Source organism: Alosa sapidissima, chromosome 10, assembly GCF_018492685.1.
Source record: "Alosa sapidissima isolate fAloSap1 chromosome 10, fAloSap1.pri, whole genome shotgun sequence".
Lineage (NCBI taxonomy): Eukaryota > Metazoa > Chordata > Actinopteri > Clupeiformes > Clupeidae > Alosa > Alosa sapidissima.
In genome coordinates, this window is record NC_055966.1 from 35,307,656 (window position 1) to 35,435,609 (window position 127,954).

The 127,954-nt window shown below is 41.5% G+C and overlaps 2 protein-coding genes and 2 long non-coding RNA genes across 10 annotated transcripts; 2 read left to right on the top strand and 2 right to left on the bottom strand.

Annotated features, from left to right (window-relative positions):
• Positions 1 to 7,844: 7,844 nt before the first annotated feature.
• flad1 (flavin adenine dinucleotide synthetase 1) lies at positions 7,845 to 16,478 on the top strand. Of its 3 annotated transcripts, none has more exons than XM_042107865.1 (9): positions 7,845 to 7,948; positions 8,060 to 8,296; positions 8,750 to 8,969; positions 10,203 to 10,962; positions 13,642 to 13,789; positions 14,529 to 14,627; positions 15,216 to 15,405; positions 15,693 to 15,766; positions 15,897 to 16,478. In XM_042107865.1, exons 3-9 carry the CDS (start codon positions 8,802 to 8,804, stop codon positions 16,030 to 16,032), a joined length of 1,575 nt encoding a protein of 524 aa, XP_041963799.1. In that variant the 5' UTR covers positions 7,845 to 7,948; positions 8,060 to 8,296; positions 8,750 to 8,801; the 3' UTR covers positions 16,033 to 16,478. The 3 variants fall into 3 exon arrangements, with proteins under 3 accessions (XP_041963799.1, XP_041963801.1, XP_041963800.1); XM_042107867.1 differs by having other exon boundaries at positions 8,811 to 8,969; XM_042107866.1 differs by lacking the exon at positions 7,845 to 7,948 and having other exon boundaries at positions 7,960 to 8,296.
• A 20,985-nt stretch (positions 16,479 to 37,463) lies between these two features.
• LOC121721166 lies at positions 37,464 to 104,475 on the top strand. Of its 5 annotated transcripts, none has more exons than XM_042107868.1 (6): positions 37,464 to 37,880; positions 37,980 to 38,116; positions 49,774 to 49,882; positions 69,814 to 69,910; positions 97,183 to 97,292; positions 102,410 to 104,475. In XM_042107868.1, the coding sequence occupies exon 6, from the start codon at positions 102,441 to 102,443 to the stop codon at positions 103,980 to 103,982; it is 1,542 nt and encodes a 513-aa protein (XP_041963802.1). In that variant the 5' UTR covers positions 37,464 to 37,880; positions 37,980 to 38,116; positions 49,774 to 49,882; positions 69,814 to 69,910; positions 97,183 to 97,292; positions 102,410 to 102,440; the 3' UTR covers positions 103,983 to 104,475. The 5 variants fall into 5 exon arrangements, 4 of the variants coding, with proteins under 4 accessions (XP_041963802.1, XP_041963803.1, XP_041963804.1 ...); XM_042107869.1 differs by having other exon boundaries at positions 38,008 to 38,116; XR_006034758.1 differs by lacking the exons at positions 97,183 to 97,292; positions 102,410 to 104,475 and adding an exon at positions 71,989 to 72,142 and having other exon boundaries at positions 37,464 to 38,116.
• LOC121721169 lies at positions 67,794 to 88,029 on the bottom strand. Its single transcript, XR_006034759.1, has 4 exons — positions 87,952 to 88,029; positions 80,181 to 80,184; positions 72,774 to 72,781; positions 67,794 to 67,805 (listed from the first exon to the last, which is right to left on the bottom strand). It is a non-coding gene; the product is annotated as an uncharacterized LOC121721169 (long non-coding RNA).
• Positions 104,476 to 118,013: 13,538 nt separating the features above from the next.
• On the bottom strand, positions 118,014 to 121,133 carry LOC121721170. The gene is made up of 2 exons (XR_006034760.1): positions 120,352 to 121,133; positions 118,014 to 120,131 (listed from the first exon to the last, which is right to left on the bottom strand). It is a non-coding gene; the product is annotated as an uncharacterized LOC121721170 (long non-coding RNA).
• Between the last annotated feature and the right edge of the window lie 6,821 nt (positions 121,134 to 127,954).

Genomic DNA, 127,954 nt, shown 5'->3' on the forward strand with positions numbered 1-127,954 from the left:
TGCACATTTGGTAGGCTGTTCATTGACAGTAATATGCTTTGCAGTGGGCTATATTATATCTGATGCAAGCCAAAGGATAATTCTGTAGCCTGTAGGCCTATAGGCAGCTAATAATTAAAACTGCTTCATGTGTCGACGATTGTTCATGAATGTCAAATCAACTGTGTGCTACACAGATTAAATACTAGGCATAAATGACAAATTGAAAGCCATATTGCATTTCAGATCATTATATTTCAAACACTTTGGGACTTATGGGAGACAATACTATTATGTTGATACTAATTTATTTTATGACCACCTACACCTAGATAATAATTTGGAGTAAACTCTTTTACAGTAATCTAAGAACGTAGGCTATAGTATAGATAGTTTCGAATATCCATATGCCAAAATTGTTTTTAGTTTATACTATTTATTCATTCACTCGTTTTGTTCAAGCATAGACTGTATGACTATCAGTGAAGCTAATCAAACTCGCAATTTATTTCAAACCATTAGCATTGTTGTTTTAAATGTAGGCCTATGCTTTCATTATTATCCAATTTCTGTAGGCAACTATCTTTTTTTTTTCTCTCGATGTTAAATTTGACGACTTTCGATGAAAATCCTGTAGATGGCGCTTGCCAAATCGAACAGAAATCGTCTAGTATTGTCTTAATTTTACGACATATATCCTCTTTTCGTCAATCTACTGTTTTGGTCTACTGTTCTACCTTGTGCACGAGCAAAGATTAAGCTGAACTACACCTCGCTTGAATAAACGAGGCCAAGATGCTGCTAACTTGAGTTAATGGAACGGCTTCAGCCCCAAGTGAAAGTCTACGCTAGTTCAAGCCAGGCTATTTCTGTTAAGCGCTGCCTTCATTAGCGAGGTTGATGGAATACCCCCCTGCTATGGAGTTGTAGGAAATCCTCTATCTACTCTCTCTCAAACTGCCCATTAGATTAACATTAATTTAGACTGAGAGGCAGCTGACATGCGAGTTTTCTATTTTAAGTCTCACTCACTTCCCTCCCTCTCTCACTCACACAGTCCCTCGAAAATATGCCGTCGCTTTCATTCCATCTGACCAAGGCCAGCGCTCTCAGCTCAGTGTAGCCTCTCTTCATTCGCCTCCCCACACACACACACACAGTTGTTTTAGGAAGCCAACTGAGAAGTATGTGAGCGGAGAACTTGTCTCTTTTGTCATCATGTGTGTAAAACTTTTTTTGTTAATATTGGTAATGTACTGTAACCGTAGCTATTCAATTATCAGGACAAAAGTCCACATATTTCTGGGCACATTTCAAACAAATGAAGACAAACCTCACTTACGGACTGTAGCTTTAAGGAAGCAAGCCAAAGAGGTCCATGCTAGACATTCATTCTCTCACTGTGGCATGTGAAAGTAACACCCGACTCAGGCTCCTGTCATCTCAGCAGTGTTGCTGCAGTGTTGCTGCAGTGTTGCTGCAGCTTAGCACACCCCCCCCCCCCCCCTGCCCCCGATGCCAATTATTGACTTATGTCAGGGGTCGTGCCACTCTATAGTTCCTCCACACCTCCTAACATCTCTCTCCCCATCTCCACTTTTCTCCCAGAGGCCTACTGTAGACTCTCAAAGGTAAATATTAACAACATATGCTGTTTGTCCTTTGCCAAAGCCCTAGGTGAGAAGTGCCTCACCCACAGTTTCAAGATAGGGCATAGAGTTTCAAGATAAGTTGTTTTTTGTAAGTATATCATTCAAAGAAAGTCGAACTGAGATGATTAGGTCATTGATTAATTCTTATACACTACTTTAAGATATTTAAAGGAGAAACGGGCTGGGACAAGGTCAGATCTATATGAGGCTTCATAATGGAACACTTCACTGTGAGGCCTTGAGAGTCAAGTAAACTACCATCATTCAAAAATATACCAGTATATTTAAATGCGACATTCTAAAACTTGACTCTCTGCTTTGTGGTCTGTTCCTGAAAGCCTGTGATGACCAAGTGGTATATTGCGCCACTCTTTAGTTCCCGTGCTCAGCTCTGTGGCTGCACCACAGCCAGAAGTGATGCACTTTAAATGTTTAGAGAGAACATCTGATGAAAAAAGCTCCTATAAGAAGCTGGTTATCAACAAGTCCTTGTATGACAAAACCTTAATGTAATACCTGTGAATGTGTGTGTGTGTGTGTGCGCATGTGTGTGTGCGCATGTGTGACTACATGATGGATTGCAAGACAAGTGTGTGTGCATGTGTATGCGAGCCTGGCTTGATTCTACAGTACGTATGGCTGAAGCTGCGTGTGGTTGCTTGTGGTGTATGCATCTGGAGCTGCTGAGCACGTATGTGATTTCGAGTCATGTTTCCCACAACAAATGAAGAGCCAGTTAAGCATTTCAGAGAAGCAATGTCGCTTTGCTGTTTAACCAAAAACCTGTCACCAATAACTATGTGTATTCGTGTGTGAGTGAAAGAAAGAAAGAAAGACAAAGAGCATGTGAGAAAGGCAGAGAGAGAGAGAGAGAGAGAGAGAGAGAGAGAGAGAGAGAGAGAGAGAGAGAGAGAGAGAGAGAACTGACTGTGTAGGTATAGGGTTTGTGTGCTTGTTAGTTGAGCAAGCCATTGTATCGCCTCCCTTGACAATCCAATTGTGTGAGCGTTTATATGCATGTGGAGAATGACGTGGGAAGTAGTGCCCAGGCAGGAAGTCAACTGACCAGACCCTGACCCCCACCCCCAGACCCTGACCCCCCCCCCCCCCCCCCCCGTCCCCTTGTGCACCCATACCTATACTGAGACACACAAAAGGGCAAAGGAAGGAACATGAGGAAAAGGGAGACAGATACAGCAGGCCACGGCTGCGCTGAACTCAACTATATGAAGGTGACGAAGAATCTCATTGCCATGCACAACGCATCGCTTGACAGAGACTGGCAGACCACATAGAAGTCTTGACAGTCTATACACACACACACACACACACACACACACACACACACACACACACACACCACAAGGTGTTCCATTGTGATAGCAAAGCTATAGTTGTGTGTGTTTGTAAGTGTGCATGTCAGAATTCGATATGAGTGGGGTGTCCATTAACTGGAGAAAATAAATCTCTGGCGCCTTGTGCTTGTTATCAGTGGTGATCAGGTGCATATATGGTGTAGCTCCACAACTGCAGCACAGAGGCCTGCAGGGTGCCTGATAATGCTGAGAAACAGAGTGAGTGACTGAGGGACAGAGAACTAGAGTGAGAAAAACAGCCCTGCCAACTTTCATACCGGTCATCTCACTGGATGCTCAATGTAGTTTTTGTCACTCACTTGCTGGATAGCTTGGGGAAGCTATCCAGCATAGATAGGGGGGAAAAGCACTGCAGGCCAGGTCAGACTGCAAACAGGGCCCTGTAAAGTACAAAGTAAAATCCCTCACTTTGTATTTATCTGACTAGAGATGGGATGACTGAAGACACAAAAAGTATACTGCCACATCATGCTTGACTTCAGAATAAGAGTCCACTGTTAGTGAGCAGTAGCCTACGTCTCGTCTACCGACACTTCAGTTGTGAACTAAACAGCAGCTGTAGTGCGGACAGCTGAAAAAGAGACGCTACCCTACCAACAATAGGTTCTGGTGGTGTCATCCACGGACCTCTGAACCATCATCGACGACTTAATCTTTCTGGCACGTAGGCAGGAGACGATTTTATTTTAGTAGGCCTAATTTAACTTTTCCTATAAGGTGTAGGCCTCGGACTTTTGTAGGCTACTTTTACCACGAGTTAGCCTGAGAGGGCTATGTCAGTAAGTCACAGATTTTGTAGAATGTCGAAAGGATTCATCTGGGTCACTTAACTTCAACGCCTTTACAGCCGTTTGATGTCAACAGGGCGAATCATTTAATTGTGAAGGTTGAGTTGCGCAAGGTCTTAAAATAATCTAATTACCACAACACATTTAAGAGTTAAGGCCAAAGAAAGACGTTGTGTTGAGAGAGGCCATAGTGATCCGGTTGGGATTGGGTTAGTTGGCCCAGACTGTCTTTCCTATGAATTCCATTAAGAAACCTAGCCTACATGGATATGCGAGTAAACATATCTGCTATGTAGCCTACATTATCAACAAAGACCCTTAGCGAAAGATTGGTTCAATGCCTGTCAATCATAATCCATCTTGACTGACTTTTAAAATGCTCAAAGCAACTCTGCTAAATTCAGGCGATAATGTCGTAGCCTACTGTAGGCTTCTCCTGAGAGAAAAAAACATCCGATTCATTCAGCGACAACACTGTAACAACTTTGGTACAATGAAGCAGAGTTCAATGTAGCCTAACACATCGACCACGTTCCAACACGCCGCCTTTAAAATTCCTACTTGAATTGTGCTGACCAAAATTGTGGTCAACTTCTGCTGAAACTTACCCCAGTCTTTTCCTTGCGTCTTTCGTGCCTTTCTTCTCGTCACGTCGCACTCCTCTGAATTCTACATAAAATTACATCTAAAACCCCGGATTATTGAGATAATAGAATCTAGATGTCGTCTCCAATTAATTTGCAGTTCTTAAAAGAAATAGTTTGAAACTTTTCTTCGCTTCTCTCCCTTCCGTTTCTCCTTCTAGTCGTCCCCTTCTTTCTACGGTCTAAAAAAGCCACTTCCGCGATCAACTGGCTGCGTCATGTGGTTTGGCGTTCGAACAGGCGCCCGCACCTGGCTCCTAGCGCGGCCTTGACTTGTTTTTCGCTGGAGGGAATTTTCTTCCGAAACGGACACATGTTGAGTCCCGACTTCAGTGCGAACTCAGTTTTGGCTTCGGCTATAGTTAAGCGAGGGCTCCACATTGGAGGCTGCTCAGAGGATAGAGAAACACTACAGATATGGACATTTTGACTAGGCCACGGAAATGATTCAATCACACAAAACATCTTTAAGTAGGCCTAGCCTGTCCATTTGTGATGGTTTGAATTGAATTCTATGAAGTTAGGCCTATATAGGCTGCACTGGGTCTCTCCTGATGTATTAGGAGATTTGTCAGAATTGACATAATTTAACACTGTTTGTCTCTAGTCATATAGGCTATGTCAATGTCAGGTAGAAATTAAGTGATGGAGGTGATAGAACTGATACTACATGTCTGTGAAATAGTAATTGCTATAGAAACTCCATCAGACACCAGGATAGGGAAGTGAGAGTGAGACAGCCAGGGGTGTATTGCAGAATAAATGTATTGTATTTAGATGTAAACATTGATCAGCAGTGTTTCCCATACATTGACTTATTTGTGGCGGCCCACCACAATATCAACATTGACCACCACACAATGATTTTCCAGGTTGTACTAAATTGTGCTTAAATCTGGTTAGCATCATAACCACACTGTGCTAATTTGTTAAAAAAAACTGTTGCATTCAAGTTAATTCTGCAAACCAACCACCACAAATGGAATTCAATGGGAAACACTGATCAGTCTTAGATCAGTCTAGGTTGCAGGTCATGTGCAAGGTAAGGATCTTCATGAACCCTGGAAATAATAGATATGGGAAGGACATAGATAAATCATTACTCGCAGAGCTTTTTTTTAGCTATGCAAGGCCATCACTACAGGCCATCACGTTAAGTACCACGCTGAATCACATGCTGATTGATTGATACATGACACCACCTGAATCTAGGCTATGGATTGATACCTCACACCAACTTAACAAAATCCAGCATGGACAACTCTAAAAAACAAACAAGCAAACAATAAACTAAACATAATATGCTGATCGATGGTATAGGCAATCATATCTAGAATATCAGTATTGGTAAAAATAAAAGTACAGCCGGTTGAAAAAAGTGTAAGACAATACCATCCAGTAGCCTTACAATGATCTGTGCAGGTTTCATACAGTATAAGTCATTTCCATGGCAGAGACACATCTTGTACCTTCAGTAGATTGATGGACTTTTAAGTTAAAACATTTAAGTTTAAACCAAGTACCATGAAGTGATGTATGGCAAAGTTGTCTGTCTCGTCCCACCAAAGAAATGCATTTATATTGTATGATGAGTATGATGCAGCACAATGATATTAGTTTGCCCTCGAATCTCCCTTCCTCTCTTTGAAACTTGACTTCTCCAAATCATGTAGGCCGAATATTTGAAATAAGAACTTAGCCTATACATCCTGTCAAAGTTTTCAGAGATGATAGCAAACAATGCAAATGATTTAAAATTATTAAAAATAATTAATGTATTCTTGGTAATCTTATTCTGTATTTGACAAGGAAAGAAAAAGCAAACTTCTGTTATTTTAATTTATCAATAGATATGCGATGTATTTCGCCAAAAGTCTGTGTAGGATGCAGGTACAGTGCATACGGAAAGTTTTCAGACCCTTTCAAGTTTTCCACATTTTGTATGTTTCAGACTCATCTTAAAATGGATTCAATTCATTTTTTTTATCTACACACAATACTCCAACACTCCAAAAAAAAACAATACTCCAACACTCCACAAAAAACAATACTCCAACACTCCACAAAAAACAATACTCCAACACTCCAAAAAAAAGCGAGACAGGGTTGTGTGAAGAAGACACAGATCAGAGGAAGGATACAAGAACATTTCTGCAGCATTGCACAGAAGTTCCTTTGAGAAGATGAGAGAAGCATAAAGAAGGACAATCATCAGTGCAGCTCAGTGCCTGGTTTCTTCCACACCCACACACACACACACACACACATCAGTGCAGCTCAGTGCCTGGTTTCTTCCACACACACTGTTGGGAATTGAGGCTAAATAGTTCAGTCTTCGTTTCATCAGACCAGATGATTTTACTTCTCATGGTCTGAGAGTCGTTCAGGTGCTTTTTGGCAAACTCCTTGCAAAAATGGCTTCCATCTGGCCACTCTACCATAAAGGCCTGATTGGTGGTGAGCTGCACTGATGATGGTCCTTCTTTACGCTTCTCTCATCCTCTCAAAGGAACTCTGGATCCCATTTATAGAGACCATTGGGTCCTTGGTTACCTGTCTGACCAAGGCCCTTGGTCCAGGATTTCTCAGTTTGACTGAGTGGCCAGATCTAGGAAGACTGTTGGTTGTTCCAAACTTTTCCATTTGAGAATGATGGAGGTTACCGTGCTCTTGAGAAGAAATGTTCTTGTATCCTTTCCCATATCTGTGTTTTACACTATCCTGTCTCGCTGTGAGACCAATATAAAGAGATGTGTGCCTCTAACAACGTCCAGTTAATTAATTTAGGCACAGGTGAAAATCAAGTTGTAGAAAGATCTCAAGGACCAAGGAGTTCAAGTAGAGTTCAATTGCAAGTGTCATAACAAGAATACTTATGTAAATGGAATATTTCAGTCTTTTATTTATTTTTTTATACATTTACAAAACACTCCAAACACCTGTTTTTTTTGCAGTGTTGAAGAATTGTGTAGATTGATGAGAAAAAAAGAATTTAATCCATTTTAAGATGTGTCTGAACAAAACAAAATGTGGAAACCTGAAAGGGTCTGAAAACTTTCTGTAGGCCTATGCACTGTAGGATGACATTGGCAACATTGTAAAAACGCATGCATGCAACATGATGACGACCCCTGCTGTCTTAAAGATGAGTGAAGCTGCTTATTAGACATGTTCTGGTGAAGCAGTTTCGAAGTAAATAATCCTCCGCAAAAATAGGTAATTATTATGCTAACTTCTGAGTTTGGAATTATGCATTTATGTGAACGGGTTAATATTGCCTGTGAACGTTCCCTTTCTTTCCTTGATATAGCGAGAACATGAGAACATGCCGCATTTGTCGCTTCCGTCTTACGAAACGGCATGAGGTACTTTGTGTCTCCTTACAGCCCATTGGCTAACCAGTGACCGACTCTGGATTCTCCCTCATCCTGATTGGTGTGCTGCAATCACGTGATTAGTGAATGGCGACTGACGCTGCAAATACATAATTGGGACACAACACTGTCATGGTAAGTGTAGTCCAGCTCGTAGTCACACATAAAACAGTATTACAAATTACACACAATGTAACTGTTTTTATTAATTAATGTCATGGCGTTTCTTATGTATGTATACTGCAGATTCTTCGTGGACTTTAAGTGTGACTTACAAGGCAGGACCAGCCTGCTCTGACCACTTTCTTACCAAATGACCGTGGTTGTGTAGCTCACCCTTGCCAAGGTCCACTGTAATTTGGCTCACCGAAGATCCACTGCAGTTAACGTTACTAATTGATTGTACTGTCCCTATACAGTCCCTTTCACCCTGACAGCGGCTTTAGTTAAGGACCGGCTTAATAATTGCTACCAGTTTTGAAGGTAGGAAGATTACTTGTTAGCCTATATTGTTGTTAGCCTGCTGTTTCTGAAGGCTATGCTTCTTCCCCAAAAACAAGTTAGGTAACATTAGTTAGCAATGCCTCAAGTTGGTATCAAGTTGTGTGAAGTGTCCTTATCCGAATTAAATGTTCGCCTAATGCAGTATGTAGCCTAAATGCAACTTGCTGCTCTTTGGAAGTATCTCTTTCCCTGCTACATAGATGCTTAGATCTTTTTTTTTTCATTCACATGAACTATTATACAATCTGTAGTCTCATATCGTTATACTATAATATTTTATACTGATTGACAGCATTTGTAATTCCACTAACAATCTACCGTGTCAAGTACAGAGTAATTCCTTGTCATTACTTTATGGAAGATACTGTAGTATTTCATGCCCTATTTAGCTAAGGCGCCATTGAGACCTTGTTGTCACTCTGTCTCTACCAGAGGTTCTCTTCCCTTTCTCTCTCTCTCTCTCTGTCCCGCACCCGGGGCCTGGATGCTGCAGGCACTGCCCAGGTTCAGTAGTGCAGTGGTGAGAGTGAGGAGGATCGGGGCTCAAATCACTGCCATGGCTCTCAACCACCAGAGCAGCAGTGCCTCCTCCCAAGACCAGGGTGGTGTCGTCACAGCAGCCATCCTCATCATTGGTGATGAGATCCTGAAGGTAATAACTGCTGTTCTATTGATCACCTATCTTGTGCAGTTTATTAATAGGCACTCTTTTACTGACATCAGTAAGTATACATAATTGAGTTGAGTTTATTCACAATACCTCTTCAAACATTACAATAATACAGTTGGGGTACAATTCAGAATCTAGAAAGGTCCATGAGAGGTGAAAAATGTTTCTGAAATACCTCGTATGTACTTATGTATGGAGTGGAAATTGCTTCTGTACTCTTTGACCTGTTTGATTGAGGTTTAGCAGCAGGCTTAAAGTAGAACTCCGGCAATTTTTTCCACCTAGATCTCCATTTCGGTCACCAAGTGCTGTCAGTATGGAACAAAAACGAAAACAATCAGTTTTACCTGGCTCGAGTTGCTACTGCCAACAGCTAAAGCAGCCAGGCATCTACAGTGCTACACTCTGGGGGCATGAACATGGAAGCTCATGAACATGCCCCCTGAGTGCGCTATTAGGTCTTAAGTTGAGTTAAGTTACTTCACTTGTCCTGAATGAACATTTTCCTGTGCCTTCAAGCCATCTTGTAGAGTACACACACACACACACACACACACACAAGGAGCACACATACACACCCAGAGCAGTGGGCAGCACTTGATGCGGCACCCAGGGAGCAGTTGGCACCTCATCTGTGGATGTGGATGTTGGAGAGTGCTGATCTATCAGTCCCTCCACCCACATTTTTTAGAACCGGCCACCCCTTGTTCAAAAGTCCGATTCCCTTACCAGAGAGGTCGTGCCATTCTAAAGTTCAATTATGCATGCAACACCCTCAATTATGCATGCAACACCCTGTTGACGACGCATCGTTGGTTCTGTACAAAACTGGTTGAAATGCAGGCAGGTTCGCTAGATAGCACTATGGTTCAAAGAACTCTGAATGTAACTGGTTCAGGAACCAGTCCTCTGTTGGTTGAAACAATCCCAATGTGTATAGGTATTGTCAAGTTTACAGTGTCTCTAATACACAGACAGTGCTTAATTAGCAATATCACATAATAAATAATATTTGATCAACAAAGAAATGGTATGCACTATATATTGTTGTAATATGTTCTTCGTGCCTTATCATTTAATCATATACTGCATGATGCATATGCATACGATGTGAATATGATGCGATATCCTCTGGGCACGCTGCCTGATAACCTGTTTAAATCAGAAGTGGTGATTGGTCAATCTCCAGGTCCGTGCTTTGTATCCCTGTCGCAGGGTCACACAGTGGACACCAATAGTGCCTTCCTGTGCCGCAGCCTGCGCCAACTTGGTGTGAGCGTGCAGCGAATCACCACGGTGCCCGACGTGCAGGAAGTCATCGCCAAGGAGGTAGCCACCCTGGCGCCAACGGTCACACACCTCATCACGTCTGGTGGTATCGGCCCTACTCACGACGACGTGACCTTCGAGAGCGTGGCCCTGGCATTCGGCGAGCGCCTGGCGACGCATCCGGAGCTGGCGCGGCTGGTGGAGGAGTTCTTCGGCGCGTCCGATCCCAGCTCGCCCTCCATGAAACTGGCTGCGGTGCCCGAGTCGGCGCAGCTCAACTACGGCACCGACCCGCAGACGGGCCAGCGCATGCGCTACCCGCTGGTGAGCGTGCGCAACGTCTACATCTTCCCCGGCATCCCCTCGCTGCTCGAGCGCGCCTTCCACGGCCTCTCGCACCTTTTCGCCGGCTCGGGCACCACCTTCCACACGCGGGAGGTGTTTGTGGACGCCGACGAGACGGAGATCGCGCCTGTGCTCACCAAGCTCCAGAAGGGCTGGGGCAAGCGTGTGGCACTAGGCTCCTACCCGGACTGGCTCAGCAACTACCACCGCGTGCGGCTGGTGCTGGACTCGGACAGCCTGGAGGAAGTCGAGAAGGCCAGGGGGCAGCTCGTGGAGGACCTGCCCCCTGGAAGCGTAGTTCCGCTGGTCAAGGACCCGGTCTCCATCGCCCCAATGGAGGTGTACATGCTGGCCAACAGTGGTGAGGAAAAGAAGGGTGGAATGCAGGGCTTAAACCTCTCAGCCACTGGGGTGAAATTCTGGTGTGGGTTGGACCATTTAAGATTTGAAAAAAGATAATTATACATAAAAGCTTTTAGAATTTCTGATAACGTCTGGCACATACATTTTCTTTACTTTACGCCCTGGTAATAGCAAAGAGAGAAGAGTATTGTCTAGGCCAGAAATTATTAGAAGAGGACAGAGAAGAGTGGACAACACTTCAGGGAAGAGTTCAAGTGAAAGGAAAATCAGCTCTTAGTCAGTCATAGCTAGACCATGTAGACACATAACTAAGGGTTAGACTCTCTCCTGTTCAACATCATGTGAAGCTGAGTGAGCAGAGAAGAGACTACATTGAAGAGTCTAAAATACTGGAGCCCAAGTCACTCAGTCAACAAAGACACCTATGGTGGTCAGGAGAAAGCTAGAATGAGAGATGAGTCCAGTTGGGTCCGGACATGTTTGGGGAAGAGGAGGAAAGAAAGGCCATGAGAGAGTGAAAAGGGACGGAAGGAAAAGGAGCCTACAGCAGCATATAGTGTTGAGAAGACGATTATTTTCATACTCAATTCATCTCTATTTTTATCCATTTAATTGAGTAGTTGTTTAACCGATAAAATGTCAGAAAATGGTGAAAATAATGCCAATGTGGGCACCCGTGGCCTACTGGTTAGCGCTTCGGACTTGTAACCAGAGGGTTGCCGGTTCGAACCCTGACCAGTAGGAACGGCTGAAGTGCCCTTGAGCAAAGTACCTAACCCCTCACTGCTCCCCAAGCGCTGCTGTAGCAGGCAGCTCTCTGCGTCGGGATTAGTGTGTGCTTCACCTCACTGTGTGCACACTGTGCAGTGTTTCCCAGAGAATTGAATTCCATTTGTGGTGGTTGGTTTGCAGAATTAACTTGAATACAATCATTGTGTGGTGGTCAATGTTGATATTGTGGTGAGCCGCCACAAATAAGTCAATGTATGGGAAACACTGCTGTGTGCTGAGTGTGTTTCACTAATTCACGGATTGGGATAAATGCAGAGACCAAATTTCCCTCACAGGATCAAAAGAGTATATATACTTATACTTATATAATGAGTGTTTCCAAGATACGCCATACGCCAACATATATTTATTTAGTGTCATAGAGGAGTAAGTAAAGCAGAAATATTTAAGGTTAAGGAGATCTGAGAATATTGAGCTAGTTTCCTGAGAAAAAATTACACAAATTGATTAACAAATTGATGACAAAAACGATTACTTGAATTGTTGACAACCAATCGATTAATGGATTAATTGTTGCAGCCCTTAACCACACAACTCTGCTCCTCTGTCTACCAGAGAGGGTGCAAATCATTCTGGTGAGGAAGCTTATGTAGAGGCTTGACGTGGACTTGTTCTCTACAGAATCAGTGGTATTCACTTTGTGCTCCTTACTCCTCACGCCGATAGATATATTTTGCTCTCAGAGTACCAGACATCTCCTTTACTGTTCCAGGGATGTATTTCAGTGCTTGAGTACCAGACATCTCCTTTACTGTTCCAGGGATGTATTTCAGTGCTTGAGGTTAGTTCATTTTGGAAGAGGTGGCTGATGGGTGGTAAATGTCATCTCCAGCCGCAGTCAAGAAGAGTTGGATTAGTGTGCAAAGTTGTGCAAGCCAAGCTCCAGACTGTCCAACCCACCTTCAATTTTCGGGCCAGATTTAGAGTTGAAGTGGGCGAAATTATGGTATAGGTTGTGCCTTTACTCTCAAGGGAGTGATATTGTGGCTATTTCTGATTTCTCGTAGCCGTTTATGTCAAAAGTGTGTGTGCGTGTGCGCGCACATGCAAATGCGGGTTAATGAAAATGGCTCCAGGTAGCACTACCAATCGTGATGTAGGCTTGGTAAATCAGGTTGTGTGCATGCGTCATACTCGTGATGTAGGCTTGGTAAATCAGGTTGTGTGCATGCGTCATACTCGTGATGTAGGCTTGGTAAATCAGGTTGTGTGCATGCGTCATACTCGTGATGTAGGCTTGGTAAATCAGGTCATGTGCATGCGTCATACTCGTGATGTAGGCTTGGTAAATCAGGTTGTGTGCATGCGTCATACTCGTGTTGTAGTAAATCAGGTTGTGTGCATGCGTCATACTCGTGATGTAGGCTTGGTAAATCAGGTCATGTGCATGCGTCATACTTGTGATGTAGGCTTGGTAAATCAGGTCGTGTGCATGCGTCATACTCGTGATGTAGGCTTGGTAAATCAGGTCGTGTGCATGCGTCATACTCGTGATGTAGGCTTGGTAAATCAGGTCGTGTGCATGCGTCATACTCGTGATGTAGGCTTGGTAAATCAGGTTGTGTGCATGCGTCATACTCGTGTTGTAGTAAATCAGGTTGTGTGCATGCGTCATACTCGTGATGTAGGCTTGGTAAATCAGGTTGTGTGCATGCGTCATACTCGTGATGTAGGCTTGGTAAATCAGGTCGTGTGCATGCGTCATACTCGTGATGTAGGCTTGGTAAATCAGGTCGTGTGCATGCGTCATACTCGTGATGTAGGCTTGGTAAATCAGGTCGTGTGCATGCGTCATACTCGTGATGTAGGCTTGGTAAATCAGGTCGTGTGCATGCGTCATACTCGTGATGTAGGCTGACTACATGTCTGACTACATTTCCCACAGGCTCCGCTCTGGGCGATAAAGTGGCGTCGGCTTTGAAGACCATCGAGACGGCGCTGGACCAGTATGCGGTCAGTGAGACCTGTGTGGGCTTCAACGGAGGCAAAGACTGCACCGTCCTTCTGCACCTCTTTTACGCTGCTGTCCTACGGTGAGCAGAAACACATAAAAAAAAAAAAACAGTTGTTGTTGAAAATAATTAAGAAGATAATTCGATGTGACAACCAAACAGAACGTATTGCTCATCTAAACATGCATGCTCTCAGGATGCGCCCGCTCTAAAAACCAGAGAGATGAGTTGAGTGTGACTTGTACAAAGAGATTTCTTCTTCATATTTATTTTACCTTTATTTAACCAGGGAATAAAACACAATGAGATTGCTCCCTCTTTTACAAGTGAGCCCTGGCTAAGAAGGCAGCACACAAAAAGACAATAGAGAACATTGACCAAAGGCAATAGACAGCAGTGACGACACTGACGTCCAGGGACAGATATGAGGATGAGGAGAGAGTGCACTGACGTCTAGGGACAGATATGAGGAGAGAGTGCACTGATGTCCAGGGACAGATATGAGGATGAGGAGAGAGTGCACTGATGTCCAGGGACAGATATGAGGAGAGAGTGCACTGATGTCCAGGGACAGATATGAGGAGAGAGTGCACTGATGTCCAGGGACAGATGAGGATGAGGATGAGTGCAGGTGTGGTGGTAGAGGAGGTGCTGAAGGGAGTACAAACCAGTGACAGAAAGGAGAGATCTTTTGCTGTGTCTGTGGACCGAGAGTAAAAGATGATGCAAGACAACTGTAATCTATTTATTCTAGCCTCCATCTACTGTCTCTCTAAACTTCAACTGAACCCCTCCCCCCCTCTCTCCCTCGCAATCCTAGACGTTGTCCTGAGGGTAAGGAAAAAGTGAAGTCTCTGTACATCCGGATCGTTTCTCCGTTCCCTGAGATGGAAAGATTTCTTCAAGATACGATAAAGAGGTACAAAAAAAACACCCACAAATGATAGCATTTGTGTTCAGCTGAAAATGTAATCCTCCGGTGTGAAGTCATAAATATGTGCTTTGGACCTAAGGCCACACAGAAAGTCGCACAGCTTTATGTGGGTCTAGACTCTCGTGAATAAAGGTTTGAGTGAAAGTGACCTAACTCTGTAGACTCAGACTGCTGCATCCGCTGGGTAAGAGGAGCTCTTTGACATGGTGTCTGGAGCTGTGAGTTCCTATTCACAAAGCCAAGAATAGACTGATGGATCTGAGCTTGAATCTTGCCCTTGTTTCTGTTTTACGTGACGCAGCATTACCAGCTGTTGATCATTATAGCTACTTTTGAGACTTTTTAAAGATAACACTGAGCAAAAATGTAAAGTAATGTCAGTTAATGCTAACAGAGGGTAGTTATATTAAAGCACAATGTGGCTTCTTGTTCTTGACAGACAGACAGACAGACAGACACACACAGAATTTATTGTAAAAGTTTATCTCCTCCTGCGCTGTTGTGGTGTCCACTGTGTGCACATATTTCTCTGTGGCTCAGTATTTGGCACCGCACCCCTGTGCTGTGCTGCAGGTATGACCTGGACCTGATCTCGGTGGAGGGCAGTATTCGGCAGGCCCTGAGCGAGGTGCAGCAGAGACGGCCGGAGCTGAGGGCCGTGCTGATGGGCACACGCCGCAGTGACCCCTACTCACACACACTCACGCCCCTGTGCCCCACCGACCCCGGATGGCCAGACTACATGAGGGTCAACCCGCTGCTGGTGAGAGGGTGCACACACACACACACACACACACACGTATGTGAGCATGAAAGCACACACATGTGGTTATGTTTTTTTGTTGCTTAGCAGATCGTTTTGTCCAAGGCGATCATGACCTCAGACTTTAATCAAAATAAATAATCATCTTATGTTTTCACTAATTCATTCTGAATGTGTTGTTTGTTCTGTTAAGTGATGGTTACTTCAATTAGGGGCCAGATTATCACATTTCTTTTCTCAGCAAATCTCCCTCTTTTGCTCCCTTCTCTTACCTATTTTTTTTTTAGGACTGGACATATCATGATATCTGGTCATTCTTAAGGACACTCTATGTGCCGTACTGTATTCTTTATGATAAAGGGTAAGTTTTTAGCTCTTATTATACCTCACAATTGAATGCATAAAGAACAAATCCTCCATCTTTGTTCTCCAGGTGTCTGTGTAGTGATCTGGTCAGGGATTGGCTCAACCAGTTGTCTATTTTCTTGTAGGTACACCTCATTGGGTAGCATGGACAACACCTGCAGGAATGATTCGCTGAAGACGGTGGACGACCGGGGCATCACCCGCTATAAGCCCGCCTATCACCTGGAAAACGAGGAAGAGGAACGTAACTCCAGAGCCTGAGGTCATCTCTCTCTAGATCTCACACACACAGGACTTCTCAGCTCCAGAGCCTGAGGTCATCCCTCTCTAGATCTCACACACAGGACTCCTCAACTGTAGCCTCCTTACATCCATTCACCCATTCACCTGCTCATCCAATCATCCAATCAACCAGCAAAGGTCAACTGAATGTGATGGACAGAGCAAAGAAGCAAAGTTGAAAGAAGAGTGGAAAATGTACAACCAGGGCATTGTAGATGCAAATTTGGTGTGTGTGTGTGTGTGTGTGTGTGTGTGTGTGTGTGTGTGTGTGTGTGTGTGTGTGTGTGTGTGAGAGTGAGAATTGTTACCATGTTTGTGTGCATCTGTGTGTTTCTGTGTCTGTATGTGTGTGGCTCAGTGAAGGGTTGTTGCTATGATTTCCATGAATATCATGGTTTATAATAAAAGACTTGAATTTGCTCTAAGTCGAGTCATTCATTTACTGAAAGCGCATGAAGATTCAGATGATTCAGACGATGATAAAAGAAACCCAGTGTGTCCATGTGTATCGGGCTCTGGCCTGCAAATGATTAAACGATTGGGTACGTGAACGCAGAGCACTTTACTTCATCGCGTGAAAAGCCAAGTGTGACGGATGGACACTCATGCCTGTGTGTGATTGCTTTTAATGTGCGGAGGATACGATGTGCATCACATTCAGGCTCACTTGCAGAGAGGAGAGGAGGAAGCCTAGGGAGATATATAGGCTACACACAGCACGAGACATGCGAAGTCTGCTCTCTGACAAAAACTTTTTTTTTGATTTTATGATTTATGTTTTTCTTGCCCTGGAATTCCATTCATTCATTCATTCATAATGTTGGAACAGAGCAGGCTTCATATAACTTGTCCAATAACTTGCCCACTATGTTATGTATTCATGAGGTAAAACTCTAGGCAAGTAAGAACTGTACTGTGTCTACTATACTATAATATAATCACTTGTTACAAACTGTAAAATGATATGCTAAATGGATAATTGACCAACAGAGAAATAGAGAGCAGAGGTGATATGATCTCAGTTAAGAAGAAGAAAACTGATTACAGAGAATTGCAAAACACAGATTTGCCTTGCACAATAATCCTCTCTCGAGCCATCGCTTACTGTATGTGAAAGTTGTAGAATACCATGGAATTATGAAATACCAATTGATAAAAAGCAGATGTACAGATTGGTCATTATTTCTGAGAAATTATGCACTGCTTTCTTGTCTTCACCGTGGGATAGTGAGAAACGTAATTTCGATCTCTTTGTATGTCTGGAACATGTGAAGAAATTGACAATAAAGCGGACTTTGACTTTGACTCTGCTCCTCGTCTCCTGCATTTGATCAGTGCTCTCTTCAGGCTGAATTAGTGCTTAACTAGCTTGTTCAGTATATTATCATTATATTTGAATACCAATGCACAGATTTATATTTATATGGTTATAGTTATAGTATAGTCTCGTAGGCTTGACTGCCAGATCAGCTTCCAAAATGCGTTTCAGTGAAGTTATTGAAAATAATATGATATGATAACAAATATTTAAATTAATATCGAAATCGAATGCATTGCAATTAGATTAAGATTAGCCTACAATTTTGAGCCAGAGATCTGACCAATCTATAGCCTAGGTCTATTTTGAAAATGGTTTCATTTGGCATCAACGAAGTGTCTTTAAAAGGAATTGTAGTTTTAGCGAGTCACCTCTAGGTAGCGGTGTAATCACATTTTACATTTCGCGTCCCACGATTACAATAAATTACCTTTTTCAAGCAAGATTGAATCCAGGCATATCGATCTCTCCTCCCCGCCTGGAAATTAGTCAACGGTCTGGAAACAAGGATCGATACGGTGCAATCTAATAAAGCGAGTCGCTTACGGAGGCGCAGCCCTGGGACGCCCAGGTTGTAACACCTCCAATTACAGGCACGCAGCCTCCACAGTTCACACTCTCCTCGTTCTAGATTGCCACGTTTCTGTTTAATTCTGAAATAAAACAGCAACAAGGCCATTATGGCAAAATGAAACGTGCCAGACATAAAACACCATCAACATCAACTACATTTTACAACTTTACAAGTAAATAGTAAATGCATAAATGTGTTCAGGTGAAATAGCCTGGCAGCATAAGCTATTAAGGCACACAGCAAAATTCCAATTGGCATAATGTCTCTCTAAATTACTATGGATTACAGAGAACAATTAATTACATCCCCATTAAGAAACGTCTTCATGCATGGCCACTAGGAGGCCTTATCCAACCAACCCTAAGCCAAAGATCAACATAGGCAAGGGCGCGGGAAGGTGGGTGCTGAGGGCGCTGCAGCACCCCTTGCTTTTTATCAATATATAGGCCTAGGCCTACAAATTCAGTTTGTCATTATATTTGTTGTATATCAAATAGGCAAATAGCAAAAAAGGTTATGGATAGCTTTGTATATAGCTATCCATAGATTGAATGTTATAGAAGTGAAAGTGACGTGACTCGCTGAGGAGAGACGTTGCAAGCAGGCTAGTTGACTTCGAGAAAAGAATATTAGGCTACATACAGGATTTTTTCCTCTCCCGGCAGAAAATACAGTAGATTCGTGTTTAAAATGTAAATGCAAACTAAAGGTATAGGCTAACTATGCATATGACCATCCAGAGGAGGCTGGTGATCTGTCAAGAATGATGAAGATAGTAGATACAGATGGTTTTATTGTTGCTGTCATTATTACCACAAACACGACAACGAAATCATGGCGATCGTGGGTTATATCTTGCCTGCTTATTAGGCCATGCACAGCCCTGTCAGAACTCCGTGTAGCATGCATAGGCTACTGGCAGTTTTCATAGACCATCACCAACTAGTTCGCACTTTGGATATATCGTTGGATTGTGAAAAGCCCAATTTCGAATAGCCTACTTAACTACAACAGATAAGGTAGGATGCATCTTTTGCAATTAGAATTTCGTGTTGGTGAGACCTGTTGCCTATCAGTAGACATGTCATCTCGAGTTCCACGACATCTTATAGGCTAGTGACAAATGGTCAGAAAGGGCTTTAGTTTTTGACATACCCCTACCGGAGGTAGAACTAAACCCAACAATGTTTTTCCTCATCTCTAAGGTCTCCCATATATGAAATGGATTCTTAGCTAAAAATATTTTACTGCTAAGATTGTTAAATTAACAGATATTGTTATACACCCCAAAACCAAAAAAGAACTAAAATATAGCCTGTCCGTATTGGAGTTAAGGCATATAAATTAGTGCAGATAAATCACACAAGCTCTGCTCCCCGAGCGCCACTGTAATAAGGCAGCTCACTGCTCCGGGTTAGTGTGTGCTTCACCTAATTGTGTTCACTGTGTGCTCTGTGTGTTCACTAATTCACGGATGGGATAAATGCAGAGACCAAATTCCTTGTATACGCAAGTATACTTGGCCTATAATTTACATTGCCCCTGTACCAGTCGAAATGGCTGTCAGAGGTTCTGATCTAGAGCTGGCCTTCCCACAAATGAAACAATCTCTCAGTATTTGAAACTCTCAGTATTTGATACTCAGCCTTCTTGGTGCAGATGTGCTCTCACTCTCAACATTTGCAACTTGCTGCTGCTCACTGATTTTTGTCTTACTGCAGTAGTTCGCTATACATGATACATGATATGAAACTTTGATTTTGGAGAAAATATCATCTGTATATGGAGCCAGAGTTTTATGGACATCACCATCTCTCTCTCTGCTGAGCAAGGGTAAGTATGCGTTGGAGGCCTTCTACTGTGGGGTTTAGGGATCTTTTTTCTTGCCCTTTTCAAAATGTTTCCCACAAGCTTTGAATCCAATGTCTGTAAGTAAGACATTCTCAGTAGGCCTTTTCACACTGCCAAAATCGCCGCGATTTTATGTACCAGAATCGCGGAACGACTGTCCCTTTCACATAGACCGAGGCGGAACGGCGGGACAAAGTGTCTCGCCAAATTTACTACCAAGCCCCCTAGACATTTTGCCGAGTTTTTTTGTTCCGGCATCAGTGTGAATGGGTCATAAGCAACAACAAAGCAACAGGGTACTACAAATGCAAGCTAACCAAAGTGCAGTCGGTTCTCCCACCATGGTTTTGGAAATCACACACCTGCTGCATCTGAAGGCCCACGCATAATAAGGCCTACGACTATCACTCTACACGCCCCCTATTGCACGTCACATTTTAATTTGCTAGCTGATCCTGCCTCCCCAAAATGCCTCATCATGTGAACAGATCAGCAGGCCGGCAAATTTTCACCTCATTTTCAGACACACGTTGCGGCAAAAAGACGTCTCCTCTTCCTCTTCTTTAAATGTAAATATAGATCAGCACTTGCCTTGCAGTAACAATGAATTTATCAACATTCTTCTCACCACTGATAATGTGATTTGGACTGTAGAGACTTAGAGATAAGGAAAAACATTGTTGCGTTTAGTTCTACCTCCGGTAGGGGTATCTCAAAAATGTGGGGCCATTGTCACTAGCCTATTAGCTAGTGCCACCAAAATATGACACTAAAATCCTTTCACTATTGGAGTCGCTCAGATAGAAACCGCTGTAACGTGGTTAGGACACTTTTGCTGTGGAGTGGAGACGCCATAAGTTAGGCTATTCAGAAATTGTTTGCCATTGTAGGTCATTGCAGCCTAATTAGCATATATTTTCAAGCCAAACATCTCTGGTGTGGTTTTGACAATCATAAAAGCAATATACTGAAATAGTTTAATGATGTAAAGTCAAGTGCGCTTCTATGGGTCTGGTGTGTGTGCGCGCAGTTTTTATTGATGAGTCGGAGTGGCAAGTGCTGCGCATAGTTGCAGTGGAATGTGCTGCCCAGGGCATTATAAAACTTCTCGCTCTTAGGCCTACTCATACACCGCGCTGAAATGCCGTATTTAGCTGTCTAAATTCGAATCATATCATGCTAGGGGAGAAATCGTCGGACATCCATTATTTTGTTATTCAGCACCCCTGGTCAAAAATATGTTCCCTAGATTACTAGGCAAATTTTTGGCCATTACACATTATTACAATAACACTTAATCAGGAATACAGCAACATTATTAATGGTGTAAATGACTATCGTATAAGTGTAGGTCTACAGATGCCCATTGCAGGCAAATATCAATCCTATGTTCCGATGGCATATTCTGTTTCCTAATTCAAGTTTATAATTTTTAAAAGGCAAAGTGATCATGTGTGTGTGTGTGTAGGGGGGGGGGCGGGGGGGCGACGCAGTTCCGCCACCTCAGATAAATTAATAATAAATATATTCTTTCATACCAACGATATAGCGTGATGATATTGTTAAAACTAGATGTACCGCAGAGCGGTACAAAATATGACCGCCGCCCAGTCCAGCACATTTTTTCCACAAAAATAAATCACGCTGAAAAGCATATATGATTTTGTCTCACTAAATTGTATTATGCACACTCAATTCTCACTGGTATCTGCTAGACAACAAGTACCAAAACATGATTAGTTCATAGATTTCACATGTAAAATTAATTTTATACAACCTCACCCCCATCTTGCCTGTTCATAATTCTGAGAAATGATTGTGAGAAATTCTTGTGAGAAATTGTGTGCATGTCTGCGTGTACATGTTTATGTTTATGTGTGTGTGTGTGTGTGTGTGTGTGTGTGTTGTGTGCCTGTGTATGTGCCTGTGTGTGTGCATGCGTACATATGTCTACTGTGTGAGTTTGTGTCATACATATGATTACTGTGAATGTATGTGTGTGCATGTGTATCTGTTTATGCACATGTGTGCATATGGAATGGGTTAACATGACCCCTGGAGGCAAACATACGAAAAAATGGGTCATCCTAGGCCCTACGGTTCTCAAGATATTCACAGAAAACTCTGTTGGTGTACGGTCACTAAATGTACACATAAATTATTTTATTGTAAGGCCCCCCATGAACAAAAGTTCACGAAACTTGGCATGCATTCAGAGGGTTTCATACTGATCCTACACTTTCAATTTCGTGCAGTTTTGACCGTCAGCCAGAGATATTGTGATGAAAACACATCATTTTTTGCTTTTTAATTTTTAACTAGGTGGCGCTATACATGAAAAAAGTAATAATGGGATGGGTTGACATGGCCCCTTAAGACCAACATACAAAAAAAAGGTGTCCTCCTAGGCCCTACGGTTCTCGAGATATTCACAGAAAACTGTCTCCGGCCACCTACAGGCCAGTTGGTGTATAGTAACATTAATTTATTGTGTGGCCCCCCATGAACGGAATTCCATGAAACTTGGCGTGCATTCAGAGGGTGTCATAATGATCCTACACTTCCAATTTCGTGCAGTTTTGACTTTGTTAGGTCACAGATACCTGCGATTACAACACCTAATTTTTATTTTTTTATGTTTAACTAGGTGGCGCTATACATGAAATGAGTGGTTATGGAATGGGTTGACATGGCCCCTTGAGATCAACATACAAAAAAAAGGTGGTCCTCCTAAACCCTACACGGCTATTTAGACTTATGTTACATTCTAACATTGTGCAGCAATGATTCTCCTGAAATGCAGCATGTTTATTCCCCATTAATATAAGATGAGATCAAAACAATGGCAAATTTAGCAGGCCCCTTCAGCTATAACCTACCTATGCCCCATTGTTGATGGCTAAAAAGTATCCCTGGACGCCTTGCATTGGACAGACACTCAAGATGGAATAATACGGAGAAACAAGGTCTCAGTGAAGAGCAGGTGCATCCCACTGGTGAATAATAACATGCACATCACAGTTATCACGCCCAGAGCTGTGACAAACAGCCCATCAGAGAGCCGCAAAACACGCAGCAGACACTCTTTAGCACACCTGTGGTGAGACGGTTCAGATGTTGACATCACAAGCCAAGCAAAGCATAATGCGTATGTTTAGAACAGTAAGGATACAATGACATCAGGGTCAAGTAATACAGTTCAACGTCAGCGAAGAATTGGAATATCAGTCGAAGTGTGGCAAAGAATGCAAAAATGTCACTTCATCAAAGCAAGTGTTTATCAACAAAAGATGTCTCAATCTCTGTTTCTCCATGAATAACTCATGCTCTCTCTCTCAGACACACACACACTCTCTCTCTCGCACACACACACACACACTCTCTCTCACACACACACACACACATTCTCTCTTTCTCTCTGACTCTGTCCACATGTCCGTATTACTTTTTCTCCATCTGCATATTTATGACCTGTTCACAGTGAAGCGTTCCACGTTAGAGAATCAGAAGCAAATCCAAAGCGATGAGGGTGTGTGATCTCTGACAGAACGCGATGCATTTGAGAAGACAGGGAGGCGTTGGCGGTGGAACATTAGCCTTCAAACCACTAATTTCCTGGTGTCTACTGCAGTCTATGCTCTTAAAGCAGAGAGAGAGAGAGGGGTTTCTGTCCAACAGGTCGGCCCTATGTGTCATTGACACATTTGCATATAGCCGCTCCCATGCAAAACACAGAATAAGGAATATGGAGCATGCTGTGGTCAAAGAGCAGGAAAGGAGTTGATTTGAGTTTTTCCATTTCTTGTGTATTTTTGTCCATCTTGTCTCACTACAAGTGTGGTGAGAACCCTGTGTTGCATAGTTGTGTACGTGTGTCTGTGTGTGTGTGTGTGTGTGTGTGTGTGTGTCTGTCTGTCTGTCTGTGTGTGTGTGTGTGAAGAGTGAGATTATTACACTCCAACATTTTTTCTTTTTTACAATTCATTTATTACAATGAATCTCACTTTTCACACACACAATTTGTGCGTGTACACTGTGGGCCAGATGTACGTACATTTGCGAACGTAGCGTTATCAGCGCCATGGACACACCGCAGATTGCGAACGCTGTCAGACCCAAGTTTCCGTCGTATTTATCAATTGTTCAATCCTTAGTGTAAACTGCGCCTTTCTCTGCTCTTCTCCGCCCATAAACGCAATTTACGAACGTCCACAACTGAATGGCAGCGCCTACAAGCGCAGTTGAATGAAGTTAACTGATGACAACATTAAAAAGAATCAAACGTTTAGCGATCATGAAATAATACCATACATGATAAGATGTCAACAAGCAGGGAGATAATGAAGATCAGTAGTTCTACTCAAACTACTTGTGCACGTAGGCTATGGAAGATTGGTCAAATCTAGCAAGTAGGAAAGTTTAAGTGAATGACGTGAAAGTGCGAAAGGCCAACGAAAGTTAAGGTTGCTTTTGGTAGTACAAATACTTTCACCACAAAAACTGGTGTTCTAAATAGCGATTCTGTTGTCTTTGAAAGGTTATCTTATTGACGCATTGAACTGCAATGTGGATTAACACCTGCTTTTACAAGGCGGAAGTATTTAGGCGCAGAATAGACGTGCGCTGTCAGGAGCAGTCTTTGTACATACCGCGGAATACATAACTAGGCGCTCTTTACTCTTCCCCTCCCATCTTTTTACGCTAAACTCCCACTTTCCCCTGGATCCTCCCATGAATGCATATGCATGACATGACAATCGCAATCTGCCACTTTCAGCTCCCGCGACAGGCAGTTTGCGCTTTTACATCATTTCGGCCTGTTTGTACATACCTTGCAATGATTTTACACGCACATTGCGAAACAAATACGCCTGAAATGGGCGCAAAAGCGTTAGTACATCTGGCCCTGTGTGTATAATGTGTGGCCACCCTGATTACGATTACAGTGATATTCTGTGTGCTGCGCAGCCCGCCTGAAGTCTTTGTGCAAGAGGCTGTGAAGTTCTTGGGCATAAAGGCCGTATTAGGGTGTAACACAGCCTTACCCACACTCAGCACAAGGCATTGGGGGTTCACTGACAAGGCACATATATCAGTCACTCTTTTTGCAGTAGACAAGGCCAATAAAAGGGCTGTCTTCAAGGACAAAAAGCGCATAGAGACACTCTCCAGTGGCTCAAACGGTGCCCGTTGGAGACCACTCAGGACTACTTGTAGGTCCCATTGCGGCACAGCTACTCGCCGTGGCAGTCCCTGGCGTAAGGCGCCCTTCAGAAAGCGCCGTAAAAGGGGGTGAAAGCACACTGGAGCCCCCTGTAGCCCCTCATGACATGCCGAAATGGCGGCTGCATATACCCTGATAGTAGATGCGGCTCTGCCCGAATCTGCCCGATAGTAGATGCGGCTCTGCCCGAATCTGCCTGATGGTAGATGCGGCTCTGCCCGAATCTAGCGTGATCCCCAGCGGGCGCTCAAGCTGCCCGAATCTAAGCGTGACTGTAAAAAGTTCCAGATGATTACGATGGAAGCCGTCATGGGGTCCCGTTCCGAAAACAGCTGCCAACGTGACGTATAAGCCGACACTGTGGAAGACGCTCTTGCGCCCTGGATTGCTGGGTATGGAGCTGTCGAAGGCGGCTTGCCTCTCGTGAGGGAGGGATGCATTTTCCCGCTAGCTGCGGTCGTCATAGAGAATGGTGTCCGGGGCTGGCTCCTTGACTTTTCCACATGCCCCTGAATGGCTATTACAAAGCAGAAGAACTTGATCAGCTGGAGACTTCGCTCAATGTCATGCACAACAGACAGACTGAGGAAGTCATTTGTTCCCAGGGCCATTGAACTGTTCAATGCTTCACTAAAGGGAAGAGGAGAGATAGACTTCTCTGCCTATCCACCTTTTACCATGTTTGTGTCCTGACTGTCCACTGGCTTACCAGGGTTCTCAAGTTTTGAGCTCAGCTTGGAGTGAGATTTTTTTTTGGGGGGGGGGGGCACTCACTCACTAAAATGTTAAATTGTGTGCTCATTCAATGAGTGTAGAATTAAATAAAGTAAGTGCACTATTCACTAAAATGAGTGCACCATTTACTAAAATAAGTGCGTAAAACTTGCACATATAGCAAAAGGTGTGCACACATGTACAGATTATCAGCCAGTGGGCCCCTAGGATGTAAAGGTTGGTAACTCACCTCAGTTGCTCCCACCCTAAACTGAGTTACCAGCTCCCCCAGAAGACATTTTTTAAAAATAATCCCTTAAATATAGACTTCTGGTGAGTTTTTTTGGAAAGAAGCATTAGCCCTTTGAGACCTTGAATTTGTCATTGTATCTACAGTATACATCCATATACATTTTTGTTTATTTTTCAGGAGAGTCTGGGATTTGTACCCATCTTGCATAGCTATGTCTCTTATGTCAGCCTTTATATCAAAGGGGAACCATTTGTTTTTTATGTCACCAGGAAGCATGTCAGTAGAATTAACTTTTTATATTCAGGTGGGATAGATTGGAATCTTGAAATATAATAATCTTGACAGTGGGATATTCTATGGCTCACCAATTTACGAGTTATATGTACTGAGTGAGACAAATATTTTATTTATTAGGCTAATTGCTTTATTCACTTATATTGTCACTGAACCATTGGACCAAGAATGTGCATGCCAATACCAACTTTTTATTTTCTTTTTTTATAAGGACAGCAAGTTCATTATTTTGGGTTGCTATTACATTATGACGGTTGGCAGCTCATTGTCTGCAGCAGTCTTTTAAATCTTTTAAAAAAATGTATGTGTAGCATACTCGCTCAAATTGATAACACTCATTGATAATTGTTGACATGGCCCATGGAGGCTCAGGTAAACACGGCGCTAAAAAGCACAAACGAGTGTGAAAGTTGCAGCCGTGACGACAGGGAAAGTGTAGGCAGCCACGAGAGTGATTGGTCGTATAAAATGAACGTTTCTGATGTCTGGGTTACACAAAGCTACAACGACACAATCATTATGTTTTCGTACTGACCGACAGTTTAGTTTAGTTTATAAATAAAACACACTGTTAAAGTGCCATAAGTAGGCTGGTTTACTAAATGACAGACAGTTGAATTTCTGAATAAAAAGAATAAGAGCGTGTAACCCCACATAAGCGCACAAGCATAACGTGGTTGCAGGGAGGGGATGTCCTATTTTGAAATTTTACCCCGATACAACGAACACTATTTTTTGATTGGATGTCGGTGGCTATTTATTTTTTTTGATTTGGCTGGTGAGTGGTGCGCTGTTCTGAACCCTGCGAGAAACCGTAACGGCTTGCGCAGCGCACAGCAACACACCCGCAAGCCTGTGGGTGTCCTGCCAAGCACCGCCATGGCACCTCCGCCATGGTGTTCCCAGTCAACCCGACAATGGTCATGGCCGACGCCGCTTGGGCGCAGCCTGTGAGGAGTTTGTCCACTAACTTCGCCTCTGGCTCCCGCCTGGGAGGGAGGGGTCGCTGCTGAGATCGGGCAGTGGGTTCCAGCTTCATCCGCTCCAGTAGCGCTGCTGAGATCGGGCAGTGAGTTCCAGCTTCATTCGCCGCCCATGAAATCAGTTAACCAACCTGCCACAGCAGTGCACGGGAAGAACCTAGCGGCTGGGAGAGACGTCTTCGCCAGAGACGCCCATGAGCTCTCGACGAGGAAGACCGGGAAACACGGCGCCACAACGCTGGGTGCCGCCGGGCCGGATTTTCTGTAAGCGCCAAACTCCAGAGGCGCGTTGGGATCAGCAGTCAGCAGTGTGGAGGCCGCTGAGGGCATGGCCAAGTCGGCCATCGCGGCGGCCAACTAGTCATCCCGTAGGTCGGGTGGAGCCCCGCTCGCCTGTCCAGGCTGAGGACATCATCCTCGGAGTCGTCGTCATCGCCGAGGGACTCACCGAGAGCTCTCTGCGGCGAAGAAGTGGACTCGTTGCTGTCGCACCGACATGGGCAGGCTTGCACACGAAGGACAGACAGGGTCGTCAGTCATGGCGGAGCGTGCATGCTCAGCGCCAAGACACTTCAGACAGACACTTCAGACAGTGTGTGTGTGTGTGTCCGACAAAGCCAACACAAGACTCCCACAGAGTCAGCGGGACTGCCAGGGAGGCGGACAGGTCTCCCGCCATCTTCGAGTAAATAGAACGTTCAGTAGCTTGCATGATGCATTGACTTCTGAGGGCTGAAGTTTTGAGGGAGACGAATGCTTGGGGACATTGCCATATAAGGGAGGCCCCGCCCCTAGAGGGGGGGTGGATGTGCAAAGCGATCGATAGATAGATAGCTAGATAGATAGCTAGATAGATAAGATAGATAGATAGATAGATAGATAGCTAGCGGAGCCGCTAGAGGGCGGAGCTCATACGAAGTATAACTATTACTTCCCCGAGATCAGCATACGTTGCGCGTCAAGTCATGCATTTTTAGCAGCCGCATTAGGTGTCTCTTGCTAATTATGACTCCATGCCTAACCGCGAGTGACCTTAGTATTTAATTATAATCCATCCCTAAATGAAAATAAAGTGAAATTCATTCAAAGTTTTCCATGTTCTTCAAGTTCTCCAAGTTCCAATGTATAGAACAGCTGACAAGCTCCTAGTTTGATCGTGGCCACAAATCCATTCATGGTCACAAATTATTATTATGTGGCCACGAATTATTATTTTGTGGGCAGGAATTATTAATGTGTGGCCACAAATTATTATTTTCACTCATGTCACCAGAGGGGCACCGTAGTTTTGTTTGGTTTATTTTCACCGTAGTTTTGTTTGGTATTGATTGCCACAATCTTTCCTGTTTGGGTCGGAGGAGTTTCGCTGCCGGTGAAGACGTCACTTCCGGGATCCTCCAGCTCTGACACTTCTGCACTTGGCCACGCCCCCTGAGCCCAAGGGAACCCCCTGCGCCTCGCGATCACCACGCCCCCCGGCCAGCTTAAAGAGCCAGCTATTGTTTGTTTAGGAACTGATTTTATTCTATTGTGACAATTGTGTATTAATTCATTGTGTGGGAATTCTGCCCTATAGTTTTACCAGAGACTTTCTAATGAGGAGACACAGCACTCAAAAAATCCTCCATAGAAATGCATGGGGTTAGTATGTAACGCCAGTTGTCCACACATATCACACCCCTTCCGTGGCAACATGTGAATACATTGAGCCAATCATGTGCTGTGTTGTGAATATATTGAGCCAATCATGTGGTGTGTTGTGAAGACATTGTGCCAATCATGTGTTGTGATCTCGCCGCTGGAGCAAGATTGGTGTCGTGAAGCCTTGCGCACGCGCATTTCTGCTGAAATAGATGCCCGATAAGTGCCCAAAAAGCGTTGCAATATGGCCGCCGAGTGGAGGGACTTGCCTAAAAGGACTTTGGTTTTACTGAGTGAATTATAAATAAACTAGATGTACCGCAGAGTGGTACAAAATATGACTGCCGCCCAGTCCAGCACATTTTTTCCACAAAAAGAAATCACACTGAAAGGCCTATGATTCTAACTGTCTCACTAAATGTGTGTGTGTGTGTGTGTGAGTGTGTGTGTGTGTGTGTGTGTGTGTGTGCGTGCGTGCGTGCTTGTGTTTGTGCCTGCGTATGTGCCTGTGCATGCAAGCGTACATATGTCTACTGTGTGAGTATGTGTCATACGTATGATTACTGTAAATGTATGTGTGTGTGTATCTGTTTGTGCACGTGTGCACATGAAATGGGTTAACATGACCCCTGGAGGCAAACATACGGAAAAAAATGGTCATCCTAGGCCCTACAGTTCTCAAGATATTCACAGAGAACTGTGTCTGCCCTACCCTCCTTTCGGGGGGTCCAGTCCAGCGGGGGGGGCTACAGATCAAAACGAAAAATGACGGTTCCATGCTATCCATGTGGGGGTACATGCCCACCAAGTTTCGTGTACCCCGGTCTTTCAGTGTCCCGGGAATCCTTGTTGGTGTACGTCACTAAATGTACACATAAATTATTTTATTGTAAGGCCCCCCATGAACGAAAGTACACAAAACTTGGCATGCATTCGGAGGGTGTCATAATGATCCTACACTTTTAATTTTGTGCAGTTTTGACCTTGTCAGCCAGAGATATTGTGATGAAAACACCAATTTTTTTGCTTTTTAATTTTTAACTAGGTGGCGCTATACATGAAATAAGTGGTAATGGGATGGGTTGACATGCCCCCTTAAGACCAACATACATAAAAAAGATGGACCTCCTAGGCCCTACGGTTCTCGAGATATTCACAGAAAACTGTCTCCGGCCACCTACAGGCCAGTTGGTGTATAGTAACATAAATTAATTTATTGTGTGGCCCCCCATGAACGGAATTCCACAAAACTTGGCGTGCATACAGAGGGTGTCATAATGATCATACACTTCCAATTTCGTGCAGTTTTGACTATGTTAGGTCACAGATACCTTCAATTACAACACCTCATTTTTACTTTTTTGTGTTTAACTAGGTGGTGCTATACATGAAATGAGTGGTTATGGAATGGGTTGACATGGCCCCTTGAGATCAACATACAAAAAAAAAATGGTCCTCCTAAACCCCACAGTTTTCGAGATATTCACAGAAAACTGTGTCTGCCCTACCCTCCTTTCGGGGGGTCCAGTCAAGCGGGGGGGTTACAGATCAAAACGAAAAACGATGGTTCCATGCTATCCATGTGGGGTTACATGCCCACCAAGTTTCGTGTACCCCGGTCTTTCAGTGTCCCGGGACTCATTGACGGAAATGTGGCCATGCGAAAAAGGAAAAAAAAAAAAAATCTGACTAAACCTATATGACCGCCGCTTCGCTGCGCGGCGGTCATAATAAATTGTTTTTAAGTTTTCCAAAATATCTGCTTGGCTCTAGTTCCTGGGATTCCTGTGTGTAAATAGGTACTTCTGATATATGTGTCGTGTGTGTGTGCGTGTGTATGTGTACTGTAAAGTTAACCTGTCAAAATGTGTGTGTGTGTGTGCGTGTGTGTGTGTTAGTAAAGTTACTAAGACTTGTAGAGGACTTGTAATAAAATGTAGAGGATAAAATGTAGAAGTCTAATAATCTGTCTTATTATAATACTTTAATGTTCATACTTTTATTTGCAGACCTTGTACACAATATTACTTCAACTGTAATGAAAATATAAAAAACAAACTGTTTGCTTGGTATACAGATTTGATTAAGGTTTCCTTTGTTCTGAAGTGGCAACTAGACATGTTTGTCATAAAAGACTTGTTTTCCTGGCATGTCAGACAACCATCTAAGAACTCTAAACATCTCATCGGAATGATGATTTGGCCCTCATGATTTTTGAATTCCTGTAGGCTACTTCAGTTAAATGCTTAATTTTAAATTCAAATTATGCAATCCATAGACATTAGAATGGTTGTTTCTCGATTATTATTATTTTTGTTATTTTAACAAATTAGTAATAAATAATTTAACTGGTAATTGACAAGTACCTAAACGTGTTGTAAAGGTATTAAAAGTGGCTTTTAGTTTCGATGATAAAATCTTGTGGATGAACCTGACAAACTGCATGAGCGAATACAACAGGAAACTCTCAGATCTTCCGCCAGCGCCACTATTTCCAGTCACGGGAGTGGCTTTCAGTGACATAATTGTGGAGGGCAAAGTATGATTCATTGCTACTGTTTTCCATCATAACAGCAACATAACATCTCTAAACATCTCATAAGGACAATGAGTCAGACCTCAGCTATAAATTTAAATCTTTACACTTACCCCCCCTATTTCGAAATTGCACACCGCCTACTAACAATGGCCCTGTGCCAATTGTTTATGTTTATATTTTTATTTCCAATAATGACAGGTATATGTGATAACAATGTGTAGTGGACAGTGGAATAACTATTGGTTTCTGTTTGTGGTGACTGCTGACTGAGATTAGGGATGAGATTAAAGATCGGTACCAAACCGATATTTTTTTCCTCCGTCTTCCCTGGAACCGTATCAAGAATATTTGCGTCCAAACGGATCCATCGCAACACGACTCAACACGTTATTTCATATCCCACGCCAATAGGTTTCACTGTTTATTACAGAAATTGACCAAAGCTTGCGCGCTGTGTAGGCCATACATGTCACGACACCACCAGGTTCTCCACCAGTCTCTCCTCCTTGTCACTCTGCTCCAACAATCTCCCAATCTAATTCCCCTGTCTACTGATTACCCAATCATCCAATCTCCTGTTTGCCACTCCCCAGCACCTGTAGCCAATCTGCTACTGCCCATATAAACCCCTGTCACTCTGCTCTCGCTGTCTGGCCTCTTCAACGGAGACACTTACTTCAGCGCACGGACTACTCCTTGTGTCCAAGCCCAGCTCCTTGTGTCCAAGCCCAGCTCCTTGTTTCCAAGCCCAGCTCCTTGTTTCTGGAATTTCCTGCTACGTCCCAGGTTGTAGAACTTTTATGTTGGACTTTTTCTGTTGGACAATATCCTCTTGCAAGATTGGAGCCTTTATGTAGGACTGCCTTGTTTGTCAAGTCAAGATCTTCTGAGCGTTAACTTCACTTCAAGACCGTGTTTAAATCCTCCTGCCTTTGTTGCTGTTTTCAAATTAAAACGACTTGATTGAGCCTAACCTTGTTTCCTGAGTCTGTGTGCCCTGACAGAAGGCCAGACCAGGCAATGGAGTCTCAACCATTAAGAGCAGAACATGGGGATCCCTTCCAGGGAATGGTGGACAATGCACGGCTAACACTTCCCAACTCTGCAACCGTAGCAGCTCCAGTAGCACCTCCAGCTATGATTCCAGGGAACGCAGTGGTGAATCCAGCGCCATATTCTGGAACTCCAGAGGCATGCAAGGGATTTCTGTTGCAATGCTCATTGGCCTGGGAGATGCAGCCACACAGATTCCCTACAGACCGATCGCGAGTAGCCTATATCATCTCTCTGCTCTCGGGACGTGCCTTACAATGGGCTGAAAGCGTCTGGAGACAAAATGGCCCCACAGTAGCATCAGTGGACAACTTCGTGGCTCATTTCAAGGAAGTGTTCGACCTACCTGAGGGCGATTCCTCCACCCAAGCCAAACTGCATGCCCTGAGGCAGGGCAGGAGGTCTGTGTCCGAGTATGCAATCCAATTCTGAACCTTGGCTGCTATCAGTGGGTGGAATGAACCAGCACTGCTCACCTTTTTCAGACAAGGGTTGGAACCCTCTCTCCGTCTCCAGCTGTCCCCATATGATGACTCCATCGGACTGGAGAGATTCATTCAGCTCCCCGTTCGAGTAGCCAACTGCCGAGAGTGCTGCTTCAAGGACCTCCGCCATACCACTTCAGCCTCTATTCCCCAATTCGATGACGGACATGCAGCTGCTGGAACAGAAGCAATGCAAGTAGATTCCCTGCGACTCACCCCAGCAGAGCGCCGGCGACGCATGACCCAAAGTCTATGTCTGTACTGTGGGACTTCGGGCCACTACATCACTAGATGCCCTACACGCCCACCACGACCCATGGTCGGTATCGTGAGTACTCCTCTTGTGCACTACAAACCATTACTCATTGAAGTTGCCCTGTCCCATGCTATGTCCACCTACACAGTCTTTGCTCTCCTGGATTCAGGGTCAGCCGGGAACTTCATTTCTGGGTCCCTTGTCCAGCGTCTCCAGCTCCCGAGGACCCGCTGCCTAACCTAGTGATGCGTGTTGGATGTCTACATGTGGAGAATGTAACTTTTTTTTTTTTTTTATATCCTAGAAGAGTCCACAGTCGATCTGATTCTAGGACGCCCCTGGCTTATCCAACATGCACCCGTGATCTCCTGGTCCACTGCAGAAATCCTTCAATGGGGAAAGGAATGCCATACCAACTGTTTCCCAAAACTCCTTCGCCCCTGTACTCTCTCTCACCAATGTTGTCACTCAATGCAACCACCATTGAAAGTCCAGGGCAGAGTCGTCCAGTAGTTGTCCCACCTGAATACTCCTCCTTCAGCGATGTGTTCTGTCCACGCCGTGCAGCTCACCTTACTCCACACCGACCCTGGGATTGTGCAATCGACCTGGAACCTGGTCAGCCCCTACCACGAGGAAAGGTCAACCCACTCTCTCGTCCCTGAGCAAGAAGCAATGAAGAACTACATTGAGGAAGCTCTAGAATTGGGATACATATGCCCGTCAATCACCAGTGGCTTCCTCCTTCGTGGCTAAGAAGGATGGTGGACTTAGGCCCTGCATCGATTACCGTGCACTGAATAAGATCACAGTGAAGTTCAGATATCCCCTTCCACTTGTTCCGGCAGCTCTTGAGCAACTGCGTGATGCCAAGGTATTCTCCAAACTGGATCTGAGAAGTGCCTACAATCTAGTCCGTATTCGCCCAGGCGACGAATAGAAGACTGCTTTTGTCACCCCCACTGGTCACTACGAATACCTGGTAATGCCCTACGGTTTGTCTAATGCACCCTCAGTTTTCCAGGGGTTTATCAATGAAGTGTTCAGAGAATATCTCAATCTGTTTGTCATGGTTTTCATTGGTGACATACTCATATATTCAGCCAACCCCACAGATCATGTCAAGCACGTCTCCCTGGTCCTGATGAAGTTGCGGGAGTTCCGGCTCTTCGCAAAGTCTGAGAAGTGCCTCTTCCACCAAACCTCTGTGCAATTCCTGGGCTATAACATCAGCGGCCACGGAATCGGTATGGATGACGAGAAGGTGAAGGCGGTCCTCTCCTGGGATGCTCCACACAGTCCAAGGACTCCAACGCTTCTTAGGGTTTGCAAATTTCTACAGGCGCTTCATCCACGGCTTCAGTCTGACCGCAGCACCCCTCAACTCTCTACTCCGGAACAAACCCAAAAGCCTATCCTGGACTCCTGAAGCTTCAGAGGCCTTCCAGAAGTTGAAACGGGCCTTTGCATCTGCACCAGTCCTTCGCCACCCAGACCCTGAGAAGTTCATCGTTGAGGTGGATGCATCCACCACTGGAGTTGGCGCCGTCCTTTCTCAGTACCAAGGTGATTTATCGATACTTTTGCCTGCATCAAATCGCGCATTCGCATTTAGTGTGCATCTACCATAGGCTTAACATGAGTTCTAAGCGTCTTTGTATGCTCATATCTGACTTCACTAGACTATGAATGCATTTATTTATGTTCTTACATTGACATAAGACAATGAATGACACCGACACTACGCACAAATTAATACGCACTTCCCTAATCACTTCTCTCGCGCCACTGACAGTAGTTAGAATGCATAAAAAAAAACACCGGGAAAAAGCTATCGGCGCTGCGCAGCACCAGTTGTGATATTTATCTTACGGAGTGTAATCGTAGGTAATGTCATGTATGAAAACTAGTATTGTTAGGCAATACTATAAAGTGTCAAGTCCAGGGCAGCTGAGGTGTGGCGATGACCTCAAGGATATGCGGTTTTGCCATCCAAATGAACTCACAAGGGCTACGGTTTCAGGTTTTTCCACCCTGGGACCAGGTTTCAAAAAAGTGCGGTTTCGGGCAGTGCGTTTACAGGATTCGTTTGGACGATCGGCCAAGACTAAGCAAAACTGGTGCGTTTAACCCAAAAAGTGTCTCCGTGTGGACGGGGCCTAAATAGATCCTGGAATTTAGCCTAGTCTGAAGCAGGCTAGCTTCACAGAATAAATCGCCATGGTAATTTATACCATAACATATCCTGCTGCCCCCTATCCCGCTTTTGTGCAACTGGATCACAGATAAATTGAGCCAGGATAACCAAGATATCCCGGCTTAATCCCTTATCCTAGTTTTGTGCAATAGGCCCCTGGTCTCAAATGAAAGTTAACACTTTGAGGTCTTGTACACTATTTGGAATGTATGTCAGGGGTTCTGATATAGAATGACTACACAAAATATGGAATGATGACACAAGTCTCTATTTTTGCATTTTCTTTGTTAGTTCAATGGGTGTGTATAATATGGACTATACATCTGCACAACTAATATTGTATAAAACAACATGAATGTTCTATTTCTAGGGATTCCTGTGAATATTTCAATACCCAATATGCTGCTACTTATTGCTAAGGGACATACACTGCAGCTAGAAAGTAGGGAGGCACCAAAGGCAGAGAGGGGGAGGGGGGGGGGGCAGGGGGGGCATTTGTGATCAATTTGAATTGAGACACAGCAAGATTAATCTGACAATGTAAAGCACTATACAGATTGTACAAAATGTTGTCATATATGGATTCCCAAGAGTTCAAGCTTTTAAATGGTGTATAATATTAGGATGCTACATAGCAATATGGTGCATACAATTGATTTAGAATGTTGTGGGGAGGTGGGGGGCACTGCAATTTGTCCCGCCTGCGGGACACCCTCAGTGTTAAGACTGCTGCACCCCTTTAAAAATGTCTTCTTTTTAAAGTGCAGTTTTTCTATGGAGTTAGCTGATGGTGATGGCAATAGCAGAAGCTTTGAGTTCAGTAAACAATTTTTGTTTTGATATTGTCACGTCCCACTATCTAGGGGTGTTGTGGGACATAGACAAATAATAGGAGACGGCCAATAATGAAAGTATAATTCAACAATATTTATTTACAAAAAATTATAAGCCTAAGAAAAATACGGACGAACGAAAAATAAGGCTGCCCAAACGAAAGGCCTCCAAAAGTAGGCCCAGGTAATCCCCAGCCTTCTCCTCGACTCTCACTCGGGGACCAGGCAGGAGCGACAGCGACGGCCAAGAAACAGAGCGCGTGGCTTGCGCAGCGGAGCAGAGCGGTGTAGCGTGGCGTTGTAGCGGCCAACCCAAATTCCTAGAACGCCCGCCCTGTGACGTAGGAGGCCCCCTTTTAAAGGGCGGAAACCCAATCACAGTAGAACGCGCGCCCTGTGACGTAGGAGGCCCCCTTTTAAAGGGCGGAAACCCAATCACAGTAGAACGCGCGCCCTGTGACGTAGGAGGCCCCCTTTTAAAGGGCGGAAACCCAATCACATAGAACGCCCGCCCTGTGACGTAGGAGGCCCCCTTTTAAAGGGCGGAAACCCAATCACATAGAACGCCCGCCCTGTGACGTAGGAGACCCCCTTTTAAAGGGCGGAAACCCAATCACATAGAACGCCCGCCCTGTGACGTAGGAGGCCCCCTTTTAAAGGGCGGAAACCCAATCACAGTTCACGGCAATTAGTAGTAGTTTGCCCACCGGACCGTCTGAAATGAACAGAACACAAGACACAAAGAGAACAAGCAGACAGAAACACAGAACACATGCAGACGTAACAAAGAGTACAAGCAGACAGAAACACAAAACACATACAGACGTAACAATATGAACATGTGTTTTGGTCCACTGACCAGCTGAATGATCCAATCATAATTCACCATTAGTGTCTTGGCAGAGATTGACATATTTTCATTGAAAATGTTCAGGTTTATCTTGGAGTTCATGATACCATGCCCCCTAATGAGGTTCCCTTTGGAGTAAAAATAACCCCACAATATCACAGACCCCCCCCCCCCCCCCCCCCCCCAATAATTATCAGGGTTCTTTTCAGTATAGTCATTCTTCTAGAGCACAATTTATATTTCATCTAACAGACCAAAATTCCAGACAAAGTCACTGTAGTATCCAGTAGCTCCCGAAATTGACATGCATACATTGTAATGACCGGACAATCTATTAGCACTGAGTTCACTTATGAAAATATTTGCTGAGGGCATTGTAGTGTCCTGCTATGTCAAGAATCTCTACTTCAGACAAAACGTTTATTTATGTATTTTCATCAAGTAATCAAGTAATGTCTAAATACAACTTAGAATTCACACAAAATTAACAAACCATTGATGATTAACTTTTTCTCATTAATTGTGAAATGTTGATGAGGCTTTGAAAAAAGAATGTTGCCAGTAATTTCTGCTGAGATTAATTAGTTAATCTAACATTAATCAGAAATCCAAAAGAGTGGAGAAACTGGTTTGGTCATACAACACTTATTGACATCATATACAATTTTACTCCACCCATCTTGTGATTCCCAATGTGAACCAAACTTACCCATGCAAATCCTCAGAGTTGACAGTTAGCAGGTGAGGTCAGGTGCCAATCAGGTAAGATGGTCCCTACCTAGTAAATTGTAATGGTTATGAAACAGGACAAACTTAAAGGAAGACAGCAGTAAGCACTTTGAGCACTTATACCTTTCACAGGAACTTCATTAGCTGTTTTATTTTCAAGAGAGTGAAGATTGGACAGGAGGGGACTGCTTGTGACAGGAGAGGGAGATCAGGAGTGGTGTTGAGAAACAACCGGCGATCCCTTAGCTCCCCGTACTTTACGACTGGAGGTAAGCAAAGCATTCCTGTTGTAACTAAACTAAGCTATCTCTGTTTAGTGCTGATTCTTTGCTTATGGTTAAGGTTATGGTTCTTGGCAGACATTTTTGTCCAAAGCAACATACAATATAACAATAAACATTATGATTAAAAATGAACAGTTTAAAGTAGTCATAGCCTATATTAAATATAATTATGATAGCAATAGACTAAATAATAAAAGAATAAGTTATTAATAATAATAAGATAATAATAAATAATAAAATAGGAAGTTGCCGTAACAATTACCATAAACATGTAAACCAGTGCCTCTGTAATCATGGCACATGCATATCAGAATATTATATATGATAAAAGTCTGAGCTTCTGAATATTGTCTAGTATAAACATGTCAGCTGAGTCATGACTACGTGTTCTCTGAGACTACATGCTCAGCGAAACTGTGATTCACCCTCTTGCCTTCCGTTTTATTTCACCTCATGACAATACTCAGAGGACAATTTGAGCTTAGAGCTTCATGATACCTGTGTAACGTATTGCAAATGCCAAATGCAAATGCAACCTGTGTGATTCACCCATGGCAGAGAGATTTTTATCTTGCCTTCAGTTTTATTTCACCTCATGACAATACTCAGAGGAAAATTTGAGGTTAGAGCTTCATGATACCTGTGTAACGTATTGCAAATGCCAAATGCAAATGCAAATGCAACCTGTGTGATTCACCCTCGGCAGAGAGATTTTTATCTTGCCTTCAGTTTTATTTCACCTCATGACAATACTCAGAGGAAAATTTGAGGTTAGAGCTTCATGATACCTGTGTAACGTATTGCAAATGCCAAATGCAAATGCAACCTGTGTGATTCACCCTCGGCAGAGAGATTTTTATCTTGCCTTCAGTTTTATTTCACCTCATGACAATATACTCAGAGGACAATTTGAGGTTAGAGCTACATGATACCTGTGTAACGTATTGCAAATGCGGGACAACACCAGGAAAACTTGGAATCCAAAAAGCTTTTACTGACAAAACTACACAACACGACAGCATGGTTAAACACAAACAAAGACTGACAAGGCACAGAGGGAACATGAGGGCTTAACTACACTGGGAAACAAGGCACAGGTGAAGACAATGAAACAATAATCAGGCAACAGAACTAGGCGCAGGTGAGGGGCGGAGAAAAGGATAATAAACAGACACACATGGCAAGGACAAACAAAGGAACACATGGAACGGGACACAGCAAGTAAACAAAAACTAACAGGAAGTAACATGAGGAGCAGACATGATAAGATACAACACTAAACAGGGAAACAGAATGGCTATCTTAATCTTAATCCATTGGTGCGTCAGGGTCCTGTTCGCCCTGTTGGGACATATTTTCCAATAATGACCGGCGTTCTATACATTATCCCTTACTTATTTACTAGTTTCCATTTAAAGCTATACATTTTCTACTCCACTTTGGTTAATACTCTAATCTAAAAATATTGACATTTTACACTATAGATAGTGTTGAATAGTGTGTTTGTATGCAAATAGTGTCGTAGGCATTTTGGCAGAACATTTCATGACATCATTGAGAGCAAAATGTGAAGCATTGTATCAAGAGCTTCATAATGCCAGCCAAAGCCCATAGATACTGATTGGTTTGACTGTTATATACAGTATACTGTATTATTACATAAAATAAAATGGTGAAAATATTTATTCTAGCATAATATGTCTATTAAACCATTAAATGAGGTGCCATTAGATTAAAATAAAACTGTGTGGTGAAATCTTTTAGTTGACAAGGGAGATGCAATCGTATCCAGATTTTGGAATTTGGTTTCACTTTCTTTACCATTGTAAGATAAAGTTAGGGTTCACAGGTAAAGGCAGGTTCCATTAGGATTGCACCTCTGGAACCTCAACTTTATCCCATTGAAAGGGCATTGAAGTAAGTATAAGTATATATACTCCTTTGATCCTGTGAGGGAAATTTGGTCTCTGCATTTATCCCAATCTGTGAATTAGTGAAACACACTCAGCACACAGTGAGGTGATGCACACACTAATCCCGGCGTAGTGAGCTGCCTGCATCAACAGCGGCGCTCAGGGAGCAGTGAGGGGTTAGGTGCCTTGCTCAAGGACACTTCAGTCGTGCCTACTGGAGGATGGAGAAATGAAGGAGAGGGATACATGAGAAAAGAGGTGTCCTGCTGACTCACGCATCACTTTTAAGAGATGTCAATTATTGATGATGTGCAGCATCACCTGTTAATAAATAGACTATTGTAACACACAAATTGCAGAGAATGTTAAACACCAAGCCTAAAATAATCATATGAACAGAGTATTCCTACTTATTGAGCCTGATAATGAGGCAATATTTGACAGTTCTTGAGACATGAATGAATTCTCATTTAAATAGGGCACATGAACAAAACTTAAGGTTACTTTTGTAACCCCGGTTCTTTGAGAATATGAGTGAGGTATTTCACATATGGGAATGCGCTCCCAATCACAGAAGCACCAATTGACTCCAATTGACTCCAATGACACCACGTCTGCCTATGTCAGACCAATGGTGTGCACGTGTATCTTGCCTCAATCTGTGAACATATCTCTTCTTGTGCGCAGCAAGGCTTGTGCTTTATTTTCTTTGCTGTGAGGTGGTCATAATATGTGCCTCTATGCAGGATATCTAGTTACAGATGTCACAACTTCAAACAGTGCAAGTATAAAAATGTGGTTACTCTCTGATGTATTAGCATAATCCTTTACCATTACTATATAAATAAGTTTTGTTTTGCAGGCAAAGTGGGCTAAATTCCATGAGCATCATGGCGGAGTCAACAGAGCAAAAACTCGTTTTCGTCTCCTGGAATACGTGCGGAGTCCGGGACACATCAGATTTCCCTATCAAGTTTAAAGACATCATCAAGGAACTTGAGAGGCTGAGAGTTAGTATTGCCTTTCTCCAAGAGACACACATAGGACCGAAAGGCAATGACATCCTGAGAGATATCGAAGGCTGGGACTCCTTCTTTACAGTGCATGATGCATGAAGTAAAGGAGTTGCAATTCTGATAAGGAAAAATTTAGCTTATTCTTATAAAGACCATGATAAGGATGGAGGCAGCTACATTGTCCTTGTCTGTGAGATAGATGGCAAATACTTCACACTTGTGAATGTGTACAACCATGCCAAAGATAAAACAGTCCTTCGTAAGCTGACACAGTATCTACAAGAGAACGCTAAGGGCATTTTAGTGATCGGTGGGGATTTCAACACCATTTTGCACTATGACTTTGACAGAAAATACCCAACTGGTCATCAAGAACCTCTAAGGCCTTTCCTGGAGGAGTTTGTCTCCTCGCTGCATCTGGTGGATGCATGGGGTCAGTTGAATCCAATCAGTAGAGACTTTACCTTTTTCAGGGGGAAGCGTACTCAAGGTCAAACACAAAAACAGATCAAAGATAGAGCCATCCTGAAAACATCAGCAAAAAAAGTAGTCACCCAGAGGAAAATACCTCCAAAGAGATGTACTACAAAGAGAAAAAAACAGAGTGAATCTCGATTGGACATGTTCTTCATTCCATGGAATGCAATGCATTATGTTCAAAAATGCACAATTAGTAAGAGTAAAATCTCTGATCATGACCCTGTCATTTTAGAAGTCAACCTCAGACCATCAGGGGGTCCCGATGAGCTAATGGAGAGTCTGGTAAATTGTCCCCCTATAACTTTAAGAGACATACGAAAAAGAGATAAATGGAAAAAGCCTGGTGAGATCAGTGGAGCTGAGGTTGAGATGGCCATCAAGTCCCAGATGGTTTGTAAGGACATTTGTGCAAATAAGGAGAACAATAGGGTTACAATAAGAAACAATCTTAAGTTCAAATTCAGCGACATGATTAGTGGTGGCAAAACGGATAAAAGTATACACACACTCAGCAAGGAATATTTGATCCTCACCACTATCCTGGCTAATCGTCTGGAGGTATTCCTGAGGCCGTCGTTCAGAAGCAGAACCCATAAAACAAAATTCAAATTCCTCACCATGGTAACTTTCAGGTCAGTGGCAAAGATGACCAACTGGCCTTTCTTAGAGAAAGCACTTAGTGCTTAAGCGAATCCATCCCGCTCCCCCACGCAATTTCAGCATCCTGAGGACGCTGCTCCCCTCACATGAGAACAGAAAACTCTCACTGCAAAAAAACTCTCCTCTCACTTCAGCCATATTGACACTGTCTCTGAAATGGCTGGCTGATGAACTGAAACGTCAGCTTGGGGAATGTGAGGTGGATGTTTGCCGGCACAGACAGTGTATGGTGGTCTACATGCACCCACGCATGTATAAAACACTGACAGGAGAATTGTCAAAATTCAAAAGGTTATCAGACATGGACCTGGTTCCACATATAGGTCGGACTTGGTACCGGAGGCCACAGAATATTAACCCTCCTGTTATCCTTGGGGTCAATTTGACCCCAAGCAACGTTTAACATCATAAAATATATGGTTCACTTTTTTTTTTTCTTAATGTTTCATGACTTTTCCTCAATTGAAGGGTACAACAGAGTAAGCATGAAATGTGTACAATAATATGTTTTCAATGTCCTGTACAAATATTTTGTACATTGGTGTTCCTTGGGGTCAGTTTGACCCCACCTGTATGAAACATAACATACATGAATATTTGACACATTATGGATATTATTATTGTAATAGTATGAGAACATATTGTTATTATCATTATTATATATACAAGTACATATTACATATAAGTCATTTTGGCAGGACTGTATAAGTCAAAAGGTGAAGCAACAGCAAGCCTTTGGGCTGCTGACACTGGATGGGCAATATTGCCAGCCAGGGTTCCAAGGTTCATAAAGGGGTGTGGGGGGTGGGATTGTTTTGTAGGGCTTTTGGTGGTAGTTATTACACTCTTGTTAAGTACCTGTCACAAAAAAACTGGGTAACAATATGAATTATAATCATTTTCTGAGGGTTTGTTTAGCTGGGGTCAAATTGAACAAATAGTATGGTTCAATCACAAAAGAGCCAACAGTGATTATTAGAAGGATTGTGTTCCAGGAGGGGGAGGGGTCAATCAACATCTGGATGTCTCGACTTTCTTTAGCTGAAAAAATAAAAAACTAAAGAAATTATATTTGGTAAAAAGGAGGAAAGACTTAGGGTTGCCACTCTCCTGGACACAAAAGAGTTCAAAGCAAAGGATACTGTCAAATATCTTGGTGTCATAATTGACAGTGATCTAAATTTCAAAAACATGGCCAAACTTCATGTCGTGATTTATATTCATATTCGTCAAATCATGTCGTGATTTAGAAAAACTCTTACAGCCCTTCCTAAAAACACTATCAAACACCTTCAGGTGATACAAAATGCAGCGGCTAGGGTTCTCACGAAAACTAAAAGAACTGGCCACATAACTCCAATACTTAAGTCCCTGCACTGGCTTCCAGTAAGTCACAGAATTTACTTTAAAGCTCTTCTGCTTGTTTATAAATCACTAAATGGAACAGGACCTCATTACCTATCAAACACGCTTCATCAGTACACACCTTCCAGACCTTTTAGGTCTCAAGACCAAGACTTGTTAGTAAAGCCCTCTATTAGAACTAAACATGGTGAAACAGCTTTGAGTTGCTATGTTGTTCAGCTCTGGAACCGACTTTCGTTGAAATCAAAAGCCCCCAACTGTAGCCAGTTTCAAATCTAGACTTAAGACCGAACTGTTCTCAGATACCTTCTGCTAATCCCTGTTATCACCAAATTATAAATTCTGAATCTGTCTTTCAATTATTCTATCTTGTGTCTTTTATGTTTTCTTTTTCATTATGTATTTACTTTTTAAACTATTTTACTATTTGCCCTTTTATGCTTATATGTACTATTCCTCATTGTTTTTGTTTATGTAAAGCACATTAAATGACCCCTTTGTTTGAAATGTGCTATATAAATAAACTTGACTTTTTATTTGTTTGTGCTCATTGCTGGATGTTTGTGTTATGTTGGTTGGAACAATTCCCAAACAACCAAAAGCTTAAGTTTACTATAATTTATTACTAAATTTGGCACACACTTCAAAACTTCCAAACCTTGACTTGAATGAAACCCAGCAGCAACAGGTGCAGTGCAAATAAAGATGCTTAAAGGAGCCATGTGGAATTCTGTGGGCTTCGAGTTGTCTTGAACGCAGCCACAAGGTACTCTTCAATTGACTTGCATTGTATTTAAAACAGCAGCAATGTGTTCAAGAGAGCCTGCCCAGCACAAGCTGATTTGATGTGCACATTTAGTGACCGTACACCAACAGAGTTTTCTGTGAATATCTTGAGAACCGTAGGGCCTACGATGACCAATTTTTTGTGTATGTTTGCCTCCAGGGGTCATGTTAACCCATTCCATATGCACACATGTGCATAAACAGATATACACACACACACATTCACAGTAATCATACGTACAGTATGACACATACACACACAGTAGACATATGTACGCATGCATGCACAAGCACACACACAGGCACACCCACAAGCACATGCACGCACACACACACACACACACACAATTCAAGAATTCAAGAATTTCTCAGAATTATGAACAGGCAAGATGGGGGTGGGGTTGTATAAAATGTAAACTAAACAAATATCAATCCCAATGTCCTATTGCAGTAACAGAGACACTGTACTGCAGGAGATGTTTTCCTTTGCATGAATGTTAAATTGAGGTCCTGACTCACCATGGTTGTTAAAGATCCCATGGCACTTATCGCAAAGAGTAGGTGGTTCCCTGATTTGCTTTATTTATGTACACATACATAAAGACACACACACATGCACACACACACACACTATACATGCACACACATGACACACACACATGCACCCACACATACAAACACACCTACATACACAAACACACGCACACACACACACACTCACACACAAAAAACACACACAAAACACATATACACAAAACAACCACACACTCAATTACAAACACACAAAAAAGGAACAATAGGAAATGAACACAATTTGACAAGCGTGACTTATTTTTCTGGAAAAAATGTGCTGGACTGGGCGGCTGTCATATTTTGTACTGCTCTGCGGTACATCTAGTTTTTTTAACTTTATGTTTATTGGGTAAAATTACACATTCATATACATCAATATGATATTTTCATTTTCAAATACAAAGTTGTTTACCAAATCTGGCAACCCAATATTAAACAAAAAGGGGAAAAAAGAAAAAAACAAAGAAAATCTCTCACACACCAAAGACAAATAAGTAAATAAATAACTAAAAATGCAAAAATAATGTATGAGGTTAGTCCAGAAACATTGAGTCCAGTTGCTACATTTACTATTATACACCATCTTTGCACAGCATGACATCTAACAATATTCCTGACAATTATAAGTTTCCCAAATATGCCCAAGTCCCATCCTCCTTCATTAGTTCCAACCATGGTGTCCATCGTTCCAGAAACTGTGCTTCTTGTAATCTCAATTTATAAGTTATATTTTCCATTATGTAAATTCCTTTAACTACTGACTTCCATGTCTCACATTTTGGGGGGGTCTGTTTTAAGCCAACTAAGTGTTATTGTTTTCCTGGCTGCTACAAGAAGGATATGTAATAAATATTTTGTCTTGCCATTCATCCTTGCATCTGGAACATCCCCAAGAATGGCCAACACTGGTTCACTCGGCAGCTGAAGGCCAAATATACTATCAAGGAAATCAAATATCTCCCTCCAAAAGTTATTTAAGACAGGGCATTTCTATCACACATAATTTGCACAGATATCACGTGAAAGAGCAGAACCTGAGCTTTCCCATGATAGCGGCTAGGTGTTGTGTTGTGATAAACGGTTCGCAAGAAAATTAACGTTGGATATACGTGGCATTTAATCATATTTCCATTGTGCACAAAGCGCTTCGTCTATCTCCACACCCATTACTCTCGGTGGTATATCTCACGACCACCTTGATCAAAACATAGCAAACAATATATCAAAATAAACAGCAGACCTTACCGAACACGAGGATAAGCATCCCGGTTAAGTAATCCAGTTTTAAAATTGCAGCAATAATTCTACATTTTATCCAACTTTGGGCTGAAATTCTAATATATTCTATAGCAGCCCAAAATAATGAACTTGATTTCCGAATCATATAATCAAAAGTTGGTCATGGCTGTGCTTTTGAATAGATATTTCTATCAGCATACTTCAGGTGACATGGATGCAAACACAAAGTATTTTTCCCTAATGTAAAGGCTGACCTAAGATATAGGCAAACATGATCACATCATTCCCAGATATGGGTAGCCTAGACTGTCTTGAAAACAATATAGCCTAAGAGCTCTTATAAATTATTAATTGTGTTTTTAAGGTAATATCAATAAAAGTGCAGTTGTGTTGTTTTGATTGAGTAAATAACAATTACCCAATTACAGTTCCGAAAACAAAATAATCATTTAAAAAATTATTTATGAAAATGCATTAAAATGGAGGATATAGCGTTTTGGAGCCAGACTCTTGTTATGTGTCCTAATGCCCCCCCCCCCCCCCCCCCCCGCTCCCACACACACACACACGTTTTGGCGTGCCACCCCATGCCCCCGGCCAGCTTAAAGAGCCAGCTATTGTTTGTTTGGGAACTGATTTTATTCTATTGTGACAATTGTGTATTAATTCATTGTGTGGGAATTCTGCCCTAGTTTTACCAGAGACTTTCTGAGGAGACACAGCACTCAAAAAATCCTCCATAGAAATGCATGGGATTAGTACGCCAATATGGCAGTTGTCCACACATATCACACCCCTTCCGTGGCAACATGTGAATACATTGAGCCAATCATGTGCTGTGATCTCACCGCTGGAGCAAGATTGGTTTCATGAAGCCTTACGCACGTGCATTTCTGCTGAAATAGATGCCCGATAAGTGCCCAAAAAGCGTTGCAATATGGCCGCCGAGTGGAGGGACTTGCCTGAAAGGGCTTTGGTTTTACTGAGTGAATTATAAATAAATAAATTGTTTTTAAGTTTTCCAAAATATCTGCTTGGCTCTAGTTCCTGGGATTCCTGTGTGTAAATAGGTACTTCTGATATATGTGTCATGTGTGTGTGTGTGTGCGTGTGTATGTGTAAAGTTAATCTGTCAAAACGTGTGTGTGTGTGTGTGTGTGTTAGTATAGTCACTAAGACTTCTAGAGGACTTAAAGATAAAATGTAGAAGTCTAATAATCTGTCTTATTATAATACTTTAATGTTCATACTTTTATTTGCAGACCCTGTATGCAATATTACTTCAACTGTGATGAAAATATAAAAAACAAACTGAAATTTAATTTGCTTGGTATACAGATTTGATTAAGGTGTCCTTTGTTCTGAAGTGGCAACTACACATGTTTGTCATAAAAGGCTTGTTTTCCTGGTATGTCAGACAACCATCTACTGTATTAAAAAGTGGCTTTTAGTTTGAATGAAAAACTGCATGAGTGAATACAACAGGAAACTCTCAGGTCTTCTGCCAGCGCCACTATTTCCAGTTTCAAGGAGTGGCTTTCAGTGACATAATTGTGGAGGGCAAAGTATGATTCATTGCTACTGTTTTCCATCATAACAGCAACATAACATCTATAAACATCTCATAAGGACAATGAGTCAGACCTCAGCTATACATTTAAGAGAGATAGAGGGTGGGGGCAGAACACCTAGGGCATCAGCAGGGGGTGGCAGGTAGAGATACCAGCCATCGCTCCGCCACCAAGAGATGTACTGGGGTTAAAGGAGCGAAACATCAGTCACTGGTGGTCCCCAGCTGATGACCCGTTCCTGCCCATAGGTGTATAGGGGAACACACTTGCATAGAGTGCACTGGTGGAGGTGCGTCAGGCAGCAATGCCCAGCAGGTATACCAACAGCCTGTATCTTCAAAGTAAATCTTTACACTTACCCCCACTATTTTGAGTTTTTGCTCGAAATTGCACACCGCCTACTAACAATGGCCCTGTTTCCACATATGTTTATATGTTTATTTTCAATAATGACAGGTATATGTGATAACAATGTGTAGTGGGCAGTGGAATAACTATTGGTTTCCGTTTGTGGTGACTGCTGACTGAGATTAGGGATGAGATTAAATAGATCCTGGAATTTAGCCTGGTCTGGAGCAGGCTAGCTCCACAGAATAAATCGCCATGGTTACTTATACCATAACATATCCTGCTGCCACCGGATCACGGATGTGCAACCGGATCACGGATGAATTGAGCCAGGATAACAAAGATATCCCGGCTTAATCCCTTAGTTTTGTGCAATAGGCCCCTGGTCTCAAATGAAAGGTAACACTTTGATGTTTCTTGTAGACTGTTTGGAATGTATGTCAGGGGTTCTGATATAGAATGACTACACAAAATATGGAATGATGACACAAGTCTCTATTTTTGCATTTTCTTTGTTAGTTCAATGGGTGTGTATAATATAGACTATACATCTGCACAACTAATATTGGATAAAACAACATGAATGTTCTATTTCTAGGGATTCCTGTGAATATTTCAATACCCAATATGCTGCTACTTATTGCTAAGGGACATACACTGCAGCTAGAAAGTAGGGAGGCACCAAAGGGGGGGGGGGGGGGGGGGCATTTGTGATCAATTTGAATTGAGACACAGCAAGATTAATCTGACAATGTAAAGCACTATACAGATTGTACAAAATGTTGTCATGTATGGATTCCCAAGAGTTCAAGCTTTCAAATGGTGTATAAAATTACTATGCTACATAGCAATATGGTGCATACAATTGATTTAGAATGTTGTGGGGAGGTGGGGGGGCACTGCAATTTGTCCCGCCTGCGGGACACCCTCAGTGTTAAGACTGCTGCACCCCTTTAAAAATGTCTTCTTTTTAAAGTGCAGTTTTTCTATGGAGTTAGCTGATGGTGATGGCAATAGCAGAAGCTTTGAGTTCAGTAAACAATTTTTGTTTTGATATGAACATGTGTTTTGGTCCACTGACCAGCTGAATGATCCAATCATAATTCACCATTAGTGTCTTGGCAGAGATTGACATATTTTCATTGAAAATGTTCAGGTTTATCTTGGAGTTCATGATACCATGCACCTTAATGAGGTTCCCTTTAGAGTAAAAATAACCCCACAATATCACAGACCCCCCCCCCCCCCCCCCCCCCCACCATAATTATCAGGGTTCTTTTCAGTATAGTCATTCTTCTAGAGCACAATTTATATTTCATCTAACAGACCAAAATTCCAGACAAAGTCACTGTAGTATCCAGTAGCTCCCGAAATTGACATGCATACATTGTAATGACAGGACAATCTATTAGCACTGAGGTCACTTATGACAATATTTGCTGAGGGCATTGTGGAGAAACTGGTTTGGTCATACAACACTTATTGACATCATATACAATTTTACTCCACCCATCTTGTGATTGTGAGAGTTGACAATCAGCAGGTGAGGTCAGGTGGCAATCAGGTAAGATGGTCCCTACCTAGTATATTGTAATGGTTATGAAACAGGACAAACTTAAAGGAAGACAGCAGTAAGCACTTTGAGCACTTATACCTTTCACAGGAACTTCATTAGCTGTTTTATTTTCAAGAGAGTGAAGATTGGACAGGAGGGGACTGCTTATGACAGGAGAGGGAGATCAGGAGTGGTGTTGAGAAACAACCGGCGATCCCTTAGCTCCCCGTACTTTACGACTGGAGGTAAGCAAAGCATTCCTGTTGTAACTAAACTAAGCTATCTCTGTTTAGTGCTGATTCTTTGCTTATGGTTAAGGTTATGGTTCTTGGCAGACATTTTTGTCCAAAGCAACATACAATATAACAATAAACATTATGATTAAAAATGAACAGTTTAAAGTAGTCATAGCCTATATTAAATATAATTATGATAGCAATAGACTAAATAATAAAATAATAAGTTATTAATAATAATAAGATAATAATAAATAACTAGAAAAGCATTTCCTGAAGGAAATACAGTGCATGAAAATGCAAAAAATATGATGTAAAATATCATACAGAGTAAAAACAAACTATATTGGTTGCTAGGTAGATGAGGTTTAATATAGTTGGAATGACTGAGCAGTTAAATAGTTGGATAGTTTATATAGTTAAATTATTTGCTTGGTAGATAAGGTTTAATATAGTTGGAATGCTTGAACGGTTAAATAGGTGGATAATTTAAATGGTTAAATTATTTAGGTAGATAATTGACGATAACTGACAGTTGGAATGGCTCTAATGTTTGCTAGCAGTTATGCTAACTATGTTATCAAAGATAATAATGTTAACCAAGTTACTTAACTTAGTTAACTTAGCTAATGTTTTCATTTTTAATAGTTATGCTAACTAGCATGTTAGCAATGCTAACATGCTAACTAGCTACAGTGGGTAGGAGTCATAGTTGATGACAAGTAACAGTTACAATGGCTGAACAGTTAAAAAGTTCAGTAGTTTAAAGGGTTAAATTGTTTAACAGTGAAATATTGTAGTGAGGACTTTTATTTTGAAACAGTTTTTGGCAGAGGAAGCAGTTGAACAGGATGTGTAGTCTTAATAGGGCCAGTTTGTATGCTTAAAGCCTGAGACTGGCAGTTGATCCAGGTGGCCTGAACACCTGCCATAGGATTCTAATTGCTTAAGTGCTCTATTGTAATGTCATCAGCCCATGTTAAGTCTATGGGGAAATTTTGAACAGTTTTTAATTAATAGTTTAAAAAGTATAAAAGTTACAAAGCTGAAAAATACATAGCACTCTTGTCCTAAGTAAGACCTATGTAACATCGTTTGAATGAAGTTTCTACGTTAAACGGTTGAAGCTGCATTAAATGTGTTAGAAGAAGAACTAGAAAACGCAATTCCAGGGAATTACCAGTGCATGAAAATGCAAAACATATGGTGTGAAATATATTGTTAAAACAGATGATGTGCTAATCGGCAACCAACATGATGAGGTTTAATATAGTTCAAATGACTGAACTAGGTAGATGAGGTTTAATATAGTTGGAATGACTGAACAGTTAAATAGGTGGATAGTTTAAAAGGTTAAATTATTTGCTAGGTAGACAAAGTTTAATACAGTTGGAATGACTGGACAGTTAAATAGGTGGATAGTTTAAATGGTTAAATTATTTGCTAGGTAGATGAGGTTTAATATAGTTGGAATGACTGAACTAGGTAGATGAGGTTTAATATAGTTGGAATGACTGAACGGTTAAATAGGTGGATAGTGTAAAAGGTTAAATTATTTGCTAGGTAGATGAGGTTTAATATAGTTAGAATGACTGAACTAGGTAGATGAGGTTTAATATAGTTGGACTGACTGAACAGTCAAATAGGTGGATAGTTTAAAAGGTTAGCCTGAGAAACTGATAGGGTGCAGGTGGCCTGGCCACCTGGCCTAGGATTCTAATTGCTTAACGGCAGTCTTAATAGAGCCATATTGTATGCTTAAAGCCTGAGACAGAGTATATAGTTTAAAAGTTAAATGTAGATAGTGTAATGGATGTTGATAGACAGAAAGTTGAATGGATGTTGATAGGCAGATTGGTTAATGGATGTTGATGGATAGTTTAATAGGTGGATGAGTGAATGGTTTGAAGAGGATGAATGGATAGAAAGTTGGATGAAATGTGTCTTATATCCTTGTAGAATGGAGAAACACAGAGAGAGTTGGTCTAGTTCAGTAGAAAGCAGTTGATACAGGTGCAATTAGTTGAACTGATTCTTTGATGGGGCCTAGATGAGCAGCTGGAAGATGATACAGGTGCAAATCAAGTTAATTAGTCCATTGTGATGTCATCAGCCCATGTTAAGTCTATGGGGAAATTTTGAGTAGTTTTTAATTAATAGTTTAAAAAGTATAAAAGTTACAAAGATGAAAAATACAAAGCCCACATGTCCTAAGTAAGACCTACGCAACACAGTTTGAATTAAGTTTCTACGTTAAACGGTTGAAGCTGCATTAACTGCGTTAGAAGAAGAAAAATAACTAGAAAAGCATTTCCTGAAGGAAATACAGTGCATGAAAATGCAAAAAATATGATGTAAAATATCATACAGAGTAAAAACAAACTATATTGGTTGCTAGGTAGATGAGGTTTAATATAGTTGGAATGACTGAACAGTTAAATAGGTGGATATAAGGATACAAGGATACAAGGAAGTTTATTGTCACATGCATATAGTTACTGGAAGTAAGAAATGCAGTGAAATTATGTCTGGTGTCAGCCTATTTGTGCATTAATGGGGGGGGTAAAAAGTGCAGTAGAAGAGGGGTTTAGTAGATTAAGTGGCAAGAGCTGCATAAAAAAGGTGGGGGAGGATTGGGATTGGGTGGGGGGCACCAACAAGGAACACCCAAGAGCAACAGGGGCAAGGAAAAACTCCCTTACCAAGGAAGAAACCTTGGGCAGATCCACGGCTCAAGGGGCTAACCCAACTGCCAGGGGTCTTGGTGTGTGTGTTGGGGGGATGACAGGGGAGATGGGATAGTGTGCTGTGTATGTGGGGAGAGGGCAGTGTGCAATATGTGTGTTGGAGAAGCTTCCTCATGAGACAATGTGCTGTGTATTGGGGGGGGGCAGTGTGCTGTAAGTATGTTGGGGATATGTGTTGGAGAAGCTTCCTGATGAAATAATGTGCTGTGTATGTAGGGGGGGGGGGGCAGGGACTTACAATTGCAAGCAGAGTACTGTATGTAATGTATGTGAGTGATGACAGTGAATATGTGTGTGTGGGCGGGAGGGAAGTGGAGCAGTGACTGTGTGTGTGTGTGTGTGTAGTGTGTGTGTGGGTAGGTGGGGGCAGTGTGCTGTAAGTATGTAGATAATCTATATAGTTAAATGATTTGCTTGGTAGATAAGGTTTAATATAGTTGGAATGATTGAACGGTTAAATAGGTGGATAATTTAAATGGTTAAATTATTTAGGTAGATAATTGACGATAACTGACAGTTGGAATGGCTCTAATGTTTGCTAGCAGTTATGCTAACTATGTTATCAAAGATAATAATAATAATGTTAACCAAGTTACTTAACTTAGCTAATGTTTTCATTTTTAGTAATTATGCTAGCATTGCTAACATGCTAAGTTAGCATTGCTAACATGCTAACTATGTTAACCATGTGACTTAGCTAACCTAGCTAATCATTTTTAGTAGGTATGCTAACTATGCTAACTAGCAACATGTTAAGTATGTTAACCATGTGACTTAGCTAACTAAGCTAATCATCTTTAACAGTTTTGCTAAAAATGCTAACTAGCATGCTAACATGCTAACCATGTTACGTAGCTAACCAAGCTAATAATTTTTAGTAGTTATGCTAACTAACATGCTAACATGCAAACTATGCTAACCATGTTACTTAGCTAACTTAGCTAATCATTTTTAGCAGTTTTGCTAAAAATGCTAAGTAACATGCTAACTATGCTAACCATGTTACTTAGCTAAGCTAATCATTTTTAGCAGTTTCGTTAAACATGCTAACTAGCATGCTAACATGCTAACTATGCTAACCATGTTACTTAGCTAACTTAGCTAATCGTTTTTAGTAGTTTTGCTAAAAATGCTAAGTAGCATGCTAACATGCTAGCATGTTAACTATGTTAACCATGTTACTTAGCTAACTTAGCTAATCATTTTTAGCAGTTTTGCTAAAAATGCTAACAATGTTAGCAATGCTAACATGCTAACTATGTTAACCATGCTAACTAGCTACAGTGGGTAGGAGTCATAGTTGATGACAAGTAACAATTACAATGGCTGAACAGTTAAAAAGTTCAGTAGTTTAAAGGGTTAAATTGTTTAACAGTGAAATATTGTAGTGAGGACTTTTATTTTGAAACAGTTTTTGGCAGAGGAAGCAGTTGAACAGGATGTGTAGTCTTAATAGGGCAAGTTTGTATGCTTAAAGCCTGAGACTGGCAGTTGATCCAGGTGGCCCAAACACCTGCCATAGGATTCTAATTGCTTAACGGCCGTATTGTGATGTCATAATCATAATGTTAAGTCAATGGGGAAAGTTTGATTAGTTTTTAATTAATAGTTTAAAAAGTTACAAAGTTACAAAGCTGAAAAATACATAGCACCCATGTCCTAAGTAAGACCTACGTAACATAGTTTGAATGAAGTTTCTACGTTAAACGGTTGAAGCTGCATTAAGTGCGTTAGAAGAAGAATAAGTCAAGTCAAGTCAAGTCAAGTCAAGTCGGCTTTTATTGTCAATTTCTTTACATGCACTGGTCATACAAAGAATTGAAATTTCGTTTCTTACTTTCTCATGCAGACATAGACATACTTTAAATACAGACATAGACATACTATAGACATAGCCATAGACCATAAAACATTAAATTAAAGTGCAAGACTGAAATATAGAACATGTATGTATCAAAATAGAAATATAGGACATATATATATATATAAAAAAAAAGAATCAGAAGAATAAGAATAAGAAGCCTAGGAAGAACAGTACAGTGCATTTTCATGCACTGTAAAAAGCCTTGGAATAACAGTACAGTGCATTTTCATGCACTGTAATAAGAACTAGAGAATGTAATTCCAGGGAATTACGAGTGCATGAAAATGAAGCTAGGACAGACAGCATAGCTTAATAAAAGTTGATAGTTTAGAAGTAGACAGTATAAAAGTTGAATGTAGATAGTTTAAAAGTTGTTAATAGACATATAGTTTAATGGATGTTGATTCACATAGTTTCATGAATGTTGAAAGTCTAAAAATGAAATGTAGATAGTTTAAACGTTGTTGATAGACTGATAGTTTAATGCATATTGATAGACAAATAGTTTAAAGGCTCTATATAGGTAGATAGTTGAGGATAACTGACAGTTGGAATGGCTCTAATGTTTGCTAGTAGTTATGCTAACTATGCTAACAACGTTAATTATGCTAACAAAGTTACTTAGCTAACTTAGCTCATGTTTTCTAGCAGTTTTGTAAAAAATGCTAACATGCTAACTATGTTAACCATGTGACTTAGCTAACTTATATAATCATTTTTAGCAGATATGCTAAAATGTTAACTATGCTAACTATGCTAACCATGTGACTCAGCTAATCATTTTTAGCAGTTATGTTAATATGCTAATTATGCTAATTTGCTAACTAGTTAGTGAGCACTTTTATTTTGAAATAGTTAAAGGCAGAGGATACAGTTGATGGGAGTCATAGTTGACTGACAGTTACAACAGTTGAACAGTTGACAGTAGTTGAACAGTTAAAAAGTTGGATAGTTTAAAGGGACTTTTATTTTGAAACAGTTGTGGGCACAGGAAGCAGTTGAACAGGATCTGTAGTCTTAATACAGCCATATTGTATGCTTAAAGACTGAGACAGCCTGAGACAGTGGCTGCAGGTGGCCTGAACACCTGGCATAGGATTCTAATTGCTATTGTGATGTCATAATCCAATGTTAAGTCTATGGGGAAATTTTAGTAGTTTTTAATTAATAGTTTAAAAAGTATAAAAGTTACAAAGTTGAAAAATACATAGCTGAAGTCACATAAGTAAGATCTACGCAACACAGTTTGAATGAAGTTTCTACGTTAAACAGTTGAAGCTGTATTAAACGCACAAAAAGCGTTAGAAGAAGAATAAGAAGAAGAAATCGGATAACAATAGAGTGCATTTTCATGCACTCTAATAAGAAGAAGCCTAGGAAGAACAGTACAGTGCATTTTCATGTACTCTAATAAGAAGTCTAGGAAGAACAGTACAGTGCATTTTCATGCACTGTAATAAAATAGGAAGTTGCCGTAACAATTACCATAAACATGCAAACCAGTGCCTCTGTAATCATGGCACATGCATATCAGAATATTATATATGATAAAAGTCTGAGCTTCTGAATATTGTCTAGTATAAACTGACATAACATGTCAGCTGAGTCATGACTACGTGTTCTCTGAGACTACATGCTCAGCGAAACTGTGTGATTCACCCTCTTGCCTTCAGTTTTATTTCACCTCATGACAATACTCAGAGGACAATTTGAGCTTAGAGATTCATGATACCTGTGTAACGTATTGCAAATGCAAATGCAAATGCAAATGCAAATGCAACCTGTGTGATTCACCCTCGGCAGAGAGATTTTTATCTTGCCTTCAGTTTTATTTCACCTCATGACAATATACTCAGAGGACAATTTGAGGTTAGAGCAACATGATACCTGTGTAACGTATTGCAAATGCGGGACAACACCAGGAAAACTTGGAATCCAAAAAGCTTTTACTGACAAAACTACACAACACGACAGCATGGTTAAACACAAACAAAGACTGACAAGGCACAGAGGGAACATGAGGGCTTAACTACACTGGGAAACAAGGCACAGGTGAAGACAATGAAACAATAATCAGGCAACAGAACTAGGCGCAGGTGAGGGGCGGAGAAAAGGATAATAAACAGACACACATGGCAAGGACAAACAAAGGAACACATGGAACGGGACACAGCAAGTAAACAAAAACTAACAGGAAGTAACATGAGGAGCAGACATGATAAGATACAACACTAAACAGGGAAACAGAATGGCTATCTTAATCTTAATCCATTGGTGCGTCAGGGTCCTGTTCGCCCTGTTGGGACATATTTTCCAATAATGACCGGCGTTCTATACATTATCCCTTACTTATTTACTAGTTTCCATCTAAAGCTATACATTTTCTACTCCACTTTGGTTAATACTCTAATCTAAAAATATTGACATTTTACACTATAGATAGTGTTGAATAGTGTGTTTGTATGCAAATAGTGTCGTAGGCATTTTGGCAGAACATTTCATGACATCATTGAGAGCAAAATGTGAAGCATTGTATCAAGAGCTTCATAATGCCAGCCAAAGCCCATAGATACTGATTGGTTTGACTGTTATATACAGTATACTGTATTATTACATAAAATAAAATGGTGAAAATATTTATTCTAGTATAATATGTCTATTAAACCATTAAATGAGGTGCCATTAGATTAAAATAAAACTGTGTGGTGAAATCTTTTAGTTGACAAGGGAGATGCAATCGTATCCAGATTTTGGAATTTGGTTTCACTTTCTTTACCATTGTAAGATAAAGTTAGGGTTCACAGGTAAAGGCAGGTTCCATTAGGATTGCACCTCTGGAACCTCAACTTTATCCCATTGAAAGGGCATTGAAGTAAGTATAAGTATATATACTCCTTTGATCCTGTGAGGGAAATTTGGTCTCTGCATTTATCCCAATCTGTGAATTAGTGAAACACACTCAGCACACAGTGAGGTGATGCACACACTAATCCCGGCGCAGTGAGCTGCCTGCATCAACAGCGGCGCTCAGGGAGCAGTGAGGGGTTAGGTGCCTTGCTCAAGGACACTTCAGTCGTGCCTACTGGAGGATGGAGAAATGAAGGAGAGGGATACATGAGAAAAGAGGTGTCCTGCTGACTCACGCATCACTTTTAAGAGATGTCAATTATTGATGATGTGCAGCATCACCTGTTAATAAATAGACTATTGTAACACACAAATTGCAGAGAATGTTAAACACCAAGCCTAAAATAATCATATGAACAGAGTATTCCCACTTGTTGAGCCTGATAATGAGGCAATATTTGACAGTTCTTGAGACATGAATGAATTCTCATTTAAATAGGGCACATGAACAAAACTTAAGGTTACTTTTGTAACCCCGGTTCTTTGAGAATATGAGTGAGGTATTTCACATATGGGAATGCGCTCCCAATCACAGAAGCACCAATTGACTCCAATTGACTCCAATGACACCACGTCTGCCTATGTCAGACCAATGGTGTGCACGTGTACGTCCATCTTGCCTCAATCTGTGAACATATCTCTTCTTGTGCGCAGCAAGGCTTGTGCTTTATTTTCTTTGCTGTGAGGTGGTCATAATATGTGCCTCTATGCAGGATATCTAGTTACAGATGTCACAACTTCAAACAGTGCAAGTATAAAAATGTGGTTACTCTCTGATGTATTAGCATATCTCTGTTTAGTGCTGATTCTTTGCTTATGGTTAAGGTTATGGTTCTTGGCAGACATTTTTGTCCAAAGCAACATACAATATAACAATAAACATTATGATTAAAAATGAACAGTTTAAAGTAGTCATAGCCTATATTAAATATAATTATGATAGCAATAGACTAAATAATAAAATAATAAGTTATTAATAATAATAAGATAATAATAAATAATAAAATAGGAAGTTGCCGTAACAATTACCATAAACATGCAAACCAGTGCCTCTGTAATCATGGCACATGCATATCAGAATATTATATATGATAAAAGTCTGAGCTTCTGAATATTGTCTAGTATAAACATGTCAGCTGAGTCATGACTACGTGTTCTCTGAGACTACATGCTCAGCGAAACTGTGTGATTCACCCTCTTGCCTTCCGTTTTATTTCACCTCACCTCATGACAATACTCAGAGGACAATTTGAGCTTAGAGCGTCATGATACCTGTGTAACGTATTGCAAATGCCAAATGCAAATGCAACCTGTGTGATTCACCCATGGCAGAGAGATTTTTATCTTGCCTTCAGTTTTATTTCACCTCATGACAATACTCAGAGGACAATTTGAGGTTAGAGCTTCATGATACCTGTGTAACGTATTGCAAATGCCAAATGCAAATGCAAATGCAACCTGTGTGATTCACCCTCGGCAGAGAGATTGTTATCTTGCCTTCCGTTTTATTTCACCTCACCTCATGACAATACTCAGAGGACAATTTGAGCTTAGAGCTTCATGATACCTGTGTAACGTATTGCAAATGCCAAATGCAAATGCAAATGCAACCTGTGTGATTCACCCTCGGCAGAGAGATTGTTATCTTGCCTTCAGTTTTATTTCACCTCATGACAATACTCAGAGGACAATTTGAGGTTAGAGCTACATGATACCTGTGTAACGTATTGCAAATGCGGGACAACACCAGGAAAACTTGGAATCCAAAAAGCTTTTACTGACAAAACTACACAACACGACAGCATGGTTAAACACAAACAAAGACTGACAAGGCACAGAGGGAACATGAGGGCTTAACTACACTGGGAAACAAGGCACAGGTGAAGACAATGAAACAATAATCAGGCAACAGAACTAGGCGCAGGTGAGGGGCGGAGACAAGGATAATAAACAGACACACATGGCAAGGACAAACAAAGGAACACATGGAACGGGACACAGCAAGTAAACAAAAACTAACAGGAAGTAACATGAGGAGCAGACATGATAGGATACAACACTAAACAGGGAAACAGAATGGCTATCTTAATCTTAATCCATTGGTGCGTCAGGGTCCTGTTCGCCCTGTTGGGACATATTTTCCAATAATGACCGGCGTTCTATACATTATCCCTTACTTATTTACTAGTTTCCATTTAAAGCTATACATTTTCTACTCCACTTTGGTTAATACTCTAATCTAAAAATATTGACATTTTACACTATAGATAGTGTTGAATAGTGTGTTTGTATGCAAATAGTGTCGTAGGCATTTTGGCAGAAGATTTCATGACATCATTGAGAGCAAAATGTGAAGCATTGTATCAAGAGCTACATAATGCCAGCCAAAGCCCATAGATACTGATTGGTTTGACTGTTATATACAGTATACTGTATTATTACATAAAATAAAATGGTGAAAATATTTATTCTAGCATAATATGTCTATTAAACCATTAAATGAGGTGCCATTAGATTAAAATAAAACTGTGTGGTGAAATCTTTTAGTTGACAAGGGAGATGCAATCGTATCCAGATTTTGGAATTTGGTTTCACTTTCTTTACCATTGTAAGATAAAGTTAGGGTTCACAGGTAAAGGCAGGTTCCATTAGGATTGCACCTCTGGAACCTCAACTTTATCCCATTGAAAGGGCATTGAAGTAAGTATAAGTATATATAATCCTTTGATCCTGTGAGGGAAATTTGGTCTCTGCATTTATCCCAATCTGTGAATTAGTGAAACACACTCAGCACACAGTGAGGTGATGCACACACTAATCCCGGCGCAGTGAGCTGCCTGCATCAACAGCGGCGCTCAGGGAGCAGTGAGGGGTTAGGTGCCTTGCTCAAGGACACTTCAGTCGTGCCTACTGGAGGATGGAGAAATGAAGGAGAGGGATACATGAGAAAAGAGGTGTCCTGCTGACTCACGCATCACTTTTAAGAGATGTCAATTATTGATGATGTGCAGCATCACCTGTTAATAAATAGACTATTGTAACACACAAATTGCAGAGAATGTTAAACACCAAGCCTAAAATAATCATATGAACAGAGTATTCCTACTTATTGAGCCTGATAATGAGGCAATATTTGACAGTTCTTGAGACATGAATGAATTCTCATTTAAATAGGGCACATGAACAAAACTTAAGGTTACTTTTGTAACCCCGGTTCTTTGAGAATATGAGTGAGGTATTTCACATATGGGAATGCGCTCCCAATCACAGAAGCACCAATTGACTCCAATTGACTCCAATGACACCACGTCTGCCTATGTCAGACCAATGGTGTGCACGTGTATCTTGCCTCAATCTGTGAACATATCTCTTCTTGTGCGCAGCAAGGCTTGTGCTTTATTTTCTTTGCTGTGAGGTGGTCATAATATGTGCCTCTATGCAGGATATCTAGTTACAGATGTCACAACTTCAAACAGTGCAAGTATAAAAATGTGGTTACTCTCTGATGTATTAGCATAATCCTTTACCATTACTATATAAATAAGTTTTGTTTTGCAGGCAAAGTGGGCTAAATTCCATGAGCATCATGGCGGAGTCAACAGAGCAAAAACTCGTTTTCGTCTCCTGGAATACGTGCGGAGTCCGGGACACATCAGATTTCCCTAGCAAGTTTAAAGACATCATCAAGGAACTTGAGAGGCTGAGAGTTAGTATTGCCTTTCTCCAAGAGACACACATAGGACCGAAAGGCAATGACATCCTGAGAGATATCGAAGGCTGGGACTCCTTCTTTACAGTGCATGATGCACGAAGTAAAGGAGTTGCAATTCTGATAAGGAAAAATTTAGCTTATTCTTATAAAGACCATGATAAGGATGGAGGCAGCTACATTGTCCTTGTCTGTGAGATAGATGGCAAATACTTCACACTTGTGAATGTGTACAACCATGCCAAAGATAAAACAGTCCTTCGTAAGCTGACACAGTATCTACAAGAGAACGCTAAGGGCATTTTAGTGATCGGTGGGGATTTCAACACCATTTTGCACTATGACTTTGACAGAAAATACCCAACTGGTCATCAAGAACCTCTAAGGCCTTTCCTGGAGGAGTTTGTCTCCTCGCTGCATCTGGTGGATGCATGGGGTCAGTTGAATCCAATCAGTAGAGACTTTACCTTTTTCAGGGGGAAGCGTACTCAAGGTCAAACACAAAAACAGATCAAAGATAGAGCCATCCTGAAAACATCAGCAAAAAAAGTAGTCACCCAGAGGAAAATACCTCCAAAGAGATGTACTACAAAGAGAAAAAAACAGAGTGAATCTCGATTGGACATGTTCTTCATTCCATGGAATGCAATGCATTATGTTCAAAAATGCACAATTAGTAAGAGTAAAATCTCTGATCATGACCCTGTCATTTTAGAAGTCAACCTCAGACCATCAGGGGGTCCCGATGAGCTAATGGAGAGTCTGGTAAATTGTCCCCCTATAACTTTAAGAGACATACGAAAAAGAGATAAATGGAAAAAGCCTGGTGAGATCAGTGGAGCTGAGGTTGAGATGGCCATCAAGTCCCAGATGGTTTGTAAGGACATTTGTGCAAATAAGGAGAACAATAGGGTTACAATAAGAAACAATCTTAAGTTCAAATTCAGCGACATGATTAGTGGTGGCAAAACGGATAAAAGTATACACACACTCAGCAAGGAATATTTGATCCTCACCACTATCCTGGCTAATCGTCTGGAGGTATTCCTGAGGCCGTCGTTCAGAAGCAGAACCCATAAAACAAAATTCAAATTCCTCACCATGGTAACTTTCAGGTCAGTGGCAAAGATGACCAACTGGCCTTTCTTAGAGAAAGCACTTAAAGTGCTTAAGCGAATCCATCCCGCTCCCCCACGCAATTTCAGCATCCTGAGGACGCTGCTCCCCTCACATGAGAACAGAAAACTCTCACTGCAAAAAAACTCTCCTCTCACTTCAGCCATATTGACACTGTCTCTGAAATGGCTGGCTGATGAACTGAAACGTCAGCTTGGGGAATGTGAGGTGGATGTTTGCCGGCACAGACAGTGTATGGTGGTCTACATGCACCCACGCATGTATAAAACACTGACAGGAGAATTGTCAAAATTCAAAAGGTTATCAGACATGGACCTGGTTCCACATATAGGTCGGACTTGGTACCGGAGGCCACAGAATATTAACCCTCCTGTTATCCTTGGGGTCAATTTGACCCCAAGCAACGTTTAACATCATAAAATATATGGTTCACTTTTTTTTTTTCTTAATGTTTCATGACTTTTCCTCAATTGAAGGGTACAACAGAGTAAGCATGAAATGTGTACAATAATATGTTTTCAATGTCCTGTACAAATATTTTGTACATTGGTGTTCCTTGGGGTCAGTTTGACCCCACCTGTATGAAACATAACATACATGAATATTTGACACATTATGGATATTATTATTGTAATAGTATGAGAACATATTGTTATTATCATTATTATATATACAAGTACATATTACATATAAGTCATTTTGGCAGGACTGTATAAGTCAAAAGGTGAAGCAACAGCAAGCCTTTGGGCTGCTGACACTGGATGGGCAATATTGCCAGCCAGGGTTCCAAGGTTCATAAAGGGGTGTGGGGGGTGGGATTGTTTTGTAGGGCTTTTGGTGGTAGTTATTACACTCTTGTTAAGTACCTGTCACAAAAAAACTGGGTAACAATATGAATTATAATCATTTTCTGAGGGTTTGTTTAGCTGGGGTCAAATTGAACAAATAGTATGGTTCAATCACAAAAGAGCCAACAGTGATTATTAGAAGGATTGTGTTCCAGGAGGGGGAGGGGTCAATCAACATCTGGATGTCTCGACTTTCTTTAGCTGAAAAAATAAAAAACTAAAGAAATTATATTTGGTAAAAAGGAGGAAAGACTTAGGGTTGCCACTCTCCTGGACACAAAAGAGTTCAAAGCAAAGGATACTGTCAAATATCTTGGTGTCATAATTGACAGTGATCTAAATTTCAAAAACATGGCCAAACTTCATGTCGTGATTTATATTCATATTCGTCAAATCATGTCGTGATTTAGAAAAACTCTTACAGCCCTTCCTAAAAACACTATCAAACACCTTCAGGTGATACAAAATGCAGCGGCTAGGGTTCTCACGAAAACTAAAAGAACTGGCCACATAACTCCAATACTTAAGTCCCTGCACTGGCTTCCAGTAAGTCACAGAATTTACTTTAAAGCTCTTCTGCTTGTTTATAAATCACTAAATGGAACAGGACCTCATTACCTATCAAACACGCTTCATCAGTACACACCTTCCAGACCTTCTAGGTCTCAAGACCAAGACTTGTTAGTAAAGCCCTCTATTAGAACTAAACATGGTGAAACAGCTTTGAGTTGCTATGTTGTTCAGCTCTGGAACCGACTTTCGTTGAAATCAAAAGCCCCCAACTGTAGCCAGTTTCAAATCTAGACTTAAGACCGAACTGTTCTCAGATACCTTCTGCTAATCCCTGTTATCACCAAATTATAAATTCTGAATCTGTCTTTCAATTATTCTATCTTGTGTCTTTTATGTTTTCTTTTTCATTATGTATTTACTTTTTAAACTATTTTACTATTTGCCCTTTTATGCTTATATGTACTATTCCTCATTGTTTTTGTTTATGTAAAGCACATTAAATGACCCCTTTGTTTGAAATGTGCTATATAAATAAACTTGACTTTTTATTTGTTTGTGCTCATTGCTGGATGTTTGTGTTATGTTGGTTGGAACAATTCCCAAACAACCAAAAGCTTAAGTTTACTATAATTTATTACTAAATTTGGCACACACTTCAAAACTTCCAAACCTTGACTTGAATGAAACCCAGCAGCAACAGGTGCAGTGCAAATAAAGATGCTTAAAGGAGCCATGTGGAATTCTGTGGGCTTCGAGTTGTCTTGAACGCAGCCACAAGGTACTCTTCAATTGACTTGCATTGTATTTAAAACAGCAGCAATGTGTTCAAGAGAGCCTGCCCAGCACAAGCTGATTTGATGTGCACATTTAGTGACCGTACACCAACAGAGTTTTCTGTGAATATCTTGAGAACCGTAGGGCCTACGATGACCAATTTTTTGTGTATGTTTGCCTCCAGGGGTCATGTTAACCCATTCCATATGCACACATGTGCATAAACAGATATACACACACACACATTCACAGTAATCATACGTACAGTATGACACATACACACACAGTAGACATATGTACGCATGCATGCACAAGCACACACACAGGCACACCCACAAGCACATGCACGCACACACACAATTCAAGAATTCAAGAATTTCTCAGAATTATGAACAGGCAAGATGGGGGTGGGGTTGTATAAAATGTAAACTAAACAAATATCAATCCCAATGTCCTATTGCAGTAACAGAGACACTGTACTGCAGGAGATGTTTTCCTTTGCATGAATGTTAAATTGAGGTCCTGACTCACCATGGTTGTTAAAGATCCCATGGCACTTATCGCAAAGAGTAGGTGGTTCCCTGATTTGCTTTATTTATGTACACATACATAAAGACACACACACATGCACACACACACACACTATACATGCACACACATGACACACACACATGCACCCACACATACAAACACACCTACATACACAAACACACGCACACACACACACACTCACACACAAAAAACACACACAAAACACATATACACAAAACAACCACACACTCAATTACAAACACACAAAAAAGGAACAATAGGAAATGAACACAATTTGACAAGCGTGACTTATTTTTCTGGAAAAAATGTGCTGGACTGGGCGGCTGTCATATTTTGTACTGCTCTGCGGTACATCTAGTTTTTTTAACTTTATGTTTATTGGGTAAAATTACACATTCATATACATCAATATGATATTTTCATTTTCAAATACAAAGTTGTTTACCAAATCTGGCAACCCAATATTAAACAAAAAGGGGAAAAAAGAAAAAAACAAAGAAAATCTCTCACACACCAAAGACAAATAAGTAAATAAATAACTAAAAATGCAAAAATAATGTATGAGGTTAGTCCAGAAACATTGAGTCCAGTTGCTACATTTACTATTATACACCATCTTTGCACAGCATGACATCTAACAATATTCCTGACAATTATAAGTTTCCCAAATATGCCCAAGTCCCATCCTCCTTCATTAGTTCCAACCATGGTGTCCATCGTTCCAGAAACTGTGCTTCTTGTAATCTCAATTTATAAGTTATATTTTCCATTATGTAAATTCCTTTAACTACTGACTTCCATGTCTCACATTTTGGGGGGGTCTGTTTTAAGCCAACTAAGTGTTATTGTTTTCCTGGCTGCTACAAGAAGGATATGTAATAAATATTTTGTCTTGCCATTCATCCTTGCATCTGGAACATCCCCAAGAATGGCCAACACTGGTTCACTCGGCAGCTGAAGGCCAAATATACTATCAAGGAAATCAAATATCTCCCTCCAAAAGTTATTTAAGACAGGGCATTTCTATCACACATAATTTGCACAGATATCACGTGAAAGAGCAGAACCTGAGCTTTCCCATGATAGCGGCTAGGTGTTGTGTTGTGATAAACGGTTCGCAAGAAAATTAACGTTGGATATACGTGGCATTTAATCATATTTCCATTGTGCACAAAGCGCTTCGTCTATCTCCACACCCATTACTCTCGGTGGTATATCTCACGACCACCTTGATCAAAACATAGCAAACAATATATCAAAATAAACAGCAGACCTTACCGAACACGAGGATAAGCATCCCGGTTAAGTAATCCAGTTTTAAAATTGCAGCAATAATTCTACATTTTATCCAACTTTGGGCTGAAATTCTAATATATTCTATAGCAGCCCAAAATAATGAACTTGATTTCCGAATCATATAATCAAAAGTTGGTCATGGCTGTGCTTTTGAATAGATATTTCTATCAGCATACTTCAGGTGACATGGATGCAAACACAAAGTATTTTTCCCTAATGTAAAGGCTGACCTAAGATATAGGCAAACATGATCACATCATTCCCAGATATGGGTAGCCTAGACTGTCTTGAAAACAATATAGCCTAAGAGCTCTTATAAATTATTAATTGTGTTTTTAAGGTAATATCAATAAAAGTGCAGTTGTGTTGTTTTGATTGAGTAAATAACAATTACCCAATTACAGTTCCGAAAACAAAATAATCATTTAAAAAATTATTTATGAAAATGCATTAAAATGGAGGATATAGCGTTTTGGAGCCAGACTCTTGTTATGTGTCCTAATGCCCCCCCCCCGCCCCCCCCGCTCCCACACACACACACACGTTTTGGCGTGCCACCCCATGCCCCCGGCCAGCTTAAAGAGCCAGCTATTGTTTGTTTGGGAACTGATTTTATTCTATTGTGACAATTGTGTATTAATTCATTGTGTGGGAATTCTGCCCTAGTTTTACCAGAGACTTTCTGAGGAGACACAGCACTCAAAAAATCCTCCATAGAAATGCATGGGATTAGTACGCCAATATGGCAGTTGTCCACACATATCACACCCCTTCCGTGGCAACATGTGAATACATTGAGCCAATCATGTGCTGTGATCTCACCGCTGGAGCAAGATTGGTTTCATGAAGCCTTACGCACGTGCATTTCTGCTGAAATAGATGCCCGATAAGTGCCCAAAAAGCGTTGCAATATGGCCGCCGAGTGGAGGGACTTGCCTGAAAGGGCTTTGGTTTTACTGAGTGAATTATAAATAAATAAATTGTTTTTAAGTTTTCCAAAATATCTGCTTGGCTCTAGTTCCTGGGATTCCTGTGTGTAAATAGGTACTTCTGATATATGTGTCATGTGTGTGTGTGTGTGCGTGTGTATGTGTAAAGTTAATCTGTCAAAACGTGTGTGTGTGTGTGTGTGTGTTAGTATAGTCACTAAGACTTCTAGAGGACTTAAAGATAAAATGTAGAAGTCTAATAATCTGTCTTATTATAATACTTTAATGTTCATACTTTTATTTGCAGACCCTGTATGCAATATTACTTCAACTGTGATGAAAATATAAAAAACAAACTGAAATTTAATTTGCTTGGTATACAGATTTGATTAAGGTGTCCTTTGTTCTGAAGTGGCAACTACACATGTTTGTCATAAAAGGCTTGTTTTCCTGGTATGTCAGACAACCATCTACTGTATTAAAAAGTGGCTTTTAGTTTGAATGAAAAACTGCATGAGTGAATACAACAGGAAACTCTCAGGTCTTCTGCCAGCGCCACTATTTCCAGTTTCAAGGAGTGGCTTTCAGTGACATAATTGTGGAGGGCAAAGTATGATTCATTGCTACTGTTTTCCATCATAACAGCAACATAACATCTATAAACATCTCATAAGGACAATGAGTCAGACCTCAGCTATAAATTTAAGAGAGATAGAGGGTGGGGGCAGAACACCTAGGGCATCAGCAGGGGGTGGCAGGTAGAGATACCAGCCATCGCTCCGCCACCAAGAGATGTACTGGGGTTAAAGGAGCGAAACATCAGTCACTGGTGGTCCCCAGCTGATGACCCGTTCCTGCCCATAGGTGTATAGGGGAACACACTTGCATAGAGTGCACTGGTGGAGGTGCGTCAGGCAGCAATGCCCAGCAGGTATACCAACAGCCTGTATCTTCAAAGTAAATCTTTACACTTACCCCCACTATTTTGAGTTTTTGCTCGAAATTGCACACCGCCTACTAACAATGGCCCTGTTTCCACATATGTTTATATGTTTATTTTCAATAATGACAGGTATATGTGATAACAATGTGTAGTGGGCAGTGGAATAACTATTGGTTTCCGTTTGTGGTGACTGCTGACTGAGATTAGGGATGAGATTAAATAGATCCTGGAATTTAGCCTGGTCTGGAGCAGGCTAGCTCCACAGAATAAATCGCCATGGTTACTTATACCATAACATATCCTGCTGCCACCGGATCACGGATGTGCAACCGGATCACGGATGAATTGAGCCAGGATAACAAAGATATCCCGGCTTAATCCCTTAGTTTTGTGCAATAGGCCCCTGGTCTCAAATGAAAGGTAACACTTTGATGTTTCTTGTAGACTGTTTGGAATGTATGTCAGGGGTTCTGATATAGAATGACTACACAAAATATGGAATGATGACACAAGTCTCTATTTTTGCATTTTCTTTGTTAGTTCAATGGGTGTGTATAATATAGACTATACATCTGCACAACTAATATTGGATAAAACAACATGAATGTTCTATTTCTAGGGATTCCTGTGAATATTTCAATACCCAATATGCTGCTACTTATTGCTAAGGGACATACACTGCAGCTAGAAAGTAGGGAGGCACCAAAGGGGGGGGGGGGGGGGGGGGGCATTTGTGATCAATTTGAATTGAGACACAGCAAGATTAATCTGACAATGTAAAGCACTATACAGATTGTACAAAATGTTGTCATGTATGGATTCCCAAGAGTTCAAGCTTTCAAATGGTGTATAAAATTACTATGCTACATAGCAATATGGTGCATACAATTGATTTAGAATGTTGTGGGGAGGTGGGGGGGCACTGCAATTTGTCCCGCCTGCGGGACACCCTCAGTGTTAAGACTGCTGCACCCCTTTAAAAATGTCTTCTTTTTAAAGTGCAGTTTTTCTATGGAGTTAGCTGATGGTGATGGCAATAGCAGAAGCTTTGAGTTCAGTAAACAATTTTTGTTTTGATATGAACATGTGTTTTGGTCCACTGACCAGCTGAATGATCCAATCATAATTCACCATTAGTGTCTTGGCAGAGATTGACATATTTTCATTGAAAATGTTCAGGTTTATTTTGGAGTTCATGATACCATGCCCCCTAACGAGGTTCCCTTTGGAGTAAAAATAACCCCACAATATCACAGACCCCCCCCCCCCCCCCAATAATTATCAGGGTTCTTTTCAGTATAGTCATTCTTCTAGAGCACAATTTATATTTCATCTAACAGACCAAAATTCCAGACAAAGTCACTGTAGTATCCAGTAGCTCCCGAAATTGACATGCATACATTGTAATGACAGGACAATCTATTAGCACTGAGGTCACTTATGACAATATTTGCTGAGGGCATTGTGGAGAAACTGGTTTGGTCATACAACACTTATTGACATCATATACAATTTTACTCCACCCATCTTGTGATTCCAAATGTGAACCAAACTTACCCATGCAAATCCTCAGAGTTGACGATCAGCAGGTGAGGTCAGGTGGCAATCAGGTAAGATGGTCCCTAACTATAAATTTTACTTAAGTAAAGTACAAATACGTGGAAAATTTACTTAAGTACAGTAACGAAGTATTTGTACTTCGTTACATTCCACCACTGCAGTTGTCACACTGCAATCTTCAGTATGGACACAGAAATAAGCCTGTTTCTGGTCTCATGGAACGTCTGTGGATTTAAACAAATGCCAAAGATCGACAAGGTACTGCAACAGCTTGACATTCTCAACACATCTATAGCCTTCCTGCAGGAGACACATATTGGACCAAAAGATAAAATACCAGAAATAAAATGGGAAACCTACTTCACAATATATCACCCTAAGTCGAGGGGAGTTGCAATACTGATAAAGGATAGTTTACCATTTAAATACATATGCCATGATGAGGATTGTGATGGAGGTTACATTGTATTATTCTGTCAGATCCATAATCATACGTACACACTAGTGAATGTATATACGCACAAGGATGATACAAAGATGTTGGACAGATTGGCACAGTACCTCCAAGGGACAGTGAGTGGTACATTAGTGATTGGGGGGATTTCAATGCAGTGCTGGACCCTGCCTGGGACAGAAACAAACTACCAACCAAGAGATCTAGTTCTGATGGACGTCTTTCACATTTTATTTCCTCTCTGAATCTCAGTGACGTTTGGTCTACTAAACATCCAACAGCAACAGGTTACACATATAAGCAGATGGACAGTTCAAGAAAGACAGTTCAAGAATCAAGAATAGACAACTTCTTCATGCAGCGAAAAGATATGAGCTCTTTTAAGAGCATTGAGGTCCAGAAGAGGAATATCTCAGATCATCAACCACTGGCTTTAGAGCTCCTTTTGCAGCACAGAGACAGCCCTGAACCTTTGTTAGGCAAGATAGGGAAAGTGTCAGAAATGTTAGAAAAGTATAGAAAGATTCCAAAAAATGTTAGCGAAAGGATGAAAATCAGCGGATCTGAGATAGTGATGGCCATAAATAGTCTTAGTGTCAAGTGCAATGGAACTGATAATGAATCTATGATTGAAAAGTACAAAAATAATTACCTCCAAAAGACAGAGGAGTTGAAAATGTTGTACAACCAGTTGCTGAGAATGAGAACAATCCCAGACCGTTTAAAGTGCAGGTGTATTCAGACTACCAGTTCCTCAGCTGATCACTTGGTATTTGCCACAGTGCTTGAAAAACGTGTGCAAGCTCAACTGTCCAAAAAATATAATAGGCTTAAAAGAAGTCAAGTAGATACATCCAGGATTTTAATTTCTCAAGTCAAACTAACTGCAGGCAAAATAAAAATACATTTTTTAGACAAAATACTGACAGTAGATTGTTGCAGAGATGTAAGTATCATTTCAAAGCTACTGTCTGATGATGATTCAAAGGTCTATAAACTACTGATGGAGAACTGTCCTCTAAAACAAACTGTGGTAAGTCTGGCCCTAACATATCTTGCTGACCAGATGATGGAAAAGGGGGCTGACTGGGTGATCACTAGTGAAAACAGATTAACTCTTCATGTCGGAAATGTACAATCTGGATACAAAAGTCTGAATAAGATAAGAAATCATGATTTCACATGCACATCAGGCCTTGAACTCATTTGGTTAGATAGTGAAGAAAAAGAGGAAGTGGACGAGGCTGAGGAAAGTGAAGCAGAGGCAGAAGAGGAAGGTAGAGAGGAAGGAGAACTTTCCTCTTCAGATTCGACTAGATCAGATGAGGAGGGTGGAGAGGAAGGTGAAAGTGAAGAGGGAGGTGTAGTGGAGATGAAGAAAAAGAGGAGGAAGGTGGAGCGGGGGAGCGGGGGAGCGGGACTTATCTCGCCCTTCCTCTTTACATTAGATTAGATTTGATTCAACTTTATTGTCATTGTGCAGAGTACAAGTACAAAGACAACGAAATGCAGTTTGTGTGTCTCTTCCTCCTCTTACAGTATTCACCCTGCTATCCCTCTCCACCTCCCTATTTTCCATTTTCCTCTTCCTTTTCCTGTTAAAGGAAGCTGAAGAGAAAGCATTTATTATGCTCTGACTCGGCAGGTTACTTGGTACACGGCGCATGCTCTGCTGCGACGACACACAGTCAGTCAATGTTCCATGGCGGCGTCACGTCTCTGTCTACTGTCGGTTTGTTTGTACCAGTGTGTCTAGTGTTTGTCTTGAGAAGTTCTGGCCGAAAAGGGGGACAGAGGACGCAGTGGCATGCCTTCTCCACTCCCTCCTTCACCACCTCCAGACTCCCCATAACTTTGCCTCAGTTCTGTTTGTTGACTTCAGCTCCGCATTCAATACAATCCAGCGCCATCAACTCATCAAGAACTACAGCACCTGAATGTCACCCCTCTCCTCATCCACTGGATAAACAACTTTCTCAGCAACAGGCCACAGACAGTGAAAATAGGGACTACAACATCATCAACCATCATCACCAACACTGGTGTAACGATCAGACTTTTAAATTCTAACTATTACCATTAAACACGGGTACAAATTGAATTGGCTCTAGATAAATAATAATGCTTTTCACTGACATCGGAGTAGACACCACACATACAGTTAACAGGTAGACTTTATGTGAGCAGAAATACGCTTGAAAACAAACAAACACTTATTCCCACACAGTTCGTATCGCAAACAACGCAACCAAAATGTCCACGCAGCCTACGCACTTCATGCGCTCTCACAGTCCATCCAAACGAAAATTAACAAAGACTCCAAGAGACTCCGACATAAATCCACCGCAAAGAAGAAAACAGTCTGAATAATCCACGTCCAGTGCAACCCATGTAATCCACAAAGAAAACGTTCAATCCGACGAGGCTTTCGGATAGATGCAAAACAAAAAATAGGATCCTTCTTACCGGATCCCAGCGACTCGCCAACGGCGATCTGCAAGCTCAGTCCTGTCTCTCCGGTATGTCTGTGGTTCCGACCTAGAACCACCTTTCGTTGGGATATATTATTTTCACCCAAAGTTTGTCCAGGTCTCACGTAGACTCCCTGGGTAGGCCTACTGTCCAAAGAGAAGAAAAAAAAAAACCCTGGCCCTCGCGCACCTCCACGTTTTAAACTTGAATCATGTCAGCTGACGCTTGACAGGTCGCTTGCGTCATCTGACAGTTACCATCAGCTGATCCGAGCTAAGACGTACAACATAATTCAAAGGGCGTTCACGATAGGGCTACAGACTTACATAACATGGAAAAATATAACGGAGAACACTTTTATGTTGGTTATTATTTCATAACACAGACTTAAGAAAAGTGAATCCTAAAATTATGTGGCAGTGCTACACTGGAACCCCCCAAGGTTGCGTACTCAGTCCCTTCCTGTACACACTTGACACAAATGACTGCCAGAGTTCACTACCCAACACCACTTACTACAAATATGCAGATGACACAGCCATAGTAGGACTACTTACAGACAACAGTTCCATCACAGCCTACCACCAGTCAATCACAGATTTTGCACTGTAGTGCTCTGATAACTACAGTACCTCCAACTCAACATTGACAAGACAAAAGAACTGGTCATTCATGCATCAAAATCACCCCCTGGACTCACTCACATCACCATCCATGGCCAACCAGTTGCACAGGTCAGCACTTTCAAATATCTTGGTCTCACCATTGACAATAAGCTTAACTTCAATGAACATGTCACCATTACACAGAAACGTGCACAACAAAGACTGTATGCAATACGTAAACTAAGATCACTGTATGTTGCCCCCCATCTCCTTCTGCTACTCTACAAAAGCATCATCCAACCCCTTTTACTCTACTGCTCCCCCTGTTTCTTCACCATACTAAATGTCACCAGCAAGTCATTAAAATCTCACACTTAGCATCCAAGATAATACAGCTTCCCACCCCCAGCCTCACTGATGCAAATGACACAGCCACCACACGCCTTGCACGCACCATAGTAAGCAGCCCTGACCATCTGTTTATTAAATGAGTTACTGTTGCATATATACATGATGCATATTGTAGTTGTCTTTTTAAGGTAATCTATTCCACTGTGTTTTATTTTCCTAAATGAGCAGCTTGATCTCGAATGATGATGCTGGACCCTTACTTAGTTAAAAGAATTGTGTAAAATACTGAAATTATAGATGGTTACTACAATCTCGGTGTAAGTATATTAATTAAATATTATATTAATTATAATATTATAATTAAATGTATCTTGTTTTTTTCTCCAGTTTTTTATTTTTATTTGTAACTTCACAAATATATACACACGTGCACACACAAGTAGTTTGCCATTTTACAGTGACACAAGAATTTTTACATCTATTCAAATGTTGCATTTAAAACCTCATCCCTGCAGCTGTGCATGAGCTGGATCAGATCAGTCCATCTTGTTGGCTCATAGCTAGACTGCAGGGAAATATTCACAAATATATTTTGCATCTCTTTTGACAAAGCCAACTTAACTAGTTTGTGTTATTCATTGATTATTTAATTTCATTCTACTTTTCTTGATTTTGCACTGTTCTGTTATCCGAAGTCTTCTTCTTATTACAGTGCATGAAAATGCACTGTACTGTTCTTCCAAGGCAACAACATCAACAACAACTTCTTATTATTATTCCACTTACCACTTTTTCCGTACGCAATTTCTCTTGAACAGTTTAACTTAGAAACTTCGTTCAAACTTTGTAACGTAGGTCTTCAAACGGACCAAGCTGCTATGTCTTTTCAACTTTGAAACTTTTATACTTTTAAAACTATTAAAGAAAAACTTTTTAAAAATCCCCATAGACTTAACATTGCCGATTGTGACATCATAATACGGCCGTTAAGCAATTAGAATCCTATGGCAGGTGTTCAGGCCACCTGCAGCCTCAGGCTTTAAAGGGGAACTTGGCAACTATTTTAACGTAATAAACCCGTTTAGAAATCATTTGGATGGTTAAATGACCTGTTCCGGTGAAAATGGTGACTTCCCGCTGCCCCTTAGCGTCCCCAGGCGGAAAACCAACCTTGCAACATTGCGACTACCGTCCCAGAAAGAGAAGTGAGAAACAAGAAACTCGTTTTAAATCGTGTTTCTTACCTTGTAACATCCACATTGTCTGCCAAACTTATGCTAACCGTTTTGCTAGATTGTAAACAAATCCATGTGCTTTATCGTTACCTTTTTCCACAGTTTGAAATAGCATAATGCACAATTTCTCCAGTAGAGGGGGAAATCCTGCCAAGTTTCCCTTTAAGCATACAATCTGGGTCAATTAAGACTACACATCCTATTCAACTGTTTCCTCTGCCCAAAACTGTTTCAAAATAAAAGTCCTCACTACAATAATCCACTGTTAAACAATGTAACCCATTAAACTACTGAACTTTTTACATTCAACTTTTAACCCTTTAGGCGCCAGAGGTTTTTTTCCGAAACGATCAATTTTGACATCTTCATTTCAAAAGGCTATATCTTAAAAGTGATAAGAGATAGAGACTTTCTGTAAATTAGAGAAATATTAAGGATGACCCAAAGTTTATGTAGAGATTAAATGTTTATATCTAATTTGCATATTATGACGTCATATGGTGGCGGCCATCTTGGATTATAGAATTTTCATGAAAAGTCGCATGTTTGAATGATAAAATGCACCACTTCTTTCCCCCCAAAATGTCCCTCACCTTCTGTATGCTATATTGCACAATACTGAATGCTCAGGTAAATAGTAAATAGTGAACAAACTGTGTAAATCATTACTAATAAATGGCAGAAACAAACCAAATGCATGTAGCGGTAGACTGGCCTTTTGCTGTAGAGATTTTCCATTTACTACATACAGTAGGCACTCTGATTCCATGTATGGGGCACATATATATTATTCAGATGACACACAAACACAAGTAGACAAGACCTGTTTAGTTCAAAAGCTCATTTGCCACGGCAAGGCACAGATCAGGAGTGAGATGACGAGACAAGACGAGACAATGTTAGTATTTTTTTTCTTTTTGTTGATTTTTTTTGTTTTTTTTCTTAGCTGACAAAGACACACACATCACAAGGACATGAACACACAAAAAGGAACACATAGTGTACTGTATGTCCTAAATGATCAGGGAAGTAGATAGCAAATCAACAGTGTAAATCATTACTAAATGGCTGACATTTTTTTTTTATGTAGCAGGCCTTTTGCTGTAGAGATAATGATAATGAATATCCCTATCCATACAGGGCCGGCATTCCCATCATCTTGTGATAGACTATGCATGACCTAATGTGTGTGTGTGTGTGTGTGTGTGTGGGAGAGGGAGAGGGAGAGAGCGTGTCACCACCTCCACCATGCGAGCAGCATGGCCAGATCTGCCTCGCGCGCGCCGAGTGGAGAGAATTTGCGCAGCTTGGACTAGGCCTACTGTCATTCTCATTGCGACTCCCCACACTGCCACTACGTCCCCCCCTAACTGTCCTATGAGCACTTCGACCTCGTCTAACATACCCAGTGGCATTAGACAAAGGCTCCACCACGTTACTGTCGCCGCGATTGTGGAGAGGCACACGTTCATAAGACAGAAGCTAGCGCTATGGACATTATGCTACCTCCATTATGCTACCTCCAGCCTCGTTCGCCACACCACTAACACCCTGCTAACTTCCCGATGAACACTCCGAACCCGTGAAACATTATTCCCACCAGTGACATTGGGCAAACGATTCAACGTTTGTGCTTGGTGTAAGCTAAACTATGGAGTAAACTCTCACTTTGTCCAGCTGCATCATTGCAAGGCAGGGACGCATCTGAAGCCTCACTAAACGAATCACCGTCATTTTCTGAAGGCAGATATTCCCCTTCAGAATCAGGGTCCGCGAATAGAAGACCCAACACTTCATTTCAGGTAAACTTTTTTGATGCCATTAGACGATAATCTAATGCAAATACTCGCTGACGTTGACAATATCGCTCTGACAAAGTGGCTCACACGCACACTAGCTCCGGTATTTCACGCACTGATTCAATGCGCTGTAGCTAGAAAGTTTTGTTTAAAGCGTGCCCTTTTTTCGACTCGGGGATGACGTATGACATGTCTGCCATCTAGTGGAGTGGAAGTCGAACAAAATATGACACCCTATTTGACTAAATCAGCCGTTTTATTCAGTACCGCATCTTGTCGACAATAGTCGACTGTGGCGCCTAGAGGGTTAAACGGTCTACTTTTAAACTATCATTAAACTATCTATCTATTAAACTACCTGTCTATCAACAACTTTTAAACTATCTACATTCAACTTTTAAACTTTTAAACTATATACATTCACTAGCTGTCTATCAACAACTTTTAACTTGTCATCAACTACGTCAACACTTTTCATCAACTATGACTCCTACCCACTGTAGCTAGTTAGCATGGTTAACAAAGTTAGCATGTTAACATTGCTAGCATTGTTAGCATTTTTAGTAAAACTGCTAAAAATGATTAGCTAGGTTAGCTAAGTCACATGGTTAGCATAGTTAGTGTGTTAGTATTGTTAGCATGCTAGTTAGCATAGTTGGCATAACAACTAAAAATGATTAGCTAGGTTAGCTAAGTCACATGGTTAGCATAGTTAGCATGTTAACATTATTAGCATGCTAGTTAACATAGTTAGCATAACTATTAAAAATGATAAGCTTGGTTAGCTAAGTCACATGGTTAACATAGTTAGCATGTTGGCATTGCTAGCATAGTTAACATGTTTAGCAAAACTGCTAGAAAATGTTAGTTAAGTTAGCTAAGTAGCATGGTTACTAGACTGCTGAGATCAACGAACCGGACAGAACCGGACAGTAAGTAACTGCTGTGTGCTCGTCTTCACTGAGACTTGGTTAAATGACAACATTCCGGACTCTGCTGTACAACTGGAGCAGCTAGCATGCTATCGAGCAGACAGGGCCATTGTAAAGGGAGGTAAATCACGAGGAGGAGGAATCTGTGTTTACATCCGTGACGAATGGTGCCGGGACACTGTAGTAGTATGCAAACACTGCTCACCACTGGCAGAGTTTATGATCATAAAGTGCCGTCCTTTTTACCTGCCAAGGGAAATTACTGCGATTCTGCTAGTCGCAGTATACATCCCGCCTACCAACATCAACAGCGATAAGAACGCGGCGATAAGAACGCGGTGAACTGTACCAGGCTGTCAGTGAACAACAGACGGCACACCCAGACGGTTTCACCATCTTCACTGGAGATTTTAACCATGCTGATCTCAAAACTGTACTTCCAAAGCTACACCAGCATGTTGATTTTCCAACAAGAGGAGATAACATCCTGGACCTGGTCTACACTACACACAAAGGAGCATACAAAGCCACCCCCCTCCCCCACATTGGACTTTCAGACCATATCACTGTTATGCTAATGCCCGCATACAGACAAAGGGTAAAAGCGAACAAACCGGTTCGTAAGCAGGTAAAAGTGTGGCCTGAGGGAGCCTCCGATGCTCTTCAAGACTGCTTTGACACAACAGACTGGGAAATGTTTAAGCAGGCAGCCACTTACAACAACCGGACAGACATAGAGGAGTATACAGACACTGTAACCTCTTACATCACCAAGTGCATCGATGATGTGACCCACACAAAAGACATCATCACTCGGGCTAACTGGAAGCCATGGCTGACAGGGGATGTCCTCAGGCTGCTGAGGGCCAGAGACAAAGCCTACAGAGCTGGGGATGAAGCTGGCATGAAAACAGCGAGAGCCAACCTGTCCCGTGGCATCAAGGAAGCAAAAAAGGAATACACTCACAAGATAACCACCCACTTCAAAGACAGCAGGAACGCACAAAGCCTATGGCAGGGCATTCAGGCCCTCACGGACTACAAGCCCGCGCCACAGAGCTGTGAGAGCAACATCCCTCTGCTCAACAACCTGAACCGCTTCTTTGCTCGCTTTGAAGCACAAAACAGCACCTGCCCACCCATCCCCCTCTACATGAGCAGCCCCTGTGCCTCTCTGCCGACAGCGTGAAGAGGACACTTGCTGCTATCAACACCCGTAAGGCAACAGGTCCAGACAACATCCCAGGTCGTGCGCTGAAGGACTGCGCAGGGGAGCTTAAGGATGTCTTCACAGACATCTTTAACACTTCCCTGAAGCAAGCCATCGTCCCATCATGTTTCAAAGCTGCCACCATCATACCTGTGCCGAAGAAAACTCCTCCATCCTGCTTCAATGACTACCGCCCTGTGGCACTGACACCCATCATCATGAAGTGCTTTGAGCGGCTTGTCATGTCACATATCAAAGCCATTCTCCCCCCCACCCTGGACCCCTTCCAGTTTGCATACCGAGCCAAGCGGTCTACAGAGGATGCAATCTGCTCTGCCCTCCACCCAGCCCTCACCCACCTGGAAAAAAGAGACTCATATGTGAGATTGCTGTTTATAGACTTCAGTTCTGCATTCAACACCATAATACCACAACAACTCATCTGCAAACTTGACAAACTGGGACTCAGTACCTACCTCTGCAACTGGCTACTGGACTTCCTCTGTCAGAGGCCCCAAGTAGTACGTGTTGGCAACAATACCTCAAGCAGCATCACACTGAGCACAGGGGCCCCCCAAGGCTGCGTGCTCAGTCCGCTGCTCTTCACCCTGCTGACGCATGACTGCACTGCAACCTACAGCAACAATCACATAGTGAAATTTGCTGACGACACAACTCTGGTGGGTCTCATCACCAAGGGCGACGAGACTCAATACAGGTTGGAGGTCGACCATCTGACCACGTGGTGCAGGGACAACAACCTCCTGCTGAACGTCAGCAAGACCAAAGAGATTGTTGTTGACTTCCGGAGAGGTCACACCCAACACCTGCCACTGACCATCGACGGTGCTGTGGTGGAGAGAGCGAGCAGCACCAAATTCCTGGGGGTGCACATCAGTGAAGACCTCTCCTGGACCACCAACACTGCATCACTGGCGAAGAGAGCTCAGCGCCGCCTGTACTTCCTGCGGAAACTCAGGCGAGCAAGTGCTCCACCAGCCATCATGACCACATTCTACCGAGGCACCATTGAGAGCATCCTCTCCAGCTGTATCGCTGTGTGGGGCAGAAGCTGCACTGAATACAACAGGAAAGCCCTGCAGCGCATAGTGAACACAGCTGGAAGGATCATTGGTGCTTCACTCCCCTCCCTGAAGGACATTTACACCACCCACCTCACCCGCAAGGCGACCAAAATTGTGAGTGATGCAAGTCACCCCGCTCACAATCTGTTTGATCTACTGCCCTCTGGGAAGAGGTACAGAAGCCTGCGCTCCCGCACTACCAGACTCACCAACAGCTTCATACACCAAGCTGTAAGGATGCTGAACTCTCTCCCTCCTCTCCCCCCTCCACCCTCAGCTACATAACATCCTGGACATTGGACCCACAATGGCCGCCTGCACTACTCCACTTGCACACTTGCACACTTGCACACTTTACAACTTGGTGTTGTTGTCCTGAAAACACAACACTTCTGCTGCTCTTACATAACTTGCACCACTATGCCACTTTCTTTATTACTTAGGTCAAACAGAACTACCCAAGCCTTTTATTGGCCTGACTTTGCACTAGTATTTTATTGACTGTCTATGCACAATTTCAACCAAATTTTGCTGCTCTTATTTTTTCATTATTATATGTGCCCTCTTATTTACTTATTTACTTACTTTTTTGTTTACTTGAATGTTATGTTTGTCTGTGGACTTAAATTGGAAAAATATGTCTTGTCTTCACCGTGGGATAGTGAGAAACGTAATTTCGATCTCTTTGTATGTCTGGAACATGTGAAGAAATTGACAATAAAGCTGACTTTGACTTTGACTTTGATGGTTAACATAGTTAGCATTGCTAACATAGTTAGCATGTTTAGCAAAACTGCTAGAAAACGTTGGCTAAGTTAGCTAAGTAGCATTGTTAGCATGTTAGCATTGCTAGCACTGCTATACAACATTAGCTAAGTAGCATGGTTAGCAGAATTAAAAATCTTAGCATAACTGCTAGCAAACATTAGAGCCATTCCAACTTTCAGTTATCATCAAATATCTACCTATACACAGCCATTAAACTATTTGAATATCAACATTCATTAAACTGCTAGAAAACGTTAGCTAAGTAGCATGGTTAGCAGGTTAGCATTGCTAGCACTGCTATAAAACATTAGCTAAGTAGCATGGTTAGAATAGTTATAAATCTTAGCATAACTACTAGCAAACATTAGAGCCATTCCAACTTTCAGTTATCATCAAATATCTACCTATACACAGCCATTAAACTATTTGAATATCAACATTCATTAAACTTCCAGTCTGTCAACAACTTTTAAACTATTTACCTTCAACTTTTAAATGGTCTACTTTTAAACTATCATTAAACTATCTATTAAACTAGCTGCCTATCAACAACTTTTAAACTATCTACATTCAGCTTTTAAACAGTCTACTTTTAAACTATCAACTTTTATTAAGCTATGCAACCACCATGTCTATCCTAGCATCACTGAGTAACCATCTCTGTATTATCTGTTTTAACTATACATGATATTTTACATCACAACTTTTAGCATTTTCATGCACTGGTAATTCCTTGGAATTGCATTTCTATTATTCTTCCCACCAAATTTCTGCGTCTAATTCAGCTTTCACCGTTTAACGTAGAAACTTCGTTCAAACTTTGTAATGTAGGTCTTGAAAAGGACACTTGAGGAATGTATTTTTTACTTTTGTAAACTTTATACTTTTTGAGATATTAACAAAAAACAAGCTTATTTTCCCCATAGACTTTGCATTAGCACTATGACATCACAATGGACTAATTAACTTGATTTGCACCTGTATCAACTTCCAGCTGCTCAACTAGGACCCATCAAAGGGCCAGTTAAACTGATTGCACCTGTATCAACTGCTTTCTGCTTAACTAGGCCAACTCTCTCTGTGTCTCTCCATTCTACAAGGATATAAGGCTCAGTCCATCCAACTTTCTCTCCATTCATCCTCTTCAAACCATTCACTCATCCACCCATTAAACTATCCATCAACATCCATTAAACAATCTGCCTATCAACATCCATTACACTATCTACATTGAACTTTTAAACTATATACTCTGTCTCAGGCTTTAAGCATACAATCTGGCTCTCTTAAGACTACTATTTCCTCTGCCCACAACTGTTTCAAAATAAATGTCCTCACTACAATAATTCACTATTAAATAATTTAACTATTTAAACTACTCAACTATTTAACTGTTTTTAACAGCCATTTCAACTGTCAGTTGTTATCAACTATGACTCCTGCCAACTGTTTCCAAATAAAAGTTTGTTTGGCCTTTTATGTTAATATACAGTATGTTTATATTTTCATGCACTGGTAATTTCCTCGAAATTACATTTTCTAGTTATTATTATTATTTATAAAGTTTTGTTTTGTTGTATTGTTTCTACCTTATGAGCCCTAGTTTGGCAGGGAAATGGCTGGCACACTCAAAGCAATTACTATAGGTGTGATAAACATTTTAATCTTGACATAAACATTTTATTCTTGACATTTTAATAGGGAATAAACTGCTTTTTCTGTTGTTCCAAACAATTAAAATCGTTCAAACATAATTAGCTTGTCAGGACTCTTTTCAAAGGCAATGTTGCCAATATGATTTTGAGTATGTAAAATCGACTCCATATAACTATTTATTTTGGACTAGAACATAACATGTCCAAACCTTTATTTTACCTCAGCTTAAATGTTTAAAGGAAAACTTCACTTGTTGGTGTGTAGTAGGCTATTGTGAAAGAAATCTAGTCTTAGGCTACTATAAAAGCATACTTAGGTTGTCTTAGGTAACTATATCCAATATTAATTAGATCAAAATTGTATCTTTTGTTTGTCTTTTTAAACATATAATTATTATTGGAACAAACTGTAAACTGTTTGGTAAAGTCTGTGAATCTAGCCTGGTAAGCAGTCCCTCCCAAATTTGCCAAAGGTTCGTAGGTATTGCCAGGCTACTGTGAATCCAGAACTCCAACAGAACTGAACATGTGAATGGAAGCCTGATAAACTGAGCACTGGATCAGAGTGGGGAGAAAGTGGACATAAATTCATACTGAATATTCTCCCCACTATACTGTATATGTGTCTAGAGGTATATACCTTATGCCAGTTTAAGTGAAAGGAGTCACAAATGCTAAAGGTTTAGTTAAAGTGCCGTTTGCCACAGAAGAGGTGATCCAGAAGCCCCTTTCAGACATACAGTACACTGGAATCCAGACATGATCCAGATGCCACATGGGTGGGCTGTACGTATGAACACAAATCACATTAAATAGAAGTATAAGGTTCTATCCATGTTCTGAGATATTGAGCTTCAAAGTCTTAGAATTCCATACAGTTATACTGATAAGCGAACAAACCTCTTTAGATATGTCCAAAAATGCATACCACTACAAGAAACACTTCACCTCACCTTTTTAAGGTGTCACAGAATAAGAATATGTAAAAAAAATCAATTTTAACAAAAATGTCAGATAGAACCTTATAATTCTAAGGGGACGAAATGTCTAAATTATTTTACCTAGACATCACCTGGGTCTTACCTTACGTATGTGGGTGAACATCTGAACACAAAAGGGTAAGACGCAGGTAAATTCACACATTTGCTGTGTGAAGCTAATGGTGTCCACTTGGTTTAACTGTAGTTTATAAGGTTATGACTTCGTCATTATCAAGTTCATCCATTAAAAACATCACCAAGGAACTTGAGAGGCTGAGAGCTAGTATTGCCTTTTTCCAAAAGACACACATTGGGCCAAAAGGCAATGACATCCTGAGACATATCAAAGGCTAGGACTCCTTCTGTACAGTGCATCATTCTGATAAGGAAACATGTAGCTTATTCTTTTCTATACCATGATGACAAAACAGTCCTTCGAAGGCTGACACAGTATCTACAGGAGAACGCTAAGGGCATTTTAGTGATCGGTGCGGATTTCAACACCATTTTGCACTATGACTTTGACAGAAAATACCCAACTGGTAATCAAGAACCTCTAAGTCCTTTCCTGTATGGAAGAATATTAGACTCAAATGTTTTGTGTGTGTGTGTAATGTTTTGAAACTGTAGAAATGATTTTAACTGTAAAAATGATCTGTACAAGTAATTGTTGATATTAAAAATATACCCTACACTTACAAATATATTCTATGGGTACGGATCGGTTTTACAGCTACAAATCATACAAATATTTTAAAATTACAAAAATATTCTACAACTACAAATCAATATTCTACGCACAAAAAGTTTTCCTAGAGTTACAAATCTTTTCTGCAGGTGCACAGACTTTTGCACCACCTTAGGGATTCCTGGAGGAGTTTGTCTCCTCGCTGCATCTAGGGATGCGTGGGGTCAGTCGAATCCAATCGGAAGAGTTTACCATTTTTATGGGGAGGCTTACTCAAGGTCAAACACAAAAACAGAGCCATCCTGAAAACATCACCAAAGAAAGTAGTCACCCAGAGGAAAATGCCTCCAAAGAGGCACCTAATTACGAATGTTTGTATTTGAGCCTGTGGAAAAAAGGAGGACATATTAAACTCATGCAATCCTTTTTTGAACGTATTACGTGGTATGGTCGCTACATAGACGATGTTCTTTTGATTTTCAATGGGTCTGAAAGTCAACTGTTGGACTTTCATACTTATGTTAATGGAATTAATCCCAATATTAAATTGTCATTAGACTACTCACTTGATAAAGTCAACTGCTTGGACCATCTATTAGAGGGCCAGCTACACACTACTCTTTTCAGGAAAAGCACCTCCCGTAATACCATCCTTAGAGCAGACTCGTTTCACCCCCCGCACCTTATACGGAATATCCCTTGCGGCCAATTCCAATGTTTGAGACGCATCTGTGACAAAGACAATGATTTCAATGAACAGGCTGAGTCAATGGCTAGGAGGTTTTCGGATAGGGCGTATAGGCCAGAAGTTATTTCCCAAGCTAACAGTAAAGCGCAGGCACTTCAACGTAACGTTCTACTTGACCAGGAAATTTGTGGTTTGAAGGCATGTGTGTGCGTGTGTGTAATCAAAAATAACCTGGTATTAGGCAACTTATTGAACTTCCCTAGGGCATCAGCAAGTGCCTAATGATAGTCCGGCTAAAACTGGATAGCAACCGGATGGCCACTGTCGTGAGTGCATATGCTCCCACTCTGGACTCACACAATGACATCAAAGAAGCCTTCTATGCCAGCCTAGATAACATCTCGTCAGCCATCCCAAAATAAGAAAAAATCATCCTCTCGGGGACTTTAATGCTAACCTGACTCTCGCCAGATGTATTTCGTTCCACCTAGCTCCACTCATCCATCTGGGATCGATCCATTGGAGAGGTGTTTCAGAAGGCTGGGCCTTATCTAAAATCCTTGCATATGATTGGATAAGCCACTTGTCCGTCATCTATTGGCATGCTACTTCAGTCACTCACATCGAAGCCAACCCGTGACACTGAGAACAGTCTCACAGTCGCTTCTACGCTACGTCACATCTATGAAACTCCCGCCCTGCGTCCTGATTGGCTCTACCTTAAAATCTGGTACCGAAATCACTCTCAACGGAAGCAATCCCAGATGGATGTGCGTGGAGCTAGGCGGAATGAAATTCATCTTGCGAGAGTCAGGTTACTTTAATGTCAGAGTAGGTCGGAAATATACAACATGGAGTGGCACCATTGGAAAAGAGGTGGTAGGGAATATCAACTTTAACGGTGTTCTACTCCTGACCAAGTGTGCAGAACACAATCTCATTGTCACCAACACGCTTTTCAGGCAAAAAACATTAAACACATCCTGGATGCCCCCCCGATCCAGGCATTGGCATCTGATCGACTATGTTATTATCCGAGACAGGGACAGGTGTGATGTACATCTCACAAGAGTAATGACCACTTCAGATGCATGCTGGACAGACCATAGTATAAGTATAAGTATATATACTCTTTTGATCCTGTGAGGGAAATTTGGTCTCTGCATTTATCGCAATCCGTGAATTAGTGAAACACACTCAGCACACAGTGAACACACAATAAGGTGAAGCACACACTAATCCCGGCGCAGTGAGCTGCCTGCAGTAACAGCGGCGCTCGGGGAGCAGTGAGGGGTTAGGTGCCTTGCTCAAGGGCACTTCAGCCGTTCTACTGGTCGGGGTTCGATCCGGCAACCCTCCGGTTACAAGTCCGAAGCGCTAACCAGTAGGCCACAGCTGCCCCGCACATTGAGACTATCGTCTTATCCGATCAACCATCAGCCATCAGGCTCATGCCCAAAAGGAAAGAAAATGCCACCCAACCATAAACATTAGGAATCTTGAAATACCTGGCACCCAGGAACTCCTCCAAGCTGTACTATTTGCGTACACTACTGTATATGCACACACACACCACTTTTTGCCCATCCAGTTCCACTCGCTCTCCGGTAACTGTAGTGATGCGCCATCTTTGTTTCTTCCCTTTGGGTCTGGCTACCAGCGTGCCGGGTAAGAGGCCGGGGCGCACAAGCCAGATGGTGGAGCCAGTATCGATCAAGGCGCGACACCGAGTCCAGTCTAGCATGCAGTCCACATAGAGTCCTCTTGTTTGGCCGAGCAGGCCCAGCCGTATGCAGTCCATAGCCAGGGAGGTAGTGAAACTTGAAGGTGGCATCCCTCCTGCCGTGCCACCTCCCTCTAGTTTGACTGGGGCGCGAGCATGAGGGGTGCCGGGGCTCTTTGTGTTGTGGTGGCTGTGCTGTGGTCTGACGCGTCGTCTCCAACTCCTCCCCGTCTTCCTCCATCGATGTCTGGCGTACGCAATGCCTCGACTCCGTTGTGCGGAAGATGTTTTCTGCCCGTTCGGCCTCTGCGAGCGCCGCGGACAGCAAGCTGTGGGTGCTCAGGCGAAGGTGTTCTCTCAGCCGCTCCAGGTGGATGCCTCACGAACGCTTCCAGTGCCATCTCTTCATGTAGACTCTGGCTGTATGTTGGGTAGCCCCGCAGGGCATACAGCTGCAGGTCAGCCGCGAACTTGCCCAGTCTCTCGCCCTTGTGTCGCCGTCTGGAAGCGAGTTGTTCTCGGGCATCGCTGATGAAGATTCTCTGGCTGAATCGTCGTTGCAGAGCGGCTTCGATTGCGGTCCAGCTCGCTTGCTCCGCTGGCGGCAGGTCTTCTAATACTTGTAGCGCGTCCCCCTCCAGAGCCAACATTACATTACATTACATTACATTACATTTGGCTGACGCTTTTTTAACCAAAGCGACTAACAACATGGTAAACAGTAAGTTTTAGAACAATTCTCACAATTTTAGGACAGTTTAAAAAAAACACATTAGAGTACAGTAAGAATAAGTGCGTCGGTGAGTGCTGTATTTTAACAGTTACTTGTCAGTTTAACGGCTGGTGAGTGCTAGGATCAGTAAGACTTGTTGTAAGTGTTGCTATGAGAGTAGATGTTCTCTAAAGAGCTGGGTCTTCAGGAGTTTTTTGAAAGTGGAAAAGGATGTCCCTGCCCTTGTAGGAACTCGTACCAACGCCACCTGTACGCCCGTTCTCTCCGCCGACCAGCCATTCAGCTCGGCTGCCAGCCGGACCTGCACCAGGTATGTCGCCAGCGGCCTCTCGCCATTGTAGCAACTTTACGCTGGGGCGACATTCTGCCGCCGTCGTACCGGGGACCGGCCGGTTTCCATCGCTCCCGAGTGGAGCAGGTTCAAGTGGCGGGATGCTGCCATCAGCCCGGTTCATCTCCTCCTGTGGCCAGGGGCGGGCTTCTTCGTCGCGGTCACGCTGCAGGCTGGCTCTGTCTGCTGGGCCCAGCAGGTGGCCATGGGCGAGCGCACTGTCGAAGAGCCGTCTTGGAGGGAAACTCATCATCACCGGGGCATTGGTTGCAGCTTTCTCCTCCTGTCTAGTAGGGGTCGACATCCCACTTCTGACACCAGTGTAACAGACCACGATGTTGGGCGGTTCCGGCCCTTATGCCCCAGTAATACACATCTGCCCTAGGCTGTGCTGGCAGCACACACTGGTTGACCCTGGTACCAGCACTCTAGCAACTAGCACACAGCCACAACTGTCAAAACAATGCATTAATATAACCAACATTGCAAGTAATGAAAGACCAACATTTATGAATGCATTGCACGGCATTATGGGAGCTCAAAGTCCTGAACCAGCTAGGCTCGGTTCATTACAGTATGTATCTTTTGACTGTTATCTCATTCTTTTCTGACCATAGCCTACTAACAGGAGCTAAGTGAGTTAGCCACAACGCGTTCGCTAACGCGATAGTTTTCTAATGGAAAATATACCTGAAAGATAACCTGTGTATGATGCATCCTAAACACCGGGCTGGGACATTTCTGTTTGCTAAATAGATTTTTCTGCTGTTGATTCGCTCACAGTCCTTGGTGGCCCTGTCAGTGCTTTGTAAAATGTTGCATTAAGGCCACAAAAAGTCTCAAAAAGCTAACGTTCATTCCCAAACACCCACTAGACTACTTCAATCCTCTATTTTCAAAGGTGTTTCAAGTTAGGAAGAGCATGGCTCAAAGTAAAGTAACTTGGGCTGAGACGACGTAATTGACTACATAAATTCGTCAAAGTGAAATTTGTGTCAACTCGCCGCAATGTAGATTTATTAACGCACCCCTGATGATCTATACTTTATCTCCATTTAAACCAAATATTTTAGAGCACAATTTGAGAGATGTATCCAGGGCAGGGCTGTAGGTAGGCTACACATATTTGTTGCATGTGCTACAAAAATCATTCTGTGCGATGGATGATTTACCAACGTTACACCGGTCTGATACATTTTTGCCTGGCTACATGCGCCTGTTTGTTTGAAATCTGTGCGTAGGGTGTGAGAGGGGAATCAATGTGCTTTGATTCTAGCTTGGTAGTTGTGGTCTATGGTATTAAAAAGCATGTGTGTGTGAAGTATCCAAACAATGATAACACTTTCATTATGGCTGCTTTAGGCACAGACCTTCAGCTACTGTACAGTGGGTCCCATTTAGAAGTGGCCACTTCATTCGCGCTTTCCGTGATTTACGCAGGACATGCTAGAATTTTCGCCAAGAGGTGGCAGCTTAAGTCCGCTTGATACTGTAAGCCATTGGTTCCCAAAGGAGATTTTATTTGGGTCGCCAGCATAGCCTAGTGACAATTTATGTTGTGTAATAGGCCTAGCTTATACCTTATGTAGCTTAGGAAAGCTAACAACTTTCTATTAGGATCTAGTTTGTTAACAATCACGGTTTTTTCATAACTCCCTCTATGCATTTTTGCATTTAGAATAGCTCTGAAACTGGGGGGGGCAAACACGTCGCAGAGGGGACGACAGAGCGTGGATATCTCAATCGCAAAATTAAACAATATTTCTATCGGGCGCCTACCATGGGTGAACCCAGCCTGATCTGCCGGCGATTTCTTTTTCGATTTCTTAAAAGATTGAGCTTGGTCTGGTGAAAGCCAGACTAACCATGGACCTCGCAGTTACAAAATGCACGGGAACATGAATCAGCCTATTTGCACGAGCAATAATGGACAACAGCTCTTCAACTTGGCCCGTTAAAATGTGTATGAGCAGTCTAGCGACGCATTTCATGAAGTCCCTTTTGGACATATCAGTTATTTGCACCACTGGTTAGATGTAAAACTGCATTTCGTTTTAGACTACTGGTACTTAAATTGTGCATCGACAATAAAGTTGAATATCATATGAACTAAAGATGACTAAAATCTTGCATAGCCTACTGTATGTAGAAGTAGAAACATTCACAAACATCCATGGCATGACCTCTCTTCTTGATAGCTGTTGATAGGGAACTGACAGGGATTGTTTTGTTTATAAATAAATAAATAAATAAATAAATAAATAAAAATAAAACATTATGCTGATACCTTCTGCTTTTCCCAAATACAATGTAGCCTTTCATCAGTCTAGTTGCAATGGATGAACTGTGATGAACTGCCCTACTTGTGATTGTTTAGAGATTTTAAAGGTTTTATAACAATTCTACACATCTAGTGCTACAAATCTATTCGCCAAACAAGCATACACAAAAGTTTCAAGAGTGGGGGATGGAGTAGAAGATGGAGACACGGATGTACCGGACTGAGCGGCAGTCATATTCTCTAGTTCTAGTTTAGAAATTAATTAGTTTAGAAATGAATTTCACAAAATCCAAGACCAAGAACAGACAGACTATGTAACTGGACATAGAGGCCAAAAAGATTGAGAATTCTACCAGAAATGTTAATGAAGAGAGTGAATGGCTGTAAGCTGAGGCAAGCCTGGCAATAACGAAGGCTGCCAACGAGGGCCCGACGGTAATTGTAATTGCGATTTACAAAAGATTCACTGAACAAAAATGCTACGTGAAATTTTTGCTAAAAATGTGGAGAATGGTTTACACCAATCACTATTAAAGTGTGGTCTTATTATAGCCCGACTAAACCCATGTAGAAAGACTATAGCCTAAAGCGTCCAGCGTATGATTTCAATAATGTGTGTGCGTGCGTGTGTGTCATAACAGTCTGCATAATCTTTGCAGCCCACCTTACTGTGTATCTCTGTAAACATTGTTGCAATGCCTCGTCATATTTGCCTCGTTTTAACGGCTAAGACAATGCTGAAGAGAAAGTCATCATTCTCAAAATAACCTATGGCTACTGTAAGTTTTGTTTTCAAATGTTTTTATGCATATCTGGTAGAGATGCACCAATATGGAATTTTAAGGCCGATAACGATATCCGATATTTATTGGTTTGTTGTGGCCGATACCGATACGATAACCGATAATATTACTCTTGAAAAAAAATTGTGAAAAGTGATTTGGGGAAAGCATTTAACCCTTAAAGGAGTACGGAATGTTGGGAAATGAACGTTCTAAAGAATATCTGGGTTCATTGAATTCAACATAGAATTTTAGAACCTTCAATTGTTGCGGAACTTAGAATGTTCAAAAACCTACACCTTTAAGGGTTAATAAGCATAATTTTATTGCAGTAATTTTACCTACCACCAAATGATGGACAGAACTCATAATAGGCTAGTCCTCAATAGTACGGCAGTCAACAACATAACAGTAGCCCAGCCCTACAGTATGTGTGGCTCCTTTAAGTGAACCTGACGTCAGTGAATTGCGAGTGAGTGGCTAGAGAGTTTGAATCGTTTTCATTTAGGACTAAACGCTCATAAACGGCTCAGCTTGGAATAAGCTACAGTATAGCGACTAAATCAGAGTTTGTGAGGGAAACTTACGTTTACCCTCCAGCGCACTGTTAACACAGCTAAGAGGATCATTGGAGCACCACTCCCCTCCCTGCAGGACATTTACACCACCCGCCTCACCCGCAAAGCACTAATGATTGTCAAGGATACAACCCACCCTGCACACGAACTGTTCAGCCTCCTGCCCTCTGGAAAGCGGTACAGGAGCCTCCGCTCCCGCACCACCAGACTGGCAAGTAGCTTCATCCACCAAGCAATCAGGATGCTGAACACTCTACCCACTCTCCCATCACTGACAGCCCCCCCCACCCACCAGCCAACCAGGAACCTAGGAAACTAGGATCCTGTCTACCAACCCCCCCCCCCCCCCCCCCCAACACCGCCATGTGGAACTGCACTGTGACTGCGCAGCCAAACGTGTTGCTGCTTCACATCAAGCCTGATATACTTGAATTACTGCATATCAATGTAAATATACAGGTCACACAAGCACAAGTTTAAACTTCATGTAACTGTTAAGACTATAGAAATATACAACACAACTACCTCTATTTTTTTTTTTTAATATATGTCCTATATTTCTATTTTGATACATACATGTTCTATATTTCAGTCTTGCACTTTAATTTAATGTTTATTGTCTATGGCTATGTCCATAGTATGTCTATGTCTGTATTTAAAGCATGTCTATGTCTGCATGGGAAAGTAAGAAACGAAATTTCAATTCTTTGTATGACCAGTGCATGTAAAGAAATTGACAATAAAAGCCGACTTGACTTGACTTGACTTGACTTTAGTTTCAACTGCGGGTAACTGAATAAAGCTGCAACTCCTCAGACTGTATCTTATGTTCGTCTACTCTGTTGCGCACATCCTGCTGCAGCAGAAATGAAAGGAGTTAGCCCCGAAGGTTTTAATAACTTATTATGATGACCTGTCTGGAACTGAAGGACGAATGGTTAGCCATGTCCTTGATTGCCTAGCCTTTCTGCCCCCCCCCCCCCCCCCCCCAACACACACACTTACATCATCACTGTCATCACTTCACATACATACAGCACACTGCTTGCTACAGTAAGCCTCCTCTACATACTTGCTGCACACTGCCCCCCCCCCCCCCCTACATACACAGCACATTGTCTTCAGGATCTTCTCCAACACACATCCTCTACATACTTACAGCACACTGCCCCCACCTACACACTACACACACACACACACAGTCACTGCTCCACTCCCCTCCCGCCCACACACACATCTTCACTGTCATCACTCACATACATCATACATACAGTACTCTGCTTGCAATAGTAAGTCCCTGCCCCCCCCCCCCCCCCACATACACAGCACATTATTTCATCAGGAAGCTTCTCCAACACACATCCCCAACATACTTACAGCACACTGCCCCCCCCCCCAAATACACAGCACATTGTCTCATGAGGAAGCTTCCCCAACACACATATTGCACACTGCCCTCTCCCCACATACACAGCACACTATCCCATCTCCCCTGTCATCCCCCCAACACACACACCAAGACCCCTGGCAGTTGGGTTAGCCCCTTGAGCCGTGGATCTGCCCAAGGTTTCTTCCTTGGTAAGGGAGTTTTTCCTTGCCCCTGTTGCTCTTGGGTGCTCCTTGTTGGTGCCCCCCACCCAATCCCAATCCTCCCCCACCTTTCTTATGCAGCCCTTGCCACTTAATCTACTAAACCCCTCTTCTACTGCACTCTTTACCCCCCCCCCCCCCCATTAATGCACAAATAGGCTGACACCAGACATAATTTCACTGCATTTCTTACTTCCAGTAACTATATGCATGTGACAATAAACTTCCTTGTATCCTTGTATCTTGTAGAACTAGGCCTACTAGTTTCCCACTAGTTTGTTTATTTGTTTCCCCGACCAGCGCGGTAAAGTGCAAACACACCAGCACAAGACGGCTCTAGATAGGCCTGAGCTCCGCTCTTAAGGTTAAATGGCGGATCGTTCACGAGAGGATTTTGAGATGCACAGATTCCCAAATGAACGCATATCCACAGATTTCGTTAGAGTGGTGAAATACATTCACACCGCTGACATTATATTGAAGAAAAAGTATAGCCAACCAAGTTTAAGTAGCTCGGTGTAGCCAGACGAACCTTACGTAGGCCTAAAATATCGGCGCAAATTATCGGCCAGAATTCTGTTATCAGACCAATAATAATATTTTCATTTTTTCACTTATCGGCTAATAATATATCGACCGCCGATATATCGTGCATCCCTGATATATGGATAACAGGTTAGGAATGTTTAGGAGACAGACTATCATAAATCCTCAAATTATGGCCAAGGTGTTTTATTTACTTAGGCTGCACAAAGCACTGGCCTTTATTTGGGGCAGGCTTGTATTTGAGGCAGGCCTTTATTTGTTACGTGTGTTTTATTGTGAGACATGCGTTTCGTTTGGAGCAGCATACCGGCAAGCTATAAAAAGCAGAAGATGTTCAGTTTGGTTTGGGATTTAATTTACTTAATTTAAAATAACTGTTTGATTATATTGCTAAATGTTGGGACTGATGGGCACTGAAATCAGGAGGGTATTTGATGGTTCACTAGTTTCATGTAGTTGAAAGAGTGTCAGGATTTCCACCCGCTGTTTATTGCGAAACAAATAATGGAATGGAATGGAAACCTTATTGTGCAAGCCTATGGTAGCCTAAATTGAGTTTTTTTATTTTTATTATGCTTTTTCATATGTTAAGTCGTATGTTAACACCAACACCATCTTGAATTTCCCCTTGACTTGAATTTCCCCTTGAGGATCAATAAAGTATCTATCTATCTATCTACCAAAACCCCAATATTACGAATATAGACACTCTAACACACCTTATGTGCAATTTTGGGAACTCTATAGATAGATAGATAGATAGATAGATAGATATATACTTTATTATCCCCTTGGGGAAATTTGTCTTGGACTTCTCAGAAGTTCTGACCCAATACAGACACACAGACATAGACATAAAAGGCTAATAACAGACAGTATAATTAAGTAAATAAAGTAATAAAAACAAATAAAACCTCTTGCTGAACCTGATGACTGAGGGCGCTTATTTGCGGTGTTTGTTAAGGAGTGTTATTGATATGGGGATAAAGGAGTTTCTGAATCTATTCAGTCTGCAGTGGGGGACTCTGAAACGCCTGCCTGATGGCAGCAACTCATATTGTGCATGCAGGACATGAGAGGGATCAGAAAGAATTCTGTCTGCTTGCTTTAACACACATTGATCGAAAATAGACTGAGGGTTGTTATACCGCTTCAGACCAATGACTTTCATGGCTGTGTGGACTAGATAGTTCAACTTTAATTTTAATGCAACAGAAAGGTTCCCAAACCAAGTGGTTATGCCATATCTAATAATGCTTTCCAAAACTGCCTGATAGAACAATATCATAATTTTTTGGTCAACTCCATACAAACGCAACCGCCGCAGGAAGTGGACTCTTTGATGCAGGCGGGAACATAACAAGTCAACGTGAGTGTTCCATGTTAGGGAGCTATCTATATAAACACCAAGATATTTGTATGATTGTACCTGTTTGATTGGTTGCTGGTGTATAGTTACTGGGTTGTGATTACCGACTGACTTTGGGTCAAAAATGATTTCCTCAGTCTTTTTAACATTTAGAATAAGGTGGTTGGAGTCACACCAATCAACAAACTGCCTTACTTCTGAATGATAGATGTCCAGGTCATCATTTTGTTGAAGTAAGCATAGAATTGTTGAGTCGTCTGAGTATTTAAAGATGTAGTTCCCAGGGTGCTTAGATGAGCCCTCATTAGTGTACAGAGTAAAAAGGACTGGTGAACTCACACATCCTTGTGGTGCCCCAGTACTAATAACTTTAATTTGGGATAGACTGGAGTTTACCCTGACCTGCTGTGTCCTGCTAGTCAAGAAAGAATGAAACCACCGTATAAGTGATGGATTAACGTCCAACACTTTCAATTTCTGGATTAATAGGTAGGGCTGGAGAGTATTGAAAGCGGAACTGAAATCAATAAAAAGTAATCGGGCATAGGATGACTTGTCTTCAAGGTGTTTTAAGACAAGATGCATGATGGAGGAAGTAGCATCATCAGTACATCGCCCGCGTTTGTAAGCGAATTGAAGTGGATCTAATTTACCATATACATCTATTTTCAGCCTGCTAACTATGTACTTCTCAAAGCATTTCATCACAACTGATGTTAATGCTATGGGCCTAAAGTCATTGTTTTCAGTGGGATTTGCCTTCTTGGGCACCGGGATAATCATGGAGCGTTTCCACAGGGCAGGGACTGTGTGAGTGTCTATAGACTGTTGGAAAACAGGACACCAAGCTGCAGTTAGCTCCTATGCAAATGTTTTTAACAAAAATGGTGAGATCCCATCTGGCCCTGCAGCCTTTTTTAACGGAGTGTGCCGAAATAGGCGTTCGATGTGTTGTGGATCAATCCACAATCTATGTGTCACACTATCAATGGGAGGTAGGGAGTCCAGCTCCTTGTTACACTTCTCAGAGAAGTCCTGTGTCTCAAATCTTAAATAAAAATGATTTAAGTCATTGGCCACTTTGGAGTCATCAAGTGATATAAAGATGAATAGAACTGGAATAGATGACAATCGAAAACTCATGAAAACGCACGATCTGGACATTTTATCTGGACATTTTAGCAAAACTCGGCTTTTGATGGTTGCCGCTTTGGGTCGAATCAGTGACGCATGCACGTCAAGTCAAAACCAGGACATTATTTGTTTATTTTCATGGGTTTATCACTAGGTGGCAGTCCTGTTAGGTCACTTCCCGGAAACGTTACAGGCAACACTTCTTAGGTGTTGAAGGGGGGGGGGGGGGGGGGGGGGTTGAAGAAAAGGATATTGCAGCAGGTGCATTTTCACCAGACAATGCTGGATGAGTCCACCTTTCTACTAAGACAAGATGACTCTAACCACGACAATCAGGGGAGACCAGAATCACCACACAATCAGGGGAGAACACACACCAGGTCAAAAACATTAGAAAGAGTGACTGACCACTGTGCTGAGGAGGGAGTTCCATCTCCACCACGGGCCGGGCCGAGCGGAGTGGGTAATAGACTGAGTCGCGCTTGCAAGAGGGTGATAGTGACACAGACGTTACCAACCAAGAGGAGGAGGAATTATGGAGCCCGACAGCAGTAGGTCCCATGGTGGTTTTGTGAACAGAAAAAACTATATTTATCTTACACAAGTCCTTTGACCCAAAAATGTAAGTGTCAGAAGAGTGACAGGCTCAAACAGTCTATATTTCAAGACGCTATATCTCTATTTCTAGAAAAAAAACATAGATTTTGATGAAAACTAGCCACTGTTTAGCTTGGGATTTCTCAGGAACAGAAACATGTAGAAATAAACAGTTTGTACCCACTGAGAGCTTAAAGTCTCACCTTTCAAACGAAAGTACGTGTCCATAGCTATAAGATAGAATACGCTGTGGCTCGCTGTGGTCAACAATGCTGGCACTCTGGGCCAAAGTTCCCGAAAACAGTACGGTATTCAAAGTGTTAATTAGGGACCAGCTTTCCTGATTGGCACTTGACCTCACCTGCTAGATGTCAACTCTGAGGATTTGCATTCTGTGTTCTGTATGGGATGGCTGACGAGATGTTATCTAGGCTGGCATAGAAGGCTTCTTTGATGTCATTGTGTGAGTCCAGAGTGGGAGCATATGCACTCACGACAGTGGCCATCCGGTTGCTATCCAGTTTTAGCCGGACTGTCATTAGGCACTTGCTGATGCCCTGGGGAAGTTCAATAAGTTGCCTAATACCAGGTTATTTTTTGATGACACGCACACACATGCCTTCAAACCACAAATTTCCTGGTGCTTACGACAGTCTATATGCTCTTAAAGCAGAGAGGTTTTTTTTTTGTGTGACTGTGTATCAGTGGCCCTGTGTGTCAATGCAAATCACTGAAAAATGTCTATATAGCCACTCCTACAGAACACAGAATTCAAATCCTCAGTTGACATTTAGCAGGTGAGGTCAAGTGCCAACCAGGTAAGCTGTCCCTTCTTAACATACTGTACGTCTTAACATATGAAAAAGGGTGAAGAAGACAGCAGTAAGCACTTTGAGCACTTTCACAACCTTTTTAGGGAATTTCATTAGCTTTTTTATTTTCAGGCTTGTGAAGATTGGACAGGAGGGGAGTGCTTGTGACAGGAGAGAAAGATCAGGAGTGGTCTTCAGAAACAACCGGTGATCCCTTAGCTCCCCGTACTTTGTTACTGGAGGTAAGCAAAGCATTCCTGCTGTAACTAAACTAAGCAGTCCGATTTGTATTTAGTGGCAATTCTTTTCCATGTTATGGTTACGGTTCTTGGCCAACATTTTTGTCCAAAGCAATGCACAATAATAACAATAAACATTATCATTAAAAATGACCAGTTTGGAGTCATGTAGCCTATCTAAAATACTAATAATAGCAATAGACTAATCAACCGACTATCACCAACAAGGAATCTCAGAAGTACAGAGTCTTGACTGTGACCTGTGTTAAAGGCCGGAGCAGATGCTCTTCAGAGAATCACAGAACTGCAGTAGGCAAGAGGGATCAGAGAGCTGGACCATAGAATTAAAATAACAAGGTGTAGATCAGTAAGTGTACAGGCCAGTGAGTGAAGGATTTCAAAAGAATGTGATTTATAGCTACATGGTGCCTATTGAAACCCATTGGTATATTTAAATTGAATTGATCATTGAGATTATGTAATACTTTGGCTTTGGTCAAGATATTTAGGTACCATTCCAAGGAAATGGATTTTCATAATGTTGTGGTTGTTTTGTCTATTTGAAATACAAATGTCTGTGACTTCTGGAATAAAATAATTTAGTATATTTTTCCATACCAAACACAAAGATGATATTGTGTGAAACTTACATAATCAAATAACATTTTCAACAAAATGCTTTGGTTTTTGGTTTTGGGGTGATTGAAGACTCTCGGACTTAGAGTGCAGGTAAAGTCAGAGCTCTGGTGACTATTCCTCAATTGATCACTTAGCATTTGCCAAAGTGCTTGAAAAATATGTAATACTCTCAAAACATTGTACTACAAAACAGAAAGAACTGAAAAACCAAAATGCACCAAAACAGGAGGGTGAAAGTCCTCAGATAAAAAAGACAACTACAGCAAGACAACAAGATATGAAGAGGTGGACATTGTTTTGGAATGATATAACAAAGCATATTAGTTTGTAGGCCCATATTTAAAACCTCATAGTAGTCTATATTCATTTTTATTTAACTACTGAGAGGTTTATTTGACTTTAATATTTTGGAAACACGTGCAGCCGCATGTCACCACCGTTTCAGGCTTTAGAAATGTAGCCTGTAGTGCCAGTAAAGTGCTCAGTCTTTCAAGCCTCAGTCTGTCTTTCAAGTTTCCCCCACCCCCATATGCAACGCTCTTGTTCATGGAAAATATCTCATGTCAACAATTTGTCACAAAAGTATATTGATGTGAAGAGCTCTTTTTTAAAAATTAGTTTTCTAAGTAATTTCAGTGGAACTGTAGTTGGGTTATTGTTATTATGACCGCCGTTTTGGTGGGTATGTAGCCACACCAGACTTTTACGGAAATGTTTCATTTGGTCCAAAAGGCAAATAATAATAATAATAATAATAATAATAATGATGATGATAATGATAATAATAATAATAATGATGATATGGATGATGATGATGATGATGATGATGATGATGATATGGATGATGATGATAAAAATGAAATAAAAATAAATATAATGATAATAAATAGAAAGAAAAGAAGAAGGGGAATGTATGAATAATAATAATGATATAAAAGGTCTAAAATATCAGTCAAAGCAAGAACATTGTATAACAGCCATATCATCAATCATACCCTTGAATTGGTCTAGTGACACAAACCTATCTAATTTCAATAACTCTTGCCATTTATTCCATTTATTAGATGCAAAAAATGTAAAAGCTAATTTACCAAATTCAGATTTAATTTGAGGAGTTTGAAGTGATATAAACTAAACCCCTGTGAGCGTGTATTGTGACTCATTTGTGATTTGCCCATTTCTAATGGAAAATATACCTGAATGATAACCTGTCTATGATGCATCCTAAACACTGGGCTGGGACATTTCTGTTTGCTAAATAGGTTTTTCTGCTGTTGATTCGCTCACAGTCCTTGGTGGCCCTGTCAGTGCTTTGTAATATGTTGCATTAAGACCACAAAAAGTCTCAAAAAGCTAACGTTCATTCCCAAACACCCTCTAGGCTACTTCAGTCCTCTATTTTCAAAGGTGTTCCAAGTAAGGAGGAGCATGGCTCAAAGTAAAGTAACTAGGACTGAGACGATGTAATTGACTACATAAATTCGTCAAAGTGAATAATTTGTGTCAACTTGCAGCAATGTAGATTTATTCATTATTATTATAATTATTATTATTAACGCACCCGTGATCTACATCTCCATTTAAACCAAATATTTTAGAGCGCACTTTGAGAGATGTAGGCCTATCCAGGGCAGGGCTGTAGGTACATATATTAAATATGTTGCACATGCTACAAAAATCATTCTGTGTAATGGATGATTCACCAACATTACACCGGTCTGATACAGTTTTGCCTATGGCTATACATGCGTGAGACTGAGACGCTTGTTTGTTTGTTTGAAGTGTGTGTGTAGGGTGTGAGAGGGGAATCGATGTGCTTTGATTCCAGCTTGGTAGTTGTAGTCTATGTGATTAAAAAGCATGTGTGTGTAAAGTATCCAAACAATGATAACACTTTCATTATGGCTGCTTTAGCCACAGACCTTCAGCTACTGTATGTGTATGAACAGTCTAGCGACGCATTTCATGAAGGCCCTTTTGGACATGTCAGTTATTTGCACCACTAGTTAGATGTAAAACTACATTTCGTTTTAGACTACTGGTATTTAATTTGTGTATTGACAATAAAGTTGAATATCATATGAAATAAAGGTGACTAAAATCTTGCACATGTAGAAGAAGAAACATTCACAAAAATCCATGGCATGACCTCTCTTCTTGATAGCTGTTGAAAACTGCATGGAACTGACAGGGATTGTTTTGTTTATTAATAAATAAATAAATAAATAATTAAGTAAATAAAAATAAAAAACATTCTGATACCTTCTGCTTTTCCCAAATACAATGTAGCCTACAGGTGTACATGACCTTTCATCAGTTCAGTTGCAATGGATGAACTGTGATGAACTGCCCTACTTGTGATTGTTTAGAGATTTTAAAGGTTTTATAGCAATGCTACACATTTTTTGCCAAGTGCTACAAATCTATTCACCTTTGCAGCGCCAGTACTTTCTGTGCTGCCCGCACACACACATACACACACACACACACACACACACCCAGGCATGCCAAACAAGCATACACAAAATGTCAAGAGTGGGGGATGGAGTAGAAGATGGAGACCAATTGATAAGTGTGATTTATTTTCGCGGAACATATGTACAGGACTGAGCGGCGGTCATATTTTGTACTGCTATGCGGTACATCTAGTTTAGATTAGATTAGATTAGATTCAACTTTATTGTCATTGTGCAGAGTACAAAGTACAAAGCCAACAAAATGCAGTTTGCGTCAAGTGCAAAAAAGCAGAAAAGTGCAATGCGATATACAACGTATAGACAGGTGGTGCATAGGCAGGACAAGAAATATAGTGCAGTGTAGACAGTAGTATGCAGTTGGTTTACAGAAGGTGGTTTAGAGTAGTATAAATTAGATATAAATATGTGCAGTGTATTAGCAGTTACTTTATGAGAGCAAAATACTGTAAATATGGCTATGTAATATAGGAACAATGTATGAACAACATATATGTGCAATGTAGTAGCAGTAACAATATAATAGAAGTAATAATAATATAGATATATGCAGTGTATTAACAGAATATGTTAAGAGAAAAACAGAATAAATATGGATATTCAATATGAACCATATGTACATTATGTACAGCTATGTGCAGTGTGGTAACAGTACCATTGCAGTGCAGATACAGTAGCATTATAAGAGTGTTAAGAATAAGTGTATGTGCAGGATGGAAAGCATGAAGAGCAGGGAATATGGCTATGTATGAGTATGAAGAGCAGGGAATATGGCTATGTATGAGTATGAAGAGCAGGGAATATGGCTATGTATGAGTATGAAGAGCAGGGAATATGGCTACAGTATGAGCATGAAGAGCAGGGAATATGGCTACAGTATGAGCATGAAGAGCAGGGAATATGGCTACAGTATGAGTATGAAGAGCAGGGAATATGGCTACAGTATGAGTATGAAGAGCAGGGAATATGGCTACAGTATGTATGAGTATGAAGAGCAGGGAATATGGCTACAGTATGAGTATGAAGAGCAGGGAATATGGCTACAGTATGAGTATGAAGAGCAGGGAATATGGCTACAGTATGAGTATGAAGAGCAGGGAATATGGCTACAGTATGTATGAGTATGAAGAGCAGGGAATATGGCTACAGTATGAGTATGAAGAGCAGGGAATATGGCTACAGTATGTATGAGTGCAATTACAGTATGTACATTTGTAAATAAGTAGAACACTATGGGTGGGATAGGGTAGTGCAATTTTACAGGTAGTGCAATTTTATTGCGTTTTGGAAAAGAGCTCTTCCTTGTACATTTGAAGTGGGTACACTAAAATTGTGTTGCTTTTTTAGTGAGTAGACAGCGTATATCACATAGACTACACCACTGCTTGTAATTTACTTGAGTGTTTCCATTTTATGCTACTTAAATTTTATATATAGGGGTGAGGGTCAGTGAAACTGTTTGTGTTATTATTGTAACGCCGAATGCCCTGGTGGTGCAGACAAGGTCAAAAGATTAAACATTTTTACTGGGATATGTTTCTTTCCATTGCAAGGGCACTTCATAGTGGCACATTATGTCTAAGAGGGCACTTTTTTCCCCATTAGAAAGGCACCTGTAGGGAACCTCAAGTTTATCCTATTTTACAGTAAGGACAACTATCACATTTTTCCCACTGCAGGGACATCCATTAGGAAACTTCCCTAAATTGATGGAGGGACACCCTTTACTTTACTGCATCACATTTTATCCATAAGATCCAGCACCTTCGGTGGCACTTCTTTATGCTTTCTCACATGTAGTACAATATTTGGGGTTCATTCCACTGCATTCTGAACTCGACATGGCACCCTTTGGAACACTGTCATGTAGGGATAGCCTATGCACTCCATAATGGCACCCTTTGGAACACTGTCATGTAGTGATAGCATAGAAGGCACTCCATAATGGCACCCTTTGGAACACTGTCATGTAACATTACTGTATAAATATGTATTTCTGTTTTGCAGGCAAAGTGGGCTAAACTCCATCAGCACCATAATGGAGTCGAAACGGAAAAAAGATTCAGTCAGATTCGTCTCCTGGAACACTTGTGGAGTCAGAGACACTGCAGACTTCCCCCGCAAGTTAGAAAAAATAATTAAAGAACTTGATAAGCTGGGCACTAGTGTTGCATTTCTCCAAGAGACTCACATTGGACCAAACAGCAGACAGACAGACATCCTAAGGTGTGTCAGTGGCTGGCATTACTTCTTTACAGTGCATCATCCTCGAAGTAAAGGAGTTGCTATTCTGATAAAGGAAACTCTCAATTATGCATATGAATTCCATGATGAGGATTTTGGAGGCAGCTACATTGTCCTTGTCTGTCAGCTAGATGGCAAATACTTCACATTTGTGAATGTGTACAACCATATCAAAGATACATCAGTCCTTCGTAGGCTGACACAGTATCTACATGACAATGCTAAGGGCATTTTAGTGATAGGTGGGGATTTCAACACCATTCTACATTATGACTTTGACAGGAAATGTCCAACTGGTCATAAGGAGCCTCTAAGGCCTTTCCTGGAGGAGTTCATCTCCTCTCTGAATCTGGTAGATGTGTGGGGTCGATCACATCCCACCGATAGACAGTTTACCTATTTTAAGGGGAAACTCATTCAAAGCTCAGGAAGTATGCATCCAAAGAAAGCTCAGAGAAATACATACAAGATAGCATCTCGCTTAGATATGTTCTTTATGCCATGTGATGATATGCAGTACTTAAAAAAATGCAAGATTTACAACTCAGACATTTCTGACCATGACCCTGTACTTTTAGAAATCCAGCTCCAACCTTTGACAGTTGTACAAATGCCCTTGGAAATTCCTAACGATCCTATCACCCATGAAGCAGAGAGGGATTCATTTAAAGTGCAGGGTGAGATCAGTGGAGCAGAAGTCCTCACAGCCATCAAATCCCTGAGAGAGTGTAGGGAGATATTTGATACCCGCCAGTTAACAGGACACAACAAGCGTGCTCTAATAAACCGTCTGAAGTTGGAATTTAATGACATGATTAGAAAGACTCGTGATCGCAAAGCAGTGCAGCCTGGAAGTATTGAATACTTGATCTTCACCACCATACTTGCCAGGCGCTTGGAGAGATACATTAGGCCGTCGTTCAAAAGCAAGTCCAAAGTTCCAAGTTCAAAAACAAAGACCAATCAACCTGAACCTAAGATATACATGAGAAATGTGAGAATTCCAAAGACTATCAAATGGACACACTTACAAAAAGCAATCACAGCACTGAAGCGAATCCATCCAGCTCCCCCACGTGTTCTCGATATTCTAAGGTCACTGCTTGGGGACCTTCATGGGAATCTTAAACTCCCTAAGCACTCCCCTCTTACTAACGCTATACTGACACTGTGTCTAAAATGGCTGGCTAAAGAGTTGAAAAGTAAGTTGGGAGAGTGTGAGGTGGATGTGTGCCGGCATAGGCTGAGCGTGCTGGTCTACATGCATTCAAATCCAGACATGGAAAACAGACTGGATAGGGTAGTGTCCCAATTCCGTCAACAACTACATTCCTGAAATCAGTCATGAAATATAGTCCAGAAAATCAACCAGGATCATACTTGGTAGAGGGTTAAATGGTGCAGAACAGTTGAACTTGGAAGCTAAAATGCCCAACCAGGAAGTAAACATGCCTAAACCTGACTTTTCTGCTTTTTGGTGGATGCTTCCCTGTGTGTTATAGGGACTTGGAAAACAATTCACAAACATCTGAAGTAAACTAGTCAGCCAGTGCCTACAAAACATTTAGCACTAGAAGATACAATTAAAAGTGTAAATATTAACTGGAAGTGGAAATTTACTGGAAGTGGAAATTTGCTTTGTGCTGAAATGTTAAATGTATTTCTGTCAAATCCTGATCATTTTGTCACATTTTATGTATATCACATAATTGTACCCATTAATCTGTAAAATAGTTACTCAAATAATAATTAGAGAGTTTGGATCCAAAACGTTATATCCTCCATTTAAATGAATTTTCATAAATTATTTTTGTATTTTGTTTTCCCAAGTGATTTCAGTAGAACTGTAAATGGGTATTGTTATTTGATTTATCTTTACTCAACGTTAGAGATATAGGGCCCTATTTTTGTGATGCAAAACCTGACGGAAAGCGTATTATTATCCCAACGCAAAGTTGATTCTTATCTTACACTCGATTTTTGCGCTGTGCTCATCTCTTTTATTGAACAATGTGCTCAGGAGTGTGACAATTAATGACCTAATGTGTGGTCTGGCAAATATCTAAAATCGCTATTGTACGTATGCTACACTATAATGCATTACGCCACTGACCAATAGAAACCTGGTCAGAAATCCATGGCGAGTTGTTTATGTTATTTTAACCATAGACTGTATATATAGTTCTATATATACAGTCTATGATTTTAACCCTTAGAACCCGATTGACGCAAAGTGCGTCAAAAAAGACACCTTTTCTTCTCTGTTACATTGCTCCAGAACTGTTCATCGTAGCGAGATGACACCTTTATTGCATGACAGAGCAGAAGTGGCTCTGTCATGCAATAGAAGCGTATTACTCTCGTTTGAATTACTCACAGACACGTGATCGGATAGATATGCCACGCATGTCAGATGAAAGAGGAGACTCAGAGCTATCATTTGATACCAAGTACATCCTTCTGGGTTATAAAACAGATGAAGTGACAGCAAAATAATAACTTCATATAGCTGGACTTACCCCACGTTTTTGTTTGTTCTTGTGGTAAAGCATGTTTATAATCCAACGCTATTGTGTGTTTCTCTATGGCAAAGCATGTTCATAATCCGGTTTTGCAATCCTAGCAAATTCCTGCATGGCATCCAATTCAAGGCTCACATTGCATCCCAATTTGTTCAACAAAGAAACACCTTTTTTGCCTTTACTTTGTTCATGGCAATGCAGTAAAAAGTTGAGAATCATTATGAGTGCATTCACCATAGGCACGCAGGCTAACACGCAACCTCGGGTCAAATCAGGTCAGATCAGTTGTGTCCCAGATATGGAGCGCAGAAAGGTCATTTTTCATCACTAAATAAAAAATGGCATTTATTTCCGTAAATTACACACCACATATTTCTGTAAATTGCTCAGCCCCAGAGTATCCCTCCAACATGGCAATTATATTGCCCGATTCAGGGCAGTCTGCCCTACACACACATAAAATGCATGTAGAGCTATGAGCTTGCTGTGGTGAGATACATGTTGAAATATAAGAATTTTTATAATACGATCAATGCTAGTACTAATACATGAAATGATGGCAGATCTGAATAGCCTAGACTCTGTTGAAAAAACAATATATAATATGTGTGTGTGGCACTTACAATGACCAGAATAAATCCTTATGAATAAAGGTAGTGAAAATGCCCTAAAAACAGCTTAGGGTTCTAAGGGTTAAGAGCGCATTATCAACAATGATATGGGCGGGTGCACAACTACACCCTGCTTCTCTCATCCACAGGAACGAGCACCAGCGCACATCCATGCTAAACATTACTAACTACACGATTACAATGGGAAACATAATTATAATAAAGATATTACAAAATACATCTCGCAATGAGTTATTCACCATCATTTGCAAATTGCGAATGATAAAATAAAAGTGAATAACTGTTTTGTTGTTAACTATGGTGAAGTTAGTTATGTTCAAATAATAGACAAGTGCAGATGCGTGTAGGCTATATACTCTGCTAGGTTTTAGTAAAGCATGGTTTAGTGGAATATCTGTTCATATGTTCCATACAGTCTCACATGCAAGCAGAGTCCTTCGCCGCTGACTATCAAAATACTGATGCGCTGTTTGAAGTTGCGCTGCTTGCTGTTAAAGGGAATGACAGATGTCATTCTCATTAGTTTAAAGTATGTTATGCCCAAAACACACCCATGACTGATTAAGAAACATGGGAATGCCTCGCTGCGCCATCCGTCTGATGTTTGATAATGAAAACATGTATTTTAGACTGCGAAAATAGGGCCCCTAGCGTTTTGGAACCAAACCCTTCAATTACTCATAAAAAAGCTTTACTCAAGCATTAATAGGATTTTGAAAAACCCAAGTGTGAGCCTTGTATTTGCCATGTGTACATTTCTATCTGTGCTAGCATATTAAAGTATTGTTGTGTGCTGATATGTTAATATAAGGGTGAACATTTTTGAACTCTTGGAATGAAATGTTATTTTGTTTTGCACATAACATAACGGTGCCTGTCTTGAATACTAAATAATGAATGACTTTGAGTAATGTCTTCCACATCTAAGAAAATATTTTGTAACCATTGCAAACTAAAATAAAAATGTGTTCTTTCAATACCCTTTCTGTGCTATTTACATCATGTATGCCAACAAAAGTTAAGGGTAACACTTTATAATAACTACACACAATTCATCATTTATTAAGCCTTCGTTACTTATTAGTTAATGGTTTGTTCATCATTAGTAATTTCTAATTTATCATGAGTAAAGAATTTGTTCACACAGTTATAAATAGTTTGTTCATAGTAAATAAGCCTGTATCTAAAATATGCTTATACATTATTGTTAATACTTAATAAATGATGCAATAATATGTTTTTGATTAAGTAATATTTCCATTATTTAACGGTTGTTACATACACATGCACTAATGATGACTTAGTTAGGGTGAGGATACATATTTTATAAACCACTTCCTAATACTATAATTCATAACTCAGGAGTTACAAGTGGTTAGTTAATGATATTTTGTGAGCTCATCTAAAGTGAGGACGTTTTATGCCTTGCAACACATTTACAAATGAGTTATAAAGTTTACACTTGCATTTATTAATTTAGCCGACACTTTCACCCAAAGCGACTTACACATGTCAAATTAAAGGGCAAGGCCACATTGGTGGACGCCGGGGTTTGAACCCCAACTTTATGGGTTACTGCATGTTAACCCGGCTCCCTATCCACTACACTACCTCTGCCCAGTGGTATTATAACAGTAAATTCAAAAATATAATATAGATATGTGTGTTTACTATGAACAAACCATGTTTAACTGTGTGTAAACATGATTTACAGATGAGAATTAATGTAGGAATAATGCTTTACAAACGAAGAATACATGTTTAATAACAGTGTGTAGTAGAAGAAAACAGAAACTCTTGCATAATTGTGGGGGTTTCTATCTGGGCCAAGGTAGTGTAGTGGATAAGGAGCTGGACTAGCATGCAGTAGCCTGAAAAGTTGGGGGTTCGATTCCTGGCTTTCACTGTTATGTCAATGTGTATGACGCTTATCTGCTAAATGAATGAATGTGAATGTAATCTTTACAACTCATTTGAAAATGTGTTGCAAGGCATAGAAAGTCCTCACTTTAGATAAGCTCACAACATATCATTAACTAACCACTTGCAACTCCTGAGTTAATCATGAATTATAGTATTAGGAAGTGGTTTATAAAATATGTATCCTCACCCTAACTAATCATTAATGCATGTGTATGTAACAACTGTTAAATACTAGAAATATTAATCAACAAAATATTATTGCATAATTTATTAAGTATTAACAATAATTCATAAACATATTTTAGATATAGGCTTATTTACTATGAGCAAACCATTTATAACTGTGCATACAAATACTTTATTTATGAGAATTAACATAGGAACAATGCTTTACAAATGATGAACAAAGCATTTTGTAATAGTTTGCAACTGGTTTATAATAAGAAAATGATGTTGTTTCATTACTTATTAAGTATAAATCATGTACTTACAAACATATTTTTTGGATAGGCTTATTTACTATGAACAAACTATTTATAATTGTGTGAACAAATGCTTTACTGATGATAATTTATGTATGGACAAGAAATTACTAATGATGAACAAACCATTAACTAATAAGTAACAAAGGCTTAATAAATGATGAATTGTGTGTAGTTATTATAAAGTGTTACCAAGTTAGGATATAATATAGGCTAGACTAATCACAAAATGAGTGATTTGGAGACCTATGGCCATTTCCTGGTATAGGAATTATTTTGCAATTCACTTATGACATATAATAAGGGCAAGAAATGGTCTCTTTCAACAACATGTCGCAATTGAAGACAATTTTTAGCACACACTTTGAGGAACTCCTCCACAGCTTCTTCAGGGCTGGTCAGTCTCCCAGATCTTGCTTCACCCAACGGGGTTTTGGTGAACCTGTATGGGTCCTTGATGTAGCCTTGATGTAGCACATTTGACCTCTTTCTCCTTTCTCAGCCTTAAAGACCTTGTGCAATTGCCTCAAAGTCCAGTGGTCAGATCTTTTATGCCCTCCTTGTCTTTGGGGCTAGCCTGTTTGTACTGCTTGTTGAGATGTATATTATATACAGGTGCTGGTCATATAATTAGAATATCATGAGAAAGTTTATTTATTTAAGTAATTCCATTCAAAAAGTGAAACTTGTATAATGTATACATTCATTCCACATAGACTGATATATTTCAAGTATTTTTAATTTTTAATTTTGATGATTATAACTGACAACTAATGAAAACCCCAAATTCAGTATCTCAGAAAATTAGAATATTGTGAAAAAGTTCAATATTAAAGACACCTGGTGCCACACTCTAATTAGCTAATTAACTCAAAACACCTTCAAAGGCCTTTAAATAGTCTCTCAGTCTAGTTCTGTAGGCTACACAATCATGGGGAAGACTGCTGACTTGACAGTTGTCCAAAAGACGACCATTGACACCTTGCACAAGGAGGGCAAGACACAAAAGGTCATTGCTAAAGAGGCTGGCTGTTCACAGAGCTCTGTGTCCAAGCACATTAATAGAGAGAGGCGAAGGGAAGGAAAAAAGCAATAGGGATAACCGCACCCTGGAGAGGATTGTGAAACAAAACCCATTAAAAAATGTGTTCACACATTTTTCACAAAGAGTGGACTGCAGCTGGAGTCAGTGCTTCAAGAACCACCACGCATAGAGGTATGCAAGACATGGGTTTCAGCTGTCGCATTCCTTGTGTCAAGTCACTCTTGAACAAGAGACAACGTCAGAAGTGTCTCGCCTGGGCTAAAGACAAAAAGGACTGGACTGCTGCTGAGTGGTCCAAAGTTATGTTAAGTAAATTTAGCATTTCCTTTGGAAATCAAGGTCCCAGAGTCTGGAGGAAGAGAGGAGAGGCACAGAATCCACGTTGCTTGAAGTCCAGTGTAAAGTTTCCACAGTCAGTGATGGTTTGGTGTGCCATGTCATCTGCTGGTGTTGGTCTACTGTTTTTTCTGAGGTCCAGGGTCAACGCAGCCATCTACCAGGAAGTTTTAGAGCACTTCATGCTTCCTGCTACTGACCAACTTTATGGAGATGCAGATTTCATTTTTCAACAGGACTTGGCCAAAGCTACCAGTACCTGGTTTAAGGACCATGGTATCCCTGTTCTTAATTGGCCAGCAAACTTGCCTGACCTTAACCCCATAGAAAATCTATGGGGTATTGTGAAGAGTTAGATGTGATACGTCAGACCCAACAATGCAGAGGAGCTGAAGGCCACTATCAGAGCAACCTGGGCTCTCATAACACCTGAGCAGTGCCACAGACTGATCGACTCCATGCCACGCCGCATTTCTAACATTCTAAATTTTAATATGGCACCTGTACCACACACTGCCTGTGTGAAAACTGACATTGGGACATGGACAAAGTTATCCATAAATAAATCTACATTGGTTAAAGCATACACTCACACTACACTCTGGGGGCATGTCCGTGAGCCCCTATTTACATGCCCATAGAGTGTAGTGCTGTAGCTGCCTGGCTGTGTTAGCTGCTAGTTGTAGCAACTAGAGCTAGGTAAAACCGATTGTTTTAGTTTTGTTTGGTACCAACAATACTCGATGACCTCAAGAAATGGAGATCTATGTGAAAACTCCCCGGATTTCTCCTTTAAGCCATATGTGTGAGTTGGAAAAGTACCCTGTACTTACAAATAAATTCAGAAATACATAAATGGAACAGTAGATAATGTCTGATAGTATATTTGACTGAAAGTACATGATAGGCCTAACATATGGTGAAATGTGTTTTGACATTTATAGTTCATTTTTTGTTTTTTCTTCTCTCTAATTCTACAGTTGTCCGACTGTGATCTTCAGTATAGATTAAGTATGGTTAGTATTGGAGTATTGGTTAAAAAAATACATGTTGATGATGACAACCGAAGGTGAAGTGTGGCATCTGTGCCTTTTGTCTAGTATTGAGGTGTCGCCCGGTGCGTATAGTCTCCAAAAAAACGTAATACTCAAGCGAAGAAAGGGGAGATCGCACACAGGGGCTGAGTAGTTCCAACAGTGTATTTTAAAAAGCCGAAAAAACAATTACAGGCCACATAAGCAAGGGGTAAACGTTTCGGGTCTAGCCCTTCATCAGTGTTCCTTGTATGTGACACGTCACAGGGCGCAGCGGCCATTTATAGGCTCGCCTGCCAATCACCCAATAACCCCAAGACATATGAGTGCATTCGGGGTCACAGTGTATCCAAATCACCAAAATTACATCACAAATCATTACAATTACATACAAACATGTACAGGAGATATAACCGCATTTGTATACAGAAACATAAAGTCACACATTTTTTTTATATTATGATGACAACCTAAACATCTAGGCACAGGGGTTTGGATAAGTGCAACCTCATCATATAAGACTCCCAAACAATTTACATTTAAATGGTATATCATCACAGATAAAATGCATATGCCAGCAGGCAGCAGCACTAGACAAAGGTCTGAGTGCACCTGTCTTTCTGAAGTTGTTGGGGAAGTTACAGGTTGTGTATTGGGCTGCTATACAGTATGTTGGCTGTTTGGGTACATTGTTTACATGCTGTTTTACTTGCAGCCTGCTACTATAACACTTACATTTACTTTTTAGGGTTTAAGTTTCATCTTCTCTGAAATGCCATGGAAACACGAGTTGTTCCTCATACCAAGGAAGTGGTTAGATTTCTGTATATGGCATTGCATGCATGCCATGCTGATTAACATTACATAATGCTGTAGTGTACACACACTACGAAAGAAAACAAAAAGGTCAGACTTTTGTATGCAACTGTTATTGAATTTGTGATGTTCACCCCAAATATACTAAGGCAGTGCTTATTGTTATCCACACATGAAATCATATTGTTCTAGCCTGGGTTTTCCCATGCTGCCTTGCGCGCACGATTTAATTCACGCTGCTAGGCAGCCTTGATTCCATGGAGCAAATTTTTGCCTCAGTTAGGGGACCAATCACAGAACGGAGGGAGGGCAGCAAGACGATGACGACACATCGTAGCCATTATGAGCCACGTACAGACGCATTTGATAGACATTCGTAGTGCCCAATAAACGGCTCTGGGCATTCGTAAACCACGTCTCAAATACGAGAAAATGAATGCCTAGTTCCCAGACCCCGTCTCATTTGAGATGAGGGTATGACGTTAGCCAGGCTAATATTGTTCTGCAATAAAATGAAATTATGTATAACATCAAACAATCATTGTTTAGCAATGATCAGTTGTCCATTTTGATTTAGTTCTGTGACTAGCATATCATATTAAAACATTTATAAAAATTATAAATTAGAATGTTGTGGTTTGGAAAAAGAAAGACACACATACTTTGTTTGTAGAGACACAGAAGCAACCTCACAGAAGAGTGGAGAAACAGGTTTGATAACACACATTTACATAACACACATTTACATTTCCTGTAGTGTAGATGGTGTTAAATGTGCACCACCTCAATATGATCAAAACATTAAACCTCTTTCCACATCTCCTTATCCAGCCACAAGCTTTTCACATCAGAGTGCCTTTAAGATACTGTACCTGATCCGTTCGACTGTTCTATTATTACATAAAAAAGATTGTTGGAAGATATTTTGTGGCATAATATAATGTTTATTACTATAATGTATTTCTGTTAATATAATGTTTTACCATTAGATTAAAATAGAACAATGTGGTGGAATCTTTTAGTTGTCAGAAACTTCGGTCCAAAACAATGTATAGGTATGAGTTTGTATGCCTGAAAGAAATCCAAGACGGATGTATCAGATAATTAACATATTTTGATGCGCAAAAGGAGTGCATTTGAAAGAATGAGTTCCATAATGACATGTCATGTCATGAGAAAGAACAGGATCCAGATTCATTTTGGAATTTGGCTTCACTTTTTTTCACTTTGCCAATGTGAGATAGGGATGAGGTACCCTGGCTGCAAATTACATTTGCTGCCGTTAGGGTGTGTCTAGATTTCTAGGTTAGGGATGAGGGTTCACAGGTAAAGAAAGTGAAACCAAATTCCAAAATGAATCTGTATCCTGATCTTTCTTTACCATTGTGGTAAAGGGTGAGGGTCAGTGAAACTGACTGTTGGTGTTATTATTGTAACACTGAATGCCCTGGTGGTGCAGATGAGATTACGTTAAAATGCCACATGGCATCATATGTAATCTTTACTGGGGTATGTTTCTTTTCTACTGCCTAAATTGATGGTAGAAGGGACACCCTTTACTTCACTGTATCACATTTTAAGTTAAGTTAAGGTCATGTATGGTCATGTAGGAAGTTCCTATGTGTTCTCTGCATTTTACCCATCCGGGGGCACACACACTCAGAGCAGTGAGCTCACTACGAGCATCCACACTAGGAACACACACACACACACACACACACCTGGAGCAGTGGGCAGCCCTTGATCCGGCGCCCGGGGAGCAGTTGGGGGTTAGGTGCCTTGGTCAAGGGCTGTGGATGTAGGATAGCGCTATTCAATCACTCCCCCCACCCGCATTTTTTCCTAGGAATCCAACCGGCCACCCTTCGGTCACAAGTCCGATTCCCTAACCAGTAGGCCACGGATCCACTTTATCTTTATCCACTAGAGGAGCACCTACGTTGGCACTTCTTTATGCTTTCTCATATGTACACTGGCCTGTAGGGGCAGCATAGAGGGCACTCCATCATGGCACCCTTTTCCAATGGAAGGGCACACATAGGAAATGCCAAGTATAGATCATTTTAAGGGGCAACTTATAGGGCATTGCATCACATTTTCAACACTAGAACAGCACTCATTAAGACACATTTTTTACTCATTTCAATTTATTGTTTTAAGGGGGACTCTAGAGAGCTCTGTAACATTTTTCTCATGTAAAGGCTATAGGATACTTTTGAGAGCAGTTTAATGGCATTACGGAGGAAGCGGTTGCCTTATGTCTCAAATTTCAAGTTTGTGCCTTCTTCTCATCACAAGATACTGCCTATTGAAGCCAGGGATGGATTACTGCACGGGCCTACCAGGCCCAGGCCCAGGCCCAGGGGCCCAAGGGGTCAGGGGGCCCTGAAGCCCAAGCCTTTGCATGGAATCATTGCCTCAAAATCAACAAATCAGGATGTAGGCTATGAATCTGATTGAATTTACTATTGGCTATCAAAATGCCCTTAATACATCTGGGCCCAGGGGCCCAAAAGTTAATAATCCGCCCATGATTGAAGCACTACATTTTTGCTTTGATGTCATTCACATGGTGGCACTATTCCACAAAAGACTTCAAGAGTGATGCTCCTCGAAAAGCTAATTTCATAGAAATATTGTATATTGTCACAATGGTCATAATCCTTTACCATTACTGTATAAATATGTGTTTCTGTTTTGCAGGCAAAGTGGGCTAAACTACATCAGCATCATGACTGAGTCGACACAGAAAAAAAATCAGTTTTGTCTCCTGGAACATTCGTGGCGTCAAAGACGCCCAAAAGATAGACAAAATAACTAAAGAACTTGATAAGCTGGGCACTAGTGTTGCATTTCTCCAAGAGACTCACATCGGACCAAAAGACAGATGCATCCTAAGGTGTGTCAGTCACTGGTATTACTTCTTTACTGTGTATGATGCTTCAAGTAAAGGAGTTGCTATTCTGATAAGGAAAACTCTCAATTATACATACACAATCCATGATGAGGATTTTGGAGGCAACTACATTGTCCTTGTCTGTCAGCTAGATGGCAAATACTTCACATTTGTGAATGTGTACAACCACGTCAAAGATACATCAGTCCTTCGTAGGCTGACGCAATATCTACATGACTATGCTAAGGGCATTTTAGTGATAGGTGTGGATTTCAACACAGTTCTACAGTATGACTTTGACAGAAAATACCCAACTGGTCATAAGGAGCCTCTAAGGCATTTACTGGAGGAGTTCATCTCCTCTCTGAATCTAGTAGATGTGTGGGGTCGATCACATCCCACCAAAAGACAGTTTACCTATTTTAGGGGAAGTATGGATCCAAAGAAAAGTCTACAGAGAAATAAATGCAAGATAGCATCTCGCTTAGATATGTTCTTTATGCCATATGATGCTATGCAGTACTTTAAAGAATGCAGTATTCATGAAAGTGACATCTCTGATCATGACCCTGTACTTTTACAAATCCAGCTCCAACCTCTACCAGTCAAGCCCTTTTCTATTTATCTCCGTCCCATCACCCACGAAAAAGCTCAGAAAAGGGAGTTATGTAAAGTAAAGGGTGAGATCAGTGGAGCAGAAGTCCTCACAGCCATGAAATCCCTGAGTGTGTGTAGGGAGATACCTACAGTATATACCAGTCTGTTCACAGGCCACAACAACAAGCATGCTGCAATAAACAATCTGAAGTGGAAATTTAATCACATGATTAGAAAGCATCGCAAAAGAATGCAGCGTGAAAGTATTGAATACTTGATCTTCACCACCATACTTGCCAGGCGCTTGGAGAAATACATTTGGCCGTCGTTCAAAACCTCAACAAAACCCCCTAAAACTAAAAAGCGATTTAAGCCATGTATCAAAATAATTCCAGAGACTATCAAATGGACACTCTTTGAGAAAGCATTCAAAGCACTGGAGTCAGTTCATCCAGTTCCTCTACCTGTTCTCTACACTCTAAAGTCATTGTTTTTGAAACGTGGGAAGATTAAACTCCCTAAGCACTCCCCTCTCACTTTTGCCATACTGACAATGTGTCTAAAATGGATGGCTGAAGAGTTGAAACGTGCGTTGGGAGAGTGTTAAGGTGGATGTTTGCCGACATCGGCTGATCATGGTGATCTACATTCATTCAAATCCAGACATGCGAGACAAACTCGATAGTTTACTGGCAGAATTCTGTAAGCAACTACATTCCTGAAATCAATCACCAAATATTGTCCAGAAAATCAACCAGGATCGTACTTATAGAGGGTTCAATGGTGCGGAACAGTGAACATGGAAGCTAAAATGCCCAACCATGAAGGTGCTAATTATGCCTAAACGTTTCTGCTTTTTGGTGGATGCTCCCTTGGAAAACATTCCACAAAACACTGAAGTAAACTAGCCAGCCAGTGCCTACAAAAAAATGTTGCACTAAAAGATACAATTAAAAGTGTAAGTGGATAAGTCTTTTACTGGAAGTGGAAATTTGCTGTGTGCTGAAATGTAAAATGTATTCCTGTCAAATCCTGATCATTTAGTCACATTTGATTTATTGTATCACATAATTGTACCCCTCAATCAGTAAAATAATTACTCAAATAATTACTTATAAACAAACATTACTCAAAATAAATGGATTTTGTAAAAACCAAAGGCATTTGCCATTTGTACATTTCTATCTGTGACTAACATAATAAAGTATTATTAAGTGTGCTGATATGTTAACTGTATTCCCGTTAGGTGGTGAACATTTTTGACACATTGCCTACTCTTGGAATAAAACTTATATTTTGCACATTACATAACTGTACCTCTCTTTAATTCTAAACATGAATGACTTAGATGTGGAAGACATAAGGAAATATATTGTCACCATAGCTAACAAAAATAAAAATGTGTTCTTCAAATACCTTTATTGGGGAGTGGAAAACAAACTTGTTTAGAAGATTCACAGGTTGCATGCTTAAGATGTGGGAAGGAGTTGCCAAACATGCATCAATATGGAAGGGCTGGATATTCACACAATATACCATTGTAAGAAATACACTATAGCATGAAGTGTCACAAAGAAATAACTGATTGCGGAAAATTTGACCAGAAAATGGACTTTCAGGGAGGTTCAAGGCAATGCATGTGTAACGGATGCCAGCTGTGCGTATGCCAGCTGTGCGTATGGAACGTTGGTAAACCTCACTCCACGACGCCTCAAGAGTGCTGCTGGCATGCGAGCCAGTAGCCTGGGCAGTAGCCCAAAAAGCGCTCGCCTCCCGATCCGAGGTGCTGCTGTTCGTGGGTTTGAGTCCGGGCGTGTGCAGGGCTGAATCGCGCAGGTTCAACACAACGCAGGTTACATATGCTAGTGTTGTTTGCAGTCCTTTGTGTTTGGACAAAATCTGACACTATAAATGATATTTCATATAATTCAGAAGGTCTTTTAATTTTCTTTGAGGAAAGACAAATAACTTGTATTTGATGCTGCACTGTGGTCTTGTGAAAAGGGATGGTGGTGTAATTGTAAAGATGTGGGAAATGGCCATCATACTAAAACACTGTGAACACATGTACGCACAGAGAGACTTGTGCCTATAGCTGTGGGAGTAGACTAACACTGCCCTCTAGAGGACACAGGAGTAGGACGCCTCCTGAAGGTTAAACACAATGACTTCCTCTCTCTCTCTCACACACACACCTCTGATAAATGAGGGGTGACACCCCCTCTCCCATCCAGCCCTGGGTCAGGTCATTACGGCAGCTCAGAGCGCCCGACATCCATTCTTCCTCTCCCACCAGAGACGCACACACAGGTCCAGGACGAAGGTGTGCAACATAGAAGATTAATGGAGATTTGATATAGAAACTTCAGGACTCCAGCTTACACAATACACAGGATAATGTGCAACATAGAAGATTAATGGAGATTTGATATAGAAACTTCAGGACTCCAGCTTACACAATACACAGGATAATGTGAGTGAGTGTCATGAACTAGTTAGAAAGTATGAAAATGAATTGATTTAAAATCACAACAGTCAGTCAGTCATATCTATACAACTGCAATAACAGTCACTTCATTCTGATATGTGACATCTTTATACAGTCTTGTACTTTTATAGAGGTTAGCAAGAGAGCCTTTCATTTCCTTACTTACACATAAAATACACGTAAAATGCTGAAAGATCAAAAACAAACTGAGCCAGGACATTACCATGCATGAGGATGCATTTATGCTGCAGTTTTTCTCCCCTTCAGTTTTCCTCCAATTCCTTTCGGAGATGAACAGCAAGATGCTCAAGTCCTACGAGACTGATTCGCAGCATCACCTCATCAGAATAAATATGATCACATAAAAATATGCCAGGCATACACGTACGTTCGTTTACACATGCCACTAACTGAATATCAATCAGGACTTATTCCTGCTGATCTGACAAAAAATAATGATACAGATGGAAAATTCAGGTAGAATTTCACAAAAAAAGAAAAAAGAAACACACACACACACACACACACACACACACACAGAGTATAACAACTAGAAGAACAATGGTTAGATAACCAAAAATACACAAGTCAATAAATACAAGTCATAGCTTTTATTTTGTTCTTTTTGCCTTATAAACACAGACCGCAGTTCTTCATAGAAGATGCTAAATTCTTCACTAAAATGTGAAAAACAAACAAAAACACAATTGTCCAGTATAAAAAAAAGTTGATTCCTCTATGAACTGATTGTACTGTGCTCCCAGAGTGAAATCCACTCTGATTCTAGAATTCCATAAATATCAGAACCTCCCTTTCAGCATCTGGAGGAGGGAAATATTTACAAAACATAGACAAAAAATAGAAAATGACATGGCCGTAAATAAAAAAGTTTTTTGTTTTGTTTCTAGTAACCATATGATTGTATATAATCCATTTATATATTTTTAAACCTTGATTTTATCACACAATTCCAAAACCTTAATTTACTTCAATTAACAGAACCGCTCTGTACTGTTAAATGAGAATATAATCATAATCAACAATTTAGTTGTCAAAACTAAGTGATTTAATTTTACATATTTTTCTATCATATTTTTGTTTATCAAAACAAAATGAAAAAATATGGGAGACACACTAATAATTCACAAAGCTATATCTAGAAAGACATACACTACTCTGTGAGCTATAACAACAGTTTCAGATGATTATAACTACAAACCCTTCTGTTGTGTAAAAATAAATTCTATCTCTGAATATTTTAAATTATTTTACCAAACAAGTATTATTATACAAAACGTATCAAAATTTGGAAAGTACCAGCAATGCGCTGTCAGCTTTTTTTTCACCATCTTACACCATCTTTTATACAGGGCAACAACACAATCGCTTTTCTGGGATGTAAAAAAGCTCAGAAGGAACAGCTAACTAAACACCACAATTAAAAATAAAAGAATGCAGCAAGTAAAATATTAATTTGACTGGATAAACAGGGATAAGTGCTCAGAAATATCTAACCATATTCAGTTATCCATTGTAAAGATGAGGGTAAGTATTAAACCAATCATATTCTTCAGTACTGGAATTTGGTTTGTAAGATGTGATGATCTGGGGACTGATCTGGGGTGAAACCAAGGGAATAGTAACAGCTTGTCTCTTTAGAAATCCAATCAGTGGGTCAATCGTGTCATTTCCAGCAAGGTCAAATTCAGGTTACTCCAGATTATTTTTCAGATTATTCCTAAAAAAATCTAGTCTATTCCAGATAAATCCAGGTCATTTCAGAGAAATCCAATTTACTCCAGAGGAATCCTGTTAAATGCTGGACAGTCCATGAGACCCTTGAGATCTCCCGGAGTGGGCCATGTTTAGAGATCCTGACATCCTGTCCAAGAGGTGTTACTCAAAACAGGCCATCTTGTGCACGTCTCAGTCAGAATTACACAGCTGGATGAATAAATGTTCCTCCACTTCAGTATTTAGGTCATTTCCATTTTGTAGAGACCTCTTCAAAAACAATGCCAGAACCTAAACAAAGTCCACTAAGAAGGGAAAAAAGCTGGTAGAAAAAAAAACAATAACAAAAAACAAAGTCAGCCACAGTGTCTGATGGTTGACTCAGTAGTGTTTGAGGAGGTCAGGGTGAGAGGTCAGAGTTCGCGGTCCACTTCTTTCCTCTTTGGCTCAGTTTGGTGATTATGTACAGCAACAACAGAGGGGGGGGTAGAGGGGGAAACATTTAACAGAAAGAGGGAAGGAGAGAGAGAGAGAGAGGGAGAGGAAGAAAACTACAAAGACAGGAAGAAAAGCCATCTATGATTGAGGAGTGATTAAACACAAACTGGTCAGACACAAGACTGGTGTTCTTTGAAGGCCAGATTAGAGTCGGTCTGTTACAGAGGACTCTGAAGTCAGAGAAAAGGGGAGAGGAGAGGAGAGAAGAGAGGGCAGAATGGAGAGAGAGAAGAGAAGAGAAGAGTCAGTGGACAAAGAGAAAAGATGAGAGGAAATGGAGCCAGAGATTAGTGCCACTACAGGAACTGCAGAGATTTCTTTTACACACAACTTGTGAATCCTCCCTCTTTCTTTGTGTAAGTGTGAGTGGATGGGGCAGGGAAATCAGACAGACAGGAGAACTACGAGCAGAGAGAAAAGGAGGAGAGCAGGACATGAGGTGCTCTTCACAGGATCAACTCCACTGCGAGGGGCCGGGGTTCCTGACACAGACAATGAGAGGGACAGAGAGAGAGTGAGACACAGAGAGAGAGACAGAGAGAGACAGACAGAGAGAGAGAGACATTTATACATGTGAACTCTTTCTAGAAGCTTCCATCATTTTTTTTACACAAGGCAGTGAGGGTGTAAATGAGGTCACACACACACTAATGCAAAAGTGAGTTCCCAATACAGCTTAACTTCTACAAACTCTTACTGTACCTTGGTCTCGCTCTGGTCCAGCTGTTGCTGAAAGAAAGAGAAAAGGGGGAGAAGAGAGGGAGGTGTGGAGGGAGAGAGAGAGAGAATTATTATGAAGTAAGCTCTTTTATTACTTTCTGAGGATAACTGCAGCCTTGTAAGGCATCTGTGAGGAAGGCAAAGAAATGACTGGGGAGAAGTATTTACCATTACTCAAGCAAAAATGTCATGAAAAATTACTAACGGCTGCGCAACCCTAAAATACGTCCCCAATGCAAATTCTTCTAAAGGTCGTCTGGAAGGGGGGGGGGGGTATAACAAAAGGGAACATATAAATGATAATGTTGAGTGGAGGAGTGAAAAGAAGGGAAGAGAGAGAGAGAGTAAGAAGGTAGAAGGATGAATGTGCAAACTGAGAGGGTTTAGATTATGAAGGGGAAACGGATAACGAGCGGAGAGGAGTGAACAAAAAAGAAAGATGAAGATGGAGTGACAGAGCGAAGAAGAGGGACTGACGGAGGGGTGAAAAGGAAACAGGGAAGACGGGAGAGGAAAGCAGAGGGAGGAAAGGAAACAGGGAAGACGGGAGAGGAAAGCAGAGGGAGAAAAGGAAACAGGGAAGACGGGAGAGGAAAGCAGAGGGAGAAAAGGAGACTGAAAGAAGGTCAGCCAGCCGCAGGGAGGACGGGGAGAGACGGGGTATTTACGTCTGAGTGTCACTTCCTCAGCAGGGGGCAGACTTAAAGAAAGAATGGAGGGAAGAGGGAGGGAGGGAGAGAGAGAGAGAGAGAGAGAGAGAGAGAGAGAGAGAGAGAGAGAGAGAGAGAGAGAGAGAGAGAGGGAGAGGGAGAGAGAGAGGAAAAGAGGGAAATTGGTAAAGAGGGAGAAGAAAAAACTCTGCAATGTCTGGAAGGAGACGTGTAGCACATTTCACGAATGAGGGACATTTACCACTGAGAGCAAACAGAGAGAGAAGCCCAGATGTGAAGGGAAGAATAAGGGGGATGGTGCAAAAAGAAAGAAAAGAGAAAAGGAGAAAAGACAATCCCAGAAAACCCTCAGCAAGATTCTGCAAATACACAGTGCAGGGGGATGACTTCTGAGTGTGTTGAGCTACAGGGTGTGTGTGTCTGCTGTGTGTTTTATTTGAGGGGGTGTGTGTAAGCCATATATTACACCTGAGGCACCAAAACCCTCACTCATACACTCACATACTCCATCTTGCGCTCTCTTTCTCAATCCCTCCTGCACACCTTACTTCAAACCAGGACCGGCACAACTTGAAATCCAATGAATTGGTCTGACTTATTGGTTACATGACACCCCTGTGGGCCAGATGCTGTGCTACCCTACCCTATACTGTTATACTATATTTGCATACATTGAGAGATAACTACCAATGACATTTTTCTGGGTTGCACAATCCTGGATATCTGCCAACACGCAAGGAATAAAATACTCAAGAGACCTTGCAGTATGAACTCATCTGAGCAGGTATAATTTTTTACCATACTGAACGTCTTGTGAAAGAAAGCATACACCCCTTTGACACAGAGGGAGCTGGTTTAAAGATTCACCATCTGTGAATGTGTGGCTATGGGATTACAAAAGAAACTGACCACAGATCCTGGCTCTCCCCACATGTACCTGGGATATCAAACCTACAGTACAGTACATACCTACCTGCACCATTAACATGCACCTGAATATACCTACAATGCATAAAAAAGACATACACATACACAGATTGAAGTTATTGCCATACCCTTCATGCAAGTGTTTCAGTGCTTCTGTTATTCACAAAACAATTACAGGCTGTTCAAAGAAAGCTTTGAGGTGCAGAAGGAGATGTGGCCGTTATTAATTTGGCCCTCTGTTTCATGTTACACAAGCTGCAAACAATAATAGAGGTGTTTACCAGGTCATTTCCATATTAATCATTTCACTTTGTTTGGAATTTAACATGAAAGACAGCAATAAAATTATCTAAATGAAGCCTTTCCAATAACATAAAATCCTGTTGTTTTTTTCTAGAGACTTGTATGGCTTTGGTTGATAATAATAATAATAATAATAATAATAATAATAATATAATAATAATAATAATAATATTTAAAGAGCAGGGTTGATATAATAATAATAATAATAATAATAATAATAATCCATGACATTATTTCATACTTTTTATTTCTACCAGAAATGCAAAAGGAACTCAAAACAAATCCCAATAACACCATACAGCCAATCATCATGTGTAGTTGATAAGTGTGACGCATTTGACCAAGTCTGTCTGACTGGTAAGATGGCGGCATTTTGGTGAAGGAGCAGACTCATCCAACATGGCTGCCGCGAAGGAAAGAATTGCAACGTGTCCCAGCCGCCATTTTAGATCCTTCACGGAGGATGAAAGGAACGAAAGAAATGGTAGAAACGGTTGGACCCCTTGTCGGACCAAAATGGGCGAGAATGTCAAGGTTATTCGCCGATGCTTTCAGGTTAACGAACTTTCACAAAACAAAAAGAGGAGAGCGATTGTGATTGTAGGTGCAGATTTAGACGCAAACAAGTTACATGTTGCGCTTCCAAAAAGAAGTAAGAAGGTAAAGGAGACGGAGAAGGGCATGTGAGGGTGGGGTGGGCTGGGGTGGGGTGGGGTGGGGTGGGCTGGGGTGGGGTGGGCTGGGGTGGGGTGGGGTGGGGTGGGGGCAATAAGGTATCCAGGGGAGGCGGATGTGGAGATGGAGGATTTGCCGATTTTCTTTTTATAGTTTTTTTTTCTCCCCTCTCTGAGTAAGTGAAAGAGCAGGATTGAAAAGAACGGAGAAAGCAGGAGAGGGAGAAACTGGAAGCAAAAATTGTCATGATGGCGTGATCACAGCAGGACCGAGGGAGAAGGAGAAAAGAGGGAAAAGGTGAAGAAAAGAGAGGGATCAATTAGGGAGAAAGCAGAACTGACTGTAATGGTCCCTCACAGCGGGAGATGGAGGTAGAGCGAAGGGAGCGAGGCAGACAGCGGCGGGAAAACACAACATCAGAATTAATGTTTTGACAAGTTGCCCTCAGAAAAAAAAGAGAGAGAGAGAGGGAGAGAAGACAAGGCGGTATGGAAGGAGAGGAGGAGAAAAGAATGAAAGGAGGAGAGATGATTAAAGAGAGGACGGCCTTAGGAGCTTACTCACTGTGACGCGGGAGAGGAGTGAAAGCAGTCTTTTCTACGCTACGCTACGCTACGCTACTCCAGAGAAGCTAGGGCTTTTTTTTTTTTTTTTAATATAATTCTCCATTTTTTATTTGTTGGCGGGGCAGGGGGCTCTTTTCAGCGCAAACACCACTCTGGACGGGCACATCTGGGGAGCCTTTTCAAAGTGGCACCGCTCTGCTAAAACAGGAGTAGAGGAGGATGAAGATTGGGGGCGGCAAGGCTTTTTAGTGAGTCTGTTCTGGCACAGCAAGGGTTTTTAGGGAGTCTGGTCTGCCACAGCAAGGGTTTTTTTTGTGCCAGTGCAGTCACTGTGTGCCTGCTGCTCTGGGCTGCCTTTGGATCGGAGGGGAGCCGGAGGTGGGAGTGGAGGTGGAGGTGGGGGTGGGGGTGGAGGTGGGGGTGGGGAGTGGAGGTGGGCAGCGGAGGCAGAAGTTTTTCCTCTGCAACACTACTCAAGCAGCCCGGTGTGACTGCTCAAGCATACAGTACCCACACAAGGTCTCCTTTCGTATATAAACCACTCAATCACAGCTTTATCGCATCACTAATGCACCGCACTGTTACAGTGAGGCTCCAAAACAGCGGAGCGGTGAAGGGAGAACAGAGATGAGAGGCATTCAAAACAGACACAAGCCATGACAAAGTGGAAGACGACCGCACAGAAATAAATAAAAAACAGATCCCTGAGAGTGCAGGGACAACCTAGCTATGAGAGTATCACCATTGCGTTTGAGTATACAGTGTACCTACCAACCCCCCCCCCCCATCCTCATCATGTCCCTCTCCTCTCACGTGTGCTGATTACAGTCCAGGGTCCTCCACCGACAGGCAGCAGCCGTGTGGAAGACCATCATTACGGTGAGTTGCATGCACTAGCATGCGAGAGAAAACTTTAGCAAAGCATTGGAGGCATAGAGAGGCACAGAACTTGGAGGCGCTGTGTGTGTGTGTGTGTGTGTGTGTGTGTGTGTGTGTGTGTGTGTGTGTGTGTGTGTGTGTGTGTGTGTGTGTGTGTCGTGAGCTGCCGCTGCCACTCCAACCATCGCCATCGGTGTCGGTGTGAGCGGTGAGAGTCCGCGGTCCAAGCCATTGGGGCCGGTGTGCGTGCTGCCGAAGCCGCGCTGACAGACACATGAAAGGCCAGCGCCACAGGAAGGAACCAAAAAGTGAGCAGCACAGCGTTACCGGAGGGAGCGCAAAGCAGCTGCGCAAGAGACAGCGCCTGGCGTTCCGGCCAGAGAGCAAGGAAGAGGAGCGGGGAGAAAACAAGATCTCCTCCCTCTCTCTCTCTCTCTCTCTCTCTCTCCCTCTCTTCCCCCCCCCTCTTCTCTCTCTCCTTCTGGCCATGGCTTAGTTGGCTTGATTGCGGGACAGTTCTCCAGCTCTGACAGAGAGGAGCAGCACGGCAGCTGGAGCAGGAGAGAGAGCACACAGGGGCGGAGAGAGAGGAGAGGAGAGAGAGAGCACACAGGGGGCGGAGAGAGAGGAGAGGAGAGAGGGAGCACACAGGGGTGGAAGCAGGGAGGAGAGGAGAGAGGGAGCACACAGGGGGCGGAGAGAGAGGAGAGGAGGAGAGAGGGAGCACACAGGGGCAGAGAGAGAGGAGAGGAGAGAGGGAGCACACAGTTGCGGAGAGGGAGATGATGGACAATTAAATGGGAAAAGTAAATAACAGATGAAATGCAGTATGAGGAGAGGAGACAGAGAGAGAGAGAGAGAGAGAGACAGAGAGACAGAGAGAGAGAGAGAGAGAATAAAAGATGGATGAGACAGTGAATGCTGGTTTTGGGAGAGAACAGAGGAATTGTTGCTGAATGAAAGGAAGAGAGTGGAGGAGAAGCCAGAGAGAAAGAGCAGGATGAAGGAGAGAGAGGGAGAAGAGAAAGGGTGGGGTGGGGGGGGGGGGGGGGGGCTGCAACACTCGGCAGTGGATGGAGCGGAGATTAGTTTTGCTCCGGCAACGACAGATCATAAAAAATGGGGGAGGAGAGGAGAAGAAACAGAGACAGGACGAGATTAGTGCCCACTCCAGAATGACAGAATGAGAGAGAGAGAGAGAGAGAGAGAGAGAGAGGGAGAGGAGAAATGGGAAAGCTAGTTTAGTCTGGATTAGTTTCGGTCAGGGCATGAGAAGGAGGGAAAGTGAGAATGGGAAAGAGTGAGAGAGAGAGAGAGAAAAAGAAAAGAGAGAGAGAGGGCATGAAAGAGAGGAAAAAAGACACAAGTCAGTGTTCAAAAAAAGCTGAAGGATGAAGATTTACATGAGCAGCAAAGAAAGAGAGCAGAAGTGAGAGAATAAACGTGTGTGTGTGTGTGTGTGTGGTGTGTGTGTGTGTGTGTGTGTGTGTGTGTGTGTGAGAGAGAGAAAGAGAACCATGAGTGAGGGAAAAACTCATCTTCAATGTAAATTCTCCTTTGGGTAAAAAGTTGATTGAACTGCCGATCAGAGTGGCATGTCTCTGGCAAACACGCACCCACACGCACTCCCGGGCTCCTGCCAGTCAGGCCGTGCCATCCGCTCTCCTCCACCCGGCACCAGAAACCCCCATCTGACATCTCCCCCCTCTGCCGCCACCTCATTAATATCCATCATCAGGCCCGTGCCACGCCACGCCACGCCACGCCAGTGCCCAAGATACAAACAGGACCGGCCACGCTACGCCACGCCAGGCCCGTGCCCAAGATACAAACAGGACCGCCACGCTACGCCACGCCAGGCCCGTGCCCAAGATACAAACAGGACCGGCCGTGGCCACGCCACGCCACGCCACGCTGAGCTCCAGCGCCTAATCATAAGCATCGCACCAGAGCCGTGCTGGCAGTGCCCCACGAGGCGCCCATGATCACAAGCACACCAAGGAATTACTCCACTAATCCCTGAAGGATGGATTAGCGCACTTGAGAGGAGCACTTTGTGCTGGTGCGGAGACTTTTGCGTTATTTGTGGAAGATTGCGTTTTAAAATAGGAGTATTATGATACTGGTCTGGGTGTTTACATGAGAGAGGCATCAGGATTAGTATTAAGATCAAGGAGGCCGTGTATTAAGTAACAACGAGTAATTACAAGTTTGAAACTAGAGACAGGTTTAATTAAAGGGGGATGAGGCATGATTAACACGCGGGTGCTGTCAAACATTTGCATGAATATTAAGTTTGTCATTTAGAATAATGTAATATTTAGCCTAAACCTAACTGCGGACAGTTGTTATGGAACCATCTTAGGGAATGCTAACTATTTAAAGTTTATCTTCTGTTTTCAGAATTGAAGTGTGGATTTTTGTTGCAAAAGTAAAAACAACTCTGGAATTTAATTCTTTGAGACCTCACAGAGTGTACATAAAAACACCTCAAACACGGCTAAACAGAATCATTGAAGGCATTTTTGTAGCTTAGAAAGAGCACACTGCACCCTTTAAATTAACTGTAGCTGACAATGTTTAATACATTAACCAGGAAATAATGGCAATTTAATGTGATTTCCATTTAATATGAATTTTAATGTCAATTGCAGCTAATGGGCTGAAGAGATGATAACGAATGGCTGAGACGATCACTTTAAAAACACTAGATGAATTCAGGGAGATGTGGTGCAAGGTGCCCCCCCCCTCTCTCTCCTCTGTGTGTATGTGTGTCTGTGTGTCTGTCTGTGTGTGTGTGTGTGTGTGTGTGTGATGCTATACTTCCTATATTTTTCTGAAGGTGCATGCGTTATATTGTGTGTGTGTGTGTGTGTGTGTGTGTGTGTGTGTGGGGGGGGGGGGGGTCGGTTTGTAAGACTTCCTCATTAGTTGGGCGACTCTAGAGCATGGCTAGTGGGGGTGGGGGGGGGGGGGGGGAGTGGGAGTGGGGTGACCCCACCAGAGGGACTGTCTGGCTGCCTGGCATGAGGCGAGACATGGAGGGGAATTGGGTGAGACAGCTGGCGGACTGGGCTCGGCGTTCCCAGGCTCGCTAGGCGGACTGGGGCCGGCATTCCAGCGCTAAGTGGGCAGCGTTCCCTGCTGATCCCTGATCTGGCCACTCGAGCGGAAGGTCAACTTTCCCTCGGCGCTCACAGCTCTGCTGCAGTTCTCAGAGCAGCCAGGTCACACAGGTGTGAGAAAGAAGAGGATGCCTCCCTGTACAGGCTGCAACCCCCCCACACCCTCACACACACCACACCCCCTCTCACACAAAAACACACACACGCACACCACCACACACCACACACCCTCGCACCACACACACACACAGACACACCACACAACAACCCTCTCACACACACACACTCTCTCTCTCACACACAACACACAGCAGAACTGTCTTCCTGTCCCACACACACACACACACACGTTTTCTATATTCCTGAAACAAGCTTATGTACTATAACAACAGTATGGAGACCATTCTGAAAGCAGGTAAGATGAAGGCCGGGCCTCAAT

What these genes read in the sequence shown, in the direction of transcription:
- flad1 (XM_042107865.1), top strand. Translation starts at nt 8,802, where the DNA reads ATGCTGCAGGCACTGCCCAGGTTCAGTAGTGCAGTGGTGAGAGTGAGG. An exon ending in GTACATGCTGGCCAACAGTG is followed by an intron (nt 10,963 to 13,641) that starts GTGAGGAAAAGA and finishes CATTTCCCACAG; the next exon opens with GCTCCGCTCTGGGCGATAAA. An exon ending in TGTATTCTTTATGATAAAGG is followed by an intron (nt 15,767 to 15,896) that starts GTAAGTTTTTAG and finishes ATTTTCTTGTAG; the next exon opens with GTACACCTCATTGGGTAGCA.
- LOC121721166 (XM_042107870.1), top strand. Translation starts at nt 102,441, where the DNA reads ATGGAGTCGAAACGGAAAAAAGATTCAGTCAGATTCGTCTCCTGGAAC.